Source organism: Diprion similis, chromosome 8, assembly GCF_021155765.1.
Source record: "Diprion similis isolate iyDipSimi1 chromosome 8, iyDipSimi1.1, whole genome shotgun sequence".
Taxonomy (NCBI): Eukaryota; Metazoa; Arthropoda; class Insecta; order Hymenoptera; family Diprionidae; genus Diprion; species Diprion similis.
In genome coordinates, this window is record NC_060112.1 from 17,781,620 (window position 1) to 17,924,408 (window position 142,789).

A 142,789-nucleotide genomic window follows, 5' to 3' on the forward strand; every position below is an offset into this window, starting at 1 on the left:
GTCGGCGGCCGGGGCGGGGGTCGCGGGGTGAGGACGGATCCCGTCATTGAGCGGTGTTTCTGCTTCCGTTTTCCGTTCATGCCATCCCCCCTCCCCCATAACGTGCCATACTGCAGGCGTCTGGATTTCGTGCGTCGATTTCCGTCTCTCGCACATATATGTACATCCATGGAGCGTAATGTTTGTCAGTTGCAGCTGCAGGGTGAAGACATATACCTATAAGGGCTTATACCTTTTTCGATCTAACGTTTTTTCCCACTCTTTCCCTAGTCCAGTTAACCTTTGTGGGGTTTTATTTCCTTAGGTGTATCCTCTTTCGTTCGACATATAAAATGTGCGTTGAAAAAGGATAATTGTCGGATCGTAAAATAAAGTAATTGCGTTTCTCGCGGTGAAAGAGAATCTTTATATTCATCCCGCGCATAAATTTCACCGTATATAGCTTTCGCACCGCGTTCAATAATCGCCGACTCGTATCATGGCGTTGAAACTCAACACCCCATGGGGCGGTTATAGTGATGCTGGTCCATGCGTCAGCTCAAGTGATTCACTGATTTTTAGTTAGGAATGCCGAGGCCTCTCGGTCCCGGGTTTACGTCTCTTCTCCTCGTCTCTTAGTCTCGCTGCACGTGGTCGTCGCGGAGTCTGAATCACTAGGCGGTTCACCCGCCGACGTCACTGACCGGAATAGCTGACGATGCTGGCAGAGCAGATCGAATGAGGTGTTCGAAACGAAGAAAGACCCCCCGCCAATATCTCATCGTCTCGGTGGTAACGTTGTTGGGAAACCGACGAATCGTTCACGCTGGAAGTGAAAATTCCTCAAAGAAAGGATGCGAAGCTCGACCGTCTCTCTATCCGTGCGTCTCTAAATTTTCGTTGCCATCAAGTGCACGTATTGACGAGAATGGGTTACAAAAGAATTTCGCGTCAACAACTTGATGGCGGTTTCATTAATGGCTCTGGGGGTCAGAAGGCGACGTGTTTAAAAAAGCACCACTAGACGTGTGTGTACTCTGTGATATGAGCTTGCTTGTTTCCGTTTTTTTTTTTTTTTTTTTTAACTTTTTTTGCGTTTTTTAAACGTGTTGAACACGTTATATCGAAGTCATAAAAGTGTATACAGTTTTGAAATTTTTAATTTCGGTAAAAAAAGAAAATGAAATACAGCGAATGACTTACGGTTTACATTTATACGAGAACCGGAAGTATATAGAATCGAAGGCCGACAACAAGGTCAAAGATTGCGGATCGGCTGCCAGCCGGAGGGAAAGGAAGGAAGGGATCGCGGCCTCCCGGTGCAGGCAAATATTTGCGAAACTGGAAAAAATTTGCGATCAGTGTACACAGATAACGTATCTGGATTATATTTATAATACATATTTCCCGGAGGAGGCAGCGGGCACGTAGATACATAGCATTATTTATGTATAAACTCTCGGATACCGTGTCCGATCGGCGAAGCAATCTGCACGCGCTTCTTCGCCATCGACTCGATATCCAACACAACTGACATTGTTCATCCAGCAACAACCGCAGTGGAAATAACTCGGCCTGGCATATGAACGCGCCAAACAGTCTGCTCCGGACTTGAGAGCCGAGTCAGCGACGGTACGATGTCATATTATAATAAACCTATCTTCCACAAAACTTTGAATAATCTCAGTGTGGATTTTGAATCCCTAATTTTTCAACCCTCCGCAATTGCTGACAGGTAGCAGGGGGACGATAATTTCTGTGCAATTTGAATATAGTCAACAGTTGTATTCATCGACAGATCCCGGGACCTGCGGGAGATGCAGGTCATGAAGATGCGGCGGGGAGGGGGATGTTGCTGTTAGCTGTGACCCATTTTGTCAAGGAATGACGTCAAACGAGACCATTCACCCTGGCGAGCTCCAGAACTCCGGGCCACGATCAAACTGGGTCACTGGGGTAACGCAGCCCCGTTATGCCGGCCCCGCCGATTCAACCCTCGTACCTCCAACCTTATCGTGGAGTTATGCTTCCGCTGTATTATCCGCCTCTTTAGTCGACCTGTTTCCTTTGTATCGATTAGTGCTTTCAGACCTTGGGGAGGGACCCCTGTGTTCTTCCGTCAGAAAGGTGTGATAAGTATAAAAAAATTATCGATTATAGACTTTGCTGAGCATGGATCATACACTTTGACTTTGCTGCACATTTTTTTTCCACCATTCTCTTGGTGGTAAGGTGTTATTTTTATCGCTCGACACCTACCTGCGATGCAAAGTAATGTTTACAATTTTACGAATCATGTATTATTCAACAACGCATATTTTATGTACGTATATTTATTTCACTGCGAACTACGACGTTTTGTTAAGTTTTTTTTCTTCTTTTACCACAGTGTTATGCGAATGGATAATGTAAGTGAAAGCGTATGATTTTTGTACAGATGCACACTCGTAGGGAGATTGGTTTGTCGAAACATACACGTGTAATATTTACATGTTAAGGTTTATTGGTTTAGGTCTATAAAGCGTTCGATAGAATGAGCGCATGATAAACTGGCATGTGATCTAAGCTGATTGACGATTTGTGACGATTTGTTCAAGTGACAAAAAGTCATAATCTTTGCGTCACTTTGAGAGCGATATGAATCAAGTTTATGTGTAGTAAAGGAACTTGCGCTAATCAAATTTGCTTGCGAAACATGAGTAGATTATATTCATGCATGTAATCTATATGTCATATTTATATCTAAAAATATCGTGCATGTGTGTATCGTGACTTGTCAATAACCACTTCCGCTGCATTGTAATTGATTGCAGAATTCTTACGCAGTTAAATCCGCGGCTATCTTTGTTTTGACTCGAGATTATATTCGCCGGAAGTGAGGGAATTTGATGGTGACATTCCGTTTCGGGAGAGAATCGTCGGCTGACGACGCGGATTGGCTTTTTCCCGGTTTAAGCAAATTCTCGAGCGATCAAGTTCAGTCATGAAGTGGACTGAAAGAAGAAAGAAATACTCGTATAAGGAAACAAACGGTATAAATACCATAAGAATAAGATCAAGATAAGATAAGAATTAATGTCAGCACCGCACGAGTGGATTGGAAAAATCGAAATAGCGGACGAACAAAGAACCGGAATGAAAAGTGAAGAATAATAAGAAGAGAACACAGGAACAAATGTCGTTTAAATCATTATTTAAACGAGATGCGGGCAATTTCCGGGAGACTAAGACACCTGCTTGCAACCGCGACGCCCCTAATCCGTGAAAAGATTTCTCGAGGTCCTCATTTCCGGCGACACCGTCAAACCCACGTGACGCATTTACCATCTGTCGATTTTCCAGACACCGCCTCGATCTTATCATATTCAAAGATCCAATGGGACTGATGTTAGAGAAAACGCTACGTCATCGCGGTTCAATTTCACAGTCATCCTTACATCACGAAACCTCGGCCGTTTCGGCGTCCACGAAAAGGAGCGCCCTCAGATGCAACGATTAACGAATCCATGAGCATTAAGAACGATGGGATGAAGCTAGCAGCTAAAAAGCGGCATTTAATTCCCAAGGAAATTGAGTGTTAGTACGGCTTGAAAGCTAGCCAATCTTGATCAGCACCGATCAAGATGTATAACTGATAGTGTTGAAATCTTCGTGAATTTTTGCAATCTTAAAAAATAAAAAAATTTATCTAAACCGTCGACGACACGTTCTTGAATACATGCTCAGGGACGAGAGAGTGAAAGAGGGAGGCTGGCCGACGCGACGTTGCTGAATGAAAGCATCCCGGGAGAGCATCAATGCGGCGTAGTTTAGAATGGATGCTGCAGAATGCACAGCTCCGTATCAAGTATCAAGGTAACCACGACAAGCTGAAAAACCGTAGCAATTTGCACAATTCGCATGCTTAAAGTTGGCTGGACGTTGTAAAAAATAAGGGGGCAGGGGGGGGGGGGATCAGAAGCAGAAAATCGATATAAAGTTAAAACAAGAAGGAGAAACCGCGGAAAGGGAAAAGAGGTTTGTGAACCGACCGCGACCGCGAGCTCTTACACAAAGTGACGACGAGAAAATAAATAATAAAATAAAATGTAAAATGCATGGAGAATTACCGCAGGTCGACAATTTTTGCGACAAGGGAGAAAAACAGGAATATTACAAGAGTTGAGGGACGAGGGACGTCTAATTATAAGACCGTACACTGTTGCCAACATCATTATGGTTTTATCTCTCTCTCTCTCTCTCTCTATCTCTTTGTTACCTTTGTTCTACCGCACTCTATTTCTATTTGTTATTGTTTTTTTTTATTGTTAGTTATATCGCTGTCGTTATTCTTATTTACATTTTATTTTTATCTCATCTTATTTTATAATTTTATATTTCATTCGTATTAATCAATTTATTTTATTTTCATTTATTTACTACCTCCTATATACTTTTTGTTTTTTATTGTTAATTTTTCTCCGTACCTCTTACATCGATTGCCCAACATTGTCAGGGGCATAGTAAACACATCTATCTATCTCTCTCTCTCTCCCGATTTTATCTCATCCTTTGCCTTAACCTACCATTGCGCACTATCTACTGTATATACTTAAATTTTTGGACTCTATTTTTCGATTTTTCGTACTTCAACTTATTTTTTCTGTCCGTTTACTTGCTTTATCTGACTCTGTTTTTACTGTACCTTGTATTAAACTTTCTGTCATTACGTACGTTATGCACTTGTCCAACCTCTATCTATCTATCTATCTTCCTCTCCTCTCTTCTCTCTTTCTCTCTCTCTCGATAGAGATATTATAATAGCCACACACTAAAAAAATATCCCGGTATAGATACAATCACCTTCAAAGCTTCAATTTCCGTACACAACACACATTGCATCGAAACTTTTCACCTCATGCGGTTGTACGTGTGTGATGTGTCGTCCTTATGTTAAATAGGCCATCGTCATTGTCCATGGCAGCTGTATATCCAATTCTTCATCGCACGCAGACGAGGCCTTGGAGGCGCGCATCCTGCAGGGAGCACCGGGGGATGCGATGGTACCGGGACAAAGGTGCAGATGATGGTTAGCTCGACCCTGTGACCCAGTTCATCTCTGGGGGTTGAATGAACGCCGTCTGCCGCGTGGTGACGTCACTCGCGACCTGGTTTCCGCGTCTCCCGGTGCAACCGGCGAGGCACCTCCTCTCCTCCTGTTCGATCTCTCGGGGTGAATCGAACGCAATTTTCATTCGGCTTTTCCCGGTCCTGACCCAGTCTCGGTTCCATCAATGAGATTTAAAACCTTGCCATTCATCCGGACTTTTCTACGTGTTTTACCTTTTATTCGTTTCATTTTTTCCTACTTTGATGTGCAGCATTTTCTCACCCTCACTTTGTAGAGATTGTGGTCCCGGTTGGTTTTAAAACCTCTCTTACTTTGCTGCGTTCCCTTCTTTCTTGAAACTTAAGTAAGTGTTCCACTTAAGAAGCACGTGAGCTTTTGTTAATAATTTTTCTTTTAATTAATGAACGTCGTGAGTTTGTACTCGTTTTACTTGCCGCAACGTCATCGATGAAAAAAAAAGGAACGGATGGTTGTAATTATTTGAATCTCGCGCCGAGGGGAAAGAATAATACAGCTGTAACAACCTCGTTGCAAATGGTAAAACCCAACACTTGAATAACGAGGTTGTGATCCGATATTTCCAAAAAATTGTGTATATTTTCAGCGCTCGCGGATTTCTGTGCGCTACATACGTTTACGCATCTCTCAAAATATATATTATTCATGGAAACTCTAAATTTGCAACGTATGTTTTAAAATTAAACCAGTGACACGGGTACTTGGTGTTACTTATTCCCACGAACTGTAGGTTCTCCGAGTATGCTTTAAGTTCAAATTATATATAAACGTTTATATGCGTCGAGGTTATTCCTTCGGGCGAAAACAGATTTCCGAACGTCTTATTTCTGTGTACGCAACATTTCCGCGTGATTTTTTAACATCGCGACATGCGTTTACACTGAGCTCAAAAATTCTGCACCTACGTTTACTAAACACATCTTAGCTACATCCATTTTTGAAAATAAGTTTTTCACCTGTAATCAGGAAATATATTAAGTGTAACGATTAATTTTTATACAGTTACATTTACTCGTACTATATTTTGTTGGAAGTATTGCTGTAACTTGATGATGGTGGGATAATAAATTGATATGTTAAACCCTTATTTAGCTGAAAAAAGTGTAATAAACTAATCAGATTTGAAACATTGCGATACTTGTACCACATACACTTGGATAATATAACTCGAAGCATTTATATATTCAAGCCATTATTTTGACGATATCCATTTTACCAGAATTCCCTGCTAACTGTAACAAATGTAATATTCCTTGGTTTAAACGTACCTATAACTATTAAATTTTATACTTTCGACACGTGTATGGATACTATCGGCTTATGCGTAGGTAGGTTTTGTGGGTGTATGATTCGTACAAGTCATCACTCTTGTCGTATTGTCGAGTATATCAGGTATTATTACAACTGTAGGCCAATGCCATTGGAAAAGTTTGATTAGACATCACTCGACGGTCTCTTCTCCTCCTCAAAATCCCATTGATCAGTTCAACAATGACAATGACAATGACGCGCAGGCATACGACAGCACCGAATCCTTGAATGAATTATCCTTGCCTAGGCCCGGTACCTGCAATGGGGCTCACAATTGCCAAACAATTGGGACTAACGATGACTATCGATGACTCTAGCACTTACCGATGCGCAACTAATACCACCTTTTTGAAACACGATATACTCTCCGTACCCTGGCATCAGCAGGTAGGTACGTCTAGTGACGGAATCGAACAAACGCCGAGTAATTTTTGTGGCAAACTAATCGCGAGACAAGAGTTTACTTTATCGTAAATAAATCACCACCACGTGCGGCTTGATTTCGATGTTTTTTCACTGCCTCGACGTCACGACGTATCGACAGAAATCGAGAGAAGTGGGTACACGATACTCGGGTTTGACTCTTGATCGAACCTAGTGAGTGGTCGGAGCCGTCGTTGCCAGTTATTTTCAGAATTTGCGGGTGGAGATGCATCAGCCTTTGTCACAGACACTATTGCCGGGTGAAAGAAGACACCCCGGAGAATAGCTTTTCACTACGCTTTCCCGGGGTGAAAAACTTGGGACAGAGGTTTCGCTTTCAGGTTTCATTGTGTCTGCGAGGCATAATCGGAAGTGCGATGCGCTGCGTAACGCCGCGGGAGGCTTTCGCTTCATGCAAAACGGATTTATGCGTTTATTGCCAGTTCCTCGGTTACAGTACACGTTACGCTGTTCCATTGGGGGTGTCAGTGTCGGGAACGGACTTCTCTTTCTATTCCTGGTAGCGAGGACGATTGTCCGGTGAAATTCACACCGTCAATTGCTGCAGGTGGTTCGAACTTACTCTAAAAATGCAGGTAGAAATGCAGGTAAAGAGAGTGAGAGAGAGAGAGAGACATAGCCGGATTCGTTCAGCAATCTGCGAACTCAAAGATCCATTTTCATATCGATAAAGTGAAACTCAAGGTCTGTGCCTGTTTACGCTGCGGGTAGACATGGTATAACACGAGGATAATGCGTATCAGGTATCCATACATGCAGGCACATCAACTGTATCACTTTCCTTTCCCGGAACGTCGAGAAAAAAGTGTGTTATGTGAATATGGTTTCTCGAATTACGATAATAACGCGTTAAGTCATTTTTAACCGACAAATTTACTCACACGTGTTTTCATGTGGGTACCTATATTTATATGTACGATTGACGATGTAATATCGTATTTCTGTACTGGAAAATAAATATGATCGTTTCATTGGGTTGAGGTGTAGAATGAATACTTGTTAGTATTTTTCGCGAAAGAAAAATTATCTAAGCGAACTTTAGTCGCGTGAGATTAAAATTACGATCTATAATTCAGAGCAGGCAGTCAATGTGATCATTGACGTGGTTCCAAAACGTGGGCGAGACGACGTTTCTTTTTCGCTCTAGCGTATTTCTGCGTTTGTACCCGTTCAAATTTCGCGGACTAAAATAGATTTTGGAAATGAACGGTGCAGCGTGTGCAGCGAAGATCGCTTTTCTTCGCTCCGCCAGGCGTAATAATTGAGGACATTTATTTAAAACGTATAAAACACCATACTATATTGGAAATTTTGTTACTCATCAAATGTTGTAACCTGTCACTCATATCTGTCACTCAAAGCACTCTGTACAGTATATTTATAGGTGTTTGAAAATTCATTTGCTTTGATCTCTCTCGTGCTTCCCACGTGAAAAATGAGCCGAACTGGAATGTTGGAGATGTATTTTTTTGGCCTTTCTCTCTTCTTTCTTTCTGTCGGTCGTTTTTCCTACTTTTTCACTGTATGCGTTTATCCGGCCTTTAATTCAATGCATGTGTGCGGACAGAGGATAAAAATAAAATCGAGGAATTATGACGGCACTGCACAGTATAATCCGTTGATCGAGAATGAATAATCGTGCAACACTCGACCGCCTTATTATGTTAAATTTGTCACAAGAATCAGCAATTTGGGAGCGAATTTCACTTCATAGCTGCGGGCTGTAATGTTTCAAAACTACAAATTCCCGGCTTTCGTATTATCATTGAGATCTGCTGCAATGACCCGGGCGTGACACTCCAATGATTGAGGTCAACACACCGTCAGGTTTGGTAACCGTCGTTTAACGTCATCAATGGAAGTTTTTTCTTCGATCCTTACTGGCTGGTGCATTCATATTTACACTGGAACGTAATTCAATTGTATACGCTATTTATATGCACGTTGCGCGTGCGAATTAAACGATTGCGTACGCTCAACGCGACGTGTCCCACATTGAAGTTCAGTTACCGGTCATACAACGAGTCCCGATCCTCATTGAGTCGCCTCGTCGCAGCCAAGAATGAGATTATTAACCCTGAGCACGGAATAGCAGTATTTAGCGTAGAAGATGTAGTACTAGCTTTGTCTATTAATAGATGCATAACATTACTCGCTCTGTCTCATCTCGAAAGAAACTTTCAATTTAACTTGAAAATCCGTCGGTTCGTAGAAGATTTCGCACAAGGTAGCTGGCTACGTATGACTTGTCACTACGAATGGCTTTCACCCAAATTCAAGATCAATAATTCTCACTGAAGTTTTAGCTGCTTTCTCTTTTTAATGTATACAGCTGTTTTGAAAACGATAGGTAAAATGCACTTTCTTCCGTATATTCCAAACTGGATTTACGCTAAAGCAAGCTAAAAGCAAAGGCGAAACATAATATCAAAAAAAAGCTGGTATGCTCGAAGAATAATGTTTGCTTTTGGTTAAAAATCTATTTGTAGACACATTTTTCATAAAGCTTTCGCGTAGAAACACAATATTTTGTTGTAAATACCAAAATTAATCACGTAATTATTTTAAAATTGCAAAAAAATTAATTTAGTTATGTACGATATCTCAATTTTGATTTAGTTAATTTACCCAAATAATACTTTTTTCACGCTATTATCAAAATATTGAATACCATCTGGTAGATTCAAATAAATCGTTCATGAAAACTTCTTCACTAAATCTATTCAGTGTATTAAGATTAGTTAACTTTACGAAATCGTGAGAGCTACTAATTGATTACTGCAATCAAATAATATGTTAGATCTTAGATTTACAAATTTTTTTGTTCAAGCGGCAAAATACTTTTTGCAACGCGTTGAAAATCTTTTCTTGAAAGAGAAGTAAGATGAACAGTTATCGGGGGGGACTACAATCATTTCTGTAGTATAATCAGTAGAACTAAATCTCTCGTTGTCGACGGTCAATGCACAATGGAATATTTCATTGTCGTTGTTTGATGTGGCACTTGATCCATGGAGCATAAATCACAATGAAACCATAATTTTTTCAGTTACAACAATTAAATAGTTGTTTTCAATCTTTATAAAATGGTTTCACCGTGTAGATCTGATTTCGGAATTGTATCAGAATATATGGGATTCAGCTGCTAAACCATTTTTTATACATTATTGAAAAATTTTGTTTTCTGCACACTATAAAATCAACTAAACTTTTTAGTTGTGTGAAATGATGTGTTTGGTAGTATGCATATTAACGCTGAAATTTCGCTTCCAGCACAAAATTTTGGTCATTACGACCAAATTTTTTTTTTCCAGACAAGTTTCCCAATCGATAGTAAATCCGAATTATGAGTTCTTTACTGCCGTTTGCTAGGCAAGACGGAACGCCTTTATGTATCATAGGTTGCCAGTCGCTAGGCGACAATCAATTTACAGCGTCAGCCTCTGAAATAGTGGAAGAAATTTAATTAGATTCATTGTAAAATATTAATCAGCCAACAATTACAAACTGAAATCGTAATGTACGTGATTGTCGATAAAGTATGCTTATCTATTGAATGATCACAAAAAGTATGCGTCCTGCAATGGAGACACAAGTTTAATACTACGCCATTGCCATACCTTAACTACCCAACACGCTACACGCACCACGACTAGAAATGTGATTATGGTTGGAATTAAGAGGCCTATCACTGTATCAAATTCAACATTTTGTGAGTTTAAAACTTACTGCTAACTTTACTCTGGGATGTTGATACCTAATTGGTCTTATCTATCAAATTAACATGCCGGCTGGATATTTTTTCATCACGTTGTGTTAAGTTCGACTTAGAATACGGCCAAGTTTCACATACAGATATCGAGTAACTAAATCGAGGCCACGAAACAATCCGTTAATTCCCTATCATGACAGAAATTGGGAATGAAATACCTGTATTACGTGTATGCAACAAGGATTGTAATTCCAGGTCAAAAATGACGAATACAATTTTCAAGTGCGTAACTATTTATAGCGTAAGTACTTGTGTGACCTATTCCTTCAAATACTCGTATAATAGATCAAACTTTGAATGTATAGGTATGTGGAATGGACGTAATCAGGTTGATAATATAAAGTCTATGACACTTCCGTAATGAATTATATCAATCAATTGTTATAATTCTTTATTTGTTACTAGTGGAAAGGCTACTAAATCACATTTGTAATTCATAACATACCTCCTTACCCTGACCACGATATACGGCAAATGAAGTGTAGCGAACGATATCGCACGTAGTCGGTTTATGTTACAGCACGTTTATCTTAATCCAGACTAAAATTATTATTTTATCTTTAGAATGAAAAGCTTAAGTAGGTATTGGTGCCGTAATCACAAAACACCCACAATCGTAACTACGTAATAATATTACGTAAGAGATTCGGATTAAACTTTAGCTCGTTTTGGGTGTAATTAGCTATTTGCGAATTATCAGCTCAGAATAATACGTTTATTTTACTGTATTAAAACTCCCAATAAATTCTTGAGGTATTGTCAGATTCAACGATTCAAATGGCTGTACATCACCAGCTGCGATTGCATAATTTCAGTAAACCTCAAACCTTTATTTAGTTATTCGGTCATTAACGAACAGATGAATAATATCACGAATTGGGTATTTCTTAATACGTCTTTTTAACTGATATCGTATTGTTTTTTATGCTAAAGAATTCTACCTTCTTCGACGCGAATACATGAGAATTATAATCGATTGTAAATGCAATTTTATAATCTCCGAGTATATGCAGTATGCATCCAGATGACACATCTGCACTTGCACTTACAGACAGATAGAAAGCGTTTTGCAGCGCTATCAGAAGCTTGTTTACCTTTGAATTTACTTTTGTCCCATAAGCTGAAGAACAATTAACTTTATCAGCATTCGTCGTACGAGTCCGCGGGACTATTTCTACGCTAGTGAAATGCAGCATACACAAAGTTCAATAAAACTGTAAAGATAAATTATAGTAATATAGGTATATGCTGTAATATTATTATATTTATTGAGATAATCAATGAGTTTGACTGTGATGTTAATGATAATGCGAAGCTCGATGCGAAGTATATTATGAAACGCAGCAGGATTATTCGGATAAAATAAAAAATAAGTTGTCATCTGACTTACGAAATTCTGATTATTCGAGGGAGTGGCTGGTGGCGTTATATTCAAGGTTGTTATTTTTTTTTTTTTTTTTTTTTTTTTTCTTGCAACGTTTGAGTAACTGAAGCGTGGCATGGCAAAACGATGTGCCATCATTATGATTTTTCGGGATAGCAAAAAAACTGTCCCAAAATTTGATTTATTAATTTTAAACAAATCAAAAAGTACTTTCTAGAGTTTTTCAATCTCCTTCAAATGGCCTTAACTCCGATTCAATTTAGCAATTCGCTTTCGAGAAAATGACTCGCGAAAATAGATTTTTATCAAGCCAGTGTAATTGATAAAAATTAAACTGATTAAAAACCAATTGTGATATTAAAATTACAAAACAGATATGAATCGACAGCTTGAAAGTTAAAGAATAATGTTCGGCGGTAGATTTTCAAATTTGTAGAAATATTAAAATATTACAAGGCAAAATGGCAGCCTATAGAGGAATGAAAATCGATGTAACTGCTAAAATGTAAATAATTTGCTCAAAAAATTGTAAAATCCTAATGAAAAAACGGTAGAACTGTATAATAATTCAATTTGATTAAAGATAAATCCTGATCGTACAGTCTGGACTGTGGAGGCACGATGCGGAGCATATCAGTTATCGGTATTATTTGTCTTTTTTTCTCAGTGGTGACGTTAAGCGATTTTGCGAACTTTGAACTGATCAGGACCCACGTGAGTTCAAGGCTGAACGCTGACAAAGATCGATTCATATCTGTCTTGCAATTTTAATATTGTAAGTTTGTTTTTAATCAGTATCCAATGTCAAAACATGCGGCCTCAGGCTGGCCATGAGCCAGCCCTTGAACTTCCCGTTCTCAAAATCTAGGTTTCAAGTTCACAGAAAAAAAAAAAATTAATATCCACCTCGAATTTCGGACTACAAATTCAGATTAGTAATCAAGGATTTAAAGGCCGTCAAATACCATATTACATGAATACATAACGATTCTTTTATTTTTAACCACTCTAATGCATCTACGATCACAAATGTCGGAAGGCGGACCTTGTATTCGTTATCGGAAACCCAAACAACCTCCGTCTACTAATTTCTACCGAAATCCGAATATTTAAACAAAAAATTTTTTCACTATCTTGAATTCGCCCTTTGGATTTCGCAAATCTGACTTTAGATTCGTGATTAGCGACCGAAACAACCTCATGGCACCAATTTTCATCAAGATTTAGTGAAAACTCAACTTTTTATTTTCGGGGTGATTACTTATGACTTACTTTTTCCTCTGAAAATAGAGAAATGGGAAATTGAAAAGATGTCGGCGAATTTTCACGAGTCCTTTTCTCGAAGATGAATTGTTATATGAATCGAAGTTTGGGCTCCTGAAAGAGCTGACAAAACTATAAAAAAAGTATTTTCAGATTTTTGTTTTAATTAATCAAATTTTGGGACAGTTTTTTTGTTCTCCTGAAAAATCACAATGATGGCACTCATACCGTTTTGCCATGCAAACTTTTTACAATTTTACGAATACATTTACGAATACATTTCTGTGAACCATATCGTTTTTCAAGAACGTGTGTATGCATTTTTTTTTTTTAATTTTTCAAGAAACAAATGTATTTTCCATATCTTAGCACTAACACCGTTCTGCTGTGCCATCCTTTAACCATTCGTTCATTAAAGATTTGGCTTAATAAATATTAAGAAACTATACATATACCATGTATCTTGTCAACACTTACGATTAACGAATATTCGGATTTTTAATCTAATGCAAAGAGAATTTATCTCATCTTCGATTAGCTGACGAAATTTTGGATTTCATTGGTTGAGTGGTTTTCGAGTTATTTGAATAAAAAAAAATTTAATCAGAAAAATTAAATTAAACATTCAATTTGTGAAATTTTTATAGGTGCGAAACACACTTGAGCGGGAAGTTCTTAGGCTGGCCCTATTAAGGTAAGCTAAATTAACCACCTTTCCATTACATAGAAAGTAATAAAAATGTTTTCTCAGCTGCACAAATTATCATTCATCATGACATTCAACTAGGTAGACGATTGGCGTTCTTCACACCATTTACCTTCATTGTTGCTCACTTATCGAGGATTTTCGCATTTAGCGATTCCATGTTAGAGATCACAGAAATATCAATAGGGTCAAGCCACTCGGCAGTCATTATTTTCGATTCGATTCTGACGAGGTACCACGCATGTGTAACCGTATGCTAAAGGCGTTTTTTAGTGTTTCAAGTCCTTCCTTCACATCAATCGTCCATCGAGAAAAACCCTTTGTGCTCCTCTGTTGTCAGATAAAAAATAGAACAAGATAATTTACTGCCATCAGTGTCATCAATTTTTTAGTCCTGGATATCTCCAGAATGAATTGACGGATCCAGATTTTTCTGGTCCCAATCAAAACGGCTCTTTTTAATTTAGAACTGTTGAGATTTTGGATTTGATTAACCCGGCATTTTTCGACTTATTAGGCTCACAAAATTAAAAAAAAAAAAAAATCACCCAACAAAGTTTACTGAACTTGAAACACACCCAAGTAGGAGGCTTGTAAGTTGCGTGGTCCACGAAGGTCAGCTAGATAAACCACTTTTACGTCATGGAACACATCAGACCTTCAACCGAATACAGTGGCGTGTATGCAGAAGATAAGTTAGAAATAAAATTCGTCTCGGTTTCAATCTTGGAAAGTGGTGAACGAGATCTGGTTTATGTTTTTTCTCACTTGTTTTTCGAACTCCACACGAGATATGAGCCCGTCTTCAGGCACGCAGTGTGATAACTGCAATGTAGTATCCATGCGAAGAAGAGAGCTGCTACATTGCTGTGCATGTATGCAACATATGTAGTACACAATTGCTAGCAGAGGAATTTTTACGGGTGCGGTAAAAAGTCTGCTGCAACCTTTAACACACAAATGTAATGCGATCTCTATTGTTGTTGATCAGAGCTTTGATCTATATCAAAGTGAATTATCGTGACGTAAGGTAGTTCATCATTGTATTAAATCCAGGATTTAGAAACCGTTGGAGTACGAGCTGTGCTGGATTAATTATCCCTCGTCACTTCATACGCGATTGAACGGTTGCCGCTTATTGGGTGTTCCGTTTTAGCTGGGAATAATCGGTCAGAGTTGTGAAATTTGATCGAGTCGAAGAATACGATGGAGCGGAGGTGGTAGGGAATAATCGAGTGACGATTGTAATTCGGACAAATATTTTTCACGCCTTAAGCGTAGAACGTAAAGTTTAACTCTACGCTATTGTGTTTATATATTTTTTCGTAGCTGTCTTATCGAGGCTGTCGTTCAACTACCATAAACTGTATCGAGCCAGGGCTTCTCTTATAAAGCTTGATCCTTGTTGATCTGCTTGCACTTCAGTTCATTCGCTGATTGTGAGTCAACTCGTCGAGCAAGTCGGTTCTGCTTTTCCTTACAAGAGTAACAGACTTTTGTTTTCGCTAAAATGGAGTTCCTCAGCTTCGATTCAAAGTCGAAATCGTTAACGCTGAAGAAGGGTGACATCCCGGTACCAAAGCCTGACGAAGTTTTAGTCAAAGTTGCATATTCTGGTATTTGCGGAACGGATTTACACATTGTTGAGGTACTTATGAAATTTAAATGAAACACACGAACGAACCGTGATTTCGTAAACTACATTCAGAAATTTTTGAAAACATTTATTAACTTCAGACGAAGATGTAAAGCATATGTAGAACTTCGCAGAATTCAGGAGTATAGTTAACAGAGACAGCCTATTGAGAAGGTTTGAGTCTACAGATTTGTAGGCATATCGACGTCTGCAGAATATTCAAACGACTTTTAATCACAAACGCAAATTTCCAATCATTTCTGAATAATTCTAATCGCATTTCCTCAGACCAAGTTATCATTCAACCAACAAAATGATGAATTGAATTCTGTTCATCCGCCATCACTTGCCGAATATTAGACATAATCATTTATGCTATATTGTAGGTCAAACTAGCGATGACCACTAAGCTAAAAATAATCGATACATCGATAAATCGAGTCCAAAAAACAATGGAACATGACTTGATTGAATGGGTAGAAATTAATCGATTAATCGATCATTTCGATTTTTTTGAAACGGTGTATTTGAAACGAAAATTTCGTCAGTACGTAGTCTAAATAGCGAAAAAAAAATTTTTATAATCTATAATTTCATTCCGAATGTTTTTCAATTACAGGTGAAAATATTCATTTATCTTTCACTTATTATATCAAATAGGTACTCAGTAAGTAAGACAATGATAGTGATTGATATTGTATTGCGTCGTTCATGGGAGTAAAAAGCAAAACCGATTGTGAGGAAAAATAATCGCGTCAGTCGATTTATCGAGTTTGAAGAATCATAATCGATTTAAATAGTTTAATTAATCGAAAATTCATTATTTTTAGTCATTCTTAAATCAAACACTGGGTTTAAAATAGCTTCGCATAATATTCTACATATTGTCACAATCAATTTAAAAACAAAAAAAATATTCTATGATGGAATAGAATGTTCAAGTACGACGGATATACCGGTGCGGCAGTCAGAGTTATATAGATACAAGATTTATTGCTCTTTCGTGCGTGAAAGATAACATTTACTGCTCTTACATGCATGAAAACTGTGGTCTGAAATGACATTGAATGAAAATTCAGTGCATTTTTACAAACAAAGTAGACAGCCTGAAGTGGTTAACTCGTTTACCACGAATATTTATCCTTTTCTCTACACACTCAAGACCAAACTCAATGTTGTCACATATAGGTATAATATTTTGGGACAGATTCCGTGTTATGTTCAATCGTACTTACGCAATGGATTGGAAATCCGATGAAGAAGCTGCGAATTAATATCGGCTCATTTTCTCCCTCACAGGGTTCATTTCCTTGTAAAAGCGACGGCCCTGTGACATTGGGTCACGAGTTCTCGGGTGTTGTTCAAGCCATTGGTTCTGAGGTGACAGTGTTTTCGGTTGGACAGAGGGTTGCCGTTGACCCAAACAGCGGATGCAACATTTGTACGTTCTGTCACGGTGGCGATTATCACTTTTGTCAAAGTGGCGGAATACACAATACGATTGGAATATATCGCAACGGAGGTTGGGCCTCGCATTGCGTTGTTCCAGAGTCGCAGGTACCTGAAAAAGAAAGAATTTTCTTTCACTGTGCAATACCGATCTAATTCTACTTTATATTTGTTATTTTTACCAAATGATTTTACTTGGCAGTGAAATCTTCGCACTAGGATCAGGAAGTGTCGGTCATCGACAAGATTTGTCCGCAACTTATGTTTCCCGAACTGTATCTTAACGCTCGCCTTGTTTTTTCAAGGTCCATTTAGTTCCCGATGGTGTCGAACTGCCTCAGGCATCACTTGCCGAGCCATTGTCCTGCTTGGTGCACGGATGGGATATAATAAATCCAGTTCACGTTGGATCCAGAGTTCTGGTCATTGGAGCTGGTATTATCGGTTCCCTTTGGTCGTGTCTTCTGCATCTCCATGGGCAGCGAAAATCTGTTACGGTCAGCGAGCCGCAGGCGAAGCGACGAGAGCTGTTCGGAAAACTGGGTAAGCGCACAGTTTCGTATTTTAGATGTAAACGTTCATCTAGACTTGACTATTTGACACGGTTTTAATGTGCGATGGGCTAATTCGTCGTTCCACGTCATGTGGAGCCGTAGTTGTCCTTATCAACAACAACAATAACAACAGCAACAATAATAATGATGATGATAATAATAGTAATAATAACGCAATCACTCCAGTTCCGCCATACCCTTTCCAGCATGCCTCCGTAACAATTAAAGCATTAGGTCGAAGGTTTCACAAGCGCCCGAATATTGTGAATGAACTTCTTACTACATCGTGGACTAGTTTGGCTGCTCCAAGGTCTCACGTAATCAATTGTTGAATTATTTATAGTTCACGAATCGATCGTACGCTTTCCTAGTTAGTTAAATTGACAGTACAATGCGTAACTGCTGGTCGTGTTAACACGCACACTGTTGCAGATATGTTTCGGATTATGAAACCTGCTGTACTTGTAATTATGTCGCCAGTGTAATAGTTTACATTTGCCACTTATTGCTACGCTGGCAACAATTCACTGGATTTATCATTCAGTCGGAAGAATAAATATGACCGATTCTGATCTACGAGAACTCTGAAGAGCGCTAGTTCATTTTGCACTAACGATTCTCATATTAATTATTAAGCAGAAAGTTTTTTTATAGCCAAAAAATCATTCATAAGATTCACTAAATTGAAAAATTTATAATATTGCATATGTGAAAAAAATCGTTGCCACGTCTCGCAGTTAGACTAACGGGAGGTGTTGAAATCGCAGACTTTAAAACACGCATCAAAATTTCATGGATAACCACTCAATTTGAAATAAAATTTAACAGCTGAACCGACTTGAATAAATTGAGTGGAAAATTTTTCACCGTTCAATAAATTTGATTGAACTCAATTGGAACATACCAATTCACGTACAAAAAATAATCGATGTTTACATACGTTAACAGAAAATATCAACTAGTACTATACTGCTTATGAAATATTGGCATTACAAAGATTCATTGCCGTATATATTTAAAACGGCAAAACTTGAATAACCGGTTGTATTTACTTTAAAATTTCAAGAATTTTTTTTTTAAATAATCGCAGGGTTATCGGAGTTTGACCATAGTTTCTTGATACATATACATAAAAGAGAGTTTGGAAAAATAGTTCCTTATCTGAGAAGGCTTAGATTATACATATATTTATACATTTTTTATCCGATAAGTTTCTTGCTCGCGAATCCTGCAGATAGGCAACCCGCATAGCTGGTGTGAAAGGCGGTGACATGTTAAAAATTATCAAGGGGCATATAGTCAGCGGTGCATGGCTGAGACTTTAGAAAGAAAAGAGAATTGCGTGTTTGATCTAAACTTATCTCAGTCGTAGCTTAATCGAACATCGAAATATCATGATAATTACCGCGTATGCGTCTTTTTGTCTGCAGGTCTGGATTATAAGGCAGTCAGTCCGACGGACTTGAAAGGTCGAGAGTTCGATTTGGCGATAGACTGCAGTGGTTCTGGTCCTGCTATCGAGTCGGCCATACCCCTGCTGGGCAAGGGCGGTCGCATGTGTATATTCGGAGTTGCCAGTCCTCAGGCGGAAGTGAAATTCAAGCCGTTTGAGGTGGGCTGATAGTGATTCCCGCAGATTTTACTGTGAAAAAGAATTTAATTAGCGATAAATGAAATGTAATTGGACCTTTTTAATTTCAGGCTTACATGAAGGAGCTGCAAATCGTCGCCGTTAATATAAACCCGTTCACTTTCCCGAAGGCGTTGTTATTGCTGAAAGCTATGGCCGACACCTACCTCAATTACGAAAAACTAGGAATCGGTGTCTACTCACTGTCACAGTATCAAGATGCTCTTGATGCTCTGAAAACTGGTGTGATCAGCAAAGCAGTATTTAAGCTTTAACTCTTGTGTGTAGTTTAAAATTGCTTCCTATATTCAAACAGCGTGATGGATACACGCACAAACCCCTGTAAAGTATAAATTTACGCAGAAAATTTTACGAGTAAAGCTTCGCGTAGATGAATTACTTGCGAAACTGGCGACATCGGTGATTTTGATCTAATTCAGTAGTATAAATGAATGATGTACATATTACGTGTATGTAATATAAAGCAACAGCATGTAAATTAACTACATGGCGCCGTTATTAGCGGATGTTCATCGAGACTATGTCAAGTTCTGATAAATTTTTATGAATATATTATTCTGCATCTTGAAACTGGTCAGCCTTGTCTTTGAGAACGAATCAATTTTTTGCAACGTAATGGTCTACTATATTTACGTAATGGCCGCTTTCTTTTTACGTCAATTTCCTGGTGAAGGCTTCAAGTCAACGCATCGCGAATCGTACTTTGGTCATTCTGCCTAGCAGATCCTCTGATAGATCAGCAGTCATGCGTCCAAATTATTTGAATGCATGTTTTAGTTTCATGTTCCTACTTGATAAACATTTTGCCCCGTCATAACTAACCAAGAGTCGATAAAAACGGAAATTTTCCCTTCGAGTTTTAAATAACACATTGACCATTATGCACCTGTTGCCTCCTCAAATCTTTGAACTTTGAAAGGTATTTCAAGTGTGCAATTTTTAAGAAGGAAAACAACTTCTGTCCATCAGTATCCGCCGGATTCTGTTTATCTGATTCGGTTCAATATAATCGCACTATCTTTCAACAGTACAGGTGCATAACTTAATATACTTGATTGATCTTGTTATACTTCAACGAGACAATTCTTCAACTGATCAGAATTTCTCATACTTTTATAAACCTTATCACGACTTTCAGCGTCTGACAATTCGCGCCACAATAAAAATCCGGTCATCTCATTACTTTAGTCAGCGCGAGATACTCGTCAATAGGATCCATAATGGACTTCATGAGCCCCAGAACTGTTCGTATACAACTATAGCACTGATACTCATGACGTGTTATTAGTTTGGCCAGGGAATAATGTAGATGAGTCAAGATTTTGTCAATGCAAACAGAGCAGTGAAATTCTCCATCACACATCACCCAACAATATTGTGAGCTTCTAGAGAATTCAAGATGCATCGATGTTTGTACCGAACACATTGACCGCTGATAGACATCCCGTCCTCTCTCATGCAGGCATTTAACGGTTTTTCGACCCCCACTTCTTCGACAAACCGTAGTTTCGAACATCCCACATTTCGTTTACCATGCACGTGTGCATCCGAACGAAAGATCTGTGTAAAGTTCGAGAGTACAGTAGATCACTAGTTGTACGGACGTAGGACAGAAGTGTACAAAGTTCACGCAGACAATAATAATCTCGCGAACGATCATATACTTTATTTTTATCAGAGTCACCGGTCAACCATCGTGTACTGATTTAGCTTTATAAAGCCAAAATCTATCAGAATCACCTCCACTTCGATTCATTTCATTCATTGTGATCAGTCGCATTAACCGATAGTAACTCCTGCATAAAATGGAATTCCTTAGTTTTGACGCAAAGGACAAATCCTTGAAGTTAGAAAAAGGTGATGTTCCTGTTCCGGAACCGGACGAAGTTTTGATCAAAGTTGCATACGCCGGGATCTGTGGAACTGACTTGCACATAATTGAAGTATGGGTTGTTGAAATTATATACACAAAAGAAAATAGAAAAGGCAATAAAAGGAAGATACAACAGAACACCTTGTGAACCGAGTTATTTTCTTTCCTCCCAGGGCAACTTCCCTTGCAAATCAGACGGCCCCATCACACTGGGGCACGAGTTTTCGGGCGTTGTCGAAGCGATCGGTACCAGTGTGACAGTGTTTATGGTCGGCCAGAACGTCGTCGTGGACCCGAACACCGGTTGCGAAAGTTGTGATTTTTGTCACAATGGCAAATATCACTTCTGTCGACGAAGTTCGCACAAAACTGTCGGTATCTTTAAGAATGGAGGCTGGTCTACCCACGTCGTAGTTCCAGAGTCACAGGTATTCCAGTCTATAGTTAATTTTTAGAGGTCAATGGCCTTTCACTTTCGACCAGCGTGCAAGTTCAAATAACTCCAGTGGCGTGTTTTTTCGACTCTCACTGCAGACGATCGAACCGATCCAAGCCGCATACCGTTTACGGATTTTACTTTCTATCTTTCAAGGTCTTCTTAGTTCCGGACGGGGTGACGTTAGCTCAGGCAGTCTTGGCGGAGCCCGTGTCTTGCTTGATTCACGGACTAGACTTGATTAACCCCATCAACATCGGGTCCAGAGTACTAATCATCGGGGCTGGCATAATCGGGTTCCTCTGGTCAATCGTTCTGCACTTGCAGGGTCACCGAAAATCCGTGACGATAAGCGTTCGGCGCGAAAAGCGAAAAGAGCTCTTCGAGAATCTCAGTAAGTACCGCACTAGACTTGCGGTTATTTTTGGTGGCTTTCGGGATAATCGATACAAGGGGTTGAATCGATTGAAAACCTAATGTTTGAAAAAAAGCCTAGATGCATCAGTACTATTTTTTCGTAATATTTTTATACTTGTATTTTTAATTAAAAAATGTACAAGCAGAACCTAAGGTTCAATTACATAATGATTCCGTAGGCAATAACGACCCACGGAAAAAATTTGAAACGCTAGGTAGTCGGTCAACTTTCGAATAAATGAACCGATACATTCGTTTTTTTCCTTTTTCAATACAGCGAAGTTTTGTAGGTGGCATCGAAGGTAATGGTCAATATGAATTGTAGGTAGATAGTTCAATGATTTTATTATGTTTAATTGATGTCTATCATTTCACCAGATTTGGGTTATAAGGCGCTTACACCGGCCGAATTGAAAGGTCGGGAATTTGATTTGGCAATAGACTGCAGCGGTTCCAATTCGGCAATGGAGGAGGCTTTGACCCTTCTGGGCAGAGGAGGTCGCCTATGTATATTTGGAGTGGCCAATCCCAACTCACAAGTTAAAATCAATCCATTCGAGGTGAGGCAATACGAATGGAACTGTCACTCAATAACAATTGGCGGTTGGCAATTGGTCATTCTATGCACTGAGAAACAACGATGTTTGAATCTATCATATAATTTTTTTTAAGAAATCAACTTCCATTTATGCATGAATTATAATTTCATATCGCGATCAGTAGAAGCTGCTCTGTTCGATTGAAATGAAAGTTGAATGCATCAGAAAAAGTATTTCTTCCACATACCAAATCTTCTTACCGTTATGAGTTACAGAGAAAACTGCGCTGATAACTGCGAGAACAAATAATAACTAAGGAATTGTCGTTCTTACAGGTGTATGCAAAGGAATTGACTATACTAGGTGTGAATATCAATCCATTCTCTTTCCCGAAGGCGTTGACATTGGTGGCTTCACTCGCCGAAACATATTTGGATTACGAACAATTGGGAATCGGTGTCTTCAAATTGTCACAATATCAAGAAGCTTTGGAGACATTGAAGAATGGCCTCATCACTAAAGCAGTATTTAAGTTTTAGATTATCGCATGTAATAACCGAGAGATAATAGGTTTACTGCAACAATTAGTAATATTTGGTTGACTGAGTCAAATATGGCGAAACGAGGTGTTATTTTACTTGAAAAAAAAATATTCTGATTGAGAAGACAGCGAAATGTTTTGCAGATTTTAACAATAAGTAACAACTTGACTCGTCAAGTAAAACGTCATTTGTTCTTTAGTAGACTGAAAAATGATTAAAGCAAATGATTTTTTCGGCTGAATGTGTAATGTACAAAGCAAAAAAAATATCTACTCTTTATATACGTAACATGTACAAACTTCTATACGTGCAAGTATATAAAAAGTTCATTTTTGACTGATACTAAAATATACCAGAATCATTTTCAGCGAATTTTTACCTTTTAATATCTGATCCTTGTCATTGCAAATTTTGCTCAAATCATAACGTCTGATTCGTATTGATTTGGATAATCACCGATGATTATATCGGATGGGGTGTCGGTACAGCAATTTAATTTCATCCCCTGCAGTTGAGGTTTCCCTATGCTCGACCGAGGTCTTCCTTAATTAAGGAAAGCATTGATTTTCACATTTATTTTTCCAGTAAATTTCGATCTGCTGAACAATTAACAAATTCGGCGAACGCATGGTATTCTCCACAGTGATTACAACACCAAAGTGTGAGATTACATTGTTGTGCCCACATCGATTACCGTATCCACCTAGTTAATCTGTCACGAGTTTCGTACAAATAGGAACTTCTTCGACCGCCTAATTGGGATGCCACGATCATCAAAGATTCCACAGTTTTATCATCGATGACCTGTCGATATCGGGATGTATAACATGAAAAGAGATCGCCGATCCTCGACGTATAACAAAGTCAAGTACGTTGGTTCCATGTCATCGATTGGGTACGGTCGAGGTGTCACACTGATGTTACGCTCTCTACGCAATGATTTACGCATGAGTAGCTCGATTGGTTGGCCGAAGTGCTACTGGTAGTCGGTTATGGGTATTGTATGCATTGAGCAATGCCGTAATGTCACGATCTTTGGTCGCATATAGATATCTCGTTAACGAGGACGAAACCGCCGGCTAATTTGCATCGCATGATTGTGTATGCGAAAATCAAAGAGCACGTAACATTCTGGAATGCGCTGCTCTGGAATTGGTCCCATACAATACACACATGAGACAACCTATCACAAGGTGACTCACGTATATCTTACAGTTCGTGAATTAGCTTAGATTGCGCAATGTAATATCAGCGAGTCCTTCAATCGAACTTTTAGAATCAATATGTCTGATGATGTGCATAATCTTTGTCGTTTAACTGCGGTTATAAACTGAAAAAATAATGCAGGTGCTCGTTCTTCTTTTTTGCCTCAATCTTTATTGATTATTTTCAGGGTTTGATTGATCGATAATTCATGCATTTTTTCTCTTCGCACAAAAGGTGGATTGTCAGTATTGTAAAATGAGCACAGAGAGTTCGAGTGGGGATTCAATCGCAAGATAGCCAAGATGAGCATTTTTCTTCACGTCTGGATAAAGTTGCAAAGGGTAAAGAGAGGATCTTGTTAGCTAAGGATATAATGATGCAATGATTTGATTTGGCATGTACTTTAAATTTCTTTCGACTTTTTCAAACTCTTCGGAACATAAACTTTAACTTTTTATCTGATAACTCAACAGCATGTCTTTATCTTGAATAGTGAGATATAAAATTGAAAAATCGATCATTTCCAGCCCCTAAGTTGATTGCAGTTGGTTTTATTACATCAGTGTTTATATCTTCTATTTCATATATACCATCACGATTACCCAAGGTACCTTCACCCTTGCTAAAGTGTACAAATATTTGTTACGAACTATAGAACCAGATCAAATGCGAGCTGTAAATGGCAAACTTTTCAAATTTCCAGGCTTCAAAATGAACGAAGTAAATTCCACATCCTTAATTCCCTCTCAATTTTTACATACACGTTTCATCCAGGTGTGTAAGCGGATGATAAGTTTTTTATCATCCCCTTTCGTTCGTCACGTCAACAGCCAGAAACAAAATGCTTCAACGTCGTTCCAGCAAATTTCGAGGCGACTGACCCCTAGTAATGAGGTTTATTTTTTATGGAACGAAAACCGTGTAGTAAAAAATATTCCAGTCAAAACGTCACGTTAAGATAAGACGTGAATCTGCCTAATAGTTGTGATGAAATATGCCTGTTTAACTGTGTAATACACGCTGCGACATGGAACAAAATACCGAACGGGAGATAAGAAAGCAGAAAGGCGTGGTAGATTTGAAAATATATATCTATAGGTATGCAAGAAGAGGTTGACTCGAGTAAAGTACGATACAAAAGAAGTCGCGAGTAAAATGAGCAATCATGTTGATCAGGGTAGGTATAGACGGAAATAGACCAGCATTAGAGAACGTAAAAAAACAGATAGCCACGTGGAAAACTGGCTAAGCGCGATAGGAAACGTATGAAAGAGGTCACGGAGTGGCGGTAGCGCGAAGTTGAAATAATCATGAGGACTTATCTTTCAGTCGGGAAATTTTACGTGCGATTGGAAGGCTCAGAATTTGCTCTCAACAGTTTTAAAATACAACGTCAGTTGGACGTCGATATGGGTATTACATAATTCATTATGAATCTAGCGGTTAACATTAAGGGGCCATTTATCACGAAGTTAAGGTTTTCAAAAGCTGCAGGATTCTTTCTAAATCACATTTCAAATTTGCTGCCGAAAAAAACCAACCATTTATCGTAAATAAAAGAAAAAAGAAAGACATAAAAATTGCACATCCGCGGACTGTTACTGCCAGAAACTGAGTAAACTGTCTTGCAAATTTATGAGACGCGTCGCGAGATACTGACTACGTCTATTGGGAAGAGGTGTGCGCATCGCTCGACAAATAGCAGATGAGTGATCGGTGCGCGTAAGCAGAGGTGTGTTGAATACCATGACGTCGACTAGGCGTGCGTGTAAAAATAGGAAGATTTCATGAAGTTCGAAGGCAATTTTTCAACGACTTCACGTCACGTTTAACGCGTTTTGTGTGTTCAGTTTTCCTTGCAGTCAAATTCCTTGGAATTGGGTATATAAGGGTTCTCGAGATCACTGACTTAAAAAATGGGCTCAGATAAAATTTTCAAAAGACAAAATGTGGATCTAGTGGAGCACAGTTTGAAAAAGAATTTTGAAATTTCCTTTTATTTCAAACAGTGATTTAAAAAAATATTTGAAATGTCAAAAAATTCAAATTGAATTTCGAGTTCGTTCTAGGTCATACCATAGCCACCAGCCTAAAGATGAAAATGCCTTTTGTTTGTTTTTTTTTTTGATCGCAGATAAGCAAAGCAGCGGGATTCATGTCTACACTCAAGCACATTTTTTTACATACGGTCCTATCAGGCATTATACAATAGGTTATATCCAATATTTCACCTCCAAAATATTTACAAAGTTTGGTTAAATGTCAAGAAGTATAATGTGAAAATTATGAGAAATTTGATTCAATGGTTCGTCTCAAAAAAATATCGAAAAAACCTTAAGAAAAAAACGGCCTTCACACTAAACGACCTTAATTGAATTTACGCAAATTTTCACTTACGTAAAACTCCAGGCCCTTGAGTATATTTATTGGCAGAGGTAAAATCGTTGCACAATCGGGTGTTCCATTCAACGGTAACGTTTTTATATTACTTTTTTCTTACTTCATACGATGTGTACCTGTAATTATGAGTGACGATTATAATTAAACTGACTGTAGAAAAAAGCAGAACCCGACTGCTATCGATTTTGGAATACATTTTGCTTGTTATACCTGCAGGAATTTTTTGTCACTTAACGTCTTCTTCACCTTTGGAAGATTCCAAGAGTCATCGTGGTTGCGTTAATTACTTGTTTTTCAGACGTTTCCAAGCGAACGGCTAAGATTTATAGAGGGAAATGAATTGCGTGACCAATTACGTAAATCTTCGTAATTCAAAATTATAATGTTGGCCAATTTTTTATATACAATGTGAGATGTTCAATTATTTTAAATTATTTGAAAGAAAAATATCAGTGCAGTTGCGGAAAATTGCAGAAAATAAAATTCGAAATTTTAGCGTTGGCTTCAAGTTGCTTCTAATATTCAGCCGCATTCACTGAAATCGACAACAACAAACGGTCTACTTTTCCTGCTTAGCGGCGAAATTTTATTGTTTTTCGTTGACACTCGTGATCCAGTTTTACATTTATGGTCAAGTTTGATAACGAACCGCGACAGGATAAACCATGTTTTAACAGTGAAAGCCGCACTTACAGCATTTTGAGAAATGAACGCATATATAGTTTACTCGCAGCATAGAATAGAAATTATTGAATGAAATACTTGAAAGAGAACTTCTTTCGCAATGACTTGGTAATATTACAAAATATGTGTAATCCGAATTTCTGCACTGATGAGGAGAAAATATTTAAGAAAATGTCAGCCTAATTCTGGCGTCTGAACAATAAGGTAGAATGAACTGTCTTATCTTGCTTATGGAGTGAAAAAGGTAGATTTCTTACGGAATTGTAGGTCAGCAAAATAAAAGAGCGAATTACTTTTTGAAACATGGTTATCTGAACACAAGTTTAAGCTTACAATAATGCAACAGCGTATCAATTACTTTTAGTAGTACAAGAGTGCACGTTGCAAGTATAAAAATAACTCGATATCCGCAAAAGAATTTCAAATTCACGAGAGAAATAATGTGAGTCCTCAGTGCAATGACAAATAATGATAAATAAGTATGCAAATCGCTATTTCAATTCATACTCTAATTTGGCCACCATACATCAGATGAACGGAATGAGACTATAACTTGTTGCGGTTTCCGCGACGATGGCATTTGAATACGTGAAATCTATGCAAAAACCTAAATTTCGCGATTGGTATACAATTCAAAGCTTGCAAAATTTTCACGGAAGAAAAGCTGATTGAGGAACTGGCTTAGTTTTCGAACGGTTCCGGAGATGCGATACTCTTCGGATAACTAGAGTGCATATCTTCGAGGGTTCGGAAAATTGCGCGAGGGGCAATGGCGAATGATAAAATGAGCGCAGAGCGAAAAGCGCAGTGGAAGACGTGGACGAGGTGCAATAAGCAGTTGCTGACGGAAAGCGAAGGAGAGTAAATGTGTCGGGAAGGGGAACGTGACTAAATAAGAGCGACGTCATGCTTCGCGCACCCAAGTATTGGGCCCTATAAATTGGCGCTGGTTTTGTGAAACTCAAAGTTCGCGCGTCAGTTGACCGTCCGTATTTCGCGTGAGTCGGAAGCCGCTCCGTAACGGGGAAAAATTGAAAAAAATACCGAATAAAAGTATGTTTCCTGTTCATCTGGTCGCAGTTCGGTTGTTCATTCGTTGAGTCGAGACTTTTGACAGTTTTGAAATTTTCGAAATGGAGTATTTGAGCTTTGATCCGAAAAGTAAAAAGCTGACGCTGGAAGAATGTGCTATCCCTTCGCCAGCTGAGAAGGAAGTTCTGATCAAAGTTTCATATTCTGGGATCTGCGGTACGGATTTACACATTCTCGACGTAAGTTCCTACGCTTCGAATAAGGCCCTGTTACGAAAAATTCATCGTATCGGGTGATAGCTGCATCACCATAAAAATCTGGCGAAAACTAAAATCAACTGCAGCACTGTTCCCGTCACTCGGCATGAATTCGAATGTACATTTTTTAAATAGTTTACAATTCGTACGTCATTTCATTTTCGCACGACATTCTGGTATAAATTTTTTTTGTCAAAATAATTTTTATTGATTTCGTTCGCAGGGTTCCTTCCCCTGCAAAGATGGTCCACTAATTTTGGGTCACGAGTTCTCGGGTTTCGTGCAGGCCATCGGTTCGGCGGTAACGGCTTTTGAGGTCGGCCAAAAAGTTGTCGCCGATCCAAACACTGGGTGCAATACTTGCGATTTTTGCCACGGTGGTAACTACCACTTTTGCAGACTCGGCGGTATTCATAACACCATTGGAATATTTCGTGATGGGGGCTGGGCTACCCACGTCCTAGTTCCCGACTCACAAGTAAGTCGATACCACGCCGTGACCTAAATAGGGTGAATAACGAAATGTACAGTCCGATCGAAAAGTTTTCCGCGCGAGAGTCAACTTGTGCAATAGTAAATTAATTTCGTAATTTCACAACTTGTTCCTATTACAACTCAGCTCACAAATTTAGTGAGAAAAACTATTAGAGTTTAAACCCTCGATTCATTAAGATCGTATCACTTTTATCATTGTAAAATGTTGCACGTTGTGAATAACTGAAAACATCTACTAGGTTTAGAGGCCGATGGAAGTATGATTGTCTTCCTGAAGCTGTGACGTTGCGAGTGAATGTCTGACGGACGAGTGAGCAAATACGTTTGAAATCTTATTTTAAAACACTTAGGTACACTTAGTGCCGGAGGGAGTGAAACTACCTCAAGCAGCCCTAGTCGAGCCATTGTCCTGCCTGGTCCACGGCTGGGATATATTAAATCCGGTCCACATTGGGACGAGAATTTTGATACTAGGAGCGGGAATAATCGGTTCGCTGTGGTCGTGTCTCCTCCATCTCTACGGTCAGCGAAAAACAGTAACGATTAGCGAGCTGCAGGAAAAGCGAAGACGACTGTTCGAAAAGTTGGGTAAGTGCAGAAGCCCCAGGTGGGTATGTTTTTTCGATTTTTTTCCCACTTAAACTAAATTGCAAATTCATCAGACGATCTGATACTCTTCTCTGCGACATAGAAGACTTGGTTGTAATGAAGAAAAAATATCAAATTTTCCACATGTATACAGTTTGAACAATTACACGTGAAAATTGTTCAACTACCTGTCTAGAGTACTCCAGACATGACGAAGTAAATTACGAACTTTCGGACGTTATCAAAGATTGTGGACACAAAGTCTATTATTCGAGGTCAATGTTAATCCGTCAACTCAATGACGTCGACGAATCACAGCGAATGAAACTAATTCGCGTAAATAAGGTGAAAGGTCAACAAAGGACCTTAAATAACGTTTAAAAGAGTAGTTTTATAATAAATTGATAAGAGATCTTTTTGTAGACCGTTCAATTCTCTACAAAAATACATTCTGGTATTATCAGAACACTAATGCGTTGACGAGTTATCACATTCGAAAGCTTAAGAAAAATTTTACCGTAGCTAGTTCGCCGAGTGCCAAGTACCTACTGATTCTCGGACTGGTAGTGATATTCCGGAGCCCTATTTCATGCGTTGTTGTGATTGGTCGAAGCGCTTACGTCGCAATTGTTATTGAATCGGTTCATCGGGTTCACGTCAACAAGAGCGTCGGTTATCGTACCTCGATTTCAAATTTGCCGGTGTCAACTGCTCTCACGCCGATATATACATCTCGCGAACGTAACACACAACGTTTACTATTCCATTCCCTAATCACCGTAAAAAATTTCAAACTTCCAAAGGTCTCGAATATTAAGTGACGAAAAACCGAAAAGGCGAGAATACAAATTGTTCGTTTTTGTCAACAATGAGGTCTGACCAGCAGCTGTGTTCATGTGTTAGTTAGTGTAAACTAAATTCATCACTACTCGCAGGTAGAATTTCGACTGTTAACAATATAAGCTTCAGAGGATTGCAGACCTTACATACCGTTATGTACAAATTTCACTCGTTTTTAATTGCTCTCTATATTCTTATTGCCAGATTTGGGCTTCAAGGCGGTTAGTCCGGAGGATTTAAAAGGCTCGGAGTTCGATCTAGCGATAGACTGTAGTGGCTCAGGTCCCGCTCTGCAGGAAGCTTTGACCCTGCTGGGCAGAGGAGGACGGCTCTGCGTTTTTGGAGTCGCCAATCCGAATACAGAAGTCAAGTTCAAACCGTTCGAGGTACTATTGAGACCGAAAATACCCTTATGAAACGAAAACGAAATTTGAATAATCCAACGCAAGATAACACTGTTTTTTACAGGTTTACGCGAAGGAATTGGCCATTGTCGGCGTGAAGATTAATCCATTCACCTTCCCGAAAGCCTTGTCTTTGATAACGGCTATGGCCGACTCTTATCTCGACTACGAAAAACTAGGAATAGGTGTCTACTCGTTGAAACAATACCAGGAGGCTCTGACTGCTCTGAGGAATGGTGATATTAGTAAAGTCGTATTTAAATTTTGAATATATATTATAAATCAGTTGTCACGTTGTATTACCAGTAAATTGCGATCAGTTATCGTAATATTAAACAGCCAATTTTTCTAACCGTCAATATTATTGACCTGTCCTTCTTTACTTCGTCTGTCTCGTCCTGCAGATCATCGATAGTTTTCAACGTCAAATTTTTTTCAGGCATTACTCGCATCTTCATACAGTGCAAGGATTCACAATGATCTGAGGAACTGAAGTTTTGTACAACATAATTTCTAGGCACTTTAATTTTTCCTGGTTGATTCGCCACCTGAAACAAATATTCATTCATAGTATGAGGTCTGAGGCAAAAGAATTTTGCTAATTTCTGTGACCAAAATTTCGTAACTCAAAATCAAGCTCTTCAGATTCAGAGTTCTTCTCCATGACGTATAATTTTCTCGCAAATGTCCAAGTACCTCTGACTTTGATATCGGGATTTAAAGGCTGGTTGTACATTCGTTCGCATGCATTAAGTTTGAACAGACTATCTACCTACCGAATAATATCTGGTGGCACTACTCACGGATGTCCGATAAACAAGACGGTTCATAACGTCGATGTATGCGGAATGTGAGTTGTCCAGATAAGGCGTTTGCTTCCATGAAATTGTCACACTGCAGTCCTCGCTCCCACCAAGTACAGAACGCGACCTCAAAAATGGACTCCTTCTGCAGATTTCTTGTGATTTATAGCGGGTTACAAGTAGGTGAGTACATACTAAATAGTTATGTCACATCGTTTTATGTGTGCAAGAAAATGTGCCAGAAAAATTAGACGAATTGACAAATTCAATAATATTACATGCATAATATTCAAGATCAGAGTTCATTGACAAGTAATCGCAGAATATGTGTTTGGGTACGAAAAATTGTGCTTCAGCGTGCAGAGAATATCCTTATTGTTTTTGTTCCATTCTTTTCTTCTTGACAAGCGTGTGTCGTTGGAGAGGAATTATTAGCGGCAACGCCAATGGTAATTCAAAGTATCGGAAAAAACCTATCCCTGGAGTGCCAGCTTCCAAATTATGGAAATTACCCTACTCGTTGGTCGACAGTTGACCGTGATCTAGTCACTAATTTAACGACCGAAGATGGAACCGAGCTCGTTGTCCAGAACAATCGATACGGTTTAGTTAAGAACGCGGCCCGATCAACGACGACATTTACGGTAAGTACAAGGCGAATTTCAGATGCGATCCCTGAACATTTGAGACTGTCAATAATATTATTTTACTTTTTGTTCAGATTAAAAATTTCCAAAGAGAAGATACGGGACTCTATCGTTGCGAGGTAGGGCAGCTGAATAGCCCTGGGTTGTTATATGACGTCAACGTGGGAGTTCGAGAATAACCGAGTTCAATGATGTTTTGATGTTTCCGATAATCTAAAAATATAAGATATACCATAACTGAGCAGTGAAAATCTTGGGACTGTTATTGGAATATACAGATTGATGTATTATTTAGGTCATTTTTTATGAGTTATCATGTTAAGTGCAGAGAATACAAATATTTACGGTACACTGCAAATAAGTACTTTGATGTATATGAAATTGTAAACCAATTGATTGCTCAAAATCAAAGTTCAATTTCTTCTAAATATAATTCATCTATCCAGATAAGAGGCCCAATAAGATTTGTGACAAAACAAATAGATCTTAGCAATAAGTCAATAAATCACTAAATAAGTTGAAAGGTCGATGATTTCTTGCTTTATTTATTCCTTCCGAGAGTGTCGAGCAAGCGTTTCGAAATTTCGATAGATCATCACTGCGATGGATGGCGAACATTTAATTCCATATCGGCAGAAGGTCGGTTGTTAGGACCGGTGGATAATACACATTTATAGAGTCCGGCGTCTTCTAATTGAAGATGAGAGATCTAAAAAAATGTGCACATAAATGAGTAAAGCGTATAAAAGCCAATGGCGCGTTCGTCCGACATAGGAAAAGCAAAATTTTACCGTCAAAGTAAACTCCGAAGATGTTGCGTTACGGTGTGTAGTAACTGAATAACGGTTATCAGAAACAAGAAGTGCACTTCCGCTTGATATGTATATGGTATCTTCAGCGACCTTCGTCCAAAGAACAGGAATATCCACAACATTATCAGCGACACATGACAGGCTCACAGTATCTCGGACCTCTTTAATTTGTTTCGGCGAAATGTAAGTGATAGCTGGCTGGTCGTGCGACGTGGCTGTAAAAGTAGAGTGAAAATTTACCCAAAAAGAATAACAGAGTTTAAACCTCTTAATGATTGTGGCGAAAAATAATCTTACCTATCCGTAGGGTCACGGCTAGAAAGACCAGGTACACGTAAAAGGAATTCATCGTATGAAGCCGCGATCGTATACACAACACGAACGAGGATGACTAGCGAACGATCGTTTAACGAATGAGACAAAGTTCACGTTCAGCCTGTTGTTCGCTATCTCTCACCACTCAAGGCCGAAATTGAGCTACACATATTCGTTACGATGTTATAATTTGTCTGACATATTAACGTACCAACAACTTATTTCACAACCAAAATATCGTATAATTTTCTAAATAAGTATTAGTCGATTAATAGAACTTTCATTCAGCTGCTGTTACTGGGGAATCAATGTAGTATTAGAAGGTGAAAATTTTACAACACAGTAATAGGTAAGGCATGTTTCTCGAATGTTTAAAAAATGTTGTTTAATCGAATAATAACGAGTTTTTCCGTATTTAGTGTATATGGTCGAAATAACAAAATGTCTTAGCTCTTGCGGAATACGCAGTAAAAAGTTTACAAATGTAAAATATTGTACATATTGTCAAATAGTCGTTCGTTATTCTACATTCATTACGATTAAGTGTTAAATTTGATGTCATTGCGCTGTACTTTGCTAATTTGTAAAAATGTTATACAAAAACACCTAAGTACTAGTGAATATTATTGTTACATATTATTATAATTGTGAGTACGTTGGAATCCCAATAAACAGGTTCAATCCAAAAAAGCAGTACTCCGTAAATGAGGTTAAATATGTCACAATACTTGTAACTTATGTCCGGAGTACCTTGATTACTTGATACTCAAATGTATGTTAACTTGTTTAATTCATTTTCATTTCTATTGCTAATTTGTATAAATGTTACATTTATAATAACGTTTACTCTACAATATAAGTAACGAAAAAAAATGAACGAAAATAAAATACAAATCGCAGGCGATATGTAAATATAATAAAATGCCGCGACATAGGTACTTCCGATTTTTTGCTGCCTGGTTAATCACCTTACATGATAGATTCGACCTCGAGATTCGATGACGTGGCCTCTTTTAGGGTCCACGTAAATTAATATCATAATAATATTGCATAGCGTTGAACATGAAAATTTTTCATTGCTATTGTCAAACGCAACAATTCAGTTTGACTGACGATGTAAAGATATGTTCAAAAAATTGCTACAACCTTAAAAATCTAGATACTACTTCTTTGACTTTTCGATACATGGAATGATTGGCTACGGAGTATAAAAAGTTTCGCTTAATTACCAGGTACTAGTTACCACGAAAAAATGGAATGAATATTCACTTGTTATAAAAAACAGAAGAAAAAACCTGAAAAAATTAAATGATCGTATAAAATCGTTTTCACATTAATGCACAATAATCAATCGAATGACCATAAACTGGTACAAATCACAAGGCTCATAAAGGCCATCAACCATTTGGATAGGATGCACCGCGGTGCTGCGGCCCAACGTAGTCCTGGATAGTTAATGTTTGGTATGGAAATTTCTGAAACAAGAAATGAGAGTTCATGATTGACAATCGGTTTGTCGTTTGTGTAACAAAGTCATCCACCAATTATCATTGCTTACCATAAATCTGTACAAATACAAGCAATTAACGTGGAAGAAATCCTTCGATTTTACTTCTTTACAAGTGGTAATTGTAAGATACATAAATAGACTCAAACAATACGAGCAGGGCAATGATTTGTAACACAATCACGATACAGCAGCATTATTGAAAGTTTTTCATAAAGTGTAGTAATATAAATAGTAAGATTATGAACGTGGTGCAAGCAATAACATAAATTAAACAGATGGAAAAATTGAATAGGATGTGCACTTACGTATTTTTTGTATCAACTCCATTTCAAATGGAAATACAGTAAAGTGCCAGAAACATATCAAACCGAATTCATCATACATTATTTCCATTGAATAATTGTTGAGACATGGACGTTTAATGTGTCTATTGAGTCAAAAAATGAAAAAAGAATTCATTCAACAAATCTTACCGGAAAATAGCTGCTACAAGAATAGCAAAGGCCACCAATGGTCCTGATGAGAGTGGCGTCACAGTAGCTCCATAATGTGCCTGACCACAAGCCGGTGGACAGACAGGAATAATAGTTTCTGTGTGAAGAAAACAATGCACAAGCTACAACATGCTATCTACGAAATAATATTGTATAATAATTTTCGTAATTACTTCTAAGTACTGCAATTACTCGACACCTAATATATACGAGTTCTAGCTAATGAAACATATCATTAAGCGATAACATATCATTAAGCATTCAAAAATTTATGCGAGATTCCTAATAAAGTTCAACACTCAGGCATTATAGCAGAGCATAGCATAAAAATTAATCGTCAATTTGATTGATGAAATTATAAAAAGTAAAAATAAGTTTCCTGTTGTGCATCTCTGCACTAGAATGTTTCAGAAAATAATGATCAATACTGATTACGTGTAACGTCGTATAGGGCAATTCGATATTTGTTTAAAATAACTGTTTAAAATAACAGTTACATTTAAAAAAATTTATCACTTCTTCACAATATGTGAGTAGCGAGTTTATCTCAACGAAGTTATCTCTTAGCGAGCAAGTAGTTGAGAGTTTATCTCAAATTGCCATACTGTAGGAGCGGGTCTAAATTAATCAAACTCTATTTTAAAAAGGACTTACTCATATACTAAAAGAAAGAATATTGACAAACTAACCGAAGAGTTCGACTTGGGTTTCAGATGTTCCCAGCTTGTTCGCAGCTTTGCATACGTATTGGCCATATTGCCGTTTTTCAATGGTGATGACCCTGATTGTTGTATCGGTAAATTCATCAGCAGTAGCAAAATGTGAGATACTGTAGTGCTGATTATTTGACAGCGTGACCTCGTCTTTCATCCAGGTAATTGCAGGTGGAGGATAAGCTTCGACGTGACATTCCAAATCCATGTCGTACTGCAACGCTTGACCTAAACGCGGACGTGGAGCAGTTATAACGGGTGCAAATTCTACTTCCACAGCAATGTTACGTCTCGCTCCTTTTCCCACTCCGTTTTCTGCCACACAATAATACGTGCCACGGTCTTCTTTTCGAATTGCTGAGATTTTAAGAGTGTTGCCGCTGTAGCATAAAAAAAGTAAAGTAAAGTTGTATTAGTCGTTAGAGAGTTTTGAGCACCAAGGTGTACATGGCATGACGATTATTCTATTAATTACTACTCTAGGATCCACCCTCTATAAAATCATCACATAACTTCAAAAATTTGCATATGTAAGTAACTGTGCAATTCACCGATAAATAGAACCCCCGGTAGGTAGTAGAGCGTTATTTTCCCTGCGCCAAGAAATTCGTGGATAAGGATGCCCCGAAGCATAGCACTGCAGTTGTACACTCTGTCCTTCGCTTGTGACCAAAGATCGCGTTGAGTTATCGCTAATAACCGGCTGCCTCCGAACCTGCAGATCGACTTCTGCAGAGATCTTGTTACTAAGTGAGATTATGACTTGACATTGATACGTGGCTGCGTCAGTTTCTTGTATATCCTTAATCTGCAAAAAACAAAGAAAATTAGTTAGCACCTTTATGTGAAATTTCTTTCTCATCAACATAAACAAAGTAAGCATTTCAACTGTACCTGCAACGTATATGTTGACGATGCGGTATCGTATCGCAAAGAGAACCGACTGTCACGGATGATCAACGTTGTCCCAGTAGAAATAGGCAACTGATCTTTGGTTACTTTCACCCAAAGAACTGGAAAGTCTTGAGCATACTGTACCGAACATTGCAGATCTACTGTACCTCCGATGTCTCTTATTTGTTCCTGAGATATGTAACTGATGGTCGGCGTACGCTGGGCTGTCGCTGGAAGAATAAGCAACCTTTACCCCTGAACCTACTCCATAGTCGCAAGGTGGACAGACTTTATTGAATTTAATTATTGGGCCAAAATAAAAGATAAAAATAAAGTCTATATCAAAAATATCATTAAATCGTTTAATGAGCTCAAATCAGATCAAGCTAAATTCAATATCCTCCGAAGTTAGGTTGCATCAGTTTATTCATATGCACGTTGCATAAATTATTCACAATAATGAAAACATCGGTATAATTGTTGTCCGAGATGAAAATTATGCGAATGTGCGAATCATGAATCACCGTTCAAACGATTTTACTCCCTCCCACTCCGCCCCACCATCCTTCGAATAATTACTACGTTACGTTAGTCGGCAAGAAATTCATGAATAAATATCATGAAAAAAGAACACGAGAAAAGGGGAAAACAGAAGAAAAACGTTAATTCGTGTCAACACGCCAGTTTTGCCAAATACGAATGTCGTTTGAATAGGTGTTAGGGAAAGAAATATTTTTCTTCATTCAATCATTCAACAAGTCGGTTATGATTATTGATTTCAAGTATTGAATACGACTGCATTTTAGCTAATTCAGTTGCAATTTGGCCCCGTTGCGCTTTCATGCACGAAAGAAATGTGCAACTTGGCGATAATCTTGATTTGTTCATAAGTTACATTGAATAGCACTAGAATAGATGAATCAATCGACTCACCCAGCTGTAGCAATGCCAATAACAGGAACACGCCAAAGGTTTCCATCGTAGCGACACACCCAGTAATTCGGATCTTAAAACGGCGCCCGAAAATGCTTGATCACACGCTACTTGTCTCGAACTTCGTTTACTTGCGCCCGTTCTAAGTTTTCGCAAAACTTTTACACATTAGCCGGCTTTAATACAGATCATTTGGTGAGATTCGACGTATATTCGATTGTTAATGCAATGATAACAAACCGTTCGTATGGGCTGGAAACGGGCGGGTGAATATTAAAACAACTTGTCAAACAATGCCCCCACACGCAACTGAGCAGGTGATTGTTGATCGACACATTTCCAATATGGCGGCCTCCTAGCGGCCACTACGCGATTCAAGTTCCATATTTGTCGTTGTAATGCCATAAATATTTGATAGTATTTTCGAACATATATTCGAAACTAAAATTATTGGTAATTATTGAATGAGTTTTAACTTGTTATTTGCTCTGTTCACGAATTAACGCAACTACTCATTTGACTACTGAATAAGACAACCCCTAATTCAAACGAACGCGGGATCAATTGTCAACGACTGAAGAGTTGTCGTTTTAGCACGGTTCGATTTGTTTCAGAAGAACCAAATTCGTTGTTAGGATCGAATCGATATTGACAGGGGAAAAAAAGAATTCAATTTATTCAAGAGTTGAGACAAGCTATATTTTAAACATTCAGAGAATTCACGATTCGTGATTCATATTCTCGCAATACAGATTACGTGATATTCAAAAGGATCCGAAACCGTCGGGTGATTTTCTTGTCTTTTCGGTATCTCCGCTTCAAATAAGTCGGAATGTTCGGGATTTGTTACTGCTGGAATACAAAAAGAAATTAGAAATACGGAAACATTGAATTCGAGCAAGATGTACATTGTACCTACAGTACTGATGGATAATGTAGAACCCGTGACAACACTGATTGAACTGAATTATTAATCCCTGGTGACCTGCTGAATATTTTGAATAATTTAAAGATATACGGATTCGTGTAAAGCCTCGTGTAACCTTGTACGTTAGGTAGAACAATATAAATGTCACACTCAAATATCTTTCGAACACCATGATGCTATTCTCATTATCCTTAACACCAGACAACCATGCAATCATAGATATATCATATAATTATGTAGAACTGAAAAGTGCATGTTGATCTCGAGTATATTTATAGCACCAGCTGATAATACAATTCTCGGTGCTGAAATTGGCATGAATTATTTCAACCAACTCCTCAGAATAGCCCACTGTACCATGATATCCAGACTGGTGGAGGAGAGGGGGGCTAATTCTAGACTCGAACGTTAAATTATTAACCGTCGGAGGGTTTTGCCCTTCGTATCTTAGACGTCACGTGGTGACGTATGCTTCACACATCTGTAGCACAGCATACATGTAACGGACGACATACAAAACAAAATGAAAAGGGTGGCCCACTGCTGTCGATATACGTACATGGGAAGCATTGGATGGTGGTTGGCTTGCTGACATTATTGTGGCATATGGTCCTATAAATTAAATAACGTATCCTTTTGTAGGCCACGGCAACTTCGTGAGCCGAACACCTGCATAATACAAGTAATGCTATAATTTGTAGATAGCAGCTATTGTTGCTAAAATATAACATTTTTCTTACATTATCCGATACACATCTGAGCGTGTTATAAGTCCACAATATTCATCGCCATTGACATTTTGACACTAGATAAATCGTGATATACTTCTTTTTATGCATATCGGCGTTTTTTCCAGCGCGTTATACGAACAGTTCATTCTCACTTAATATATGCGCATTGTTTTTCTTGTACCCACTGACTGATTCATTCATTACATATGAATGACGTTCATCTAGTAAAGACCCAATGGCAATATATTGCTGTAGGTGTTTGAAACATATTTCCTTAGAAAAAACATCGTTCGAATGAAGGATTGTCCCGCATTTATCACGGAACGTGCGCGATGAAGTTTGATTATCGACCTAAATCGAGCTGCTTTTATTCGACTTTACCTGTTTCATTAATTATTTATAAAGAATTTTAGTACGAATACGACTTAAGTACAAGGCAAAGGATCGGACGTCGGCTAATCGTATGTTGTGTCATTAGCTGTTCGTGACTCACAATTAGAATTTTAAAAAAGCCAGAGGTATACAGGCAAAGAAGGATACGATGCTTTTCGTTTTTTTTTCTTTCTTCACTTGGGATAGAATCGCATTTCCATTACCTCACCGCCCTGGGGAAATTGACTGTAACGAGTTTGAAAAAAGAAAAAACCACAAATGTTAGTATGTTAGCACTGCAGCTGCGGCCAACTGCTGCAAGCTCGGTGCTTTAAAAAACCGTTTCATTCTAATTGTAAGTCTAGCGACAAATTCGATAGTTCAAAAGGAAGACGTCTATCTAATATTGTTCTTCCCAATTATTGGTACAGCTTTTATTCGGACATTATGTGTTGGTTTACCCCGATGCGGTATATGTATTACGTGTCGCGAGGCATCTTTCATCGTCCAACAAGTGCTACAACGGAATTAAGGAAGGACGCACCGAGTGACCGAGTACCTACTGTCCGATGCACACATACAAGGCACATAAAGTGTGTTGTCCACTCGGTCTCCATGGATATGATGTGGCCCATTGGTAGCTTCCCTGGGGCAGGGGGTGCGTATACAGGGGCTTTATGCCCATATGGGATTGTCCCGTCACTCGTACATCCCCGCAGCAGTTTCGTTGTGTGTTATTGTCAGTCCGTCTGTCCGGGTTGAGCTGGTGTTGGTTTCGTCCAGCTCTCAGGATAGTTTATGCTCCGTTCCTCAGTATGCATCATCACACCTAACCCGACGCCGCAAACGTTCGGAGATTTCACCCTCGATCGTGTGAAATAAATACACGAGAGATATTGCCACGTAATAACGGATAAACAAAGCGTATAGATTATAAATTTTAGGGCATGCAATTCGCGATGCGCCAATTGCGATCAGTTGTTGCCTCGTTTTCGCGCGATTCGACTTCTTCGCAACGAATTGACTCTTGACTGTAATTTTCTTTTTCTCAAATCTCGCAATCTGTACGTGCTTCGTTGTCGTTGTCATGCTCCATAGGTGGAAATTGGTTATTTTCGACTTTAACACAGTCTTGCAAAAGTTGGCTAACGCCTCATCGGAGATTGCTTAATTATGATTTAAAGCTAAAAGCTGAAATTACGGTATCATCTTTTTACTTATTGGCTGTCAGTCAAGTAGACCGCCGTTACTCGTTGCTACGACGACGACGATGACGCTGCGCGTCGAAGCCGATTTCTGAACTTGGTTTTAGTAAAAGTGAATATCATAGTGTGAGCGGAATGTAAGTTTATCGCTCTCATATTATTCTATGCTGCATCATGGGGTGCCAGATTTATTTATTCTTGACGTAAAACCCGACACAATGAAAAGATAAAATTTCAAAACTCAACCAATTTTAGCAGTGCGATTGAACAAATTCGGTGAAAATTTATACACGGCGATCATGATTACATAAGAAGACTACAAACTAAGCTTTTGGTGAAACACGTGTTGCGCTTAAATTCATTAGTCTGATTATCCTAACACTCGTGGTGTTCCAAATTTTCTTCAATGACATCGAAACGCTCCACGCGTAGTCGAGTATAATTTTTACGACGGAGGAGAACGTAGAGTACCTGCAGGTAGTGTATTAATAATTAAAAAAGGTCAAGAAAGGTTTGAAGAAAGCATTACATCTGAAATGTTAATCGCGAATCTATTTTCGCGCCAGTGTAATGTGGCATTCATGTTGTACTTTAGGGCTCGCTTGTACTGTACGTATTATACATATTTGCTTTATATCGTACAATTTATTTCATTGATTTCATCGGAACTCTGAAACAGTGGGGTAGGATTTTGTTGCCTGTCTGTATTTAACTACATTAACAAAAAGATGTGAATGAAAGTAAAATCGAAAATGATAACGCCATTAGCAGCAAATGCATTCAAGGCGTGTTTTTATTTTATAAGGTTGAGATTCCTCCTAAGTCAATTCGGTGCGAGAAAATCGGTAAAAAAATAATGGGGATTTGGTACATACCCTGGGGGGTAGCCGGTTACCGAGACTCAAGCGGTACGAGGGGTCAGAGGGACCTTCTTGAAGAGAAAAGGGGGTAAAAAAGGGAAGCAAGGTCTGCCTACCCCTCTGAGCGTTTCGCCGCTTGGGGCTTGTGGTTAGCCATTTATAATTAACAAGAAGTCGACCAACGCCGGGTCTCCATGGCTTCTAGCGATCAAAATTGATCAATGTCTGTTTCGCGCTACAAGCAGACTGTCCGCGTTCCGGATCGGGACGCGTTGCAGTTACCCACACCTTCCTTCTCGTTGCCACCATCGCCCGGAAATCTTCCGGGGAGAAGTCCGAACGATACCGTATCCTCTTCGCCGGAAATAAAATTTAATTTCGTCGACGAGGCGATGGACGCCGACGCGATCCGCTTGGAAAATGAAACCAAGGTACCTACTGCACAGGAAAAGCCGGTATATGATGTTTGAAAACGAAATTCCGTGTGTCTTTCGATCATTCAACTCCGTTCCGCTGTAACAGAAGTAAAAAGAAATAAAAGGAAAGTGTTCAAGATCAGTCGCTGAAATCCTCTGGAGTGAGAAAAAAAAACAAAGATATTATTCATCATCACACTGAGACGTGTGGTTTTAGATAAAGATTTTAAGTTCTTCGGACGAGTGATGCTTGCAAATCACAGCCACGTGGTATTCGACGTTTGGCAGCCACGAACATGAATAATTAAAAACACTTCAAAAATTTGCAGAGAATTGTGCAATCCGCGTTTTCAAATAAGAAAGTAATAAAAAACGTTTTGACAAGCGTCGAGTACCTCGTCGCCACATAAATAAATACGCATACGATGTCTATATATGTAATACTGCTGTCACATCGAATCGATACACGAGGTCGACGAGTGTTTTATAATTCTGGTATAAAACGACTTCCTTTCTGCTGACGCGGTGTATAAAGGCGGAAACTTGTCGAATAATAAATACTTCTCTTATTAAATCAACGTCGTTTGTACAGCGAGACGGCGATGAGTTGGAATGAGAAGCAAAGAACCCCTGTGACCAGATTTCATGACGATCAAATTTCTGCAGGACACTCACAGCCGGAGACCGAGTCGAACCGAGGGGGCTTCTCAGGTTATCCCGGAATTTAGCCCCAGCAGATCGCAACTGAGCGATTTGGTGCATTCGGTCGGATCGACGGAGACGTCGCTGGTATCGTCGGCAACGCACACGCCTAATCGCGAGGGGAGTCCTGCGGGAAGGAGCGTGGAAAAACGTCCTGGAACGCCGTACGACGTGACAAAGCCCGTCCTCCAGAGGACGAGCGACGCCCTCTTCGAGCTGGCCAGAAATGGCCTTCAACAATACAATCCGACGAGCGGTGAATCGCCGCCGGGATCCGGAAGCCCCAGGATATCCAGGCGGTACTCGAGGGCGAGCGTTCATCCCTGCGTCGTCGGAAGCAAGTCCTTAACGGCACGCGACTTATTCGGTAAATTTATCACGAACTTCAACAGGCGCCCCTTATTAGCATTAGTTTCATTCACACAACCGCCTGTTGCTGCGCTGCGTGATGAAGCACTATAGAGCGCCAAGGGGATTATTGCGACACTTGTGATGAAGAGTCTATTAGACGAACTGGGCTCAGGGTGTGTATACCCATCTCCGATAAGTAATGAGGGAAGAAATCCGGATTCGTTGCAGTTACCTGATCGGTCAGCAATTTTCATACTAATATATACCTTTGTTTCATCAAAACTTCCCCTATTCATGCGATACGTATGAAGCTTCTTTTTGCAGAGAATTTCATACCCGGAGGTAGCGATTTATACTCACAAACGAAAAGGCGGGGGGGGGGGGGGGGGGGGGGGGCAGTATATCGAGAAACGCACTTTCGGTATACTTATAATTGCGAAATTCTGCACATTGAAAATAAACTTTTTCTCGAGTCAATATTTCCTTCCAACTTGGACAAGAATGACAATGGTTGTAATGATAAATGTGAGGATAAATGCATGAACAAATTATAAAAGCGTAATTGGAACGCGAACGGAATGTAGCACGTTTAACTGCGGAAACTTTGAAACTGGATGTAGATACCCTGACCTCATTCGGCAAGAAGTAACACACGAAACAGAAATCGATGGCTAATAGTTCCCATAGCATGGAATTGAATATACTTGTGCCTATTCATATACGTACGTGATATTTGCAGTTCACTGTTTCGTACAAGACATATGGTCGCCAAGTGGCCCGTTATCGCAATTGTTCCGGAGATCGATATATCAGGAAAAGCTGATTAATTCGAATCTGCGCTAGTACCGTGGGCCGTATAAAGGGAAGTTTCGCAGATTTTGCACTAAGAGTATAAAATACTAGACGTAAGACGATCACAGAATGCTTTTTAGGGGCGGACTTATAGGCACTAAAAGTTATACATAATTAATCATATATACGACAATCACCTATCCATGAAAGGTGTGAGATGCTAAGCAAACTGATTTCAGACCATAGTTTTCATTCAAATATTATTTCCTTGGCGATGAAACGATATCCAAGCATGCTCCGAACGAACACAAGTTAGTTTGCAATAATTTATTATGTAGTAGAATTTCGTGCATGGCACTTTTACAGACTGTATAGTAAATAACTTGCGTTCTTCACCAAAAATCGGTAAATCGTCGAATGAAATTCCCGCATTCGAACAATTTCCAAATATTAGAGGAATAGAGGGATGAACCATATCTAATAGAAATCTTCGTTCGAATTAGACAATTCCATCTTACGGGAAAATCGCGATAACGTTTACTATTATACTTTAATAAATATAAAAAGATATACACGTGCGGAATAAATGAGGTCTGTATGTATAGTAGGATAATATTAGTGGAGGAACTACTCGACTAAAAATATTCTATTGTTTATGAAATTTTTCAACATCTACTTAGCATTTTTAGGACCAAAATTAACACCCGCACCGCCGGACGCAAGCCCGTCATTACCTGGCACGCCTGCCCCTCAGGACTCGGACAGCGAACAGATGAGCAAAGAAGCGTTATCCCGAAAAAATGTCGGATTCGAAACAGCGGTGGGGCCGGAAACTGACCCTGAGACGTTATTTTTTCGGTGAGTTTTCATAATTTTTTTATTTTATAAAACACAATAGTTTCGTAGTTAAATAATGCATGCCTTTATGCATGAACTCGTCATATACATATATCTGTAAAACCTACATGACAATGAATACCGACAGTCAGCCAAATAATGTGGGCGGTAGTATGGTGCTAAAAATAATTCAACTATTGTAGAGTCTGACTTAACTGCGTTGGAAGAAAATTAAAAAAAAAACTCGGCAAAATAGACGAGGTAGCGATTTTTTTAAATTTAGGCTCTAACCGTTAAACAATTCAAGAGGGATTAAATTATTCATGCCACTCGTGACTGTAGATATACTACGTACGTGCTTCATGGTGCCGGCAGTAAGCGAACAACTTTTTAGGAATTAAAAAATTCGAGATAGTACACCTGCGGCCTTTGCGTTACATTACGTGCTCGAATATCGCTCCCTGTTATCAAAAGAATGTTAAATTTGTTTCCATCTGCTCCGGGGTACACATAATGAATTTCTGAGAGCTGGCTGTGTTAATGGTCACAGACGTACGTACATGCGTCACGTCGATAAGAAAAAAAAAAAAAAACAGAAAAAATGCGAACACGTAGAAGCCGTACGTGGTACAATAGAAAATATGAAATCAAGAATTTTTTTTAGTGGAGTAAAAAATTTAGCTGGATCCATTTGAAGTTATTAATTTTCATGAAATTAGGGAAGACTGGAGATCCTTGCCACGATATTTACAAAAGCATCAAAGACCGCGTTATTTTTAAAAACTGTAACGATCACGTTCAATACTTATACTCGCAGCTCGTGTATACTAAAAAGTATGACAATTCTTTGCTGTTTCTGGCGCTGTTGAGTGCAATTACGTGATATATTTTGTATTAGTGGATTTTCCATGGACATGAATTTATGATAAGGCCTGTAAATAATTCAGTCGAAACTTCGGTACTAAACAAAGAATTGATTGAAATTAAAAATAACTGACATTGCGAGAATCGGTCAAACTTATATAGCTTGAGGTAAAAAAAAGACGCATGTGGAGAGGATAACTATACCAAACTAAATGACAATTACTGAGTCTGATTATTGAGAAATCACTTGTTGTACTTTTTGCCTTTGCGCAGTGACGGTCGTCGAAGAATAGACATGGTGTTGGTCTACCGGGAAGAAAACGAGGGTGTGATGACGGAGACCGAAGCCAGAAGGATAGAGCAGCGGAAAGTCTTCGAGCAGAATCTCCTCAAGGAAGGCTTACAGCTGGAGCTGGAACACAAAAACACGTCGTTCGACGGCAAAACGAATTTTTTGAAGCTCCACATACCATGGAAAGCAAAAATGCAGTACGCCGAGGTGATGAACCTGAAACTACCGACGAAAAGGTTCATCACGATATCAGTAAAAGCCTGGGTAAGCTTTGATCGATAACTGTTGTTCGTCGTTTTTCGGAAAAGTGTGAATATCACTTATCTGTATCTTCTTACAATCTCATCCGATGCGGCAGGGCGGCGAAGGTGGTAAAGAGAAGCCAAAGTATTGGGCAAAATGGTCCCCGTGGATAGAATGGATCCAGAGGCTCCATTCCTGGGACACGAGCAGAATCCCCGAGGAGCCGAGTTTTTACGCCAGTGCTGATTCCGACGACCGGGAAGAAAGGTATAATAACAAATTATACATTACTACACATACCAGCGAAAGATTTTCTCAGGTGGATGAAGAACCGCTCGACTTTGATTTATTTCAAGGATGAAGGGGCTTTTCTACACCATTACTGCAGTTATGCTCTTTGTAAATTAGATCTCTTGCGGTGCGTTGCCGAACATTTATTATATCAAGGTCGATGAAAATTTTACTGTAGCTGCAAACTACTCTAATTATTAAATGGACTGTGGTACCTACCCTTTTGTACGTTGTTTGATATCAGGTTCGTAGTTAAGGACAGAGACACGGCTTTCACCCCGGCCCAGAGGTCCTTGATCGTCATGCAAATTTTGTTGAGGGCGCGGTACGATGACAATCACGAACGAGCTGGAATCCGACGGCTTTTGGCGGACGGCACTTATCTTGAATGTTTCCCACTCCATGAAGGGCCTTACGATACTCCCGGGCCCAATGGCGAACTCTTTGACAGACATTTGTTGTACCTGGAATGGGCTCGGCCTTCTAAGTGGTGAGAATCAATGTCGAGACCAATCTATGCAAATCGGATCTAATTACAAGGATGCATTTTTAGAAATATCATTTTTCATCATCAGGTATTCGTAAGGCTCGCTGATAGCGAAAAATTCGCTCATCATATCTGAAACAGAGTTACTTAATCGTAGTTGTCAATCCATGTGGTAGATATCGTGTAAACTTTGTTTGTTTTTGAGTGAGATTAAAAAAACCTGAATTTCTTCTCCAGTCTTCAACTTACGTTTCAGGTTCAAGAAGCAACCCTTATGGTTGGTGAGGAGATACTTTGGGGATAAGGTAGCCCTGTACTTTGCCTGGTTAGGTTTTTACACGAAGGCGTTATACCCTCCAGCTGTCGTTGGTTTGTTGTGCTTTTTCTACGGCCTCGGAAGCATAGAAAGCGAAGATAACATACCTAGTAAAGAAATCTGTGATCCCACATTGGCTGGTGAGTTGTGAAGTGTAGTGTAAAAATGAATTCATTATGTTTTTTTTTAATTTTGGTCGAGTGTATAATAAATTGAGGGAAATAATTGCGTAAGCGGGTATTCAGATTGATATTATTAATACTATTGTTAGTTATTAAAGATTAATAAATTATGAGATATTATGGTTTATTTGATTTGAACCGATCGTTGCAGGAAATATAACACTTTGTCCTCTCTGCGACAAGGCATGTAAATATCAAAAGCTGAAAGATTCCTGCCTTTTTTCTAAACTGACATACCTGTTCGATAATCCAGCAACCGTCTTCTTTGCAATATTTATGTCTTTTTGGGGTGAGTATGAAAACAGTAGTGAAGAATCAGTCTCAAATTCATCCCAAGCTGCAATCACGCAGAAACAGCAAAATTATTTCAATAAATTAAACGTTTGTACACAGCGACGACGTTTTTGGAGTTATGGAAACGACGACAGGCAGTGATAGTTTGGGAATGGGACCTCCAAAACGTGGACGGTGACGAAGAGACCAGACCAGAGTTCGAGACCACGGTAAAAACGTATCGCGTTAATCCTGTGACCAGAGAAAGGGAGCCTTACCTTCCAGCATGGTCGAGGGTTCTTCGGTTCACGGCAACCGGATCCATGGTATTTTTTATGGTGAGCATTAGGGGGTTCTTCTGGATATTTTTTGCCGCTGTTGTTCGTTTCACTAACGGACTGACCTCTGTTCCAGATTTGTGTTGTACTAGCTGCGGTTCTCGGTACAATCATCTACCGGATATCGTTAGTGTCCGTATTTTACAACGGCGGCGGTGAATTCTTAAAGAAACATGCAAAAATTTTCACTTCCACGACCGCCGCCCTCATTAATTTGTTCATCATAATGATCCTGACCCGGGTTTATCACCGATTAGCGAGGTGGCTAACGAATATGGAAAATCCGAGAACTCAGACTGAATACGAGGATAGCTATACTTTCAAGATATTTCTATTTGAATTTGTCAACTTTTACTCTTCGTTGATATACATAGCTTTTTTTAAGGTAAACGCCATTTCCGAATTATTACAAGCCTGATAACAGGCGGACAAGTTTTATATACGGAAGTGATTGGTTTCAGGGTAGATTCTTCAAGCATCCAGGTGACCGGAGTGCAAGATCCTCAGAATTTTTCCGTATTAAGACTGATGTTTGTGACCCAGCCGGTTGTTTGTCAGAACTCTGTATCCAGCTGGCGATAATAATGATTGGCAAGCAATGCGTCAACAATTTTCTGGAGATTTTATCTCCAAAGATGTGGAATTGGTGGCGAAAAAGAACTCAAAAGGCAGCGACGAAGGATCGAAACAGACCTTATACTCGCTGGGAGAAGGATTACCAGCTTCAGGATCCCGGTAAAATGGCACTGTTTGACGAGTACCTTGAGATGGGTCAGTATGAATAAATTTCTCAATATTCCTTGCCGAATATATCCAAGGAAGGGTGAACGTCGACGGATAATTCACTCTTTTCTTGTCATACTTTTTAGTCATACAATACGGATTCGTGACATTGTTTGTCGCGGCGTTTCCGTTGGCTCCATTATTCGCTTTGTTGAATAACATTGCCGAAATACGACTTGACGCCTACAAAATGGTAAAGGAAGCTCGAAGGCCTCTTGCTGAGAGGGTGGAGGACATTGGGGCCTGGTTCGGTATTCTTCAGGGTGTAACGTACGCAGCTGTGGTATCCAACGTAGGTGAAACGGGCGTTACATAGTTCTCTCACGAAAAAAAATTAAAAAATAAAATAAGCAGGGGTTTTATGACTTTGGTGCGATCCAACCATTTTCTCTCTGCTTTCAGGCGTTCGTGATCGCTTACACTTCAGACTTTATTCCCAGAAGCGTATACGCCTTTGGATACTCGGACTCGCACAACCTGACCGGGTACATAGATAGTTCATTATCGGAGTTCAATACTTCTGATTATAGGGAGGACATGGGAAGCGCTGACGAGGATCCCGATCCCCCTACATGTCAGTACCGAGGTTACAGAAACGGTCCAGATCACCCCGACGCTTACGAACTTAGTCCACAGTATTGGCACGTTTTCGCAGCGAGACTCGCATTCGTCGTGGTGTTCGAGCATGTGGTAAATTAATTGCTGTGACATATTATATCCATTCATTATCACAGAGTTCCTTACTCGGAGATGACAGAGACTGCAGATAACGATAACCGATTGAACTTGCAGGTGTTTGCACTGACGGGTATAATGAGCTATGCAATCCCAGCGGTGCCGAGGGCAATTGCGACACAGATCCAGCGAGAACGGTTGTTGGCGCAAGAAGCGAAGTACGAGAAAGGTATCACGGGTCGGGAAGACGAAGACGAGCTTTTAACCGCTCTGCGGGAAGCTGGAAGTATCGGTCGACCGCAAGGAGGTCGAGGAAGTTGGGCGAGGCGTTTTAGTAAATTGAGTGATGGCCTCGACGCCCACGTGGAGGTGGGTCCTCGGGCACACAGACAAAGTAATTCGTCAACGGTGTGGGAAGTGATGTAGGTCTTTTCAATGCGTTCTCTCATCTGAAAGTTACGAAAAAGTCATGACGTTATAAGTGTATAGGTAACAGGTTGGATAATTAGCAGTACAATACTTACCGCAATAAAAATGGGTCAACGTTTGACGTCAAACAGACTGCAAGATCGCCTGTTTACTCAAGTCGATTCATATACCTAACGAGTACAAATCATCGCTTTAATCAAAAGAAAACATAACTTTCTTTTTTCCACACTTATCGGATAAAATATTGCGATTATTTGTGTACAGAAACGTAGTAGTAATAATGATAACTAAGTCTGCTATACATATCTTTGTTTTTGTAAATAGAAAACAGGCCACAAGATGTCCGAAAACTCAAAACATATCCTTGACTCGTAATACGATTATATTATTAAGGTATATGATGTCTAATGGATAAAATTTATGAAATATCAGAGAAATTAGTGTTATATATATGAAATTTTTTTAAACTCTTATTTCTAATTTATACAGAATTTTGCATTCTTAAAAGCAAGATGGAACTTGGAAGAAAATTTACACCAGTTTGGTACATACCTAAAATTTTACCGCTTCCAAGTTCCTGTGGAAATCAAATATCAACTAGAGAGAATATTTAGGTTCTAAATTTTTTATTTTACAATTCAAATTTCACCCAGAGGCTAATGTATTTTGTCCAATGAAAATCTGGGATTGTCTTGAAATCACTGATTCAAATTTATTTCTAAATGTAAAAACAAAATTAGATACCATGTCCAAGCATCCTTATCATTCTTTAAATGTTACGCTTATTACGTCAATCCAGTAATTTGTTAAGACTTGAAATCATGCCTGTATCATATAATATATACAATATAACATAAAAAGAAATGATTAAATTCGTATTAAATGAAATAGGTTGTTGAACATAATTTTTTAAACAACTTTCCGAATAATGAAGACCCGTTCCATATACTACACAATATACTCTTTATTTTACACGATCTCAATGTTTCGGTTTTTTGTCTTACGTGCGTCTGACATTATTACAATAATAACTATCAATAGAATATATTTATAATAATATACATTTACATATTCATTCTTCAATTGATTCCATTTATATATGTATAATTAATTAGGTATATTGGCCTATCATTCGTTCAATTCTGTACTTTACTTATGCCTGAAATTCTTTTTCCAAATATTATCGCATGATGTTAAAATTTTTTTTTTTAGTTTTCTCTGTGTGTGTATTTTTCTTTAAGTCTAAACGTATAGTTTTACATAACATACATACCCACGTTTACAGTGTATCACAGTTGTATTGGGGGAAGGGGGAGGGGATGGGAAGAGTAGACAGGGTTGAGTGGGAATTGGAAAGGGGGCCAAAGCTCGATTATAGTCTAATCAGTAAAATTCTAGGAAACATATCATACCACACTCAGAGGTTACGTTAATGTTTTAACGTTGCACGTGCTTCTGAATTCAATTTTTTTTTTAGATCTTTTTCGACAAAAACATAATAATAATTTTTGACATGAAATGACATAATTTAAATGAATTCAAATAATAAAAAAGAAAACCTTTTCGAATACATGTACGCGAGATAAAAGGACTTTTTCCAACAGTTAACCGTAGAACAGTACACTGGATGTGCCCAGTTTTTAGAAGTTGGCCGGGTGGCAAACACCCAAGTATACCGTTAGTGATAGACTGCGAAAGTGCGACGTTCTATGGTTAAAGGCCGTTCTGTCTATTATAATTAACACTACACGCTTTTTTACAATCAGTACTACGAAACACACTGTTTCATCTTTGTAAACAGTTGAAAACCAAATTTAACAATTACTAATTGTTGTAAGGATTTGATTCCTGTAAGAGATGCTGTAAATAATGTCGCGCTGTAATACTTATGACAATAACGTGATGCGTGTGATCGTTCTTGCAATCTCTACTCAATAGCTACCTAGAAAACAAAAAACAAATAAAAATTTACAAAACGTATAACTGTCTTCCATAAGCTTACTTAAAAGAGTACAAATCAGCCTTGTGGAGTTCATTAATAGGGAATGGGAGAAGGAGCTTAACTAGGCCCAGGTGGGGCACTGAAATTAAACATTGTCGTCGGTGGCCTTCCAGGTAGCGGCTTTGGTGGTAACCTGGGAGTCACTGATCCTGAAAATTTAATGCTATTTGTTACTAGGCTATTTCAAAATTTTAGGATTACTAAAATAATCCGCATTTTTTATTTTTGCTTAAGAACTCTGGATGTTTTCTGGTGTTCTGACTAAGGTTTTCCAAAAAAGCGGTTCTTGCTGTTTCAAAAATTGATGTCACATCGCACACGAGAATAGAGACTAACATTCCAACAAAATTCTTTCGTATATATACCGTTGGGTTGAGCAGGGGGAAGTTTGGTGGGACTAGGTCCGTTGAAAGACATGTGGCGCCTAGGGTGAGAGGGAACTGGTCCCGTTGCTTCCAGAGTGGAATTCCGCCTTGCCAAAAGTCCTGAACTGCCGGGGTTAAGAGTAGCCGAGAGTCGAGGTGGTAGCATAATGGGGGGCACATCTCTTCGTGGGGGTAAAGGAGGCGGAGAAGTACCCTCTCGTGGTGGAAGTATTGGAGCATTTGGAGCTTGTCGAGCCTGAAAATAAAGGGGGAACACAAAACTCATTACTGTGATACCAATTTTCAGGCAAAAAAAAATCACACCTGCTGCGGTGACTCGCTGACAGAGCTGTCACGTCTCCGGTGAGATCTGGGGGGTAAAGGTGGTGGCGGTTGGCTCGGAGGTAAGTGGCTAGGAGACGATGGTGGAGGCATAGAAGCTCCGGGACTCCCGCCGGATGACAAACCTGTCAAGGCACCAACAACGCTAATTGTTCCCGAGTTGAAACCAAAGTGGGTTGTCTGCGATTGGTGATACGGCGGTGGAAAGTGGCCGGGCGATCCAAGCTGCGGACTGCTACCAGGTGAGCCAAGTGACAGACCTGACATACTGAGAGGTCCAGGGGATCCAGGTGGAGGGCCTGTTCCTGGATAAGGTAAAGAAAAAGCATTCATTGGAGAGCAAATTTGGGTATTGAGTATGTTAGTCCATGGGATTGTGGAATAGTTTTATTCCCGAACATTTGGCATGTTTCAATAACAAATATCTTGTATTTTCAATATGATGTATTATAAAATGAGGAAAGCCCACCTCCTAGTAGTACAGGAGCAAATACGCTATGATCTCCCGTGTGCGGAGGTGCCGTTTGAGAAGTGTGTGGAGGCGTTTCAGGCAACTCAGGAGGAGGTGGAGCTTCCGGCGCTGGATCGTGCAATCTGACTGTAGACGCCACTGCTTGCAAGGGTGCTGGTAATCTGCCACTTAGACTCCTCGCTTTGATACCAGGGGACTTCAAATTTAGATCTGGCCATTTACGAGGCTGAAAAAATGAACATACTTGGTGTAATAAGGAAACTTATTCCGCCGTTTTGCCAAGTTCTATTGTGACACTTACGACTCTGGGTGGTTGTCGGCAACCTCGGGGCTCTACTTCCAAACTCTTTTTATACAAATAGTTGCCTATATCGGCGTCCCTCATGTTCGGCTCAAAAGGGGAAAGGTTTTCAATAAAATGTCTTATCCTAGGTTCTACGCTGAGACAGTAGGGCTGATTTTGGTACTGCTGAATCTCGCCGGTGATTTCGGCGACTTTTCGTCGCTTACTAAAGTTTATGAGCTCCGGACTACCCGGAAGATAATCCGAATTTCCTTCCTCAGTGTGTAAAATATTTGTCAGGTACATGCCTGTGAACGATTTGCAAATGTATTCAATGTCAACAGGTATTCCAGATATTAAAAGTATGGAAGTAATGAAATATTGAGGTATCATAATTACCGAAAAAAGGTACGCAAGGTGGATTAATAGATCGTAATTTCTCTTGGTACTTTCGAAAGTGATCACTATTCAACTCTCGGGCCTCTTCCAATGCCTTTTCCAATCGCGCCGGTATTTGCTATGATAATGTAATTCGCAATTTATTTCTCCACTTATTTTGAGATGTTAGTTGAGAATCTTAGGTATTCAAACAAAAGATAATCACACGATTTACCTGAAAAGTGAACTTCAGCCGAAAAACAGACGCAGAACCCATAGCACTTACAATAGCTAAAACGCCATTGAAATTGTTCAGATCTTGTAGCACCATCATAATTTCAATTGCCCGAGACACAATGGCGACACGCTCTTCCAAATTCTCAGCTTCCACTATAGTTTTTTCAAGCCATCGTGTAAACTAAGGAGTAGAGAGATTATTTAGAAATTTCTTCTTTTTTGAGAGAGACAGTTTTACAAATATTTAGTATTCTACCTAATACACAATTCGATTTTCTATATTTATTATCGCTAATAAAAAAATTATATAACAATCACTATAAGGCTTACATTGGTTGTGTGCTTAATCATCTTAAGTAGATTTGGTGATGTCTGTTCTTTATCTTTCTTGGTCCAGACTGAGCCGACTAATTCTGAAGGCTTTACTGTTCTGTACAGTTCGAATTCTAATAACGTTAATTGCCTCGCTAATTCGATAGGGTGTAACTAGAAAAAACAGTAATACGTCGTTCAAGTGTTTATAAAGCAGTATGGTGTGATATATACCAAACTTATGATCATGAACGAAGATTCAGGAAAATTCTATTTACGATTATGGAATTTCACTCACTGTGAGTATTCCCCACGATTCTTCAGGAACTTTAAGGTGCCACTCAATTGCAGGCGGAGATCGTTCAAAACTGAAAGTAATTGGCCTTTGTTCGGATGGCTCGCATTTCCTCTGAACAATTTTCATAACTGAATCCACCCATTTTCTCATCGACTTTCCGCCTACTGTGTCTAAAAAAGCCTGTAACTTCTCCAAGAGTTCTCTGTCACGTTCAAAGTCATAAAAATGATGGTCTACCTGTGACAATAGATACAAATGAAGATTAAAGTCGCCTTAAAAATTTATCGCATTATATTATTAGTTTTAAGATCGGTTTAAGAATATCAAAATGGCTATTATTACACTTGATACTTTGTACACATACCCAATGCCTCAAAACATTGAGAACCCTGAATTGAACAGGTTGACAGTACTCCTTTTTGTACCTTTTCCAGTCTTCTCTAGCCCCAGCTTTACACCCTGGTGCTTTGTCCTCATCTCCATACACTACCGATAGCTCTGGTATGTCAAACCTCTTGATGAGCAAAGACAAAAGCTTTTGGGGCGAGCAAAAACTCCTATTGAAATATCAGAACACAATCTTCGTCATTACAAGAGAAAATTATTGAGCCAATTCATTAGACTGTTGAACTAAACGTAATCACTATGTGACATTGTAATTCCTATTCACATATTGAAAACTTACCTATACGTAGTAAGGAATGTCCGTACAAAAGCTGGATCTGCGTATATGTGGTAAGTTAACCTTTCAACCAGTTTGATCAGTGTAGCACCTTTAATCAGAGGCACGCCTCCATTTTCTCTGGCCTCTAGTACTATATTTTCAGGAGAATCTTGTTCGGAAAATTTGTACAAATGAGGCGGAGGAAGTCTTAAAGGATGTTTCGTTTCTTCATCCAACAGTATGCTGTCTAACGTTCTCTCTAGCATGCTTTTTGTATTAAGCATCACAAGATCGGCCATCCAGCTATTTTTGTCTTCGGGAGATTTTGCAACGAGGGTAACGTTTGGGTGGTCTCTTGGAGCAATTTCAAACGTGTTTTTCAATTCTGTGAAGATTTTTGTTAATGAGTAATTGAACCAGTGAGGAATTTGAGGTGTTGGCACAAATAAAAGTTTGATAAACATATTTGTAAAGCACCAAAAAATTAGGTAATATCAAGGCTAAAACTATTCTATATTTAACAAATAGAGAATTTCAGTAATTTTAACGCACCGTATTTATTGGATAATTAATTTTGTATATTCTAATAATTTTTTATTACTGCATTTACGTTTCTTCATTAAAGTAAAGTAACTGACCATCAGTGTCTTCTCTGTCAATGATCTCCACTTTTCTAATGAAAAAACGTTCTTTCAGACGGAGTTCGACTTGGTGCGTAGGATGTCCTCCTCCTACCGCAACTGGTCCAACACTAACGCTCACTCTCTTTCCTCCAGTTGGTTTGCAGAGTACCAAGAGCCCATCAAATAACAAAGCTCGCCTTTCGGTTAATCTTCGCCCTCCGCTTCCAACTTTGCCTAGCATATCCTCTGTCATCGGACACAATCACGTCAAATTTACAGTTTAGAATTTCGCCCTGATATTTGCAACGAATGTTGTGATCTAATCACCTCTTATGAACTCGTTGCAGCATTGCCCGATATCCCTTTGGTCCCAACCATCGACAGTCTTTTGCAATTCGCTCGTCTTCTCAAGTGCAGCTTGCCTTCTCGCCCTACTTTGCATCCGTAGGCCTGTGTCTTTTTTTGGAAGATTTACGACGGATTTCATCAGTTCCATTTGCAGAGGTCGCAAGAGACCTTGCACTTGTTCTAAAGTCTCACGGTCGTCTGAATTTGGAGTCAAGTTATGTAATACCTGAAATTGATCAATAACGAGTATGACAATAATCTAGTACTTTTGTAGCAGTGTGATAATAAAAGTGGTAACACATTCATTAACTGTCGGGACAATGAGGTGTGAGCATAAAATAGCGATCAATGACGACTAAAGCTGTTTGTAACCAGTGTTCTAATTCCTAGCTTAGGAACGTAGGGTAGTAATTAACGAAAGAATAAAAATCAGCTCTGTAGCGATATCAAGCGATATCATGTAAAGTATGAATTATTATTTGCTGGACTAGTGAAAAATAGTAACCATAATTTCGGCGTCGGTAGAATCTGCACTTGAGCAAATCATAGGCATAATAAAGAGTCATCACCACTAGACCTATAAGAAGACTCCAATAAATGAATTTTGCTATAGCTGAAGCGCACATCAGAGCTATTATTCCCATAAAACAACACAAAAGTCTTTGCATTCTGGTCGTTTTTTATCAAGGTTATCATTTTTAGAACTGGCGAATTTTGACAGCAGAAATAATTGAGCAGTATTTCAGTGCAAGCTTTGTTTCATACTGAAAATTTTGACAATCATGAAAGCACATTTCTTTTAATGCTTGGAATTGAATCAAACCTTATGATATTGATATGTGATGATTTCTAAGTCGTTTTATATGAGTAATAAAGTCAAACGTTACCGAAGGTATGTTTAATTTGCAAAACAATTTGTCATAAACAAAATATCGAGCCTATGTCACTCACCTTAATGTAGTCGAAGTACAAAAAGCAATGCCACACAGGTTGAAGCAATAGTTTTGGTAAATAATATTTTACAGCTTCCTTAAATCCATGACCTGCTGTCCGCAATGCTTCATTTGACTCTGGTCTAGCTAATAACCTCGTCAGCACTTCCCTACTGGTTGGACTGTTCATGTCCCTCGCATATCTGTATTAAGATTCATTCAAAGTTGATCATCTGTGGTGTTATTTTGAAAATCTGTGTTCGAGTTTGAAACATTCGAATTATATTTTATTCAATTCAGAAATCTTTTTTAGAAGAATTATATGGATCATACTTATGTAAATTTATCACCAACCTTCAATCGTTTCTTTTTTTATAAGAAGCCGTTTATTTGACACGTGAATAATAGAAGAATTTATCGATCACGTACAGTTTTTCTAAATCGTTCTAATAAACAATAAATATTGTAACTCACGTACTTTATGTACACATCAAACTCTGCAGCCTCAGCTAACTCTTCAAAACAGGATCCAACCGTAGGAGTCTGTTTCTCTTCCGTAATTTCCATAATATCCTCCAAGCTTCCCAGCAGTGTGACTGTTACTTCATAAATATCCATTATATTACTAAATAGTGCATCGAGTTCATGGGGACCTTGAGCCATTTTTTCTATTTCTTCACGAAACACCTGCGATAAACAATTGCTTACTAGCACTCTGATTGTCAGTAATTAATGCTAGCACGTGCATTTCATTAATTTCTTGGACTCAACAATTGTCATAGTTATAAAAGATTCGAAATACTTAACAAAGCTCAAATAAAAAATACAGAACTGAAACGTATGCATTACAAATGTTTAAGGGAAATAAACGAATAAATTCTTTGCACAATCTAAATAACTAAGATCTTTTCAAATATTTTTATATTACATCAATAATGTACATACTTTGATTATCATGTGGAGATCACGTAAATAGTGTCGTTCGTCATGTATAAGATCACGAACAAAATCTTCGTAAGACGTTCGTGGGGATGGTCCTGGATCATCAACTGATACAACCGCACCCAAGCCACTTTGGGGCCCTTCGGTACAGTCATCTTGATAGAACATATCCAACAGGACCTGTTGAAGGATGGAAATTTATGAGAAACGATTGGAAAGTGCTTCGGATGATATTCCATTAAGAATATGTAAATATCCAAAGTAGGTATGAAGGAAATTTGCAGAAAAATAGGCATATACTCAACGAGAATATAACAGACAGGACGTTGAGATTGTTGGAAATTTCATAAGAAGTATATGGAATCAATTTTGTCGCAGACAGAACCAACAGCTTATGAAAAGCAGACAAAGACAGGATCACCTTGTCCGAAGAATGAAATAAGGACATAGTTGGAATAAAGTATAAATTTATCACTGAGTTTCGAACATTATCCACATCTGAATTAGTGAGCCGACTGCTGTAGCTGAGCTGCTAAAGCACAGGCCGTGCGGCAAACTAAGGTTCATAGTGGTAGACGTAACAGTAATTAAATTTGAATTGAATGGTTAAATGCAGACAGCCAAGAGTTGAATAGGCAATACGTAGGCTGAGGTGTTCAATAACGGAAAACTGGCTGCTTAAAGAAGTGGCAAAGACGCTACCAAGAGTGTGTCTAGAATAAAAATTACAAGAACGTTTATTTTCGATCGATGGTTTTGGAATGAATCTATGCAAGATTGAATAAAGGGTCACAAATATATCGACAAGTAACGATTTGAATTTGAATTGATTTTTCAATCTATGAGACAATATGAAAGATGAACAAAATGATAGGCACAAAATATTAATCGGGTAATTTATAAGAATATATAACAACCAATATTACAAAAAAAAAAAAAAAAATTGAGCACCTCAAATCTACTACAGATACAATATAATAGTAAACCAGAAATATCAATGTTGAGCATTAGCATAAACCTTGATCGTAGTCCATTCCAAGTGTGCCAATTTTCATGCTTGGTATTCCAGAAATGGTTACTCGCGCATGCTAGTTTAATGATGAACTCGAGTCAAACAATTTCAAATAGAATTCATGGTAGATTTTTGTAATTAGTATACAAGTATCAAACAACAACAACGTGAGCTAATTAATGTCATTCGTAGCATGTGATAATTCACTAATGAATAGATACAATAAGCACGTTTGAGTTGCAGGCTGGGTTGAAGAGAAAAAATTTACGTTAATTACCTATTTTGACACAAATACAGTACTGTGTTAATTACTTTAAAAAACAGTAAACCTGCCAATTTCTTTCAGTAATTTACAGCATCATAAACAGTTAGTTATTTAGCTCCGTTGTTGACACAATTTCACAAACGATTAGAGGATCATGAAAATGTAACAATTACTGAATGTGTTCTAATAACTTTCTACGGGGGCGTCGCAGGTACGTACCACCTAGAACAGCGTGAGTAGAGGGCGAACATTGTTGGTGTTGTTTTTAGTTGGTGGAAAGCATGTAACCAAGCAGAGAACATTTGCAGCCACAATTACCACTTAGCCTGTGTCTAATCTAGCATAGCCAGTCAGTGGTTTTTGGGTTACAACAACGTTTATTGCTAGCTTCTAAGATTTGTTTGCCATTTATAGCCCCCATTGACGAGTCAAAATATGTTCTGTATTATGGATACTAAATCGTAATATGAATTTGATAATGAGGGAAAAAAAAACCAAGAGAACGAAACACGACAAGTAATCACATCTCCAGAGAAATACTTTTAACAAATATTACATGTGATTCGTGATACTTAATTTCTGTAAAATCGGTATTTTTCCAAAGTCCATATAGATATACAGATAGCCAGTTGGATTTTTGATGTACCAAACACTTCTAAATAACCGTACAAATACTTGATAGCAACAAGCTAATGCAAATGAATTACATTTATTTCAGAACCCTTCTATCTTGTAACACTATTTGTTCTCCTATCAACTTATTGCCTAGATATAGCTTATAACTATAAGCTATGTTACATTTTATGAAAAAATGATAAGTGGGCTCAAATGCCACAAAATTTTCTAATGACATTGAGGTGACGAAGTAACGTTAAGTTAAAAGATTTGTACAAATTGTTTATATTTTTTACATTGCAATAATTTTGTTGTAGCTGTTTCATATAGAACGGTAAACGTAATCTTGAATAAATTAGTATTTATTAATTAAAGTGAACGAATTTCAATGGAAATGTTTGGAATTTTCAGAAAATCTTTCCGATTAGTGACACAGAATATAGCCTGTTCAATTTTATTCCACCAGTCTACTTACTTGAACGAAGTACATAAAAATTATCCCTCATATATTTAGGACGGAATTTCCGAATCAATTTTACAGTGACAGCAATATTTGATATACAACAGGAATGTAACGAATCTTGAGCCAAAGACATAGACATAATAAATACAGTGTAAACGGCAAAATTTCAGTAAGTCATATGTTACCTTGTCAGCGTACATCGCCACCCTGATGTCTTGACAGGAAATTTCAACATGGCGTATATTCTTAACGTAGTTTCCAGCCAACTGAACAAAAACATTTTTGTTCATTAATTGAAACAATTTAAACCTAAATACTAAAATATATGCGAGGTGATTACAGGAATAAGGTTATTCCTTCACTTCGCTGGACAATGTAGTGTTTAAAATTACAAACCTTGAGAATATCAGCAGAGATGTACTCCAATACGGCTACAACGAACAGGCTGACCTGAGAGTCAATTTTGTGCTGCAATACTTCCTGCGATTGGAAAATTGGAAATAAGAATTCAGGGTACATATCTAAAGTAATCCTACCGCCTGAGGACTATTTTACGTTTAAAAATATTCCAGATTCAAGTCAAAACCTAAATCTAGTCTGTATTACAAACCTTTTGTAGCAGCTGATGTATTTTATCCACAGGTAATACAAGAGGCGATTTTTTCTTTCCCTTTTCTAATGCTTCCTTCGCGTCGCTTAAAGCCCACCTATCAATTGGTGTTGGAAAAGTGCGCCTAACACGTTCTTCAACATCTTGAGGAGTATGTGGTGGAGGCCGGCCACACAACATACCTAGCATTCGGAGGATCAAGCTTTCCACATAGTCGAGAGCGTCTTGCCTCGCTTCTAAACTGGGGTGAACTTGTTCCAATACCTGCAATAAGAGAGATCGATAAACAAGGTCATACGTAGCAAGTAAACACAAATGATTGGTTATCACATTGGTCTTAGGAATTCTGAGGAATTTACAGGTTAATCAGGTTTTGCTAAAGAAAGCTGTACGTTTCTGTGACAACAAAGGGACAGATTATGTCGTTTACCGAGGTTGAAGTTAATACGATTAATGTAAGGAAACATTGTTGCGAAAACCGTAATTTTGCAATTTCGTTCATGATTCAGAAGGAGTTGAGTTATGAAACTGTGTGTCTGTGTTGCTTCGTAATGGTTTTCCTCAAGTTCAGGCAATTCTGTCGTTGTGAGATTGATTTTTATTTAGAAAAAAAATGCATCGTTCCATTAACATTACGAATTTCAACTTCATTTCTACGAAGGTTTGTATCACTTTTATAAATTACACAACACATAACTTTTCAATAACTCTAAAATCATCATCATTGTCAATATAACAACAACTAATGAATAAATAATGTATATGTATCACAGTGAAGAACTGTGCCTTCATTTTTTACTAAACCTTACCGATGCATATATTATTTCAATTCTTTGTAGATTATCGTGCTGATTTTACAGTAGAAATCAAATCCACATAAATCATGTTCTATAAGTTGAAGAATTGACAATAAAATCGAAATGACAATATTTCGATTTACTGTTCTACAAGTGACTAAAGTTGCGTGACAACTGATTATTCAAAAGGTGATACAAAGTTGATAGTATATACCAGCTGATTGAAAAGAGTAAATGCGGGGTGTCACCTGACTTTGACAAGGCTGTACGTGTGCGTCCGAACGAACTGGTGTGTAGTAACAGCTCCAGAAGAGCTTCAGAGGTAATAATAATTGCGGAAAAAGAGCCGCGAACGAGGTTCAAAAATCACGGAAAAATTACGCGTGGTGATTGTTTGGGGAAAATAAGGTTCGTGAATGAGGATCCGAAGGAAACAAACCTTGCGTAGGGAGTTGACAAACACCCCCTTCCACTTGGCGGCGTTCTCTTCTTTCTCAAAGTCGTAGCCCGACGACTCGCCCACCACAGACGCCGGCGTTGAAAACATCGCACTTGGTTAACTGGCGGATTTGATTCAAGTTGAAAAAATTTCACATTCGATATACATTATTTTCTCTCACAAATAGACTGAGTCTCTCTCTAGTTCACGAGACACGGTTGTAGAAAAATCACAAAAACTTGACAGAGACGTTCGTCTATCCGTCCGTCGTTCGGGGCGCAGACATCTCTCTTCTCTTTCTCACTCTTTCTCTCTCTCTCTCTTTCTCGCTTTCTCTCTCTTTCTCTCCCTCTCGTTCTCGCTGCAAAGATGCGACAGCTAAACCTTTTCACCCATTTTTCGTCCACTTCTCCGGTTTTTCGCACTGTTTAACCTCGCTATCACTTTTCGCCGATTCCCTAGCTCGTTGTATTCCCTGTCTTTGCACATTTTTCACCTCCTTTCAACTATTTCTTATCAAAACGTCGCTCAGAGAGACCCACCACTATCGAGAACTGCCATTGCGCGAGCTCGCTCTCCGCGTTGCGATCGATATTGCGATACTCATCGACTCGTCTCACTAACGCGATATATATCGAACAACCTCCAGACCCCGCGAAAGCTATCCTTACTTAATCTTACTGGAATTTTTCTCGACGACTGTATTAACCTCGCGAATAATACCTATTCGTATCGATACTTTTAACACGCGGGGAACTCATCGTTGAACATTACTATACATACATACGTATGTCAGCATCATTTAAATGTCGATTTTGCACAAGGCGTTCCTATTTGATTGTTTCTTCAACCGAAATATGCCACATGTATTATTTTGTAATTTTTTTGTTTTTTAAAGATTGAATATAAGTTACTCCAAAAATATTATGAAATATTGCGTTAAATAAATTTGGAGAACAATTTTATTGTAATTTGTATATGCACCTCTGATACGAGATGATACGTGGACTGATGACATAAGCATCAATTTCTATACCTTTCCACCTTTCGTATGGATCGCGTCTAGTGCGTGGTAAAACCATAGATGAAAAGAATTGAGCAGCTTACCATGCACGTCGATATGTATGTCCGGTGGCCTATCACAAGGCATGTGAACATAGTGACGCACATCACTGACATTGATTGTTATTTACTCTACAGTTATGTAAAAGATATTTTCATCAATTGTATTATGCATTACTGAGAATCAGTTCATCCATTAAATGAATTTCAAGGTTACTACTGTACCACTTAGCATGGATCATATAACACAGTAAATACTAATTACTTTTTGACGACTTTTCACGATAATGGTTTGGGATCAATTTAAAAAAAAAAAAAACGAAACATAGCATCATAATTTTTATACACGATGTATTCAGTCCAAAGACTATTAGGTGATAGATCTTATAGTTCATGAATTTTTTCGCACAAAATTCAATTAACAGTTATGAATAGAAAAAGCGACTAAACTATATTAATTTTCGGTATCGAAAGCGATGGTTTCATTAAAATTAAATGTTTTTAATTTCAGTTTTAATTTTCACAAACTGTAGCAACATGTTTGGGAGGTACAGACGAAGATCTTGATAAATGTATTATATGGATTAATTTTATTGCGTATGCACTCACGTACAGTAGCAGGTTGTCTATGGGAATGAAATTAATTTATTTTCACATTCCGGCGAATGCGGTAGACAACAACAACGTGCATAATTCGAATAAATAAAATGACAAAGCGGCCGTTAAAAATAACATCTTAAATATATCACATGTGATTGAGATGCAAATGGTGAAACGATAATAAAAAAATCTCTCTCTACGTAACGTTAAATACATAATTTGATCTTTGCTGTCAGTTTAAAAATGATAAAATCTCGTGGTTTCTCCGAATCGTTCTATTCAAATATGTAGCACATATGAACTTCGTAAATTCTTAAAATACTACAGCTTACAAACCACTCTTCCAGTAATCACTAACTTAAATACCGTTTTGAAGGTATGACATTTCAAAGAAAAGACTGTTGCAATTTACTGAAGTACTAAATATCGTAGAACTAATTCAACAAATTAATTTTGAATAATTTCATCGTTGTTTTTTAATGATTAAGCTGCAAAATTTTATCTTATATTCAACATACGTATATACGATTTAATTCGGCAATGCGACGTGTCATTCATTTGAGAATGAATTTTTCAATTAAATAAGCGTAATAGAAAACGGTAGAAAATTAAAAGTAAAAATATATTATATTTATAATATATATGTAACGCCAATAAATTAGGTTAATTAAATAAATAAAAAAATTTAGCTTATGTAATAAATATAAATTAAATAAATTACTAAAATTTATGACATGTACAAAATACTTTTGGAAAATACCATCAGTTACACACACCGTACACTACATGTATTCGCTAGTGCAGACTATATTACGCTCGGAATATTTTGATATAAATTCTTCTTTTTTTTTTAATGTCTAGAGAATGGAATATCAAATTTTCGTAGCGCAGTTCTCGTTACGATTAACGCACAAGACAAACAGTCGAATTGTTAGAATCAACTTAAAAAAAAAATAAAGAAAAAAAAAAAGAATTTAGACTAAAGCGTTAAATTAAACTAAAAATCAGACGGCAGAGTTTTTCCGCTAATACTGTAGAGGGACGAGGGTTGAGAACCTTTCGGTTGACTTCTTAAGACATTTCCGTAAGTTTTTCAAATTATACTAATTGTTCCTCCGTCTCCGCCCCTTGTCGATGTTGATGGTTGTTCTGTAACAAAAAAAGGCGAAACATGAGTTGAAATGCATATAACAAAATAAGTAAATACTAACACGATTTACATGCTACAAATGACGTAAATCACGAGTGCAGTTTATCAGAATTTTTAATTATTGCTAAAACTCTAATAAATTAATAGGTCAGTCGACGGGATGATAAGTCTCGCTGATGGAATTCCCTAACGATTGAATTCACCGACATTCGCTACCAGCGTGTGCGATAAAGTAAACGAAATAGTTGGAGCAATCTTTACATTATAAGGCATCATCGCAATTAATTTCAACTGTGAATGAGATCATTCAAATTCAGTCAGTAAAACGCGTCTAATTGCCTATGAAGTGGTACAAGTTGCTGTAGCTAACCAGGAATTGCGAAACTGCAAGTAATTATATGAGTCAGCTGATACTTCAACTCATGAAACTCTGACTTCAGAAATTGCAATATTTATTTGCATTTTCAGGCCAGATGCAGTCGATGAAAATGACATTCAGTAAGTACTATGAGGCATCTTATAATTATTAGTTCGTTGAAGCGGACGCTCGTACCTCGTTACTTAAATGAAATATTTTTTATCAGTTTTTACCCGATGAAATTCTGTTGAGATATGAAGTCAAGGTCCATGTTTACATAGTTTTTTCATTAAATAGAGTGCAATAGTGAAGGAGGTAAACGATGGAAATTTACCAAAAATTTTCATCATTCTTTCCACGACGAAGAAAACAAATTCTGTATTTTACTAATTAATGAAAGATTCGGCTACTTTTTGCAATAAGATATGCAACATCGGTTTTAACGAATAAAAAAAATTCTCCTGCAAGTAGAGTACTTTGTATGAGCTTCGATAATAAGTATTATTGTGTACTGGATATAAATCAATGAGCGAAAACTGAACTTACGAAATACGATTGAAAAGATTCGTCACTTTCTTGACCAACGGAAAGAGAGTCTTGTTCTGCAGCTTCTTGCAGAAGTCGTTGAAGTCTTTGAAGCCCACTTTCCATAGATCGTCGCCTGCGGCCACTAAAACAGAGAAGAGACAAAGATAATTTAACTCACAGGTCAGGATAAGGTGCAAAAGAAAGCGAAAACAACCATCCAAAAATAAACCATCCAGTAGAAAGTCGGATGAAAAAAACATTTACTGAACCAAACCGGGATTGTGGTAAACAATTCGAACAGGGTTCGCGCCATTCTCATTGCGTGATAAATTCTACAATGCGGAAGTGAACGCGAATTCCCCTATTCATCTAACTGCGAATGAGGAGAATAAGATGCGTTTGCGTTGGCAGCGAAGCACATGCAAGTGGAGGAATATATATAATAAATCGTTAGTTGTGCACAAGGGTGTCGTTTCATCTTCAGAAAGGGAGACATAAATACAAAAGACTCAAGAACGATAACCGAGTTAAATGCTCCATTACTGGGACAGTGACGAATTGAGGGGGGTGGATATAAAGTAGATATTATTGCGCCAAGCTTTTCCCCGTTGCAGATTTAATTACCGTAGGAACTTCGTTGGCATTTTTTATATTTCTTGCTACATTAAAAGAGAGCCAGGCAAGACGGGTAAAGGAATGTAATTAAGCGGGTACATGTTTCATCTGAAAAGCATTCGACTTGTTCTCCGAAAGGAGTACAGCATAAAAAAAAAAAAGAAAAGAAAAAAAAATCACGTGTCAACTTAATTTCACAAATACGCGGTAGGCGTGTGTAACTGTTTCGGGGAACGTTTCGAAGGATGAAAGTATTGCATTTTTTAAATTTTGCAATGGTTCGATCTCCTCGAAGAATTAATTATCATTCGATTGAAACGGTATATTTAATTTTGAACGACGATTAAAGAATATCTTTTAATCCACTGACTCAGATTGGTAAATAGTTCGAAAGATGATTTAAAAAGGATTGAAATTGCCAGCTGAATAAGTTAATTCGTGTAGTGATCACTCGTTCTGTAATGTTGGCACGTCTCATCGTCAGCTTATCTTTCGCGTAAACGACAAACGTTTCAGCAAGTATTCAGGCGTGATAAAATTTGATAAAATTTCGAATTGACCAGTGACTCACTGGAAGGCGAAAAGGTATATCGTGAAGTATGAAATATGATGACACATTTTCACCGATCAATACAGTAATTACATTTCTTTACATTATCGCCTCTGCACTTGTTAATTGAATACCGACGCTCGTCGATTCGCAGAAAATCGCTCACAGCCGTGCCGTGTATGTAAATGTACATACCTATAGCGTTACTCAGCACCTGTTCTTTTTATTTATTTTATTTTTTCTTTCACAAATTTATCAACCGGTGGTTTCACCCGCCGAATGGAGAGTGCCGTTTTCTAAAATTGAAGAAAGCGTGCAAGGAATTTACGTGAATTTACGTGACCTGGAGGCGGAATTGGACCCCCGAACGATTAAATTACGAAAAACATTGAATAAAAAAAAAAAAAAAAAAAAAACGAATTGTAAAACAAAATTGTACCAAGTAAGAGAATAATTATCGATTACTTGTGAAAATTATTGAGAGATAATGAAAAATTTTTTTCTTCGTAAGCCAATAACCTCGTGTAACACCGTGACATTAGAATTCTTTGCCCCATATGCGCCACGACAATTCCAGCTTGAACAAGGGTAGCATCAATTTGAACGCACATCGGTTAGGCATGTGTATCAACATAGCGGATCAGACGTAGATATATATATGTATGCACATCGTACATAAGCTTGAATGGGTTCCGGGTGGACGTGTTTCAAATTGCAACAAAGTGTTTAACTCTTTCCAATTTTCTAATTGATAAAACGTGTACAATTGAAGTAGACACGTATTAACGAACATCATATTAGGTGCAAGTGGACGTGCAGCCTATACTAAAAAATCCATCGGACGATTGCCACTTTGCAGGCCGTGCACGACTTATCATACCTATACCTGGTAAGAATTGTATCCAGTTTTTACCGGTTTTCTACCGGACACTTATACATTGTTTCACCAGTGGCTTCTGCATGCCCACGTGATCGTTTTGCACGTATATTATATACGCATATGATAGGACATGTAACAATCATGACTCGCGCTCACGTCGACGGTGATTTTAGTCTGTACAATCGGTTAAGAAATCGTTCATAATTTACGGGCTGGCATAGTTCAGGAGTTCCCTTTGGTTAACAAATTGCGAGGTTAACTTAGTCATTAATTTCGTCTGGGAGGTCAAGTGCCTGAGATCCGGAAACACCTCACCGAATTATAAAGAGATTTCAGGTTACTTTGTTCCGACTGCGGGACATTCAAAGGCTACCCCCCCCCCTCACTCTCTCTCTCTTTCTCTGCCTCTCAATGAATATTAAGTTATAGGAAATATTGGAAAAGTTCATCCGGGGGAAGAAAAAGGCAGATTAATTTGGAATGTGTAATATACTTACATTTTATTGGGATCCACTTGGCCGAATGCAACTGGTACGGTAACAAGCTGTCCACGTAATTTCGACAGCGCTAATAACGTCTCAAGTTCTGCCAGACGTTGATCGGATACTCGTTTCTGCCTGCTGTAATCATTTATGAAAGAACAAGGGTTCGATTAAACATCATCATTTGAGTGACTTACGCAAGCGTGAGAATTAAATATCAGCTCATCGTTTCAAGCTTAAAATTTTCAAAGTATTTTCTACTTTTGAATCATGTTTTTTTAACGATTTAGCTAAATTGTCATCCGTGCCGGGATTTCCATAATCGTTATACCCGGTAAGAATTCAATAGTGACGTACTTCACGACGCCAATCAATCACTCAACCGCATGCAACGTCTAGGAGTAAGCTTAGCGTGACGAAATTTTCGTTTGAATGATTAGTGATTTCAAACTTGTTGCATCACTTTACGCGTATAGACGTTTATACGTACAGCTCCATATACACCAATGGACTTTTACGTCAGCAAAGATAAAAAGTTGTTAACGATAAGTGGAACAGAGATCTGACCGCGTGCGCACGCGTGTCTTGTACATAATTGCACGAGAGTGAACGTACTGCGTTTTAAATGTTTAACACACGCATAATGGAAGCGCATGGTAATACGGACGCATATAACGACGATGAATCTCTTATTCACTCTTCGTGCGTGTCGTTCAATTCCATATGAATACATACATAATATTGTAACTTTTTTTCAAATGACACAATAAAGAATATACAATATTATATATGTATGTATGGATGACTCGTATGGGAGAAAAACTCGATAAATATTTGATACGTTCACTCGTGCAACTTTGATAATTATCATTCCATGTATAATGAACGTGGTGACACAGCAAAGTGCAAGATTATTGTTCACCGAGTTGATATATTTTCTAATATACATATACGTATACACGCGGAAGTTGAGCTCTAAGCGAAATGAAGTTTGGTAAAATTAAGTAATTTTATGCAGCAACATGGGGAGAAACTTTCATCTTTATGATAATACCAAAACTACACAAGACATTGCTGTCCCTTATTATAATTTCGCGTATAAATATGTACATATATTCTTGAGGATTAAACAACCTCGCGTAAAGTATGGCGGTTGCGAAAAGTAATAACAAAATGGCGGCAAGCGCATCAGGCAAAACTTGTTGAATTTAAGTGGGCATCTTTGTGACGCGAGAGTTCAAGTTAGCTTTGTTCATTTATTTCCGTGTGTAAAAAAAAGAAAGATAAAGAGAAAACGATCACGATCAACGAATTTCTACGTGCTTAATAATTTGGAAAGATTAGTATTAAAGTTGCCATAAAATTCTCAATTCTCAATCCTAGACGTGCAATTATATCACGCAATATTCAACACTTCTGGATGTATAAAAAACTAAGTGGGTAGAAAAATTCACAATTTATGAGTCAAAGTCTCGCGCAGATAACCGATTTTACAATTATTACGAATAACTCGATGAAAGAATTTTGTTCCAACCTGAGGGATGATCCCGATGGTCGAGCATCGGTGTCTGTAGCCAGCAATACGAGAACCAGAAGAACGGCGCCGGCGGTTGTGAAAACGGTCATCCTCTTGACTGGCGAACTCATTTTTTCACGATACGGGAATGTAATTACACTTGTGAAGAACTCGGCGAAAGTACCAAAGAAAAAAACCAACAATAATAACAATCACTCGGGGGGGTGGTGGGCGACGATTGCGACACTTGCAGGTACCAATCTACTAATCTCTGCTGCACTGTGATCACGAAAAGTGGGCACAGATACGAATAACAAATAATAGTAGTAGTAGTAGTGTTGTTGTTAACAAAACGAAGGTTTATTTAACGTTGAGATGATCGGTCGCCGTTTAAAACTTTGCTTCTTAAATTTTTTTCTTCAATAAATCTTTGCAACGTTACAAAACGATATTTCTTTTCTTATACAACTGTTTGTTGAATTTTTCCTTTTCCTCTTCTTCTTCTTCTTCTTCTTCTTCTTCTTCTTCTTCTTCACCTCCTTTTCCCTTCTATATAAGTATAATATGTCTTTATCTCTCGGCTTGTCTCTTGCGAACTCTTGCACGGTGCTGACTTTGCTCCGTATATATACTCGGCGCCGAACCGACGCTCCCCCCTCTCCACCCGCTGCAGGACGGTATAAGTCTAACTTGAACCGCGATAGGGAGACACCCACTCTTTTTACCAAAGTAACCTTCCCCGAGATTTTCATTTTCGTAGCTTCCCCCCGCAGGTCAACGGTTTGGAAAAATAAAACAAGAAGAAACAACAGTTTATAGTTCTCATTCGACCCTTTGATTCTTCCTCACCCTTACAAATGTTACACCCTTCCACCAAGACTCTCTCCGAAACCTTTCTTTTAGCCAATAGCATTTTCCGCAACTTCATTTTTCAATACTTGAATTCTGATCGTTGCCTTTTTTCCTGTCTTCCCCTACGCGATGGCAGATAAATTTTTACGATATCCGGTTGAACTCACTCGGTGACAGATTGCCACTGGACAGATGCATGTCAGCTACACGTACTGAAGCTTACTATTTCGTAACGAGCGGATGTAATGAATCGATCTCGCTGATCGCGTACAACCGATACACACACACACACACACACATGCACACGAACACATGGATGACAGTAATTATACACAACCTCCGTGCAGTTTCCGATATAATACTTTTCATCGAATGAAAAACGTTTTGCAAGTAATATAAGCGGATGCTAAACGTTTTAATGCACCTTTGGTTGTTTAAACAATCGGAACGTCATTACATTGATGTCAGGTGTAAATTATATACCCCGTGTCGAATAGATTCTGCGCATATGGGAAATATATAGACGTTGTACGTAGAGCGAAGCCGCGTGGCCTGACTTTTGAACAGCTATAATGTTATGGTATTATACCTGTAATGGAAGTGTGCACGTACCTATTTACCTGATTCTCTTGTATTCTTCAGAATTGAAACTGCGTTGTTTACCAAGTACACGATGAAATACAAAGGAGGTGATAATTATCATCAAAGCGATTCGTGCTAGGCGTTAATTGTAAGATAAAAGCATGCACGTATGGATAAAGGCTTCCCGGCAGACGAATTGGGCAATGGAGCATCTCTAGGAAAACTAGTTCGAGACGACAAGGAAAAGTCAAAAAATCAAACAATAAGTTTAAAAAATATTACTAGAGTAGTGAGTCTTTTCCTGAGTTTCACAGACGCCACGAGCTCTGCGGGATTGATCTGAATTCGAACATTCGAAATGCTTCGAGTCTCCAGATTAGTGTTCTTTTTTTATTAATTGGGGTGTAATAAAATCTTGGTCATTAAAAGTTTGAAAAATAAATCACATCTCGAAGAATCCGCTGCAGCGTTTTATGACTGTAAAGTGTAATTCCTTCAGCTCAAAGTTCTTGTCATTTTGATATGGGAAATATTAACGATCCGAGGCTTTTTGTTTATCATACTTTCCACATCATCCACCCTTAGCGATAATCATCGTTTTTCTCATGGTACCATAAATGTTAGATATACTTTCGTACATCAATTACGAGAATCCTCTCCACCATTAGACCTCGAGATAAAAGCTTTTGCATAGAATGTTGAGAAACTTGTTTCTTTCCTTTTCACCTTTTTTCTTCCATCTACGGTTAAAAAATCAATATTGAAAAATTATGACACAGCGAAAATGTTGCGCAGTAACAATATCGCGATTAAGCCTCGCCAAAAATTGGCGAAGATTATAATTAGATATTGTCCGAGTTCCGGTTCCACTCGAGAATTCAAAGCGTAGGTAGGTAGCCACAGATAGCAGTTTCGGACGGATTACATTGTTTTACCGAGTCGTAAATCGAGCACGTTATACGTGTATAACTATATTATCTATTCGTGGAAATTGTTATAGTAAAAATATTGCACAATTACGCGCAATCTTGAGTAAATCGTGAGTGTTAGTACAGCGAAACGATGTCGCACGCAGTCCCATATTATCAGTGATTTATATATTAAACATACAATTTCCCAAAAGGTATATCGATCAAATACGCATTTTCATTGTGTCCCTGGTATGTGCATATACATTCTGATTACATACATGAGCGATCGCCAAAGTGGAGGGATTTTTTTATTCGTTCTTTTTTTGATTTCTTTTTACTCTGACGCATGCTATTTTACCTGCAGTATCATTCCATCATTCGATCATCGAATAATCTTTAACAATATCAAACAGCCAGTTTTCGCTAAATCAAAGCATGGGTGCAGCTGCGTGGTATAATGATATATAGAACTGAAGGACGCCATTTACAATGTTGAATTACCCGTCTTGGTATACGCGGAAAAAGAATCGGTGCACTTTGAACAAAAGTTTATGGTTGAATGACTTAATTTTACGAAACTAATTATCGATTGATTGACTATTGAAACCTCAAATGACTAAAAGTAAATTATTTGGCTGTTATACGTGTAGTTTCATGCAACCAAATCTTTCATGAATTCTATCACATCATCATCATATGCAATGAAATAGATTGAATAAAATTCGGTGACGCTGAAACAACTTTCTTAGATCAAACAAATGTTTAGTTGATCACGTGACGTAGACTTAAATTCAGAATTTAGTTAATTCAACAAAAATCTTACCCAACTTTGTTTCTGAATGATACATGCTAGAAACTTTCGAACTATATACGTATAACGTTTAAATTATCCATTTACACATTACACAGAAGCGAGTACAAAGTTAAAGGTGAAATTTTGATTCAGCTTAAAAGCATTCGGTACCGGTAAATTCGTTTAAATATAAAAAATTTTCCGTCCTTTCCAATCGGTGAGTTGATTTATATCAAAGGTAGATAACTCTGTCCATTTTATTTATTAATAGCCTCATGTCATATATACTACACATATTTACGTCGATTCCAAAATTGCTGACGTTTATGACTAAAAAAAAAAAAAAAGATGAATGTATCGAAAAATATAATATTTAATCTCATGACGACATGCAAATTTCACCGAAGTGTAAAAGAAAAAGGGGGATATTCTGGCTTCGAAGATTCGCTTAAAAAAGCTTGATTAGCAAAAAAAATGTATACAACGTGCTCGCGTAATGAAGCGACACACTCATATATTCGAGAGTAACAAGTGCCAATGACGAAAACGGCGGCTTGCTGCGCAAAAAAATGGTTCCTGCATCCCGTCCAATTGCGACCTTAACAAAAAGTCTCACTAAGATGATCTAGGCATCTCGGTCAAGTCTTTACGCTTTGAATTGCATCAGAAAATGTCTTCACTCTATGGGATCACTCTATTTCCCTCTCTTTCTCTGCAGATGCCAAATGCACGAATTAATTAATATAATATTTATCGCAATGAAGCTCTTACAGCTGAATGATTTTATCTTGCACAATCGACAGATAACCTCCGCGAAACTGAAAGAAATTCCCAGTCGATTTTCTGATAATATGCAATACATAGCAAGTTCAACAATTTTCAAATCTACTATGTTATAATGCATATAGTAATAATTGACTCAATTTTAAAAACGATTCATTGCGGTGATGATTAGAGACGATCGTCAATGCACAAGACTGCAATTTGCCACCCCACGTGGTCGGGATTTTCCGATTCTCACTAATTGTCGAAACAGACGCTGAAGCATACGTGATTAATTAAATGTGAGAAGCCTGAACTCGTGACTCCAGTTTATAGCCATAGGCGTAGATGCGAACAGGATTACACCACGAAATATTACATTATTAAATTCTACCCGCAGTCACGAATCCATCACCACGACGTTGGACACTCGAGTGACCCGGTCTAGCCCTTGATGACTGTTTCGTAAATCGTATTAAGTCCCTCTACTGGCTGCACGTGGTCCGTGAGGTCCATCTGAATGACGCTACAGCCGACAGTTGCACAAGAAATTTTAATATTTTATTTATTTTTCTATACTATATAAAAATATTCTACAAAACTGTCGTGAGGTCGTTTTTATTCATCTCTTTTACGAATGATCGTGCCAAAAACCTACATTGAAACTGTACACGGACTGGATTGAACGTAAGAATGATGTAACACTATTTCAACATTGCGGGGTCATGTTCTGGTGTATAACAGCACGAGGGACCGAAGCCCGATAAATTTCCCTGAAAATTTCTGGATATGACTTTTAAAAGGACCTCAACATTCTACACCTATACTGTGCAAAGTTTTACAGCGTTTCTTTTTCGTTTTCTTGTTTTTCTTTGATCTCGTTCAATACCCCCCCCCCCACCAAAGATTCCATCTAATCGCGCCAAGAACGATTGGATTTTTCACAAACGCAAACAAAATATGTAATATAACGGATCAGAGATGAAACTCAATTAATCCCACCCGATGCGAAGTAATATCAAAGTTACAATACAACAAAGCATCGAATATGAGCGAAGAAGAAGACGGACTTTCGTGTAGTACAAATAATAATATAATGTCGACAGCAATAATGATGATAATTCGGACAACTTTTGGATGATCCTTTAACCCAGACTGTCGTATCTACTTTTTTCCTCGCATCCATTGATACTTATGCCCTTGACGTTGATTCAAGTAACTCGGGGCCATATTACGACATCAAAGTTTGTTCTTCGTTTTTTGATTAAATGGGTAGACGTGAACCGAATCTCTGTTCCCCTAGTTACGCGAAATGTTCACGCGACTGCATTTATTGGACTTTGATCAAAAACGAATCATCGAATATGCGTGAGGAACTTGGAAGGATTCAGTCTATTGGGTCAGGAAGATTGATTTTATCAGTGCCGAAAATAGATGGGCGATTCTAATTTTACTGTGCAGCAGAGTATCATTTTGGGACGACTAGCTGTTATAAAATCGTTATCCAAGATAAGATAACATCTCGTTATTAATATTGCGGATTTGCTAAATTTAACCACGTCGTGTTTCATTATTCTGTTACCAGATCGTTTACCCGTAATTGTCGATAAATGAAGGGGACTCTTTCATGACACGCGACCCCACAACTTATAGCTACAGTTTGAAAAGCAACAAGTGATTCTCTTCGAAAGCCTGCAATTATGCAAATACTTGTCTTCCTTCTCGATTCCGTAGGAAACTTTAGCAAAACTTTCCTTTTTTAGTAGGAAGATGAACTTGAAACGATGTAAACTTTTACCAGCCTGTCATTACGCCCTAGATTGCCATGCCCAGAATAATGAAAAAAAAAAAATTTCTTTCCCGGTTGGTTTTTTACAGTAACGTTATGTATTATAATACTTCTACGAAACTGGTGACAACCTTCCAACGTACAAGCTTATAATAGGTGATAAACGATCGTGCCAAGTCAAGACGTGCTTTCCAGCACGACTTGAATTTCACGAGAAAGTCTAACGTCTCTGTGTACCTCGAATCAACACACGAATACGTACAACGTGCAGCGAGTGGTCCGTTCTATTCACTCGAAACCATTTGACACGTTTTTATTCTACCTAATCCTCGTTTTTGCCATATTCGAATCAACTGGGCTTCGCCCATCCCTTTTCACCAAAGTCCATATTTCCTCACGAAACGGCCGAATGTACGAATTAATGTAACAATCCACTTGTTACCTCTCCGTATTTCCAACAGCCATTTTATTAATATCTCGTCAACTTCCGTAAACGAAAAAGTATCGTTCTGAATTGAGATGTAATTACGTGAAGAGATGCGAAGACAGTTTCGTCGACTTGAAAATTTTACTTTCCTGATAATGACACGGACCTCCCTTACCAAGGTCTTACTTTCGTCATTTCTCGACATGCGAATGAACTAGCTGAAAAGAAAGAAGGATGACCCCAAAATTGTAAATCATTGATTAAATTATTCTAGTACCCTGAATAAGCACTCGTTGGCCAACATGATGCAACACGTATTCGATTAATCATCACCATCGTCATGTTCGCGAGAGTTTCGAAGGCTCGCACGTAGATTCGGTTGATTGTGTGTAGATACGTACGTACCATCCATTCGTCGAACGCGCCAAGAATAGAACAAGAGATTTCTTTTGGACACACTGATTCACCGTCGAGCCTTCAACAATTAGCCAACTGTTCGAATCGCCTCTCTAAGATCCGTGAAAGTTACTTCCTACCAGTGTCCAAAAGCTCAAAGGCGGTACCAATTGTCGAGTGTAAGTCAACCGTGCCAATTACTCACAGGCGTAATTATATTCTCGGCTTTTTCTGGGTCGACCCGAATTTTCATTCATACACTTTCGCATCCTGGATTCCAATTTCACCTCAACGATTAGCCTCGAAGAGTACAGAAACTGCGATTCTGAATGGAAGCCTCCTGCAGAAATAATCAGGATCTCCGTTTCGCGTCTACCAACAACGACGCGAGTCGATCACGTCACTCTAACAAGCATCGTAGAGATATTTCGCGGAGTTACGATATCGGCAAGTTCAATGACGCAATCGCGCCTCCGTTTCATTCAACCGTTATAGTGATGCCGGCGTAACGTCGTCCGCGAAATTTGGCTCTGGGACCCCCACAATTCGCGGTTTCCACGCCTTAGCGTCGTCAATTGCGTAACAAGTAGTACGTTGTACCTCTGCAATATATAGACACCCTGCTACGTAAATCTTGATTTTTCGTGTTAAGATAAAAATCTTATGGAATCCGCCCTATCTTATCAGTTTATCAGACGGCAGACGGTTACAATCGAATGTCAAATTCCAATTTCGAGCAGCTGCAAATTCCTCACCCTGCGGGACCGCGTGGAAGGACGTTGACTCGTAACACGTGTCAAGATAACCATCCTCGTCCATGAAACGACGAATCTTCGACAATTCTTTCGCTGCACCGGATTTTGCACGCTTGACTTAACTCACTTCGACTCACGTAGTAGCTTATAAGCTTATAGTTAGACAAGCTTAGTTTCTTAGAATCGGTGCTAATTGCTGCCATCTTACAAAATGCAAGGTGATCGTTGGATGCACACGTCACAATCGCAAGGCTTTATCTAATCCTGGTGCAGTTCTTCGAATGAGCTAGCAAATCGGTAAGAAAGTTGAATGAGAAAAATTAAAAAAAAATGAACCAATTTCAATGGTAATAAATATAGTCGCTATGCCTCTTGTCAACGACGAGTAAGTATAGTGCCTGTCATGTCGTCTGTAAACAGAATCTGCATACACGGTATGACGAAACAAATGGCAAGAAAGATTTCATCCCAGCTTGAGGACTTAAGGAATATATGAGAGTATATAGCTACTGATAAGAGTATACATATAAGAGAGGTCCGAATATGTATTTATTGCGGGATGAATGGAAACGATTGCAGGTGCAAATATTTTCGGTTTCAAAGATGCACGTTTATGTACACCTAATTCTGCTCGATTGATGGACGGTAGAATATCGGAACATGTAGTTTAGCGGCGAAACAGCGTTACATGCAGGGCGCGTGGAGAGGCGTCGTTCAAAGACACGCTCCTTAATTCGTCCTTGATGAGTAAGGTCAGTTCGTTCACCGTCGTAGTAACGTGTGTACGTATGTACCTACGTATTATACATGTATGTACTTTTACGAAAGGCCCGACCTTGCGTACGAGCCACGAGCCACGAGCCAGAAGTCAAACTGGTTTTTTCACTGAAAAATGGTACACGTAAGACAATTTGCGGCGAAATGGTTACACTTGTGGTTATACATATATAGGCACAATACCCGTATTCCTGCAGCTGCGATGTGTATAATATTATATAAAAATAGAACGGTGTTGATTATTTTCGGCCGACAGTCTCGTAACCGGTACGAAATTTTACGACCAAGTGTTGGAGAATCCGGTTATTACAGCTACGCGATATTAGGAGAATTCTAAATTTAGAATGATAGTAACACCGGAGACTGGGCGATCGTTGTTACAACCGCCTCATTTAAGGAATCGAAAACGATGATTTCTGACCTACGTCAACGTTTATTTCGTAAAATATCGCTTTGAAATTTGTGATCAAGTCTCTGGTAAGGACGAAATTGGAAGTGAATTCGTTGACTACCTACTTTCACGAGAAATCGAGATGATGAAAAGAAAATTCTTTGCCCGGGATTGACCGAAACGCCGATTGCGATTTTTGGACATTCGCGTCTTGGCGCAAGCGTCCGAGGTGTTAAATCCGTTTTATCGAGAATCCTTTCGCAACTTTCAATAATCTTGAGCCTCGCTGACGTCCTCGCTCAATTTAACACGCTTATTATATGCGCAGTTTTTGACAGCCTCGAGTGGCCAGGAGTTGAGCTGTTGTTTGTACTTTTCGAAATTTAGCAATTCAAAGACGGGGAATTTCAACGTTCACGTTTCTTCACACCGCATCGGTAATTACATTATGTTTAAAATATACTCGGATTACCGAGAATGCCGGACCGCGCATCTTTGAACAGAAACAGAAATTTACAGCTAATCAAAATTCTCAGGGAGAACTCACCAGCTTATTATTATTATGTAACCCTCCATTATAAATTGTAATAAAAACGGTGCGAAACGTTACTCGGGTATTAAAATACTCGCACTATACTTCACCCGAACTTCGTTTATCGATTCGTCGTTCAAAAACATTCAGTGGCAATTTCGCACCCTCACATAGATAATATAATCCACCCTTCTTCGCACCTTTCATGAAAACTTCAGGCACAAGTCTACAATTAAGAAGAAATGCAGTTTCATTTATCTACACCGCACTCTGACACCGCAACCGCAGGTATTTAAAAAACGATTACGACGACGACGGCTCGACCGAGGCTGTAAAATTTCACCCAAGTCAGTAGAGTCCTTTCGCATCGGGATTTCCGTTTGGCTCGGCGATTTTTCTGCATTAAAGGTATTTAATCCATGAGCTGATCTCGGTTGATTTATCCGCAGGGTGGCCGATAAAAAACGGGCTTGGGAAGTTCTGCTGGAATCCAGTCGTCCTGCTAGAAACTCCGGAGCTGAAAGCACCTTGCTTGCAGGATGTAGGCTGTAGGCTGTAGCAGGGAGGCTGTGCATGTGCGGTCTATTCGACTCTGCGTCATGCGACGGTATTTCCCATGATATTCTTTTGTCTTGCTTAAGCTGCTCCGAGGATTTGCTGCCGGCCAGTTCAAGTAACGTCTGTTGAAAGGAGCTCCATTATACATGAGGCCGATAAACTCGAGAAGAGAAATCTAACGTTGGAAGATTCTGATCAATCATGCAAGAGTGCCTAGATCCGTGTATAATCTATATACTTGTATGGTAGGTATGTAATTGCGGGATGAGGGAACAGTGACGAATCGCAATTTTTAAATTAATAACGTAAGTCTGTCTGCTCTGTGATACACGAGGGCATCGATCGTAGTCTGAATAAAGAGAGAGAGAGAGAGAGAAGCGTTCATTCGTTTTGGGACAAGTCTCCTTGGACGGGGATATGAACAGTGCATAGAGAAAGCAGTAAAAAATGAATAACGTATAAACTAAATGGTATAAGGAAGCAAAAAATTAAAACTAGCACTAAATTAAGAAAGTAGAAGTGAAGAGATCAAAACTATAGATAAACGAGTAGATAGATAATAATAAATGAATACAGAATGTAGAAATGTAAAAATAAATAGAAATATAGATAAAACGTATAAATAAAGAAAGAAACAAGAAAGACAGAGATAATTTCGTGAATTTTTATATCTTCCATCTGTAAAACAGGGACAAGGTTAGTACTGAACATACACTGATTATTCGACTGAATTGTTACTAAAAATTTAATTCCTGTTACCTTGCAGGTAAAATCGCAGATCACCTCTAACCTTTTTCTCGCTTTTTCTTCGCGGGAATACCACGAAGGTGTAACCACTTGTACCTTTTGTATGCATTCAGATCACAGCTGCAGCAGCGATGGCGGAAACCCAAAAACGGGTATTAAACTAGAGCAATAAAAACGAAGGTGAGTCCATGAATCCGATGAGTCGTGATATTTATAACGTGGTCACGTATCGGTTACTTTTTGTTTGATACACCTGTGACGTATTTACCAGGAAAGGTTCAACCATCGACTGGGATAAAGCATAAATTTCGGGTTTTCGCCAAATAATTATTGTATGCACGTTCTTGTTATTGTTCGCTGAGAAAATGTTTTCTTTCCTGCATAATTCCCAGAATTATTCATTTGATCTGCGTCGACAATGGATCACATGACTGTAATATAGTGGAATATTTCATTGCATGTTATATATGTATGTATCCACTCGGTGGGAAATTAGCGAATTTTCGAGAAACGATAAAATGCATAACATATTGTTACCAATCCGCGAGATTAATTAGGACGCAGTTTGTATTCAAGGAACTATTTTATGGCAGATTTCGTGTTAATCGTTAAAAACGGGTCGAAGAAACGCTTATAACATAGATACGAAAGTTTTACCGAATGGCAATTGCGATCATTTATTACTGAGAATACTTTACAAATATTTCACTGTTTTCCAAAATAAGCACACGTGATTATGATTCATATTTTCCATTTTGTGGAAAAGGAGCAAACAACACGGTTTCAAATTTGTTAAAGGTAAAATCTGGAACAAATCGTGGTATAACTTTATAGATATTCGTGGTAATTGAAACAAAGATGTCTCGAGTACGACGAAGAAAAACTGTCACTGCAGCTGAGAGCATTCTCGATCTCGATGCAGTTTTAAAATTAATACAAAGTAAGAAGGTTTCGGTAAAGATCGACGCCATCTTGAGTCATTCACACGCTACAATTGCATCCAATTAATGAATTCCCATACAGTTATATACATTTTAATGTAAATGTACAGTAATGTTCACTAATCCCTTGAACTTCAGGATAACTTGTTTGAGGTTCAAGACAAAATGCGAGTCTCGATTCTACAGGAATTTTGTAACAGTGACTATCGATGCAGCCAACGTGAAAGATTGGAAGGCATTGTCGCATAATTCGTATAGAATCGAACTCGCATTTCCTTTCGAACCTCAAACAAGTTAGCCAGAAGCCCAAGGCATTAATGAACATTACTGTACAGGCGTAAAGGATGATTTGAAATCAATTGAAAATTGTTTCGTGTTGAATCACGCCGATAATCAGTAGTTCGCAGGTGTCAACGGGGGCCGAAGATAAATATCAGGTGTTCATACAATAAGGCGTGGATATTTGCACGGTGTAGTTATGTACGTATACCTACATATAGAGCATCATCATCGATATTTTGCACCGATGTATGGAAATCAATAGAAGGTATACAATCTCATTTTTGATTCGACATGCGTAATACATTACGTGTCTCGGGTTGGTTATAGATGCATATTATAGCAATACGAGTTACGTGCTCATTCATATTCCTTTGCTTGCAGTTTCGACGTATCCATGGTGCTCCCCTCCTCCTCCTTCTCTTTTCCGATGTGTTGTACTCTTCGTGATTCCATGTAATACATGCGTACACAGGTGTGTACATTGCGACACAAGACCTACGCGGATGCAAATCTCTTCGTACATTGATTCGTTATTGAAACACACTCTCCTTGTCCCTTCTCAAGCCATGGCCATACACATACCACCATACCCTGGGTCGAAAGAAATCAACGACGATACGTCCGTACGTGCAATGTGAAACCATCGATACGTGATTATTTAATGTTGGAAAATTTCGTCGTGCAGATGCGGCAAACAAACTCCGAGACGACTGAAAAGTAATCTGCATGTACACACGGGGGCAGTAATTCTGAGATGGCTAATTTTTCAGACAAGTCCGTCACGTTGGCAATGCGGAATCCGCCCGCAGCGCCACCGCCGGCCGACCGTTAAACAGGCTCGATCTTTCTAACCATGAAAGAACCCGACCATAAAAAAATCGAAATGAATTTGCGACTGGCCGGCGGTGATACTGCGTACGGATTCCGCATTGCCAACGTAATCGACTCGGTTGAAGAATTAGCCATCTCAGAATGAGTGCGCTCGTGTGTAATTGTCCTGCGATTTTACCTTGAACGATAAACGAACGATATTTTCCTTGTGTAACGCGTCGAATAAAGATTTGAAAATCGGGACAATATGCAGTCGAGTCACTCACGCGCAATTGTATCCTTAAGAGACATTTTGACTCATTGACAATGCGATTTTTTCAGACGCGGATATACCTACGCAAGTTCAGTGCTGTACAGTAATTTTGGTAATCCCGTTCTATCCCATTCACAATTGTTCAATGCGGACAGACATATATTCTCAGATTCTTCTATGCGTTATTATATTTTACTCGGATATGTCCTGATCGATCTTTAATTTTTTCATTTTTCGATACTTCAATATTTACAGAATTACATTTTCAGTGATCATGACATAGTGGCTTGAAAAAAGATGGTGTAACATATTAATAGAATATACGAGCAAAAAAAGATTTTCCTTAAAAATTAAATTTGAACTTGTTACTTACAAAAATTTGACAACCTTATCGGCGTAAATGTTAGTTTAGCGTCACTTCGTGTAGAAGTAATCTAATGGTTGGAATTCAAAGATACCGATGATCAACCTTGAAATCAATACACCGCGATTGATCTATAATCAATGGATGACGCGGCATATAGAAAAACCCCGTAGTTTATAAATTATCAATAATATCGGAGTAAAAATCGCTCAGATTTTGCTACACCCATACCCGTTCACTGATTAGCATAATCTCTCCGAAATTTCTTTTATACTACTGTATACCTGTTGCGTTGTTAATATTTTTCCAAATCCCCCGGATCCGACGGGGATAAAACATTGCATGTTATACAGTGCATCGAAAGGTGGTTGACGAGCACCGTCATTGATATCGGCGGGATTCCCTGACAGACGGTTTTATGACGCTAGATTTAAAGCTGAACACCGCCTGGTTTCGTACATAATGGGAGAACTTTGACGGCAATCAGTTGCGCTGTTTGCCCAGCCTATCTCTCCTCTCTCTCTCTCTCTCTCTCTCTCTCTCTCTCTCTGCGGGATTAAATACAGGGCTCAACTTTCAAAGCATTGGCGGCACTTCCTCTTCGATATATGTTATATATCGCCTCGTCGGTAAAGCTTTTGAGAATAATTGCTCCTACGTATACTTACGGATCAGGATGCAGGTGTATTATAAACGCGTAAGCGAGAATCTGCAGAATGCGTCATGGAGGAAAGTGTTCGCTATCAGTTAATCACTTTCGTCCGACATTGACCGGGTGTATCAACCAAAGACGGATGTCAGGCAATCTGCCAACGGAAGGTTTTTCGGGTGAACTGTACGTGTCGATGCGTTAATCGGCCGTAATCCATCCATTTTCATCCTTCAGCCTGAATATTTACTCTGTCGCCGAGTTGATAATCCGAAAATTGATTTTTCACTCTTCACTAATTGCATATAGCAGGTACAGCAGAGATTTTATACGTTGAGCAATGGTCTCACGTGTATGAGCAGAAGAATTAAGCGTATGAAAACCAATTTCGCTTTTGCAATAAATTTTTGTTCAAGAATGTTATTTCCGACACACTGGATATTAAAATTAATTAACACGACTCTGCAATAAATTTTCCCATCCCAGCTGTAGTACCGATGTATATGTAACATACCACGTATATGTATAGGTATACAAGCGTGGGAAAATTTTCTACGTTCGATGTTGCTGCATTTTTTCACGATAGCTCATATCATCGTGGCGTGGCTTTTTAGTGTGTATGCAGCAACCGGGAATCGTCTGCAGCATATGTTTTATATCTCAATTCCCGTTAAGTCTTATCAACTTATCACTGTTCGACATCAGCAGCGGTAAATTGCCTCGAGTGATATATGCCGACGCAATAAAGCCGAGTCTATCTCTCTATCTCTCTCTCTCTCTCTCTCTCTCTCTCTCTCCATCTTTTTTTACCCAGATGCAAATGCGTCGCCATTATAGATGTACCCTCGAGGCTACGGAGGGTGCTTTTGACCTGCGGCAAGAGTTCAAATTGTTAAAACTTGGTTTCCTAAGCCGCGAATCAACGGATGATAGATTTAATTTTGGTATTTGCCGCTTACAGCGTGAGCGCCTGCAGCGCGTTATTGTGTTTTTCGTATAATTGCAACGTGGGAGATATAATAATGAATGAGCGTCGGGTAAAAGAAAAGAAATAGGAAAACAAGAGAAAAATACGCGATAAAAGGGGATAACGAATCCAGACGGGGCGTCGTAAATCAGGGACGATCACAGAGGATTTCACAACTCCACAAAATAATACAACTAATCCATCCTCTATCTTCTTGCCCACAATTTTTCTAAAAATAATATCACATTATTATATCCAATTGCATTGTGTTATCCCCACTTCCCACCGAATTTTGACCCCTCGCGCCTTCTTCTTCTTCTTCTTCGTCATCTAGGTAATTTCCGCTGCAGTCTGATCCAATTCAAACTGCTTTGCTGTTCGGCGAAGTAACCAGTTTTGAGAAGGATACTGGAGCGATGACGTTGACGATCTCAAAAGCGTCATCGAAGTCACAAATGCGTAACCAGTTTTTTTTTTTACACATTCATGTATCCGTGCATTCATGAAGTTTGTTTGTTCTTCTCTCTCTCTCTCTCTCTCTCTCTCTTTCTGTCTTTCTCTCTCCCTCTCTCTGGGCTTCCCTCGCTCGCTCTAATTACTAGATGACTGGGCACTTGGCCGCAAATCTCGCCTCCCTGTAACCTCGGGACTTCACAGCTGTGAAATATTTCAACTCAGCATCTCTCCCGGTATCGGATTCTTACGTCACAAGCATCACAGAGCCTGGTAACTCGTTATACGAGCGTAAAGCGTAGCGAAACAATTTTCTAAGGTCTTAAAAAAAAAAAATCCCCCGCTGCATGCATGATTCGTCGACATTTCGCTGTACCTACACAGATCATCCGGTACAACATATTACACCGAATAAAACCGCTTCTTACCACCGCCGTTACCGAGATCGCGTACAGTCCGCGAAATTACCAGATTAAATGTTGGTGTTAATCTCTTCTTAAAAATGATCGGGAATACCGTTACTAGAGCATTTTTTTTTTTTTTTTTTTTTTTTTCTTCTCGTTCATCATAAATATCTCTTTTTCTGCAGCCATACAGCAAACGTGTGTATAAATAAATACTACGTTGTATAATTATAGCTGGAGTTTCAAGCAACGACATTGCCGATTTTTTGTTGAAAAAAAACGATGGTGAAAATTCTAGGATTATTATTATTATTATTATTCACAAGTACATATCGCAGTCTACCGTAAATAATTTCATTACATAGCAATGCTTTTGCAGAGTGTAAATGTTAAGCAAAATTGCTGAAGAATGCAAACGCGGTTGCGGACATTCTTCTTCATAATTCTTAACCGGACCCAAAAGTTTTAATTACGACAAAATTCCACATTCGTCCCGAACTCTGACTCAATGACTTTTTCCCCAATTTACAAGATATAAAAAAAAAAATAAAATAAAATAAAATAATCAAATAAACCACTCATTCCGCGGAATAATGAAACTTCCAAGACTTCAACAAATCCTGCAATATTTTTACCAGATTTCTGTGACTATAATATTTGAAATAACGAAGCACAAGAAATCATGAAACCAGAGAGCCTGTTGATTTTCTATGTATATATCAACTAGATCAAAACCTGGCGACCAGGCGATAATATATAGTGTGATTGCTTCACTGTCATATTTCGACTCGAAAAAGCATTCGTAACTTTGTCTACATATAGATAGAAGTAAATAATGGGTATAGATAAAATTTTCAGCAGAATTTTGCCACTTTACGGATTATTAGCATTAAAAAAAGAGTTTCTTTTTTACAAAACATTCTTTGTTGTTGTTTGTTTCTCACTGTTTTTTTTCTTCTTCTTCTTTTTTGACATTTTTCATTTTTTCTTCCGCCACACTTTTAAGCCTCGATTTCTGACGTTAAAAACTTCGCCGAACAAATTTGCAACAAAGTCTCGTTTAAAACGTCACGGAAAAACCGCATCCCAAAGTCCTCATTACGCACCGAGCTCCGATACTTTTTTTTTATTTTTCTCACGAAACCGTCGTGCAGCCTGAGTCGGTGACTCGTGACCCTTGACCTCCGGAAGGCCAAACCCATTTAAGTTGAAAATGACGTAGTATTAAGTTGGGTACCACGGTTCGACTTTTTTTGGTTGGGAAGAATTCTGAAAATATAATTCAAGGAAGTTGTGGTCCGGTTTTGTTATTTTATTTGATACATTTTTCTTTATTTTTATTTCGCCGAATTTCTCTTTCGTTTCCTCAATAATATGCAGTGACCACCACATCTGTAAATCACAGAAAATGTGGTGAAATGACGTTGCCACGTGGGCGTTTTTTCTTTTTTTTTTTTTTTTTTTCTTAACCTCTCGAGCAGCGAATTCTTCAAAATAACACAAAGAAGGACACTCTGTTTTCGTCTGGATAATCAATCATTGCTTTTTGAGAATTCAGTATGCAGAAATGTCTCCGGGATAAGATGAGAGTAACACTGGAATTATTCGATTGAAGTTTTCTTACTGTAAAAATTAATTTTCGCAAAATCAATGTGGAAACTAAATAATATATAATCATAACTGTAAAGATCAAACCACAGACTCAATCATCGCCAATTCAAGAGGCTACTTCACTCAAACTTTAACCCTTTCAGTCGCTGAATTAAGTTCAAAAAATCATGACTTTGCATGAAATATGAAAAAAAAAAAAAAAAAAAATGACAGAATAAAAAATAAAAGAAAACCACTATAGTGGCTTCTGCGACTGAAAGAGTTAAGCTTTTTCGATTACATATCATCCAGTTTTACCTCATATGAATAAATAAATGTTTTCCTCATATAATATTCTGGAAATTATAGAATGAAAATAAGTTCAACAGCAGGGAGGAAAATACTTGCTTCATAAAACTTTATTGATACAATGAAAAAGTTGAGGTTCATAAGAGTCAGGACTTGAGAATCTCTTGCACGAACTTATCATCCCATATATATGTAAATGTGATAGATATCTAACAATCAGTATGGATTTGGTATGAACGGGTTGTTACCAGCGCGACGAGTTGTCGGTAGGTGCGTTTAGTTATCGCTTACTGCAGGGTTATCAAATCACGCGGCCACATGCGCTGTACGAACAATGGCTGAGTACTCTTGTAATAATATACTTATCAGTGAAGTATAAAGGGGGAAATAAAAATCTGGCGAGTGTATTTTACTGCTAATAAAACCCTGATTGCAAACACTCTAATTGCAGGTTGTCGTCGCCTCGATTCCACCATATGGAACGACATATTGGAAATCATGATTTCCAATCATGACTCTCTTGAGTGCGAAGGACTCTGGATTTTTAATCTTCATCGAACGCCCACCAAATTTCGCGGTAACTTCATAGGCATGATGCGTAATCGTAGAATAAATAGGCAACGGTATAAAGTGATGTACCGCTGGTATGATAATCTCGTTCGGCGACGCGACGTCGTGGCAGCCTGAATATGTGACTTGTCAACACCTTGGCAGGGGAAAAAATTTTTGATATAATAAAATAAAACCACTCATAGATACAGCATGAATTTCAGACAGTAGCCTGGAAGTTAGTCGGATGCAGGATTGATGAATCTTCTACTGATTCCTATTCCGTTCCCCCTTCCAATTGCCATGCGGTAAATCCGTTCAGATCGTAGGTGATAATGATCGGTAATCGGTGAATGATCAATATTTGGCCGATTAATTATCGGGAATTCTCGGAAGGGCAGCGAAAGTATTATATTTTGATACATCGTCATGCGTCTGGTGTCTAAAGCAATAAAGTCTAATCCCGTTGACGTGATACATTCGGGATATTCATTCGGTATGGATATAGCAACGAATACGAATAATCCAGACAAGGTAAACGTTTGAAAATCCGTTTGGTTCTTTGACTGAAACACACCGCGTACTTCCAAAAACTGTTAACGTAAGATTGTGTCAGGTATTTTTTGAAATTCGAGAAACCCATGTAAATAATTCATCCGATGTACGTGCGCTTAGATTCATGATGTTGTTAACATTCAAGAATATCCTTCGAGTGAATTATACCTTGATTCACGAGAGGCACGCTTTTGAATCCACGACAGATACTCACGATTTCGAATCATGCATACAAAGAAAGATAATTTTAAGAAAAGTGAATCACACGTACACGTTGATATTTTTCATCAAATTCCGAAATTTAAGTCCGGACTCATTGGTGCTGAGTCACATGCATTCATTATTGATGTAACATTTTTATTTACATGCAAGTTATTGACACTAAGATTGTTAAAAAGTGAAACCAAGATATCGTCATGGAAAAAAAAATTTGGTTAATTTATTGCTCTAAAAGTAATTCCCTCGCCGTAATACGAGTATCAGATTTAAGATCGCATCGAATGAGATTTGTGAATGCAACCTTAAGTTTTTGAAACCTGGCAATACTCCTAATACGACGATTTCTTTTCAACGCTGAAATGAGTTTGTGCAAAAAAGCATTTGGTTGAAATTATTTCAAAATTAGATTTTTCTTTGTGATTACCTCGCAGTCATTCCTTCATTACAAATAAGAGTGAGGGGTTGAAGATTGTATCAGGGAATGATTTATGCAATACTATATTTTAATAACCTTGTATAAAATTGGTCGTTATAGACCTCATTTAGCAAAACTTTGAATTTCTGCGGTAAAAATATTTTGCTCGGTACAAAAAATTTTGATAAAACCCCAACTGAAACGTCGAAATTTGATCAGAAATACCCATGTATACTATATCAATTTCAACTCCGGGATCCAGCTGCGAAATTTGAGTCCACCCAAAGGTGAAATTCTTAATTAATGGTATAATTTTCAGAATTGATTTCACCGTTACGCGAGGGCCCGGAAACCCATGAAACCGTTATTACAAAGCAATTACGACAGCTTTCGTATAAATTGGCTATAACGTTGCAAAATAATTAATAATTCGTTTCTTCAATTTGCAGGAGAAAAGAGGCATCACGACATTCAAATTGAACAGCCTTTTCAAGGTCGTTTCAAAAACACGTAGACTGTTTTGGACACCCGATTCACTGTCAAGGCGTCTTATTATAATTTCCGGCGTAAGGTTGGATCATATAGTCATATATATATATATAACGAAGTGGCACATCCGATAAGGAACAACCCTTGGTCTATGCTTATTGTGATTCCTAGCGGTAGACCGAATTGTTTTAAAATTTGCAAACACCCTTCAAAGACTGGAATTCCTGGTTAATTTAATATTTCATTAATATGTCTACACCGCTAAGTGTTGGAACTTTGAAGGGATGATCGTTCTATGAATAATGATTGGAAGCGCGAACGCGATTTGAATGCAATTCAGATTAAGTGATATTGAATCGAATCACATTTACGTTAGGAAAGAGAAACAAAAAAAAAGGGAAAAGAGAAACGATTCTTGGCGAGCTGAAGTTTTTTTAATTCACATTATTCAAGCGGATTCACTCTCTACTTGAAAACATCGTAAGAATGGACACTTCAAGATTTGCAGAAAATATCCAATCAAGAAAAGGAAATTTGAATCGAAAATTTCAACGACGAATTTTTCAATTCCTCATCACTACGATCGCATTTATAGGATCAATTTTCAAATTCGGCCACTGACGCTGGATACAAAAATTAATTATCTTGTTTATTCATTATTTTTAATTCTTTCTTTCAATTTTTTTTTTCTGCTCAATCTTCTTTTAATTCCAATAACCGCAGCGATGAATTTCTGGTACTCTTCGTTTTCTTGAAACGTTTCATGAATTTTAAAATTGTTAAGAACTCGGTGTTAACAGCTTTGGTATAAATTTTTTACACCAAGAATTTAAAAGAACGCCCTGCTCTAATGGTTTTCTGTCGGGCGTTCACCCTGATTGATCATAATTTATTGGCACCGTTTCGATTGAAATGTAAATTATGCAAGATTATATCTCGGAGATATTAAAGGTGTGTGGTTGGGTGTGCGCCGCGTCGGCCGCAACCTGCACTACTTGTATGCAGGCAAAGTAACGGAACGTTCGGCGTTTTAGCAGCAATTGAGATGGGTGAGGTGGAAAAAGATGGGAAGTCATATTTATAATTACAATTATACATTTCTCGAGTACAATGATTTCTTTGAAGCGATGTTTCCCGGTAGTATTCGTAGTGGAATATTAGATGCCAATCCTTTATAGTTTCAGACTTTTTGCGTAAACCTATTATGTGAGTTGTTTAATTGTCAATCGATACTCTGGATTCCTTCTTTTATAAAAATACTTATTTAGATCGATATCGTCTACTGTACAAAATTCTTGAGCAGAATGTGATATCAGTTCTAGACTTCATGCTTTACGGATTAATACATTGTATTAGAGACGTCAGCAAGTAAAAAAAAAAATTTCTTTCCGTTTGTTGTACGTAGATTATTTAAATGAAATTTTCTTGATTTTCTCATTTTCTGGGTGCAAAACATTGTCGATATAATATAGTCTATAATTTACAACGCATCATTTTTTAGTTGAAAACATGGATAAAAACATGGATAAAAATTTGTATTATGTTAGTGACTGGTATTACTAAACAATTACGTTAAACCCATTCAAAACTCCGTGTTAGTTTCGGGCGACTGAAAATTCACAATTTGCTCGGGCATTGTGAGATACGTTACTTTAGACAACCCATGAAATTGCTACTAATTGTTGCAAATTTCAACATCAAGACAAATATTTGCATTGTGAATTGTTTCGCATTTTTCTTTTTTTTTTTTACATTTCTTATCGATCTAAAATCGTCGGCTTTCGAAATTTTAAGGGGATTTTGAAATTCAGGACAATGAGTTAGATTATGTATATAAAAGGAGAAAAATGTGTGTGTGATTTTGTAAACTCTATTCAGCGTCGATAAATATAAAAATATAATACGAACACTGGCCAATATACTTTATATAAGCAATAATTTCATTAACATTCTTTGGAGCAAGTTTGCTGTGACCTGTAAATTTCAATGAAAAACATTCACTCGTTTTGGACGTCAGGGATATGACACCCTGATTATCGTCTATAAGGATAATTGCAGCGATGATACGCTACACCTAATCTTGATATCAATCAGGCGTGCCTTATTAGATATTGCGATAAAAGTGTAATTTTTTTTTGCGCACGCAATGTCATTGAATACCTGAAAATTTCGCAATTGCGCAATTCATCATATTATTTGTGCAATGGCAATCGATTATTTTTGGCCATTCTTATTGTGAAAAGTCTTCTCTAGTTTTGGGTTTCAATAAATTCTTGACTTACCGTGTAGAAAAAAAAAGTGGGGTATAATTTTCAGCTGGACTGTTCATTTATTTGTTCATTTATTTATTTTCTTCCTCTCCACCGGTAATAAATTGTAGAAAAAAATTGAATGAAAATTGAAAAAGTTATTCTTTTTCCAATAATTTATTACCAGTGTACGAAAAAAATATTTCAAATTCGTTGATCATCGGACAAAACGTGTCCAATTTCGCGTAGAATAGCCCATATTCATATAAAAGAAAGAAATAAACGAAAAAGAGAAAAAGCAAAAACAGTACGGTGGGTAATGAGGATAATTTCATTGAACTGAGAAGAAGGGCATTGCATAGCTTCCAAATAAAAAGATGTCGGAAATTATATGCCGGCTGAAGGTCTTTCATCGCCTTGCCATTGACTGCAGAAAATTGCTAATGATTTCCCATTGCACGCAGGTAGACATAATAGACAATATAAAAATTAACTCTTGGCATCGCACGTGATGACAATTTTGCACAAAAAAAGTTCTTTCTTAACTACCGCGAGGTCCTACTAACCGTCAAGTAGAATAATTGCTACATTGTTCTACACAGCATTTGATGACAAGATACGATTTGAATTGTCATGTACCTAAAATAAACGTATAATTACATATAATTGAGTATAATATCGTTATTATGTGTACATTATACCTATATGTACATATACTAACGACTACAGCATAGAGTGCAAAGATTCGATGCAGATGTTGAGATGGTAAGACCTCGTTTAATCACCAGTTTCATCATCACTACAAGATTTCCTTACGATGATCCCTACGAGCCGTGTTGTATATATATACATATATTATACATGTGTATTCTGCCTTTCTCTGAACTCGTGAAATCTGAATGCTAAAGATTGGCACGCGTCCAGCGTTATTTTCATATAAATTGACGAATATAAAACAGATTGCTGAAACGAAACCGGTCTGGTGAACATTATGCATTTATCACGACGATCATGTCATGTCGGTTTGCATAAAATTTCATTTTACTTTTCAGGAATGTCTACTAGAAAGAATATTCGTGTGTGACGATTCACCTGCAGGGTGATTTCTCAAATCGCTATAGAGAAAATGAACCAACTAATTTATATATAAAAATATATATATATATGACACAATTATTATGAAAGTGAAGAAACTTTTTAATCCTTTCAAATTGAATTAAGTAATTTAACTTCAGCCTCAAATCCACCAATTTAAAACCCATGTTTTAGCCCGCATCGCGGCTACGATTTCTAAAAGACGTTTTTCTGCACGGTGGAATGAAAATGAGATTTTTTTCTTTCACTCGACCCTCTTCAAGTAATGCCTACTCAATTCTTTGATCTCACGTTCTAGCCCTCATTTTCATGCACTTAAACTCGCAGAGCAAAGGGTGCGAAGGTAAATATATATACGTATATTTATATATATTACAGGTATGGACAAGGCACGGGGTACGGCTATTCTGAAAAGTATCTCTCAAGCGTAACCTTATTGCGAGGAGTGATCCTCCGCATCTTTCAATCTTCGAATCGATGACGACGAACTTTTTACTACTGTTTTCTCGCCTTCCCATGGATAATTTTGAATAGTCCGAAAATCAATTGTTTTATTATTATCATTATTATTATTATTATTATTATTATTATTATTATTATTACTATTACATCAATTTTTCTTTTTCTTATCCCTCTTAAGAGTAATATATAAATGTACAAGTCTGTTTAATCGCATGTTTAATCATTACAAGGTTTTCTTTCCGTAAACTTGAACCCTGCATTTACCTTAAAAAAAGGTGAAAAGTAAAACAGTAAAAGGAATATCGTAACGCAAAGTTTCTAAGGAAAGAATTAAAAAACAAAAAAAAAAAAAATAATTTATAAAAAAATTTTTATAGGCAATCGAGACGTTTGGCGAGTGTCCTTCGACAGGTGGAATTGAGTTGAAGGATGAAAGTAGTGTCCGTATTTCATCTGGGCTGCAGGTTCAAAAACCAGTTATATATATACGCGAAACACGTAAGTGCTTATTAGAGTTCAATGTCAATTTGTAATATGTATTACAAAAAAAAAAAAATTATGTCAAGTTTATTACAATTTCTAAATTGAGGGTAAGACGGTATCGTACAGAGACTGGTTAAATATTCCAAAACGTATAAAAATTAAACAGTGGCAACATATCCGTAGGTTTTTCTCATAGAAATTAACATTTTGCATGTATCTCTGTATTTATTATCGATGGACGAAAGTTCACGAAACAAAGAACAAAAAAAAAAAACATATATAATAAAATAAAAATAAAAAAAAAAAAAAAAAAAAAAAAACACGAGTATTTGCATCCTCGTAAAACTACAATAACCAATAAAATAAGGTTCGTTTAAGTTTTCATTAATTCGTGCACAAGGCTCACGATGTATCGGATCTGAAAATAAAAAAACACGAGTATCGCTAAGCGAATATCAAGTGGTTAAAAAGTGATGCGAGTGAGCTATGAATATAATCCGAGTCAATGCCTACGGCCAACGTTTATTAATTACAAGACACCATTAAAGATTTGCACGAGAAATCTAGTGATTGCAAAATATATACAGAGGAGTATTGCAATCGGGATGAAAGGTCAAGCGAACGTAGTTATTGGCGCGTAATATATACGTATATACCTATATATTGAAGGCGATTTGTGAAAATTGTTCAAACCGGCTGACTCGTAGAAAAAACTTATTGCAAAGCCATAATATCGACGACGAACTCTATTGAGAATAATAATTCATCTGTTAAGAATTTCATCCTGAATAATAAACAATAGATAACTCCGAGATAATTCGTCAGAATATTCCTTTGCAAAAATAAATATTGTGAATTATAGAGAAGAAGAAAATTTACAAAATATTTGTAACTGTAAATAATTCTGACATTTTATACGAAGTTATCAGATCTGATTTCAACGGACGTGTACATTTAACCTTTGTAAAGTTGTTTTTTCTTGTAAATTTGTCAATTTCTCTGCACTATTTCTCAACGTTTTTTAAGTTATACTTTATATTTCGCATATTGCAAAATATTCGTATAGAAAATATTCGTAAGCGAGTTGGTTAAATTTTTTAAAGATAAATTTAGAAGTAAAAAAACAAATAAAGCAAATTCCTTGCATAATTTCGAAGGAAAAAAGAGAAAGATATGAAAAATTGAAAACTCGTGTATGTATAGAATATCTGTTTCGTGAATGCGCAACGCATTCAGCCTCGTTGACGATAAAAATCAGTAATTGTAACTATGATAATACGTTGAATTGCAAAATGTAAAAATTACGTCAATCGTGCCATTGTATACCACGTATATGTACATTGTACAGTACCATTTATTAATTTTTTGACCTCGCGTTTCATCCCAGCTGAGTGCCCGGGACACGTCTTAGGAATAATAATCTGCAGTAAATCTGGCTTACCTTGATGAGCCAGGCTGCGAACTTCGCGCTAGGATGCATTTCGAGTTCAGAAAACATTGCCAAATAATTTTTTATTTCCTGTTAATTTTCGTTAGAATATAATTAAAGACGAAGAACGAGTAATTAGGAAGTTATAATAGTCAATTCGAAAATGAAATTTTTAATTCTCACTGAAACCCCGCGATCCAAGGTGCAGAGAATGACCTTCAATAATTTCTGTACGAGCGCTGGGTTGAATGAATGAATTCGGATAATTCTGGTTTTGAATTGACGGAGATTTTGTTAACTTACAACTGATTACATTTTATATCAAATTTGGTGATAGTTCTCGAATTATTGTATTCGTTATGCTGTATCTGGCATTATGTTCTGTTAAAAACACCAAAGCTTAAGCAAAATATGGATAACTTTTTGCGCTTTTCCAGACGTAAGCATCGGGAAAATTGTATTCGTTACCCAGATGGGAGGAAAAATTTATTTGTGTATTTCTTGTTTAGTTAAAAAAAATTCTTTCTTCTTTTCTATAAACGATTTCAAGTCGTGCAAAATTTCCTAGCTTCAAAAATTAAAATTTGAGGTTTCACCCCAAATCCGCACGTTTCGAGGACTAGAAAATCACATATGACGATTTTCCGATGATTGGATAGATCTCAAGATTGCGAATGAACGCGATTTGGATGATTTTGGTCCCGATCGACGTGACCCGTCTTCACTGTGTGTTAATCAAATTTTGGATTCGAGCGGTCCGGTAGTTTTTCAGTAATTTGAATTAACAAGATTAGAAAAAAAAGAAACAAATCCATCGATTCAACAATTTTTTCGAAGCTTGAAACGCGTTTGAGTACCAAATTCGCAAGCTGGTACCCATAAACGTCAGCCAGGTCAATAACTTGTTATTTCTGTATTCTGTCGGAATATAGAAAATATTTTGTAAAAGATTAAACAATAGGCTAAACTCTGAAATATCGAACCACAGACGGTAAATAAAAACTTCATATTCCTGTGTAGAAACATGTAAACGAAGCTATAACAGCTACAACAGCAACGATAATAATAATAACATGTTGTTATTCGTTCAATGATGAAGTTTATATTACAAACGCGGTTGCAGAATCGACTATCAAATTTGGAAAAAAAACACAACGCACGTTGAATGATATTCGTTATTATTCTCGTATTTTATTTATCCAGGTGAGACTTCCGGTTCCGTTCCCCCGGTAATATAAATCGAGGTGTTACTGGATTCACCTGTTTACTGTGTTTTTCTTCATCACAATAACGAAACGTATATTAAAGACCAATTATTAGCATCATTTGCGAATGAGCGAGAAAAAAAAGAAAAAAAGAAAATCAAAGTTTAACGAGCTACGTCTCCAATTACAGAAAGTGATTTAGCCTGGACCTGTAACTTAGGTGTAACCGCGAGATAATTATAAACCTGTACCAACAACATAGATGCACAACAAGGCCAATTAGGAAAGTGATATTAATTACAAGCATTAAAGGAAAGAAGAAAAAAAAAAAATTGATAAAAAAATCTAAGCCATGAATTCGGTGTGTATGATGACATATATACACGCACCACGTCGCGTCCGATTGTCTCGACGATGAGAAGGTAAGAAAAGAATATTATATCTATTACAGGTGTAACGTATATGGCATGTATAGTACGTTAGACCTATATAGACTCTTGAGGTTATTCGTTCGTGCCCACTAATTATGGGGGACAAGGTTACGAAAATTAACGTGCAAGACATATCAAAGCATATGCACGTGAAAGAAGAAACGCTGAGCATTTACTAATCGGACCTAAATAGATTCGTTTGAAACGATCGGATCGGACCCGCTCGTCGTGTTACTATGCTAATATTTTCATAGCCCAGAGCTAATCTAGGTATTATAAATCTGTCACAAATGCAATGCGAGCCTCTGAGACAAGCCTTATGGAATATAATAATGTTTAATGGTCGGTGATTTTTTTGTCGATAACTATTTCCATTGAAAATGAAAGCCTCGCCAAAGTTGAAGGTTTTTCGATCACTTTTTCATCCTTATGAAAAATAGGAAATTTTGAAAATTTTATGTTGAAAATTGTGAAAGTGGAGACGATTCGAAGGTACTCAAAATTTTAGAAAAACCAGTTTTCGACCTTTTTCGTTGCCGTAAAATTCATTTCCCAGACCTTTTACACGCGTGAACTGATGTGACGGTGAACGAACGATGCCAAATAAAATAATATGCAAACTTTATGACGAGAAACAGAATATATAACCTGTAGACACTTTAATATATGTATAATAATGTTCAGGTATGCATTCTGAATGTATTATGGGCTTGTTATTTATGACAGTTGTTATTTATCATGGAAGAATGTTGGGCTTATGTGATGTTGATCATTGATGAATATGGTAATAAAACTAAAAAAATCAAGGACCATTTAAAATTATTACTTAATAAAGCTGGTCTCAGAGGTATATATATATATATATATGTATATATGAACGAATTTTTCTCGCATTCGTAGCGTTACATGATAATTATTTGGCGAATGCATAAAACGAATAACCACTAATTAACAACATGAAATGATGTTGACATTGCTCTGCAGGGCGAATGGCCAATTTCAAGAACGAACAAGTTGAGAAAACTGGTTTTTGTTGAACAATTTCTGTTGTTTTTTCTTCTGTTGTGAAAGTAAAAACAATATTATTGACATTCGTTATATCAAATCAATCGGAGTGCTGATTATCATATAATAAACATCCTACAGGAAGATATTCTTGTCAAAATTTTTTAATAATAGCTATTTCTTTGCTTGTTACTTTGACTGTAGTACACAAGCTGTTAGAAATATGTTTATAATATACTTTCGGAAAATTGCCACAATCTGTGAAGCTGTCGCAATTTTAAGAACGGACGTGCCTCCACGTGCGGCAAAAAGGCAGCTGCCTCGAAAAAAAGTCAACACTGTAGAAATAGAGATGAACAATTTAACGGCCATTAAGAAAGTCTCATATCCATCTTTATGGCCCAGGGTTGCCGGTGGATTGGCTAATAAGTTATGAATAATTTGGATTATATCTGATGGTTCCGTTTAACGGACCTAATGATCGAAACGATAAGAAAACTTTCAATTACGTTTTTGGAACTGATGTAGGCCTTGATATCTCTGAAAATCATCAACCGATTGCATTTAACAAAAGTTAATTTGATATTTATTTGCCTTATCTCTGGCCCTGCATGCATTAAAACTATTGATTGATTGTTTATAGTTTTTATAGCCGATAAAAGTTTGAATAATCGTATAAAAAAATCGCAACTTTTTTCCTACGTCACCGCATTAAATTTATTTTTCTAGCTGCGTTTTTCACGTAATTTTAACAGGATCTAATACAGCAACAATGTTTTTATTTATAACTGTAAATACTTTTTCAATTGATAATTCGTTGGCGTAAAAATTTACTTATTTCTCTATGTTTTTATTCATTCGGGTGAACGTGAGCAGCGCAATCGTAGTTTCGTCATCGACTTATTTGCCAAGTTTGATCGATCTAAAGATTACGAATATTCGAATTTTGCAATTTGATGGGTTCAATTTTTCAAATGAAATTGTTTTTAAGAAAAAAAAAAAATGTGAAATGCACCGGTCATCTTCACTTCAAATAAGAATATCTATCCTCTCGAAATCTCTTTACTGTAATCATGATTAATTATATGCTTTTCGATAAACTAAAGTATTATACAAATCCGGGAAAATTATTTAGAATGAAAAAATAACGATAAATAGGATAGTTAAAAATCTGAAAATGAAAAGTGAAATATTTATGATATTACAGGATGCATGCAATCTATATAGGTAGGTAAGTGCCTACCACTAGGCACAGGTTCGAATATCCGGAATAGTTGACGTCGACGGGATTCAAGTTTGTCATTTAATTCTTTTTCTCTCCTGCAATCATGCCTCGAGTGAAAGTAAACGCATTTGATCGCATTTAAGCGCATTCGTGCCATTTATAAACGTCGGTTACACGTTACGTGATTGATTCGTGATCAAGCTTTTCCTGCAGTTTCCACAGCATTAGAATCAATCCTTCGTATATGGACTATGACGCAGTTATACGTAGACATTACGCTTCTTTCTCTTAAAACGGGCAATTCAAAGAATTCGTGAAAGCGAAATCAATTCATTTGCTTAGGAAACAAGAAAAATAGATAAATAAATAAATGCTTCTCTTTCCTTCAACGGATGTGTCAAAAATATATTATAACGAAGTTTACAAACCCTACCAATCGTTCGACCATATGTGTCGTATATTATTTATATTATCCACTTCCTGATGTCTTGTAAATATTTATTTATATATCCACTCACTATATTCATACAATTTACATACAATATACTATACATGATGAATTTTTCTCTCCCTCTAGTGTGCAAACTCGAACTCGCTCTCGTTTCGGGGCACTTCAAATGTTATCAGAAGTTACTTTTATCCTCTACCATACGCAAAGCAAAATTATTTAATTATATAATACGCCAGTCGAGATTTGGTACATAAATATTTGCAGTAACTATATAAGAAGATATGTGACGCGAAACGGTTAAGAAGCCTGCAGCTTATTTATGCTTCTTGAGTGCAGTGTGAAAAGGTGTGAAATAAAGAAGAAAAACTCGCAGACGAATCAGAGCTAATAAAAGGAAAAAAATTTGTTATTTTGAATAATATAAAATGGTATGAATAAAATTGAGAATTTTTTTTTTCAAATTTCATACTTCTTTAAACCCCGAAAATTGAAACGGTGTCAGCGTAATAACGATAACAACATATTTTCAATATAGTATCACGGAATACTCTTTGAGGGTGAAAAATTTTTCCACCATCCACACATTTTTGGCTGAACTGTCAGCTTTGCATGAGCAACGAATTAAAAGAATTTAAATTCAGAATTGAAGAGCCGCAGATTTTTTAATCTTCATAATGTATGACCGGTGTAAAAACTTTTCACCGCTTGACTGAAATCTCAATCATGCTTCACTTCACAGCTAGGTAATATAAATCGTTAAAATACGGTAAAACGTGGCTTACCCCAAGTATGGACTCGATGAATGCGACCTCCTGCGACGAAGAAACAAGCAAAAAAAAAAAGAAAAAAAAAAATTGGGTCACCGAATTAGAATAACCTGCACTAACGCTGTATTTATTATTTTATTTTTAATAACTCTTAGAACAGTTTTAATTTTACATAAACATATATGCAATGTATAAAAGTGACCGGAAACGACCATATTTTATTACTCCCGTTTCCGTTAACTATATACCGCAGCAGTTTCACGAGCAAATTTCAAAGGTGAGAAAATATTATTTACGAGAGTTGGCTGTCGTGGATAAACATGAGCCGAATTTCATGAAATCAGTTAGAAAAAGAATAAAAATGAATAAAAATATGATTGACGATGTGCGTGAGTGATCTTAGAATAAATGTAGAAAAATTTGTTATGCAAATAAAGTGAAATCTGCGGAACCGAGACGTGACTAACGGGTTGGCTGCAAGTTCTTTGGAAATAAGACATCCGCCATCGTGTTTGATTAAGAACGAAAACGGAACCGTTATCGACTGAATCCGGTCACCGATCTCTCTGCAGCAGCATGCGCGACGATCGTGCGGATCCTCTTCAAGAATCAAGTCCGACGACCTGGATTATCTGGCACAGTGAAAAGTATTTTACCGAAGCTGCAACGTTTCCGGCTGAGCCAAACTTCTTATTTACGTTTTTCTTCTCTTCTTCAAATTCCTCATCCTGCGTGCGGCAGATGTGAGGATATAAATCGAGGCAACAGCATCAAAGTCTAGAGATTACGGTGATTAGAATTATCAGAAAATCGCTTCGACTATCTATTGTTATCTCGACACAGCGAGCAAGTTTTTTCAAATTTTTGACGTTTTCTACAAATCATATGTTTCCTTACTCCGTTCAGTCGGAATGCAGAAATTCGATTCAAATGAAAAAGTTTAACATTAGCATCCCTTTATCCGTGAACTTAGCAAATAACGCGTGTGCGAATTAAGGAATTGCAAGAGAATAGAATTAATAAAACTTACAAATAATCAAATTTCTGCATAAGCAGTAAAAGAAGTATATAATTCCAAATCGAAAAAATTCATAAAAACTTGACGGCTACAACATGAAAACAAAAAAAAAAAAACAAGAACATCTGAAATTTATTTGCAATAGATATTTATTTACACGCAACATGCGTACAAAAAAATAATAACCACAAACGTATTAGACTGTGTTTATTAGTTTGGACGTTATTTCGGATTGGGCAAAAATTTTTCGAAAATTTTAATCGTAATATACGTATATATTCTTTCGATAACAATACTGAAATATTAGTTAACCACATAATATCAATCGAAAAAATTTGAAATTTGACACATTTTTTGAGCATATTAAGAGATTGTACGAAGTACAATTTTCACACGTTTATTCAATAATAATAAAACTCAAACTTGTAACATTACACAAAGTGATCGTATAAAATTAGTGATAGTTTGCGATGGTAATGCAAAAAAAAATTTTTTGTTTCAAAAATTCCATTTCATACCACGAAATATACCCAAAAAGTGTGCCAATTTTCAGTTCTTTCCTACTGACATTATACATACAGTAATAAATATTTTATTTTTCTGATCTAAAAACGGTGCATGCATTTTCCATAAATAAAAAAAAAAAAAAAAAAAAAAAAAACTTTTTAGAGCCACTTATTAAAATCATGTGAGCGCTTACAAACTTTACGCACGTGTTCTTTTTTCTTCTCTCTCTTCTGAAAGTAAAAAAATAAAATTTTTCCAAATTCGAAATAACGGCTACCCTAATATGTATATCAAGGTAAAGTCCCGCGTGAAATGAAACGCCGCCTCTTGTGGAAATTATACTGAACATTGTATGCAGGCGAGATGAAATTGGTGGGGAGAAAAGTAGCGATTGCATGCGGTAAAAGATATTTAGAGGCGTACCGCCGCATGCTTTCGCGCCAGTTGTAGAAGAACTGTTGCTACAGTTCGTTACAGGACTGCAACTGAAAGTAAATTTAATAAATTTAATACGTTGCACACGCGGTCCTTAATACCGTACTTATAATGATAATAATAATAAAATATCAACAACAACAACAAGAACAATAATAATAATAATAATAAACATAATGATAATGACAATAAAGTTCCTGTTTCAATTCCGTAATACCGTACAGTTGTAGAAAAGATAATAAAAACATTCTATTTTATTTATCTCCTCGAAAATTTCAGTTCCGTGTATTTCTGAGTGTTGAAGTTTTTTTCCTTGTTCTTGGTAAATTATTTTTTTGTTATCACCTGTTTCTTTCTTATCTAATCTCATTTGTTGCCCACGGAGGTTAAAGCGGTAAGTTTGAGTCGAAGTTTTTTTCGAATTAACCAAAGTGAACATATAATATAATTTAATGTATATTATAAATATATATATATATATATTTAGATGCAAGTTTTAATTTAATAATTAAATAGATAAATACTATATGTATGTATATACAGTGAATTGAAGAAAGTGCTTCCGCAACAGGTTGCATATTCGTTTGTGTGATCGCGAGGTGCAAATGTGCTAGAGTTTTTACTTGTGCAGCACGTATGATTTCTAACGAATGCATGTGTTTATTATGTGCATATCTATCACACAAGTACCGTGTATCCAATTCCTGCTCTAACGTAAATTTATGCATAGCTGAAGTAAAAAATTAATATGAACATAACGGATGAGTGAAAAGTAGTCCAATCGCTTTTCAAATCGGTCAAGAGGTAGGAAGTGCGTCTAGAGAAAATACGAAAGCTGCCCTGCAGGTGCTGCGAGTGCAGTAGATGATCAATGACCTACCTAGTCGATAGATCCGACGATCGATGCAATCGGAAATCTCCGGTTACCGCGCAAATTCCGTACACTTGACGGTGAATTTTTATTAAGAAAAAAAAAAAAAAAAGTGTCAGCGTTATTCGAAGCAGTAACAAAAAGTTTGCCGACTTTGTTTTACCCTCCGTTTTGCTTAGAAATTTTTCTACTCGAAATGATGGATGACGATTATGACAGTTTTTTTTTTTTTTTATCGCGCGAAAAAAGATAATATTGATATAGTGATTGAGGGAAGGACGGAGGAAGAAATAATTTATTGGATTCACGTTAATAGTATGATTTAGAATAAATATCATGGAGTGTAAATTTTTTTCCACGTTATTGGATTCTCTAAACTCGCATTTTTTCTAAAAAAAAATATTTTGCCTCAATTCAAGGGGTTTTATTGCAATTTTAATAATTTGGATTGCGGTACAGTTTAAATTATAACTATAGAAGAAATGTTTCAATCAGCATTTTTGTTCCTCTTTCAAATCTCTAAATGCGTATTATTATTGTTATTGGTTTTTTTTTTTTACGAATTCTACAATTAAAAACACTGATTTATTTTCATTATGAAAAAGTGGGATCGAGCCTGTGATAGTTATTTTCGATTTGTATTTTTTCAAAAATTCTGTTTCTGAACATTTTTGTCTGAAAGTTGTAGTTAACGCTGAGCCAACGTTTAAAAGTAGAGATGGAAAAATTTCAAGGGTCGTAAAAATACTGCATTCGACGGCGAGAATATTGCAGTTAATTCGCGAGGCTCTAATTTCTTCTATGTATTAATATACGTTACGAATGCCGTTTCCGGCAACTGCCAGCTGTCGAATTTTGCGAGTGAGTATAACAATTACTGTTTTTAAAAATTCGACAGTCATAGCCGCGGTTAAACGGCGCGAACAAAAATTTTAATTAAAAAAAATCTCACCTTTTAATTCGTACGGATGACGCAGGCTTGACGAAGAAGCAAAAAAATAAATAAAAATACAATTAGAGAAACGAAAAAAGTAGTTCAAATTATTCTACCTTAATGGATAAATTTTAGAATTTCTTTTTTACTTTTTCCATCCTTTGAATCGAATGAATCGATTGATTTCCCTCCACAATAATTTAATTCGGCCAAAGAGTTAACTTGACGAATTGCAATCTCGAACACTTTTCGCCCTACTTTATTGACTACATTATACCTATTGCAATTCCATTGAGATCGGTCCTGCATTATGCGAAGGTTATAACTATGAAAACTAATTGATTTCACGATTGTATCGACAACGAATGCCAAGCGAACGCCGATCGAGTGATCGTGCAGCTATAGTAAACGAAAGGATTTTTGTTTAAGTTATACGCTCTATGTGTACAAATTTCCACACATGTATGCATAAAATGTGTAATAAGAAGTCGGTGAATTAGAGTGAAAATGATTGAATTTATCAGCAGTTTCGTGCCTTAAAATTCAAGAGACGACTGATTCGACTGTGAAGAAAAAATAATATCTACTTACTTGCAAGATTTTGATACCGAATTATTTACATGGTCGAAATTACAGAAAACAGTAATCATAGGCATAAAATCGAATCAAAAAATATGCACTAATTAAGGTATATCTCGTTTCCCGCCCAGAAAAATCAGGACGAATTGAAAAAAGACGTAAAAGAAAATAATTTTTTAATAATTGAAACATTTAGAAAATTCACGTATAATTCGAATGATTTTTGTGAAAATTTTTGAAAATAAAAAGCAATGTCTCAACTCGATAGTTACAGACGTTAAGGAATGCTACAGTTTATTGAGATTAAGAATGTGGGATATATATATTATAAAGCAGCTTTACGAACACGATGAAACTACTGCTATAGACAAGTATAGTGTAGAGTTTAAAAATAAACGAGTGAGTCACGCGATGGAAATTATTTAACGCCCAATCCACGTGCGATTTTTTTTTTACTTTCTTTTTTCCTCATTCCTTCTTTTATCATATTATTAATAAAATTGAACCGTTTAACATATGAGCGTCATATCTCTTTTTTAACCCGTCTTCCACCTTAACATGAGGTGTCAAAACTACCTAAGAGGCATCAGAGGCATGACTTATGACTGTTTACTATAATATACAGGAATAAGAAAAAAAATAAGGCGAGGAGAAAACGAGCTTGAACAGAGGCTGCGGATCGTTGCAAACGGCAATGAAGAGACTCGAAATGATAATCACGGGCATTGATATAATGAGGACACAAAACGTTAAGTGAAAACACAAAGTGCCTCAGCCTATAATTGCTGTGAGCATTTGCAAACTCCGGCACACATTAGAAACTGTCCGTTCGACCTGCGTCGAAACTACCAAAAAAATGCCTTTTTTTTGTTTGCCCAACGAAACATGTAAGGCTGTGCGACCTCAGATAATATCATATAGCTACTATAATAAGGTAAAATGGTGGCAAGATAGGATAATAAAATTCCATTGTTACTTATCACTACTGCATTATCTCATACACGTATATTATACGTATATATTATTATTATTACACTTGTAGTTGCGAACTTTCGAGGACAATATTTATTGTTAATCTTTGCAGTGGTATATATGTAAGTATAGAATTGTTGCTACATACATACGGCAGTGAGAAATTAGACAAAACTGTACCGACTCGCCTGCAGAATTGTGAAATAGTAAAACACATACTTAAACCTTTGAGTCATAGAAATAAGTATGTTTACCACCAATTTTGTATTCATTTTTTTTTTCCTTTTTGGATAGTCAGAAAACTTTTCAGACATTTTTTTGCGGTTTTTTCCTATTTCTGATAGTGTACTAGTATGTTTTCAACACTCGGTTGTAGTTATTGTGATATAATGTAAATCATTATTGTGAGAGAAAAATTAATTGAAGACATTTTTTAAATAAAAATTTGTATTTAATTTTTAGTTTGAAAAAATTCAAGATAGCGGATTTATTATGACGGATGAAAATTTCAAATGCGATCGAATCCGGAGAAAAAACTCTGGCCAGAGGTTTTACGGGTCACTGATTCCGAATCTGAAATCAGATTTTTTAAATTCAGTGCAGCGAGTCCGATCAACGACCCCGAGAACCCCTGCATAAAGTTTTTCAACCGTATTCGATGAAATTTGTGATTTTAGAAATCTGATTTCAGATTCGTAATAAGACTTATAATATAGTATAAAGGCTGACTCAAAGGGTTAAAAGTGTTTCAAATTCATAGTTTCGTTGATCGCCCGTGTATTCAATGGAAGTGAGGTAATTTCATTTTCATAATTTTCTTTCCGTTATTGATGAGAAATAAAACTTATAGTGAAACATTGAAAACCGAAAATAAGTTTTAAAATGAGGACTGATGAGGATAGGCCGATAATTATTTTCTGTAAACGAAGGGTATAATAATTGATAAAATCGATTACCACGATTTCGAAACTGACTGCAAATATCTAAATTATACAAAGTGTACGAAGTCTGGGCGATTCGTAAAATACCAAATAAATGAATAAATAAAAACTAAGAAAACGGCGTCTCTTCGGTCGGGATAAAAGGAAATCCGTCGGTACAGACACCCCTCCGCGTATCGTGCAACCCTTGTCAGCGGTGCCATCTGGCGGTGCAAATGATCGATAGAAAAAAGAGCGAGCCGACAAAGGCATCAGGCAGGCATCAGGCAGGCAGGCAGGCAAGCAGGGGAACGAAGGAACGAACCCCACCCCTCGGCAAGAAAATTTCTATCCCCTATTCGACAGGCAGTGAGTGTACCGGGGGCCGTTAGAGCCGCGTGTGACGGTCGGACTCGGATTGACTGAAGCGTAAAGTAGAAAAATTGAACGTTTAAGACGATCACTTGGCCTGAGTAATCGATCAAGATCGTAATTAGAATTTAACGTATGTAACGGGACGAAGTTGGCGGTGGATAAGCCGATGCATAAGGGGCAGAGAATGTCGGGACGAAAGACCGGTGAAGAGAAGCTCGAGTGCGTAAGGGAGGGTAAAAACTGATCTATCCTGACGTGAGTATGATTCATATACGTATAGGTATGTATACATATAGCGAAGATAAGGAAAGTGACGGAAGAAAACGAGACGTAGAGTTTGATGAATTTTCAAACCAACTTCATCGACACTTTGCGGAATAGGGATAAATTCTTCGCGCCAATGTTTAACTGCGGCAAAGTAAAACGTGTGGATAGAATAGTTTCGTGCAAGTTATTAAGGAGACCGAGAGACGAACGAAATACCTGTAGAGCTTTGTTGGTTCAAGTGCAGTCTGCGAAGTGTTGCGAAGTGTTGCGAAGTGTTGCGAAGCTTTTTCATCGCGTTACGTAACTTTGGTGTTGGGTAAAGTTACGATTGTAGTTTAACGGCGTCGTTTCTTCTTCTACAGATATATCGGAAACGATATCACCGTGTCTAAGCGTTACTTTGCAAAACCGATAAGAGGAATCGGTCTCACTTGGCAGTTACTGAATTTCATGTCAAACAATATTTCCTACGATATTCGAGCATGAGAATCAAGCCTGCAATCGCTTCTCAATCGTGAAGAGGCTGGGATCAGCTGATTTATATAAAAATACATTGATATAACTACTGACGTATGCGGATCTTAAAGAGTTCTAAATTCTGTATGGATTTATGGACACGAGTTTTAGATCTCGGGGTAAATAGACGCGATTGAGATGAAAATAGTTAGGTAAGGCTAACTTGGCGATTCGTTGAAACAGGGGAAGCAGTTTCAACCGCATGTAAGTAGGAAAATCTGATCTTCGAACCAAACGGCTAGTTTGGTTACTGCAACGACGCGATTATCGAGCAAACAGAACCAACCATCCTTCACAACCGATGTCGTAACAAAATTTCGTAGAGAAGTTAGAAAGATGAGAGGATTATCCCGCACCTCGATTAGTATACATTTATTTTAAAAAATCTCAAAACTGTTTCGATTTAAGGGAATAACGAAAAATCGTGTCGTCAAGTTTCGATAATTCAGAACAACGTATCTTCCTTATCTTCGGCCGCATTCTCGGTTCTGCACAAACATTTCGTCGAGTGTCTACACACATGCACGTGTGTACCGAAATACCGGGAATCTGTATCTACCAAGATCGATGAAACACGGAATTATTTTCATTCTCAAATTCCGTACGCGCTTTGTAAAACACAAGTTGAATTTTCCTTCTTAAAAGTAATTCCATCCCGACGCAATCCGGATCGACCCGTGACCTTCTTGTCGTGTAGTTCCTCCTCGTATCCCTCTGCAACGAAGAAAAATTTCTAACAGCGTCTAAAATTATCATCAGGCATAGAATACGGAGTGAAACAATAAGACGGAAATTAAACGATCGAGTCCAGAGTAGCGGATGTAAAATGAAATATGTAGATCCGCAGTTTATCAAGAAATATATCCCGCATCGTTTATACTTCCAAATACGTACTTAATTCAAATTTCGATCACGCATAGCTCAACGCACGTGGGTATAAAAATCCGTTCCACTTATCATCTACATAATATCTAGGCAAAGTGTACCGCGCGTAATTAAATTCTTGGAAAAGAGCACGCGTTCTCGTTTTACGAACCTTGCGATATATTTTCTTCAACGACTGTACTTACACATTACAATACCTGTATATATAGGTACCTTATAATACACAAGAGAGACGGAATGGCGCGTGAGTATATGAAAATCGAAATATACATTATATCCAGGATATGTAATATGCATTGGTACAGTCACCGCAAAAAAAAAAAAAATCATTATTTCCACTGAACAGTATTTCGCAGTTATAAATTAGATCTCTAATTTTGTAAGCAACGTATCAATATCGTCTGGTTCATAATTTATATATACAGTTCAAATGAACTTTCAGTAATCTTGATTGATCCCGAGTTTTCATGCACGTTTACGAATCATGTAAGAATTTATTTATTTATTTTTTTTTTTATTACAGTAAATACTATTTTCGTCTATTTCATTCAAATATTACAACATCTGCCGAATCATAATTTTCGCATGGTATATAAAATTTTTTGACGAAATCGTCCGTTCGATATTCTTGGACACGTGTGCTAATACACTGACAATCACACACACATACACACAAGCATGATACACGTTCGAAAGCACGCCTATTTACCCAGCTGCGACATTTCTTTTACGATGATATTATACGATCCGCTGTTACTCCTCGTATATACTATACATGTATATATATATATATATATATATATATATATATATAAATATATATATATATAAATATAAATATATATATGTATATACAAGTACAATGAACTCTGCGAGAGCGTAATTTCGCCGTTACACATGTCACTTATGTAACGATACCTTGATACGGGTCGGTTTGTTGGCATCGACGTGTTAATACAATCGAAAAAACTCTCTATGACAGCCTGATCGAGAAAATACAACGAACTTTATCATGCGGATACACCCAGGATGTAAATGTGCAGTGATCGTAAATCATAATTCGAAGTCGATTACTGATCGCGATTATACGAGCGATGAATACAAAGATCTATGTAGAATTAATCTGTTTATGCAGTGTAAAAAGTAACCATTTTGTTATGTCTTTGTTTGTGATTATTTTTTTTTTGGTCCACAACATTTGTGACTGGTATTATGATATTTAAGATGAATTCGTGTAGGTAGGATGAAACGTCGCCTTTCAAACGAACTCGAACAAATTCTTCCACGAGAATGATATACGACAGAAATTGTAATAGGGTGTAATTGAACCACCCGGCCGATTCAGCCTTGTACTATTATAACTTGTTGAAACTGATTGTAGGCTATGAGAAACGTGCGGTCATGATTTTATGTATTTGAGAAACGAATGGCAAGTCTTTAGGATATACACAATCACATATTTACGCTCGACGAATAACATTTCGAGGTTACACAAATAAGTATTTAACTATTTATACTGTATAATCTTACATCATACATATATATCTGCATAACGGATAAATTATTCGATCCAGTAGTTCTTAAGAGGTACTTTGCAATCCTAAAATAGTCATAATTGATACGAATCGTCTACCAAAGCGGCAACTATCTTTAGCAATAGGTATAGTATATAGTATAAACAATTTCCCGTTACAATACTGTTTTATAAACCTTGTAAATTTACATACCTATAGATAAAATATGTATTTATAGCAACACGAGTCGTGGCAACCTGGGATAATTCATAATTTATTAGAAATATGATATCATCATTTTCAGCAACAGCTCGCCGCGGCGATAAAATATTCTATTATACAGTGAATAAATTTCTTTTTTATTCCACAATATTTTAATCCAGAGCAACGAAGGAGAAAATTAAATTTTTTTTTAAACCCCTTGCCAATTTTGTAATCGCGTAGCGACGTTTGAAAGAACATAAATCAAAAAAGCGTAATTCAGTTTCTACTAAAACACAACAATCAGCTGTCTAAAATGTTCGAATGTTAACCCAACGATCAAAACCAAGATCCCCTAAATTTTTCCAAGTCATTTTAAACCATGCAGAGCACCAGCTGAAACGAAATACTTAACTAAAAATTCATTTCGCTCATCATCGATTCTTCATCCGCGCGGTTGTCGCAACAACTGTTACTAGGATACGAAAAATAGTTATTATCATAAAACAAATAATACAAAGTGAAACAGAGTCGTATAATGTAAGCCATGCGATGTCAGACTTCAACGGATAGACCAAGGTTTTCTCTATTCCTAATCGATACAGGCTTGTACTTTAGGTATATTATAATGAATACATATATACGTTGCGTTTAAAATACTGTGCGAGTTCAAATTAATACGAACACACATTTACTCACAAGTTTATTGATCCCTCAATGACACAGATGCGAAACAGGTGTGTTTTACGATAGATCAGAGGACAAAATATGATAAGATTCATCACATTTACTGTGAAAAATTATTTTTTTTTTTTTCTTCAAACCTTCACCAAGGATGAGTTTAATCTCTGCAGTTATTCCGAAGGTATAATCTCGGGTATAATATGAACATTAGGTATCCAATTTACTAATAATTCTCAGGTCATCATAATCAGCATCTGCATCATAATCATCATTAGCTGCAAAAGTTTTGCAGCAGTTGGGTCAAAACATCCTTCCGTCACACGCTTAATTGAATTAAATATTTGTATATTTTTTCTGCCAATAAGCAGATCTATTTCGTCGGAGAGAGTTTATCCTCAAAACGTAAGAGAGCGCAAAACTTAAAATCCAAAGGACGTCTTATGCGCATTATAAAGATGTCCTTGGGGCCTTATGAATATTAGAAAACGGGCAAGAAGACATCCTTTAGACGTCTTTTTGACGACGTTAAGATGTATGGTGTCTGGGTGGGTATAACAATGACGATCTGAACTATTGCACGATCCTTTGTCATCGCGATAGCTAAAGAAACGTCCTCCAGCAACGAGCAATGCGGGATGAAAAAATGCGTTCCTTTAACATGAGATATAAGAAAGAATAACGTCATCGGGCTAAGGTTCAGGGAAGAATAGTGATATCGCCATTGGTTGGAGCGTTATAAAGTGCGTTCCTGACAATTGACGTATACGGATAAAATTAAGCACACCAAAGCATCTGCAGATAACTTATCTTTGCCGTTTAATATGGTTACACAAAAAAGTTAAGAACCGTGACTTTGTTACCGAGGAAAGATTTACAACAAGAAAAATAAGTGGGTAAAGGATATAATAAAAAAAAAAAAAAAACATGGCAAGGGAATGTTGATGAACCAAATTATAACTTACACGCGTTGTATAAGTATATACATATATATATATATATATATATATATATATATATATATATTTTACCGCATGTTTATAAAGTTTCGTACTTATTCTATATTCTCAACACGTATGTATGTACATACATTGTACACATCTATAGCTAATTATCGGCTTTTCCTTACATCCAAAGTTTCGCTCGCGTGGTTAAGACGAGCTGGAAAACGAAGTCGTTCGAAAATTCAATACGCCACAATCTTCAGCCCCCAATTTTCTCCCCTTCGTGTTGCTATGTATGAAATATTGAGATTCTCTCCCTTTCTCCCTCTCTCGGTTCTGCAATCAAGGAATAAAATATTTCGTGAGAGTTCCGTAAGAAAAGAAAAAAAGTCGAACAAAGATTCGCAAGCCTAATTCACAATGCATACACCGAGTCCCCTGTTCACCGTCTGAGACGTTCTTACATGCAAATTGACATATCGTGAAATTTTTATGTACCCATAAATAACAAGCAGATTGAATTTTATTTCTTTCATCATAACCGAAAAAAAACAATTCTCTGTACAAAATGCGAATTAGTTTATTATAATAGGTATAATTAGAAAATCCAGTACACATATCATACTTTTCTACTTGATTAAGGTTATACCCGTAACGTATATATTTTACGAACCAGATTCGGTAATTTGATACGTTAATGAAGCAATAAATCGATGTTAAGTCCTTATTTGTGTGAAAAAAATTTGGTAAACCAAACGAACATATTCAATGTTGAAACTGTAGTATCGACAGCTAAAAAAAAAAATTTAGACAGCAGAAATACGATATGCAGATAAACTTTGAGTCGATATCGAAGTAACGAAAAATTTTCAAACCACGTTTAAAGCGAGCAAATGAGTCCCACGACACAGACTCATAGAGCATATCTACGCCTAGTTCACGAGAAACGAAGTCACCCACTTACAGGACTAGAGCAACGGAATATCGCCGAGTTGCCGTTCATGCTATCATTTATATTAACGGATGGATCGATTCCCTTATACCTATCTATCAGTTTTTATCCGCCGGCGCAAAGGCTCGTATCAGTCTACACTATGCAACGTGAATAGCAAGTACCGACGTATGATTACATCGGGAACCCCAGAATGCCGTGTGTGAGAATTCGAGGGTACAGAGAAGAAGTACGGACTGTACTTGAGATTGACCGAGGTCCAGACTTCTCTGCCTTAAGAAATTACGTCGAGCCGACTTGCAAGTTGCACCGACTTGTATTCCGTTCTAATCTCCTTGTGTTATTACGAGATTGCAGAATTACGTAGTAACGTTAGCGTATAACGGAAAAGGTTGTTTTTTCCGTCATTTACAGTTAATTTCTGATATTGAGTAAAGTGTAATAAAGCAGAACATGCGCGTACTTTGAAAAGTTAAAGTCATAGAATTCTTTAAGTATAAAAATTTTCAACTTAACGATATTTATTTGACATACCAAGTACATACATATAGATAGATATTATTATATGTATACGACGGGAACAAACGACGGTAAAAAAATATGAGCAATATTTATTAATTGACTGTTATATGAATAATGACAAATGCCGGTGTGACTATCGCGCTAATTGAATGTTAGTTGTAATATGTATATACGTGTATGGATGGTTCGGTGACAAAGCGTGGGATCGTTTTCAATAAGAGGTTAAGAATAGGAAAAATCGAGAGACAGTAAAGTACAGAGAATTTGTTCCGAGTGTATCAGTGTCAGGTGCATCTCTCTTCTACCTCATTACACTACATGTATATGTATGTATGTACGTATGAATGTATAGAAAAGCTGCGAATGAGACATGACTGGAGCCTCGGTTTCCAAGCAGCAGCTTAAACCCACATGTATTCATTCCTACATCCTCTCCGCGTGTAACAGATCGGAGGATTTTAAACTCGGTCAATGCACCGTTGTGTTACAGTGGCTGCGTCAGTGACCGTGATCTGCTGAACTGTACATTGGAGAGTGAAAATAAGATGGGTACGACAAACGCGGATACCGAGACGGGACACCAAAACGACGAGGCGGGCGTGGCGGGAGGCTCGATCGAGTCCTTTTTCGCCAACGCGGTGATCCTTGTCACCGGAGCGACTGGCTTCCTGGGCAAAGCGCTGCTCGAGAAGCTGCTAAGATCCTGTCCTCGGATCGGCACGATCTACGTTCTAATACGCGCGAAGAAAGGACAGTCCGTCGAACAGAGGCACCAGGAGCTTATGGACAACCCGGTAAAAATGATCATAAATACATTTTCCTGTTTCTTTTCCTTTCACCTTTTTTTTTTTTTTTAATGATTTTTGTTCGTTTTTCTTTTTTTTTCTTTTTACTTCTTTATTCCCGCAGGAAGCAGAGATCGTCTTCGTACACCGTCACGGGTACGGTTTTACGTTTATAAATAGAAATGAAAATCTAATCACTTTCAAACCGTTATATTATCCCAACTCGGCCTCAAGGTTTATTTATACACACGGGTATACCTATAATGATTTGCAATTAATCACAGTTATATGCGCAGAAAAACAAACGTACTTTTATCATGCAACATTGTGTATGACTAATCAATAATGACGATACGTCGGGTTAAAGGGAATTAAAAACAGAAAAATATAGATAATTACAATTCTATTATACCTACGTAACGCAAACTCTTCTCTGCGGCGTTAAGAGATTCTTCATTCGCCGGACGGGGATCGAATTTTCTCCCAGGGACGAATGAAACGGTATTTTTGACACGCGTGCGCGATTTTCGCATTTTTTTTTTTTTTTTTTTCTTTCCAATACGTGAAATTTGGTTAAATAATTTAATAAATACGTGAATATGCCAAAAAGAAACGCAAAAATCCATACATGCGTCACAGAGAATACGGTGTGCACCAAAGACTAAGCGGGCTTATTAACTCCTCCGAATCCTGACACTCGGTTTCGAAAAGCCCGCTCCACGTCCTTGGTACCCAATGTACTATTGCGAAATTTTGAATTCATCGAATTGACATTCTTTCAATGTCATCGAAATTTATAAAAACGAGTCGACTTTCACCGTACATTTTCAATACATCTTACCGATTGCCACGTTATACAGACCTGTATCTTATAACATACGTAAGATAAATAAATGACAAAGTTTCACTTTTCTACGGCAATTTGTAAAATCATAAAAATTGCATTAAAGGTTACAACGCGATTTATGAAGAAATTCTCCGATAGAACGGCGTTCGAAATGAAAATAAAGAGTAAATTTACATTTAAAAAAATCCTTTCCACATACGAGTAAATCGTCACGTGATCTGCATACGTTCTTCGGAAAGTAGTTCATGAAGAATGCAGCTACATGGAATGCAAAGTTAACGGGTTAGTTATAATAAAAACAATTGTATGTGTAATCCGGGTTGCACAGTTGTGAAAAAAAATAAGACCCCCCCCCCTTCCCCAAAAAAATACAGAGTTCAACTTCTTTACTGAATGAATATTTTTAGCCAACGTGTTTATTTTATAGACCTAAGAGTATTAAAATTCCAGATGAAAGCGAAGTTGGCAAGATGCCGATCGTGTAACATCTACAATATTATACGAATAATGAAAGTTTGTGTGTAATATACTTTTTAAACCGGTTGTACAAAGTAGGCGAATAGTCGAGCCCACTGATGACTAGGTGTAATAATTGATCAATTGAGAGAGAGAGAGAGAGAGGGGGGGGGGGAAGGATATAAAATAGGAATGAAACGACTAAAAGTAGAAATATAGGTATGTCTTTCACTTCTTTTACGAGGAGGAGTGTAGAACGTTGCTCAAGGACGAAATCCACACGCGTCATCGTTGAAGAATTATTACACTGTTACAATTTATTACAGGCAGCTATATTGTTGAATAAAATTAAGAATCAACAAGTTATATAACATTGAGCAACGTTATAACTTTCCCCTAATGATTTTGACACACGCACGTACAACCAAATACATATATGTAATAAATTTATGTGTTTATAATTTTTTCACAAATTATACACAGGGATTTACGAACGTATAAAAATGTACTGCAACAATTAGGACACGTCGATACGTTGGGATGAAAGGAACTAATTGATACCGTGGACGATGGCTCATCTTCGTCAATAGATATATGTATACAATTTAGTATTTCATCGAGATTCCGAAACCGTATTTCAGATTATTCACTTTCTTAAGACGACAAAAATTCTTTCCATCCTATATGTATATGCAATGCCTAGTCCACGTGGTGGCAACCTACTTATCGATATTATGTATTATGTACAATGCCGACCACTCTAAGCGCGCGTGTAATAATCATCGACCTGAATCCATTACCCAGGAGCAGGAAAGCAATATAAGTATTCCACGTGAAGGGGAAAAACCGTCCTAGAATCGCAGAGTCCTGAGGTTTCAAACGATAGATATTGAGAAACGAGCCTACCTCGGGAATTTGAAAAATTGATTAAACAAAAACCGAATAAAAAAGAAAAAAGAAAAAAGGATAAACTACTAATTTCCTCTCTTCCCTCGACGTGACCGGCAGGTTTTCAACAGAATACGATGGGAGTATCCCGGTAACATCGGCAAAGTGATTCCGATCAAGGGTGACGTCGCAATGCCGGATCTCGGTCTCAGCCCCGAAGACAGAGCGATGCTGATACAGAGAGTGACGATAGTTTTCCACAGCGCGGCTACGGTCAGATTTGACGAGCCCTTAAAAGTAGCCGTCAATCTCAATACACGAGGCACCGAGCGAATGGTAGAGCTCTGCAAGTCCATTGAGAATTTAATCAGCTTCGTCCACGTCAGTACCGCCTACAGTAACGCGGATCAAAAGCGTATCCGAGAAGCGGTTTACACGTAAGTTTCATTGAGGAGAAACGGTGGATCGGTTAAAAGAAAAAAATATTGGGAACGAAAATATGGCGCTGCGACATCTGTTGGTGAAATAATGAGCTACTTTGGCAGGGAAGGTACCCCAGGTCAATCCCTCCGATTTGATTTATCTTGTAATATGTTATAGTAGACTAAAAACTAAGCGACACGTATTTTTTTTTTTTTTTTTTTCTTATCTGGCATTAAACATTTTAAGGGAGTGAAACTAACCTCCAAATTAAGGCACGTCAAGAGGAGATTTGGCGGTTTTATTTTTGTTTTCATTGAGAAAATTACATTTTTTATTTCTCGTTATGAGGTAACTTTTCCAGTTCGATTGGTTAAAAAATATTGTGTTATTGTGGGTGAAACTGCCAAATCGCCCCTCGAAATGCCTCACTTTGGAGGCCCCTTAAAGTGTTCAATGGCGGATAAAAAAAATACGTGTCGCTTAGTTTTTTGTTTTCTATAACATGTTACAAAAGAAATTAAATCGGCGAGATCGACCTGGAATACCTTCCTTGCGAGTGTGCTATATTTAATTTTGAAATAGCTTTTTTAACGTATTTTTTTCGGTACACTTATTCCTTCTTGAACGACTAAAGCAGCTTCGCAGCTTGGACTCGATTTCCCTTAATTCCGTAATCGCGTACTAGTGACCTGAAACAATTTGCTAATAGCCCAATTCTCGCCGCCATATTGCTCAGCCACACCCCCCACGTTCGTTCCCGATAACGTATAACAATGAATTGAGTATCCAAACAGTAACTAAGATATATTTTACAATCCAGCACGAGAATTCTACCCCAAGCGATGATAGAGATGTGCGAAAACCTCGACGACGAGACGTTGGCGTTCCTGGAGAAGAGGCTAATCGGCAAGCATCCCAACACCTACACACTGACGAAAGGACTCGCCGAACAAATCGTCTCGACGAAGGGTGTCGGCTTGCCCATAGCTATAGTCAGACCCAGCATAGTGTGCGCGGCTTATCAGGAACCGTTTCCTGGATGGGTCGACAATGTCTGCGGAATCACAGGTGAGCTCGATAACTCTCGACCCCTCGACCACTCTTCGTAATCTTGATCTTTCGGCCCGCACCTTCAAAGTTGGAAAGGAAATTTGTGAATCGTTTCGTTCGGATTCGGAAGAAAACTCTGAATTTTCGCATCAATCAATCGTTCTGAATCAGATCCATAAGTACACGTCATAGCCGGACCTAAAACTGATTTCCGGTAAGAGGGTACAGAAACCCTGGAGTAATTCCACCCTCGTTTTATCCGATTCTACTTCGGTTACATAAAGCTATCGTAGGGTGAGACACGAGTCCTTGAAATTTAGGAGACTTCGGGGTGCTAGTACGATTATCATTAAAAAATTGGGTGAAAGTACTTATACACGTACATACCTACGTTGGGTCTAGCCATGAACAGCTACAGGGATCTCAGGATATCACGTTTCAAACTATCGTCGGCTAAGCTGACTCAAGCGAGCAACGTATCGTTAGAAACCTTTCAATGACGCTCGGTTGAGGGGCTGCGAGATAATCTCGAAAGATGCTCGTCGCAGCGTATGGATACGATTAGCAACCTCTTACCGTATTCTCAAATCCGTGTAAAACGATAGGTTCCTTTCTAGCAATCACAGTGTATACATATAGTGAAGCTACCGTCTCCATGTTGTGAATAACACAACTAATAATAATATAATGACGAGTCCTTCGCAAAGCCACAGTTATCGCGTTAATTACCTGTCCAAGACCCGTTTCTATCAGTTTCACCGAAGTTTCGAGGTTGCGAAAAAAATTCACTAAACACGGTTTGGATCATGTAGTTGCGCAAATCGATAATTCGCATTATACACACTTGGATATGCAAATTCTAAGCCAAACCACATAATCGTACACAGGAATAATGATGGAAATTGGCCGAGGAACGATACGGAGTATCGTTTGCAACGCTGATCTGATCGTCGATGTCGTCCCGGTCGATCAAGTTGTCAACACCCTGATATCAGCAGCTTGGCACAACGTCATGTGCAGGCCGAAATCACTTCAGATCTACAACTGCACAAGTGGATCGTTAAATCCGATCAGGTACCAACCCAATTCACCCCCCCCCCCTTCCCTCCCTTTTCCGATTCAATCGAAAAGCAAATCACTCCAGTCTGTTTGTCATGATCCCTCCGATTTCGAGGGAGGAAAGAAGCTGTATTATTGACTTGATCGCATTCTTTCCACGCGATCAATGTTCGATGGTTTGGTAGACGTTGTATACAATTTATCATTTCAGGTGGTCGGAATTTGGAAGTCTGACGAGGAAACACGCCATCGATTCCCCCACAAAATACGTCATGTGGTATCCAGGATTTACCTTCAGGACAAATAAATTCATCCACAAGCTATTGGTCGGAATTTTGCACTTTTTGCCAGCGTTTATAATCGACCTAGTCCTCAGATGCCAAGGTGGAAAGCCCATGTAAGTATAACGCGACAAAAATATATTTCTAATTATTGTGTATTGTAGCAGTAAATCCCGATTCCTCAACCTAATCAGATTAACTTGTAATTCTTTCTCATATTTCTGTCCGAAGTTCTTTCAATCTAGGATACATGTTTTCATTGATAGTTTCGCCAAATCGATACACGGGATAACGACTATCGGATATACATTGATATAATACTCTTATACGCAACGCTAAATCGGCAACTTCTGTGACAAATTGTTCGATCATAAACCTTGTTGTAACCCTGATGTAATCGTACATTGTAACATTCGACAAAGTTCAAGTCGAGATCATTAGAAAATCATTTCATACCATAATTGATCATCGTTGAATAGAAGATGCAGTCTCTCTATTTCAAAAATTTAAAATGTCTTCGGTCATTTCTTTTCCCTTTCAACAAGTTTGTCACTTTATCATCATCATAATCATGATCATCATCATTGATAAAACAACTTGTAAATCCTCTGGCATGATAATTTCCCATTTTTCCTCTATACACAGAATGATGAAGATAACGCGAAGGTTTGAGAAAGCTGCAAAAACCGGTGAATTTTTTGCTGTAAACGAATGGTTATTCGACGCTGATAATATGAAAAATTTAGTCAAGGACGTAAAAATGACGAGTGATGCGAACGAGTTCAACGTCGACATGACCTACATTGATTGGGATGCCTACGTTCATCAGTACATGCTTGGAATTAGAAAATACATATTAAAAGACAGTCCAGACACCCTAACCAAGGCTAGAAGCCGCCTTTTGAAGTGAGTATACTAGTGCTTTTTTTCAAATTCTTTTCCAATTGCGTCTAACGTCAGTGACTATATTGATTTTCTTTTATATTTTTTGTTTTCTTTCTTTTCTTTTTTTTTATTCTTTTTTCAGACTCTACTGGGCTCACAGAATAACGCAGGCGTTCAGTGCCATTGTTATCATAAAAATGATAGCTAGTTTTGGTCGGTGATGTTTGTGAAACGGAGCACAAAAGGAGAATAAAAAAGGGGGGCGAAATTATTCTTATTTCAGTCGGTCGATGTTCTTTAAAAAAAAAATTCTCTGCTTTTTTTTTTTTTGGTTTCATTTTTTCATATGATCATTGTCACGCACCTCAAGTATTCGCCGCGTGAGGTTTCCAAACGAGGAGTCTGACAAAAAAAAAACGGGGACAAAACAGAATGAAAGATCTGAAAAAAGGAACAAATGTAGTTTATAATATAACGTTATATACTACTATAGCCTTGTAGATGTACATACATACATTATAATGCTGTTTAATGTTTTATTACATTTACTGTTCCGCGATGTATTATGTACGATAATGTGAGGAAGTTACATTCACAGACCGGACGATATATATATATTATATACGACACGTAACATGCAGTTATACGCGAAAATATTATTTAATTATACAGATTAATGTAGAGATTAATAAGAAACGTGTTTAATTTGATTTTTCGCATGTTTTTTTCCTTTACTTTCTCTTTCTTACTCTCAACTTTAATCTATTACTCACGGATTTTCTCTTTTAACATCTGATTCGTAATATCAATTCCGCCGCTAATATTATAGGTATTTAAGTATACCTGCATGCTTATACAGCCACGCAATAAACGACCAAGTGCATACCAAAGAATATTTTCCAATAACGAAGATAAAAATATGAATATAGTGTCAGTATCAAAAAATTGTCTGTAATTCCAGTGTTTTTTTTATTCAATTTATTTGAGAACAGTGTAAATTAACCGCAGTGTGAGTGACGCGATAATAATTATAAAAATGATTACGAAAATGACAATGGTATAATTATACTGGTACAACTCGCAAATATACATGTATAAATATTTTTTACTATTTTTTTGAAAGTTAGACAAAATGTGGAAGATTAATATTACTTTTGGAATACGGATGAATGTTCCATCAGTTCTCATGTAGATCGTGGCTTTTCGACAGCAAGTCGTGATAGATAATTAATTGTACATAAACATATACATAATAGATAAATGTATGCCGTTGAATTATACAATTTTATTACTTATACCGCACGCACTGTGCGTGTGATGTAGAAAATGATCAAATACCTGTATAATTTAGCATTTTTTTAATTTTTTAATACGGTCAATTTTTTATTTTATTTTACTGGGGCCAAAACCTAACTGTTCCATTACAGGTATAATAATATACTGAAATGTACATTACACATTTAGGGTAATCAAACATTTTTAAGAGGTGGTTTTTTAACGACACAATGAATAATAAACATTCATTCTTAGCTCAAGCATTCCGTGAAATGCTACGTTACCCTCGGAGTATTAAAATTAATTAACGCAATTTTTCGTGCATAATTTATATATAAGTAGCGTATTATTTGAAAAAAAAAAACAAAATTAGAAAACAGGAAAAATAATATTACAACCCTTATTTTATCATATTATTTATTGTAGAAATATGAAATAGCTAAGGTACGACAACGATCATCAATATGTACCTATATATAATACATTCGGCTGCCGCAGTTTTGTGCTAAGAATCTTATACTATACCAGTAAATTCGAAATCGGGTTGCTGAAATAAGTGGCACGTATTTAAATATCATACATAGGAGAAACATACGACCTAAGGACAACTCTTCAATTTAATGCTAATATCCGACGTGTAAATCATGTATAATTTTCAAGAGGTTCAAACACCTACATATCTAAAATCTAGCCATATTGAATATTGAAGTAAACTAAAGACATATCCAACGAAAGATGATAAATCGGACCAATGGAAAAAATTATCTATTTGCATTTATATGCATAACGTTGTGTACAGATATCGATCTGAATAATTATCGCGCTTTATGTATACACATAAGTTGTCATAGTTGTGTATATTTTTGCAGTATGTACAGCAGTGAGGCCTTTTGACGTTATATACGAATACTAACATTGAATACTTACGATATACATATATGGTATCTACATTCCGCGCCCAAATAGTTTTGTTACTTATGCATTAGTGATATGTTATACACTGTTTCATTGTGAATAATATTTTTGTGTAATATATTCGGCAAATGTGCAGAATATCGTGTACTTTTGAATCATGTTATAAGCTTTAAATATATAAATTTACACACAAGTTATATCTCTTAATTTTTCCAACCCAAGCACTATTCTACTTTGCCATCGAAAGTTCTACACGACAAAGAAATATTGAAAAAAGTATGTAGTCCGAAGAAGAAGGATCAACAAGGCATTTGGGAATGAGTGCCGATTTCGCTTAGTTTCTCCGTTAAGTCAATCCTTTTGATTAAATTGAATGCAATAGTGTGGAAAACTACTTCAGACTAACGTGTTAAATTTTTTTTCTAGTAATGAAATATCTCACTGTCCCATCGATGACAACTTTTTGGAAAGTTTTGGGTAGCATTAAGAAGATCGATTTTGAAGGAAATAAGCGCATTCCTTCCTTCCCAAAAATGAAAGATACAAACGCCTGTTGGCATGCACGCAAAAGTCGTTGGTGTATCACCGGTTGCCTACAAGACGGGCGTTTTATAGAGGCGATTCCTTCAAAATTAGCGATGTTTCTTCGTTATTAAAGGTTTGCCGCATCTGAGAAAGTACAATTCAAAAACCGTTCCATTACAGGGATAAAATAATACTAATTTATTTCAAATTTATCAGAAGAATACGTTTGAAAGACACACTTCTGATCTCAAATGATTCATAGTCCACAGAATGAGAATCCCTGCATTTATCAATTTGTTCTCATTGTCGTTACACGAAGAAGACAAGAATGATGTGTAGCGGTCGAAGAACGGTACTTTGCGTATTTTTGCATTGAAAAAGAAATGCCCGCGCCTATTGGGATTTCATAAATATAATGAGCACATGGAAATTAGTGCAGAGGCGGTGTTATGACCTCCTGTCTAATAAATATTCACTCCTCATTATTTTAGTCGCGTTCACCTGTATTTTCATCGGCATCGTACACTTCGGAGAGGTTAGAAAATTATTACCAAATTTTTGTTTATTTGTTCGCCACATTTCTGTTTTTCTATCCACGCAATTTTAATACCAAAACTATTTACGACGAAAAAATTTCACACATGCTGTTAAAAATACAGTCAGGCTGTTTAATCCAATCAAACATGTCTCACAAAATATCCCTCATCGCTCCATTTTTTACTTTTGTATAAAATATGTTTATTTTACATTCGTGGAATCAATTTAGGTCTGGCTGGTGTGGAGTAAAGAAAAGTACGAAGCGGTGTTTCACTCGTTCAATGACAATATACTTGGCACGTCGTTTCAAAAGAAGTTATGCCAGCATGTTCCCATAGACGTTGTTTACACTTGGGTAAACGGATCAGATCCGACATTCCTTCAAAACCTCGAAAAATATGTACCGGTGACGGATGTCAACATAGCGACGTCGAGGTTCGACGACAAAGATGAACTACGATATTCTCTCAGATCTTTAGAGATGTATGCTCCGTGGGTGCGACACGTCTACATCGTTACCAACGGCCAAATACCGAGCTGGCTAGACATGGATAATCCAAGACTCACCCTGATCGCCCACGAAGATATATTTGTAAACCATGACGATTTGCCAACCTTCTCTAGTCCAGCTATCGAAAGCCATATTCACAGGTATTTAACAACAGAAATGAAAAAACTCTCCAAAGAAATAATTCACTTTGTTACTTTTCTCCTTTTCAAGAATCCCTGGACTTTCTGACAAATTTTTGTACTTCAACGATGACGTCTTACTCGGTGCTGACGTTTGGCCCGAAGACTTTGTGACCAAGGCGGGTGGACAGAAAGTCTATCTCGCCTGGTGGGTTCCAGATTGTTCGGATATTTGCCCCTGGGCTTGGGTAGGCGACGGAGCATGCGATTCAGCGTGTAATACAACAATGTGTGAATTTGACGGTACGTTTTATTTTGAAACCTTAAATGTGTGACTTTTGAACAAAACAAAGAAAAGCTTGCCTTTTTTTATCCAGATTTTGTGTACGCATTAAAAAGATAAATTTGAATTTCAATGATTTTTTTAACAGGTGGAGATTGTGAACCAACTCTTAAGCCAACCGAGAGTGAACAGATGGACGAAGGAAGCGACTACCCATACAAATTTCTGCCAGAAAATCAGTTAAGAAATAGAGATGCTGTTAAAATTTTAAATATTCTAAAGAGGAGAAGTAATGAACCAGGAGAAATATTGGTGAACAGAACGCTGACTAGATCTTTGAAGTATTATGATGACTATACAGAAAATACTGAGGCAGAAATGTTAAAAAATAACCATGAACATTTGTTCACTGGTAATGAGGCTTTAAGTGATCCAAAAAATGTGATTAGACAAAGACTGCATAAATCAAGAAATAATGAAAAAAGATTAATCGAGTCTTTAAGCCAAAATGTATTCCCGGTTTCACGTTCTACTACCAAAGCAAGGACAGAAAGTTCAAATTTAATGAAGAACTCTACAACAAGATTAGAAATTGTTGGGTCAAAGTTAAACCACATAGCTTCATACGAGAAAGAGAAATTCTTTATAAACATTAACGACTACGAACAACTTCGAGATCGATCTGCAAAAAAGGGCTCTGGGTCATTGCAATCAGCCCGATATATCGACAGAAGAAATCTACGTAGACTTTTGTCAGGGAATATTGGAAACATGAGCAGAGCAACTGATAGAATTGAACTACAAAACTCTAGTCACGTAAATGTAAGCTCAACCAAAAATTTGAATCGATTGGAGCGGCGAAACCAATTGCAACGTTACCTGAATGATAACATAATAAATTTGGTTCATTTCAATAATTCAAATAAGTCTTATCAGCATGGAAACCTCGAGCCCGAAACTGAATACGAGGATAGCGACACCGAAGCAATGCAATGGAAACACAAATCGAGAAAGTTGGATACATATGCCGAATCACTGTTATACGTAAATAGAATATATAATTCGGTATACGGTTTTGAAAGGCGGAGAGTCCCAGCGCATATGCCTCATTTATTCGATAAGTCGATCATTCAAGATATGCAAACGAAGTTTGATAAGGAATTCAAAAAAACCTCTAGTCACAGAGTGAGAGACCGAGAAGATATGCAGTTTGCGTTTTCCTACTTTTACTTTCTCACAAGCGAAAAATTTAACGTCACTATCGAAACAATATTCGATATGTACGACACAGATAAATCAGGGTAATAAAAATTAGATTTTTTTGCATACAATTTCATTTCCTAAATCTTAAAATAGTAAGCAGCTTAACTCAAAATAATTAACGCTTTGTGATTTTTCCGTTTTTGCTGCCCAATATGAAGGTTGAAACTCGATATTTGAGACCGATAACAATAAAATGACAATAATGTTTTTACTTTCATTCTAGAACCTGGTCTGATCGAGAAATCAGAACCCTACTATCACGGATATATCCATTGCCATTGGACTACGGTCTGGTTATGGAGTTTGAAAACCAAATTTCGAATTGTTCAAAATACATAGACGTTTCAAATGCTCCACAACCTCCACCCGGAGAAAGATATCTGGACTCAACTCTTGTAAGCAAACTGTCAATCTTCAATTATTGCCAGCTAAATGTTTGTAAAAAAAATTTACGTGTCTCCATGACTTTTGTGCAATGTATAACATCTATTGTTTTCAGCCAGTTGTCACGAAAAAGTTAATCGCAAAGTGCGGCTCAATAGCCAAAAAACTTCATGCCAAGTTCGGTACAAGAAAGCGCTATAAACACGAGCACTTCAAAGGCGATAGAAGTGAGGTTTTTAAAATGTTGACTAGTAACATTTCAGTGACCGTCCAATTTCTAGACGAACTTCGAAAGGAACCGAAGTAAGTTTTTAAATTATACTATTGTATGCAAGTATGTACTTCTCCTCATTTTTCTTCACACTAGAATGACGAAAATTATTAATCTTAAAATCACATGGTTATTTCAGAAAATTTGTTTGCCTAAATGACAATATGGATTCAACTCGACAGCCGGAAAACGAAGTGGTTAAAGCTTTACTTGGAGATTTTTATCGCTCACTGTATCCTTTAAGAAGTAGTTTTGAATTACCTGCTCAATATCGTAATCGTTTTTCTCATCGCCATGAACTTATAGAATGGAGAGAACGTCGAACTAAAGCAAGGAATCTGCTACTCTGTTTTTTGACTTTACTGCTAGTTTTAACAGTTTACAACTTGTTTTACCATCAAGCAAGAAGGTTGTTACGCTTTCGAACAACGTCGATACTTCTTGTGTAAAATGGTATTGTTAAAAAACTTTTATCCACGTATGTTTTTTTCGAGAATTGTTTAGGCATACAATTCTGTTAGTTGTATCCAATTTATCATATCACCGTATTCTCAAGTCTGTAATATTCATGCAGGACACGTACTCCTAGGTATAAAATCGATTGCCTAAATGAGGTTCAGTTAAAAACGAATTATACAGGCACATTTATAATAATGTATTGTACTTTTGTATTTACACAAGTGGGTACATCAGGTGTATGGCGCGTCATTTTTTACCATTACTAGTCAAATAGGAATCATTCATTTATAGTTATTAATATAGCAGCACAAAGTGCAGTGAGGTCAACAAGATTTTTTTTAACGATTTGAAATTCATATCGTGTACCTTGAAAACGCTGTTTAAGTTACTTGCCATAATTCATAACCCACGCATTATAGTGATTGAATTATAATAAGTAATTTTTTAGTTTTTTTTATATAGCAATAATGCGTGGGAGTCAGATTTAGATATCGAAAGAAACCACCATCCCTACACTAAATCAGTATGTATTTTATGTACACGCTTTGAGCGGAGTCTTTGTAAGTAGTTCCTATCCATGAATTTTTTCGATATTATAATTGAGAGTATTATTTACAAAAGATTGGCATAGCAAGAATATCTATAGAATTACGTTGAATATTATTTTGGTGCCTTTACTAGTTTATAATTACGTAAGAAAGAAAGTACAACTTGCAATCAAAGATTTTTCTAGCATCAAAGCTTTGGATCATTTGTACTTAAGAGACAGCTAGTCTTTAATTATTAATATAAAGAACCCATATCAAGTGACACCGTAAATACTCTTAAGACAGTTGAATGAGCAAACTTATATTATTCCGAATGAAACAACAAACTCTCCTGTCCAATTAAATTGGTTTATCTCTGCTATTTAGTGGCATAAGTCATTTACACCTACATGATGTATGTATGTACTATGTTACGGATGACATTTAACCACTGGACCTACAAACAATGAAATACTGCAAAAATTGCTCATTATATGTATGTACAGAACAGTTGAAGCTCTATAGTGTAACTCGACATTTTTCTAAGCATTAATCATAGTGTGTAATAAATTTTTTTCTTTTACCCAATCTTTACTTTTTGCGTGGGTACGCAGTGAAATAAATGATATTGTATAGATCTCTGAATAAACTGTATTTGAAATAATACCGAAGATCAGATTTTAGATCTTTTCATTCAGTAATGCAAAGCCATTTCAAACGAGCCTGACATTATAACACCTACGCAGCTGTAACAATTCCCTACAGATTACCTACGAACAAACAATTTAAAACGATAAACAGAAAGTTTCAGTTCATTAGACAGCCGGAAGTAGATCGCATAGTTATGATATTCACCAGTCGGTATGCAGGTTTTTACGAATTATAACAATTCACAAGGATTTATTTTTTTGACTGAAGTTCAGGATAATCGAGAGACGGACATTGAAAGTGGCGAAGATTTCGTGGACCTACCATACCTTCCTGGAGTCTGGAACATTCGCTCAACCATATACCCACAGTTGCTACATGCTCTGATGTCAAATGAGGTCCGATACCTAGAGCAAATAAAGAATAAATGATTTCCCTAAGATACGAAAAAATAATTCCAGTTTTTCTGGGCCGAATTGTATTCTAATCAAGAAGTATACTGGCCTGGTACTCTCAGACGCCGTGATAATGAAGGTTTACGTTTCCCTTTTCTTGGGTTCATATCCGATTTCGTTTCTAATTTCTCCAAAACAACCGGGGCAGCTATATCACTCTTACCGGAATCATCTTCGCTATCCTTATGACGGATTTCTATTGAGGAGCTTTCGTCGTCTACATCGCACATGTGATTAAGGTATAAATTCATCGGCACTCCATCATGTCATAATTAACCGACATCGAAATGACCAAATTAATCAGGGCTACCGTTAATCGACTTACCCTGTTTCATTATTTCCAACGAACGTACGTTGAAAGACATTTCATTTGCTCCATCGCACTGTAGAGCAGCGAGATAACTGAAATAATGGAACAACGAATTTTTGGAGATCATTGATAGTTCATACCGCAACTAGTTGAGCACTTACAATCTTTGCAGTAAAACAATTTGTTATCGTTTACCTATAAATTTCCATAAACAATTTTAGCGGTATCATTGCTGAGCCGCCTTCAGGCTCATGTGTAAAGAGTTCACAAATCATTATCATAGTTTCGTGTAAACTATTTGCCAAGAGCCCGACGCCGATACTGAGAAATTTTTTCACCTGGCACTTGTTGTGAAATTCTCCGGTAGACATAATTAATTCCAGATCCTTACGATCCAAGCAAAGTCCATCCCAGCGTCGAGTAATCGACTCGACGGTTAAACTTTTATTGTAATCTAAGCTCATAGGTAAAAAGATGTTTCAGTGATAAATGAAATGAATATTTTATTAGAAGTGTGAAAATTATGTACCTCCGAATTGGCGAAGCAAAACTTTTAAAAATCCTAGAGTCAGTCCAGATTCAGTACAAGGTGGTGGGTATTCTAGTCTCAGCTTGATCGGTGGCTCTTCGCCATCTGCCAAGGCTCGAAAATATGTACTTGACCACTTTAGTAAATCGTAAGGCTGTGTACGTATCGCAGCTTTGCAAAATTGCTTTAAGATAGTGGGTAGCGTTGGCGGAACGTTTATTTGCTGAGTGCAATATAGTTGCTCGGCGAGAGGCATAATTATATATGATTTGTTAATTACCACATAGGTCGAATACTTTTTTCAATTAATTAGAGAAAACAAAAAGAATATTGCAAGAATATTTTTGCAACAATTGCCCACGCATTGATCAAAGTTTGTAGAGCTGATCAGAGAACACAGTCTGTCTCACTGCTTCAATGTCAGGCTTCTATTGTTTATGCAGGTGTCTCTATGGCGACCGCATTGACTGTACTATACTGTTGTATATACTGTGATACAATACATGCGTTAGATACATCAAACATGTTTTATTTGGTAATTGATGAACAAATTTGAAATGCAAATATCAAATGTGCACGAGACAAGTGATCAATAACGAAAAGCTATAGGACCAATGATGTATCAATGGTCTAGTAAATCAAAACCTTGAAAAAAACCTACGAATACCTTTTAACAGATTGCTACCCATTGCATTTCTGGAAAGCTATTGTTGGCGATATATTCAATACTACACTATTGTTGCTGGATTAAAAAATTATTGCAATTCCAATAAACTTGTTAGGATGCAAAAATATGGGTAATTGTGACGTGAAATCTCCAGACACAGCATCCGATCTCATTTCAACTAAACATTTTGTGGAATATTTAGTCCATTTGGATGGTTGAAGGATAGTTTTTCACAATACATTTCAGAAGTTTGATGATGAACTAGGAATGTAGAGATTATACGCCTACATTATCGTTTCTATACCTCTTTGATTGCTAAACGATTTAGATTCTCTCCTGCTCATAAATATTAATTACTCACTGCTTCATACGTGTCATGTACATCATATGCGTATCAGGAAAGAAATATTGTTGCACTAATCCTACCAACATCAAAAAAGTCAAAAACAATATTCCAAAAATTATAGAAAATAGAAAGTCTACTCACCCAGAAGTAGAATCACAGCAGGATCTACACTTAGTGTCACACTTATTAAACTTACACACAGTCACACTGGTTCAATTAAACTGATTTTGTGGCACTGGAGCAGAGTTTGCAGGAAAAAATTTCTTCTCAACATCGCACAGGAATTTCTTAACTTCAGCATTCACTGTGATTTGAAAATAATCAAGGCGCACATGTCGCATTGTTTCATTCGATTGTAAGCGCCTTGCAATTAAACTCCACATATATTAAAACCTAAATATCACAAGCTTCCAAAAATTTCCAATCAACTGTAATAAGTCACGGAACGATACTTAAGGTTAATCCGTCGCTGAGAAGAAATCGGAGAAACGAAGACATGTAAATATAAAGTTCCGAGAACTGATAGCGCCGATGATACACAAGGGTTGTTTACGATGCGTACTACAGATGTAGGCCTCGACCTTGACTGAATTGTAGCACACTTCGTACCGGTCAAAGAGCTTTCAAAAAAACTAGCTAGTATGTCACGAATGTTTTTGACAGAACACGATAATCTTACGCCGGAAAATCACCTGAAATCAGCTACCATCGCAGCCGAATAAATTCTTGAAAATCAAAGTACACAGCGGAAATACGACAAACACATTTCATACACAAAATTTGCAATTTACTGCAGCCGCAGTAACTCGTTTTTTATTGCACCAATCACTTACTGCATAAATTCTAGTTACCGAGTATCTCTCGACAGAATGCTCCAAGGAAATGCACTCAACAGATCACACGTTATACCCCGAATAACACGATTTTAAATACCACGATGTCCTACCGCAAGTGGTACTGGGACATCGAACATTGCATGCGCGAAAAATCTGCGCATGCGCAGTGGCGGATTAGTGTAAACCAGGTTGCCATTTATTCACGCGTCAGGCGGAAGTTTGAATTCGTATTTTTGGGTAGAATAAAATGATTTGAAGATGAAAGTGATGAGCTAGAATTTACTGTTTATATTTTGCAATAAACTCTTTCCCTTCGCGGATAACTCCGTCGTACTCTATGCTTCTTTTTGTATGTATCTTCCATAACATACGGTCGATAAGTTATCCTACTCTGTAAGTATATTACGGGTTACCATCGAGTTGTTACTAAAAAGATATTGGCCAAAAAGAGGAACGTCGGTAACTGAAACGGCACTTTTTTACATACACTGATACCGTTGAGACGATAATGTTCGATTGGTAAAGAAGGAATGCGATGATAAGGTAAGGAAAATTCATCGCAAGCCTGACGATGTGTAGGATTTTTTTTTCATTTTTCACCTACTCAACAGCCCCACCATCCAGACCAAAGATTTGTTTCACCGTAGGTAGCGACCGGTGAGAATCCGGTTCAACCGATCAAAGAGTTCCCTGCACACATGCCGATGACATCTAACCAGTTGCTATTCCAACTATAATTTTTTATTCGACACACGGACTTCCGCAAGTGAACCAGTGCAGGACAGAGAGTTGAATAAGGATTATTCCCCGCGTTAAAGCGAAGATCGACACGCACATGACCATCCAAATAAACCTCCGAGGTCACGTGACTCGGCGGTGACGGACAAGTGTGTTACCGCAGCAGGCTTTAGTTTTGGCCCGTGTTGGGATAAGTCGCGCGCGCCGCAGGAACGTTTACCTTTTCATTCATCGCTCCGCTGTTATTGTTGTCGTCGCAGTTATTGTTTCCCGTTTCCCGACCCTTTTCGGGCCCGAGAGGTGACTTATTATAATGGTTTTTCCCGCGGCGCTTCGCGTCCACATCGCGCAACGTTGGTAGTGCTCAGTGTGCCAGTTTCGAGGGAATCTGGAGACTCGACAAGATGTGGAACGCAGCGGACGTCGTCGCGACGAGGCAAAATGGGGCCTGGTGAACCTGAAACGCGAGCTGGGGCCCGATCGCAGGAGGCATGGACGTCATCGGGGACGAGCAGACCCTCCAGGCGATTCTTGGTAAGTGATCGCGAGCTGCTGGCCTGCGCGCCCGCCGATGTCTTCTTCTCTCCGTCGCTAATTCGAAAACCACTCGAGCATCCCGCTTTCGACGATATGTATTGTGCATACGGTTTGTAAACGTGATTATCCGCGACTCGACTTCATTGTTCCGTCCTCATTATCCGCCGCTTCTGCTCTTTCACGATTCCGTTTACGGCGTGGGTGCCAAAGAAGGCAATATGCGACTAGGTACATTGACCTTATTCAGATCCAACTGTTCTTTCACGTCGTTAAAATACTCATTCTCGCCGATGGTAGGTGTACGGAGTACGAGCCGCGTGAACGCGATACCCACCTACAGGTACGCTCGGATGTTATTATGACCGTATTCATTTTATTCGCATTCAACCGTCAATCCGCATTACAGTCTCTATATTATTGTATGTATGCAACAAATGCGCACGAATCTACGCTGCCGATTTTCTCTCGCACATTGTACCTGCCTTTCTGCCTCGAGCGCCGCGTTACAACAGAGTATCTAGGCAGTCTTACCACGATTGTTAGACCGCGGCTTTCGACCAGTGGGGCCCATAAATTCAGGTACAGTAATTTGAAATCGCGTAATCGTACACAGCCTGCGTAATTACCATGTTTAATTGTTATTCCGTAGAATTGGTATCGATGTTGAAACAGAAGAAAGAGAGAATCGCGCGACGATAAGAGAAAACAACGACGATATGATATAGGTATTTGTCGTCGGTAAACAGAGCGGGAAAGCAACCCCGCCGGGATTTTCCGTCGCCTATAAACTTCGGTAAAGAAGTTGTTACATTGTCTGTACTTACACCGGCGATAACCACACCATGTAACTCACATTATCCAGTTAGTACTGCAGTGCAGCACCGAAATTGGATAATTTCAACGCACACGGTTCCGACGCTTCTGTACCTACTACACCCAGCAGCTAATTGGTCGTCCTACAACAATGGTCGCGTTAAGACCAGCGTCGTTGGGGGTGAGATTTGATTGTGCTTAGCATACTTGCGGGTTCTCGAGCGATAAAACTCGCTGCGCACGCACGTCTTTTCGTTTTTGTTTTTGTTTTCACTTGCGAATATTTTCCGAGATTCCTGACTTAACGACCAAGGAGCAAATTTGAAATTTTTCGATTTCGTCAAGCTGCGAGAAAATGACGCACGGTGAATCGAACGCTATGCACGCTACTGCATTATACATGTATGTATGTATGTATGTATGTACATACCTCATCATTCGTTGTAGGTACATACATACCTTCGACTTTCTAACTCCGTTGAATGATGTTTAGCGGCTAAAGTCGCAGCACGCGTATCACATGTGAATAATAATAATGGTTTCGGGCCTCACGGCATGAAAAAAAGGATATATACCGAAAATTATAAACCGATTTTATATATCCATCGTCAGTGAAGTCGAAAAAAATCTCGTCATGTAAATCGTCGCGCATGACGTGGACGAGGGGCGCATACCTACCGGCATCGATTGCGTAAACTCAAGGATACCGATTCCTGCCGATTATACTCGGCCTTTTATCCTTGACGATGCGAGCCGTCAACGGCCCTCGAATAACGCTCGCGTAGGTACGCATGGCGTTAAACGTACAGGAAATCGTAAGTTACGAAAGTAATTACAAACGTATCGTAAACGATGACGAGGAGAAGAAGCAGCTCAAGTGTCAAAGCAAACATCGGAGTCGACAATCGTCCGTCAAGCTCTGCAGCGTCTGAAATCAAAAATATAGAAGAAAAGAAAAATAATACGTTTCGCTACGTATTGTTTGAAATGCGTCATCTACCCCGAACCGAGATGCTGGATTCTTACCAAAAGCAATATGTCTGTATTATATGCTTGACCTATTGGACATGCAGTTGTTAAAATAGCAAAATTACACGTCGATGCATAACGATGGACGTCGGAGAAGTGGAACAGGAACTTTGGAAGGCTACGAGTTGTGATACGCGGATTGTTTTTAAAGAAATTAGCGAATGGTCTGAGGTAGAGATGGTGTGAAAAGGATATTTGATTGTTTCGGCAAACTTTGATGCGTTGTTAGAGAGGCTTTGAAGTGACGAGTCCCTGCAGAACCGTAGCTACGAAACTATGTTCGATTATACAAGCATCCCGACGACCCCCGCTGATGATTTTAAGAGAAATCATGGAATGTCGTTTCAATCACGTATAACACATGATACGTCGATGACCGTTGACTCAAGTGTTCGCGCGTCGCTGATCGCGAGACGTAGGTAAATACGAGGTGTTGTAACAACAATAATAAAAACGGAGAAAAAGACAAGCATTAGAGAAAAAAAATCCCGAAAGTAACTATTGTGTATAAAACTTGGGCGCATTATCGACGATGCAAAGATATTCAATACGGCTGCGATATGTTGTTTTCAATCCACGATCGTCCTGTATATATCGGAAAACGGGGTTTCAACCTTGTAGAATATAATCATAATTTAACATGCGAAGTAGCAAAATCGTGGTTCGAAGATACCGAGTCGCCGTCGAGCTATGATAAATTTTATATCGTACGTATAAACAACCGGCGATCATCCCTGCCTCATAAATAATAACAAACAACATTATCACTTTTACACGGGACACGCGTGTCTGCGTGTGTACATGAGTTACAGATATGATACGCGTACCTTAACCATATACACATGTGCATGTATTTACACAAACCCCGCGCTCTCGGAGCAGCTCGCATATTACTTATCGGCGATCATTCGACTCGCAATAATAGCCGTGAGGGGTAGGTTCAAAATGGCCGATTCGAATCGCGAGGCGCATGCGAAGACCGCGTCTAAATCCACCCTTGAAATCTTACTGGCTGCTCGCCACCCTCCTAAACGTAAACCCGCCTCTCCTCGAAGAAGGCGTCTCTCCAGCGAGTGATACCATATCACGATCGGAATCCGCGAGACATGCGCTTACGACTATTTCCTGCTCTGCGCAAACTTCGCCCCCCTTCCCCTGTACCAAAAGCAAGACGACTAGATGACGAAAAAGAAGAAGGAGAAGCGAAAGGAGGAGAAGAAAAGAATTTAAACATACTTTTTTTATAGACAGGTTATTATTATTATTGTGAGTATAGTCACTGTATATCAGACTTTATAGGTGCAATATAAAACACGTGCATCGGTGCCGTTCCTCTTATATCATGGAAATTTATCACCCCTCAAGTGGCGTTGACGTATCGTTTTATTTTCCTTGGCATCGAAAACGCGTTTTTCTCCTCTTTTTTGGCATACGCATTGCATGCTTTTATTTATTTTCACCGAACAGGTTGGTATATCACGTGGGTATACCTTATACCTTTACACCTGTGTTTGCATTATTTTTCCGCGACGTTGCGACTTGTCTCGATGATAATATAGCTCATGTTATAGATACCATACATATAGCGGTTTCAAATGCAGTTTTATCACATATCAAGTTTCGCAGTTTCCCGAATTCGAAGAAATCATTGTATTGTATACAGCTATAGTCCACGTTGCAATATCCATTGTACATGCCAAAACTTGTTGTACGTATAGGAAATCAAATAAGAAGTTTTATGGCTGTAATGATATATAAAAACTGAAAATTCGAAGGATTTTATAGTCCTCGATGCAGAATCAGGTGTCAATGTGATCTTACCCCTTGTTTTATTTATTCATTTTCTTCCTTATTTGCAACAAGTAAGCCAAGAGTTTAAAATACTGGACATAAAATATCCGAGGAAAGAAACTGTCGTTTCAGCATAACCGCAGCCTGTGCAATTTCAACGTTTCATACCTTTCTCCAGCTGGAGATGAACCGTCATTCACGACGCCGCAACGCGGTGAACGCAACATTCGCATGTTTGGGATTTGACACCTGACCCTCGATCAGGGGCGGTCACAAACCCACCTGCGTGAGAATCGACGCCACGCAGGGCGCACATTACCCGTCCGATGTCCACAGACCGCCCCCAATATTTTCCTAACCAAACCCCCATGAAACACCGACTGCATCAGCAGCCACAGCTTTGACGAATAACGTTCCCCCTGCAGCGAGACGACGGGGATAGAGGTTTGTTTAATCGATGACGACCCTGTGATCCTGATATAATATCGTGCTACGCCCCCCTCTTCTCTCTGTCCGGCCAACCTAACTGCAGGACCTTCGTCCTTCCGTCGAATTTACACGAATATCATTCAGAACGCAGATCAGCTTTTAAAGACGACATGCGTGACACTTGATTTTACGTCGATCGTCATTGCGTCCTGAATTTTTATACCCCAGAGACTGATCTCTTTGACGTTGGAACGTTTTTTGCATTAAAAGTTCTCATTTTCGCGTAGATTTTGGATATTATTTGTATAGGCGAAGACTCGAATGAAATGAAATTAAAAACTTTCAAAGATTATTATTATCAATCGAGTCTCCATCAGGAATAAGCGATATTTTGAACTTGAAGCTACTTTTGGTTTTATCGAAAAATTATGTATTATAAATTAAGTTAATATCGTTCGACGGTGCAACGATGTAACGTTAATCAAAACACCATGTAACTCTGATGGAGTTAGGTAAACGAACAAACTCCTTCGGTTCCCACTTTTATAATAAACTCCGCTCTCTTGCCACAAGACTTAAGTTTAAACCTGATGTGATTCACGGCATGTTGCAGGACTTTACGCGGCGATAGTACGCTGGTATGTAGATGTATCATTTGTTGCATCTGTATAGGTAATCTGAGCGATCGTATAGGAGGCATATATATATATATACCTCGTACGAGCGTGGCGATGACGCGACGACGGACGCGGGTTCAATTTGCGAAATTATAGTTGCCGGAAACACGCGGTTGGTCGCTTCCGCGAAAATTTTACCATTGCGTTAGATGAGCTTTAGGGGTCGGTGAGACTGGCTCGATTTCTCATCAAAAGCTGATGCACGCTACGCACGTTTGAACGGGGAATATTTTTTGAACGCTGCGGAAAAATCACCGACAAACAAAAAAAAAACTCCATCCGGTTTCCGGCTCGTAGTTACATGGCCGATAATCATTTCTGGAAATTATTGTGAACGTGAAGTGCAGAGCTTGTGACCTGGACCATAACGAAAGGGAAAAAGGAGGACCGAGATCGCGGAAATTCGGGTTGTCAGTTCAGTGTTTTTTTCACCAGATGCAAATTACAATTCCTGTCTGACAACTCGGCTGTACACGTATAACAAAAACAATAACAATAATAATAATAATAATACCTTTGCAGGTGTCACGTTTATACATCTTCATTAGTTAATTCGTTTATGCAGTTTTTTGAATTCCGAATTCTGCATCACCAATATGCAACGAAACCAAAGTTAAATGGGATAAATGCAGTGAGATAGCGCTATAATGAAGAGAGAAACAATGAAAAATTTCTCAAGGTAAACTCGTTCGTCAGAAGAAGAAGAAGAAAAAAGAAATAAGAATAGAAAAAATAAGATGTACGGGGAAGAGAAAAGAAGAAAATATATGATGAAAAAAAAAACAAAAGAATAATAAACACAAGGTTATCGGTACAAATGTCCTTTGTAACTTTTATATATTATTATCTATTAAAAGTGTATAAATGAGGGCGATGTTATGCAATCGTTTTTCTAGAATTATCAAGAATCGGTATATCACATACATTCTTCAATCTCTCCGTTTATTTGTGCTTCTTTTCTCTCTCTATCTCTCTCTCTCTCTCTCTCCATCTATCTCGCATTCTTCTTCTTTTATGTCCTCCTCCGCTGCAAACAATGATCCATACACCTTGCGGATTGCGATTTCCTTCCTCATTTTCAAAGTGTCATCAATAAATCTACCTACTGTAGTCAATTGTATTGTTCATATCTATCTTTATTTAAAAACCTTGAACTTTACGCCGTGATTGTGCAGCTATAGACGATCTTACATAGGTGTATAAGGTACTCGTGGGTGGTAACAACAAGGCTTAAAATTCTGACACACACACACATGTATAAATATATGTATATATATATACACATCTATCGACGCCATTTACATCCATGAACATCCAATAAGTCTTTCGATTATCAATCAAATTAGATTTCCACTTATGGAATTACGTACCGAACAAATTATCTTAATAAATGGCAGGTGGATATCTTACGAGGTTGAATTGCTGTGTAAAAAAATAATTATGTAAACTGATCAGAAAAACCGGTTTGAGCTATCGAATTCTCACAGCATTGAAGAAGCGGAATTTTTAGGGAATTTATACTGTCACAATCTTGAGGAGACATGATCCAGGAAATTATTTGAAAATAACAACGAAAATTAACGCGATATCACGGTCAAAATATCATTCATTAAACGAATCATTTCCTCGAATACGATAATCGAATGAATGTTCCCCATCACAATTAACAAAATCTCAAAATATATCCGAAACGGAGTTTTATATACGGAGTGTCGATACGACGATGTACACGATTTGTGAAAACGTCGTCCCGCTATGATTAAAAACCAATAAAATATCGGCGTGCGATGAACGTCATACTGCAATATAAATTGCAAATAGTAAGTCCACCTAATCCCGTGAGGCAAAACCACCGCCGCTGCAACGAGAGAAAGATCTCGTTCTATTCTGTTCAGCATAAATTCTCGCCTCATCTCGGTGCAAAGACATCGTGACGAGGAGAGTGCAACGTATTTGCACAGCTTATAGGTGCATACAGAGCAGAATGCTTGGGGGGGAGGGGATCAAAACTGCCTACAATGTATACGTACACTAGACGATGCATTCCGTAACGAGTTGCTTTATCTACCGTTACGATGCACTCGTATCGGCAAAAACCGAAAACATTTCAAGAATACCATAGTTTTTCGTTCCCCGTTGCAATGAGATTAATATTTCGTTAACCCGATCACTTTAAAATCAAAATATTTTGACAAAATGCCTTTATTTGGGTAAAGAATGACTTTTTGAACGATTTTAAAATCGATTTTATTTTTTTCTCCTTCAAGAGTTGCGATTTTCTCGCAACGTGAGAACAATTGTACAAAAAAAAAAAAATATATATAATGGCAATCGATTTGTCAAAATATCGTAAAAATGAAACTAAAATCGAGATCTTTTCTACGCATGCCAATAACGTACCGTTGGCAATAAAAAATAGTCAACTCGACTGTGCGGTACGGTGGGATGAACTATACGAGAGAATAGTGAGACGATCAACAGTTTCTACATTTGAAATCCCTGCTATATTCGAATAGTCATATACCCGGCATTCCTGCTATCAGCACACTTTGAAAGCAGATTCAAGCGTCAATGCCCGAAGCTCGACGTTACGACGACGAATCACCGTAATTATCGCTGATGGGTTCCCCTCCAGCGGAAGATGGTCGCTTCGTCCGTAGATGGGTCGGGCGGTCGAATCCAGTTTTTCACATTCGGATTAGTTATACTCGTATATTGTAATATGGCTGTTATGGGTGACGGCGAGCCGAAGGCCGAGATAAATCCCGGAGGATGAGGTTTAAATTAGCGGGAATCGAAGTTGACGGAAAATTTCCGATATTTTCCTCTCTTCTTTTTCCCAATTGAATATGGAATTATATATATATATATATTAGGGTGGCGCAAAAAAACCGACTATTTTTTTTTTTTTTGAGTCTCGTGTGACAAAATGTTAGTTTTTGATGTTTTAAGAGCCTACTCCAAAGGGCAGCTCAAAAAAAAAAATTTAAGAGGTCGCTCCAAATTTTTTTAAATGTCAAAAATGGTCAAAAAATTAAATTAAAAAAATTATATTTTTAGTATTTTGTTTGATATTTAATTCATGTCGTGATGTATTGTTATCGATTCTTTCTTACTAAATTAAAGAACAAATTTTTATGAAATTTGAATATGAATATTAAAAGGTCGCTCGAAAAGATCTAAAGAAATGCACCAATAAATTGAAAAAAAATTACGAGCGACCTTTCAAAATTCAAATTTTGAACTGAAACTTTCGGAAACTTATTTTTTTTTTCTGTGTATAAAATTATCCCGTAACGAGAGAATTAAAAAAAAAAAAAAATTGATTTTTGACGATTTCTGACGTTTTGAAAAATGTAGAGCGACCTTTTAAAATTTTTTTTTCCAACTGTCCTTTGGAGCGGGCTCTTAAAACAGCAAAAACTAACATTTTGTCACACGAGACTCAAAAAAAAAAAAAAAAAGAAGAAAATAGTCGGTTTTTTTGCGCCACCCTAATATATATATACATATATTTATACCTACACGTATCAGTTGCTCGCTGAGAAAAACGAATCGACGTGGACATTGCGGCGAATAAATGCAGGCGATAGATGGTGATTTCATAACGTTAGACATGTTTATTATTGCGTCTTTGCTTGTGCTACTAGATGTTCTTCCAGTCAACGTTTCGACTGCATTATACTTTACGCCTTCTATAAGACGCGTGCGCGATGTGCGTCAATTTTCAAAAATAACAACGAGGCCGCGGTCGTCTGGTGTTCGACGAGAAGATAATATTTTTTTTACAAATATCGAAATGTTTCACGAACGGTGCACATTTCACCTTGCCTTCGTGCCCGAGGGATGCTTTTTTCAAAGGTACAACACGTGTAGAATTATATCTCCAATTACCGACGGTCAAACGTCGACGAATGTCTGGCTGCTCTTAGGAAGTTATTAGAAATATATGAAGTGAGTTTAAAATCAATGTGTGTGTGTCATTCGGATTATTTATAACTATATACCGTAGTTTTATACGCAATTATAGGTATACAGTTGTCGGTAATAAATGAAAAACACAGTGTTCAAGTCTTGTCGAGAGAGATGACTTTTTCTCCCTATGATCTCTGCAGTTCTTTTCGATCACTGACGGACGGACAAAGTTTTTCCCCGACGACCGTTCGCACACTGGAGAAAGTTCTGTTCTATCTGTTTTATCCATGTTTTTTTCCAAAGGTACAAAAGACCATAAACATCAATTGGAGTAGATCGAAATATCCCAGTTACCAGCGCAAAACTTCAGCTCTGCTGATCAGCTTGTGTATAGATGCTGGTTAGGTATACGTGTGTAATAGAAAAATTCAGTATAAACGATTATTTTTATCGTTTCCAGAGCTCTTATAGTAACAGCACGCTCTAGTTGTTCGTTGAGAAAGTTTGGAAGAAAAACGAAGAAGAAAAAGAAAAAATACCGATAAATGGAAAGAAGAAGAAAACTTCGAACGAAAAATAAAACTAATGAAATTTACAAAATGAAAAAAAAAAAAAAAAGAATAAAAGAAACATGATATTTTTACGAGGTGAAACGTTCTTTGTTAGCAACGATTAATGGTATTATCCTTTGACTCGTAAATCTACAGGAAGTGTATAGAATCTCATGGAAAATCGTTCGTTCTACTAGATTCATCCGGCGATATTATAATTGCATGTATATATATACATATATATATATATATATATATATTATCTCTGTGGGAGATTTACGGCCGCATGCGATCCTTCGTGAGATTTCGATTGAAATCGCCGAGTCTTATGATTTAAAATTGTCTTGTCGATTACGTGCGAGGTATAACGTATAACCGGTAAAGGCAAATTTGGAATTATCCCGTAAATCTTTCTCGATCGTTGTTGATCGCAGCATACATAAAACGATCCACTGACTTCGTTCGCGTATTCTCGACTTATCGAAACGACGACGAAAGACGACAATTTCAATTGCACTTCTCTAGCTTGTTCAACCTGGCACTTTCAGTCATCCGGTTGCCAAGAGCCACGTTTAGACTCTCCTAACCTGTCTCAATCCCAGAACCATGAATTGAGATAAGCCTTCGGCCTCACTTCTCGGACCAATCGCTCGTCCGCCTGCGTTTGAGCAACGACTACTTTACACTTGTTCCCTCAGTTCGTCGTTAACATAAACGCAC

At 37.7% G+C, this 142,789-nt stretch overlaps 13 protein-coding genes and 1 long non-coding RNA gene across 21 annotated transcripts in view; 9 read left to right on the top strand and 5 right to left on the bottom strand.

Moving 5' to 3' along the window:
- Positions 1-15,265: 15,265 nt before the first annotated feature.
- LOC124409387 (D-altritol 5-dehydrogenase-like) lies at positions 15,266-19,780 on the top strand. The gene is made up of 5 exons (XM_046886971.1): positions 15,266-15,635; positions 16,923-17,180; positions 17,378-17,615; positions 19,057-19,238; positions 19,328-19,780. The coding sequence occupies exons 1-5, from the start codon at positions 15,498-15,500 to the stop codon at positions 19,529-19,531; spliced, it is 1,020 nt and encodes a 339-aa protein (XP_046742927.1). The 5' UTR covers positions 15,266-15,497; the 3' UTR covers positions 19,532-19,780.
- Positions 19,781-20,848: 1,068 nt separating this feature from the next.
- On the top strand, positions 20,849-23,401 carry LOC124408736 (D-arabinitol dehydrogenase 1-like). Its single transcript, XM_046885884.1, has 5 exons — positions 20,849-21,220; positions 21,324-21,578; positions 21,743-21,980; positions 22,382-22,563; positions 22,878-23,401. Exons 1-5 carry the CDS (start codon positions 21,083-21,085, stop codon positions 23,079-23,081), a joined length of 1,017 nt encoding a protein of 338 aa, XP_046741840.1. The 5' UTR covers positions 20,849-21,082; the 3' UTR covers positions 23,082-23,401.
- Positions 23,402-28,258: 4,857 nt separating this feature from the next.
- LOC124409250 (sorbitol dehydrogenase-like) lies at positions 28,259-31,342 on the top strand. The gene is made up of 5 exons (XM_046886754.1): positions 28,259-28,645; positions 28,887-29,141; positions 29,509-29,746; positions 30,791-30,972; positions 31,055-31,342. Exons 1-5 carry the CDS (start codon positions 28,508-28,510, stop codon positions 31,256-31,258), a joined length of 1,017 nt encoding a protein of 338 aa, XP_046742710.1. The 5' UTR covers positions 28,259-28,507; the 3' UTR covers positions 31,259-31,342.
- Positions 31,343-32,042: 700 nt separating this feature from the next.
- LOC124409253 lies at positions 32,043-32,648 on the top strand. Its single transcript, XM_046886757.1, has 2 exons — positions 32,043-32,437; positions 32,515-32,648. Exons 1-2 carry the CDS (start codon positions 32,240-32,242, stop codon positions 32,617-32,619), a joined length of 303 nt encoding a protein of 100 aa, XP_046742713.1. The 5' UTR covers positions 32,043-32,239; the 3' UTR covers positions 32,620-32,648.
- LOC124409251 (lachesin-like) lies at positions 32,557-33,810 on the bottom strand. The gene is made up of 4 exons (XM_046886755.1): positions 33,550-33,810; positions 33,232-33,467; positions 33,015-33,149; positions 32,557-32,907 (listed from the first exon to the last, which is right to left on the bottom strand). The coding sequence occupies exons 1-3, from the start codon at positions 33,599-33,601 to the stop codon at positions 33,036-33,038; spliced, it is 402 nt and encodes a 133-aa protein (XP_046742711.1). The 5' UTR covers positions 33,602-33,810; the 3' UTR covers positions 32,557-32,907; positions 33,015-33,035.
- Positions 33,811-34,856: 1,046 nt separating this feature from the next.
- On the bottom strand, positions 34,857-38,436 carry LOC124409816 (lachesin). 2 transcript variants are annotated; one of them, XM_046887675.1, is made up of 6 exons: positions 38,112-38,433; positions 37,179-37,408; positions 36,836-37,092; positions 36,261-36,664; positions 35,551-35,668; positions 34,857-35,042 (listed from the first exon to the last, which is right to left on the bottom strand). In XM_046887675.1, exons 1-6 carry the CDS (start codon positions 38,155-38,157, stop codon positions 35,021-35,023), a joined length of 1,077 nt encoding a protein of 358 aa, XP_046743631.1. In that variant the 5' UTR covers positions 38,158-38,433; the 3' UTR covers positions 34,857-35,020. The 2 variants fall into 2 exon arrangements, with proteins under 2 accessions (XP_046743631.1, XP_046743632.1); XM_046887676.1 differs by lacking the exon at positions 35,551-35,668 and having other exon boundaries at positions 38,112-38,436.
- A 3,687-nt stretch (positions 38,437-42,123) lies between these two features.
- On the top strand, positions 42,124-51,366 carry LOC124409815 (anoctamin-4-like). 2 transcript variants are annotated; one of them, XM_046887673.1, is made up of 14 exons: positions 42,124-42,638; positions 43,290-43,692; positions 45,149-45,326; positions 46,443-46,725; positions 46,820-46,971; positions 47,240-47,485; positions 47,739-47,938; positions 48,132-48,269; positions 48,374-48,591; positions 48,668-48,976; positions 49,053-49,362; positions 49,461-49,666; positions 49,777-50,064; positions 50,167-51,366. In XM_046887673.1, the coding sequence occupies exons 1-14, from the start codon at positions 42,429-42,431 to the stop codon at positions 50,473-50,475; spliced, it is 3,450 nt and encodes a 1,149-aa protein (XP_046743629.1). In that variant the 5' UTR covers positions 42,124-42,428; the 3' UTR covers positions 50,476-51,366. The 2 variants fall into 2 exon arrangements, with proteins under 2 accessions (XP_046743629.1, XP_046743630.1); XM_046887674.1 differs by having other exon boundaries at positions 42,125-42,638; positions 45,158-45,326.
- A 286-nt stretch (positions 51,367-51,652) lies between these two features.
- Positions 51,653-63,472, bottom strand: LOC124409814 (protein son of sevenless). Its single transcript, XM_046887670.1, has 20 exons — positions 62,878-63,472; positions 61,642-61,905; positions 61,428-61,511; positions 61,217-61,297; positions 58,680-58,856; positions 58,213-58,421; positions 57,754-57,937; positions 56,782-57,028; positions 56,470-56,700; positions 55,853-56,216; positions 55,532-55,724; positions 55,168-55,404; positions 54,888-55,043; positions 54,556-54,738; positions 54,342-54,459; positions 53,961-54,250; positions 53,657-53,885; positions 53,170-53,492; positions 52,846-53,101; positions 51,653-52,629 (listed from the first exon to the last, which is right to left on the bottom strand). Exons 1-20 carry the CDS (start codon positions 62,983-62,985, stop codon positions 52,538-52,540), a joined length of 4,026 nt encoding a protein of 1,341 aa, XP_046743626.1. The 5' UTR covers positions 62,986-63,472; the 3' UTR covers positions 51,653-52,537.
- LOC124409817 lies at positions 51,653-70,772 on the bottom strand. Of its 2 annotated transcripts, XM_046887678.1 has the most exons (6): positions 70,637-70,772; positions 69,118-69,240; positions 66,633-66,717; positions 66,050-66,054; positions 63,400-63,404; positions 51,653-51,807 (listed from the first exon to the last, which is right to left on the bottom strand). In XM_046887678.1, exons 1-6 carry the CDS (start codon positions 70,747-70,749, stop codon positions 51,758-51,760), a joined length of 381 nt encoding a protein of 126 aa, XP_046743634.1. In that variant the 5' UTR covers positions 70,750-70,772; the 3' UTR covers positions 51,653-51,757. The 2 variants fall into 2 exon arrangements, with proteins under 2 accessions (XP_046743634.1, XP_046743633.1); XM_046887677.1 differs by lacking the exons at positions 51,653-51,807; positions 63,400-63,404; positions 66,050-66,054 and adding an exon at positions 65,295-65,688 and having other exon boundaries at positions 66,594-66,717.
- Positions 70,773-70,920: 148 nt separating this feature from the next.
- On the top strand, positions 70,921-90,520 carry LOC124409818. The gene is made up of 3 exons (XR_006929544.1): positions 70,921-71,055; positions 78,959-78,964; positions 90,507-90,520. It is a non-coding gene; the product is annotated as an uncharacterized LOC124409818 (long non-coding RNA).
- Positions 90,521-103,279: 12,759 nt separating this feature from the next.
- Positions 103,280-120,978, top strand: LOC124409258 (putative fatty acyl-CoA reductase CG5065). 2 transcript variants are annotated; one of them, XM_046886767.1, is made up of 8 exons: positions 103,280-103,316; positions 114,546-114,849; positions 117,152-117,468; positions 118,275-118,522; positions 119,392-119,578; positions 119,775-119,960; positions 120,490-120,750; positions 120,872-120,978. In XM_046886767.1, exons 2-8 carry the CDS (start codon positions 114,601-114,603, stop codon positions 120,948-120,950), a joined length of 1,527 nt encoding a protein of 508 aa, XP_046742723.1. In that variant the 5' UTR covers positions 103,280-103,316; positions 114,546-114,600; the 3' UTR covers positions 120,951-120,978. The 2 variants fall into 2 exon arrangements, with proteins under 2 accessions (XP_046742723.1, XP_046742722.1); XM_046886766.1 differs by lacking the exon at positions 103,280-103,316 and adding an exon at positions 107,710-107,824 and having other exon boundaries at positions 114,547-114,849.
- A 2,799-nt stretch (positions 120,979-123,777) lies between these two features.
- On the top strand, positions 123,778-128,458 carry LOC124409254 (N-acetylglucosamine-1-phosphotransferase subunits alpha/beta). Of its 2 annotated transcripts, XM_046886758.1 has the most exons (9): positions 123,778-123,979; positions 124,211-124,632; positions 124,703-124,914; positions 125,043-125,493; positions 125,590-126,195; positions 126,381-126,552; positions 126,657-126,844; positions 126,952-127,593; positions 127,720-128,458. In XM_046886758.1, the coding sequence occupies exons 1-8, from the start codon at positions 123,860-123,862 to the stop codon at positions 127,259-127,261; spliced, it is 2,481 nt and encodes an 826-aa protein (XP_046742714.1). In that variant the 5' UTR covers positions 123,778-123,859; the 3' UTR covers positions 127,262-127,593; positions 127,720-128,458. The 2 variants fall into 2 exon arrangements, with proteins under 2 accessions (XP_046742714.1, XP_046742715.1); XM_046886759.1 differs by lacking the exon at positions 127,720-128,458 and having other exon boundaries at positions 126,657-126,848; positions 126,952-127,028.
- Positions 128,459-128,599: 141 nt separating this feature from the next.
- LOC124408625 (ropporin-1-like protein) lies at positions 128,600-131,147 on the bottom strand. 3 transcript variants are annotated; one of them, XM_046885692.1, is made up of 5 exons: positions 129,741-130,190; positions 129,407-129,665; positions 129,227-129,303; positions 128,951-129,097; positions 128,600-128,853 (listed from the first exon to the last, which is right to left on the bottom strand). In XM_046885692.1, exons 1-5 carry the CDS (start codon positions 129,994-129,996, stop codon positions 128,699-128,701), a joined length of 894 nt encoding a protein of 297 aa, XP_046741648.1. In that variant the 5' UTR covers positions 129,997-130,190; the 3' UTR covers positions 128,600-128,698. The 3 variants fall into 3 exon arrangements, with proteins under 3 accessions (XP_046741648.1, XP_046741647.1, XP_046741649.1); XM_046885691.1 differs by having other exon boundaries at positions 128,951-129,118; positions 129,741-130,183; XM_046885693.1 differs by adding an exon at positions 130,895-131,147 and having other exon boundaries at positions 128,713-129,118; positions 129,741-130,229.
- Positions 131,148-132,328: 1,181 nt separating this feature from the next.
- The window catches only part of LOC124408553 (myelin regulatory factor-like protein), a 46,742-nt gene continuing 36,281 nt past the window's right edge, over positions 132,329-142,789 (top strand). The window contains exon 1 of the mRNA XM_046885559.1: positions 132,329-132,861. Coding sequence (XP_046741515.1) covers positions 132,819-132,861 — 43 coding nt within the window. The 5' untranslated portion in view covers positions 132,329-132,818. The remainder of the gene's footprint in view (positions 132,862-142,789) is intronic.

Excerpts from the sequence above, each read along its gene's own strand:
- LOC124409387 (XM_046886971.1), top strand. The coding sequence starts at position 15,498 with ATGGAGTTCCTCAGCTTCGATTCAAAGTCGAAATCGTTAACGCTGAAG. Across the intron at positions 15,636-16,922 it reads CGGATTTACACATTGTTGAG|GGTTCATTTCCTTGTAAAAG; the intron begins GTACTTATGAAA and ends TCTCCCTCACAG. Across the intron at positions 19,239-19,327 it reads TGAAATTCAAGCCGTTTGAG|GCTTACATGAAGGAGCTGCA; the intron begins GTGGGCTGATAG and ends TTTTAATTTCAG.
- LOC124408736 (XM_046885884.1), top strand. The coding sequence starts at position 21,083 with ATGGAATTCCTTAGTTTTGACGCAAAGGACAAATCCTTGAAGTTAGAA. Across the intron at positions 21,221-21,323 it reads CTGACTTGCACATAATTGAA|GGCAACTTCCCTTGCAAATC; the intron begins GTATGGGTTGTT and ends CTTTCCTCCCAG. Across the intron at positions 21,579-21,742 it reads TCGTAGTTCCAGAGTCACAG|GTCTTCTTAGTTCCGGACGG; the intron begins GTATTCCAGTCT and ends CTATCTTTCAAG.
- LOC124409250 (XM_046886754.1), top strand. The coding sequence starts at position 28,508 with ATGGAGTATTTGAGCTTTGATCCGAAAAGTAAAAAGCTGACGCTGGAA. Across the intron at positions 28,646-28,886 it reads CGGATTTACACATTCTCGAC|GGTTCCTTCCCCTGCAAAGA; the intron begins GTAAGTTCCTAC and ends TTTCGTTCGCAG. Across the intron at positions 29,142-29,508 it reads TCCTAGTTCCCGACTCACAA|GTACACTTAGTGCCGGAGGG; the intron begins GTAAGTCGATAC and ends TAAAACACTTAG.
- LOC124409253 (XM_046886757.1), top strand. The coding sequence starts at position 32,240 with ATGGTAATTCAAAGTATCGGAAAAAACCTATCCCTGGAGTGCCAGCTT. Across the intron at positions 32,438-32,514 it reads GATCAACGACGACATTTACG|ATTAAAAATTTCCAAAGAGA; the intron begins GTAAGTACAAGG and ends CTTTTTGTTCAG.
- LOC124409251 (XM_046886755.1), bottom strand. The coding sequence starts at position 33,601 with ATGAATTCCTTTTACGTGTACCTGGTCTTTCTAGCCGTGACCCTACGG. Across the intron at positions 33,468-33,549 it reads AGCCGTGACCCTACGGATAG|CCACGTCGCACGACCAGCCA; the intron begins GTAAGATTATTT and ends CTACTTTTACAG. Across the intron at positions 33,150-33,231 it reads CTTCGGAGTTTACTTTGACG|ATCTCTCATCTTCAATTAGA; the intron begins GTAAAATTTTGC and ends ACATTTTTTTAG.
- LOC124409816 (XM_046887675.1), bottom strand. The coding sequence starts at position 38,157 with ATGGAAACCTTTGGCGTGTTCCTGTTATTGGCATTGCTACAGCTGG. Across the intron at positions 37,409-38,111 it reads ATTGGCATTGCTACAGCTGG|CGACAGCCCAGCGTACGCCG; the intron begins GTGAGTCGATTG and ends TTATTCTTCCAG. Across the intron at positions 37,093-37,178 it reads CGTCAACATATACGTTGCAG|ATTAAGGATATACAAGAAAC; the intron begins GTACAGTTGAAA and ends TGTTTTTTGCAG.
- LOC124409815 (XM_046887673.1), top strand. The coding sequence starts at position 42,429 with ATGTCTGTTTCGCGCTACAAGCAGACTGTCCGCGTTCCGGATCGGGAC. Across the intron at positions 42,639-43,289 it reads GCTTGGAAAATGAAACCAAG|GACACTCACAGCCGGAGACC; the intron begins GTACCTACTGCA and ends AAATTTCTGCAG. Across the intron at positions 48,977-49,052 it reads TATACATAGCTTTTTTTAAG|GGTAGATTCTTCAAGCATCC; the intron begins GTAAACGCCATT and ends GATTGGTTTCAG.
- LOC124409814 (XM_046887670.1), bottom strand. The coding sequence starts at position 62,985 with ATGTTTTCAACGCCGGCGTCTGTGGTGGGCGAGTCGTCGGGCTACGAC. Across the intron at positions 61,906-62,877 it reads TTGTCAACTCCCTACGCAAG|GTATTGGAACAAGTTCACCC; the intron begins GTTTGTTTCCTT and ends CTCTTATTGCAG. Across the intron at positions 52,630-52,845 it reads TCCCCCTGCTCAACCCAACG|GATCAGTGACTCCCAGGTTA; the intron begins GTATATATACGA and ends TTAAATTTTCAG.
- LOC124409817 (XM_046887677.1), bottom strand. The coding sequence starts at position 70,749 with ATGAGTTCGCCAGTCAAGAGGATGACCGTTTTCACAACCGCCGGCGCC. Across the intron at positions 66,718-69,117 it reads CAAGTGGATCCCAATAAAAT|TGGCCGCAGGCGACGATCTA; the intron begins GTAAGTATATTA and ends TCTCTGTTTTAG. Across the intron at positions 65,689-66,593 it reads AATCTTTTCAATCGTATTTC|AACAACCATCAACATCGACA; the intron begins GTAAGTTCAGTT and ends TTTTTGTTACAG.
- LOC124409258 (XM_046886767.1), top strand. The coding sequence starts at position 114,601 with ATGGGTACGACAAACGCGGATACCGAGACGGGACACCAAAACGACGAG. Across the intron at positions 118,523-119,391 it reads CAATGTCTGCGGAATCACAG|GAATAATGATGGAAATTGGC; the intron begins GTGAGCTCGATA and ends AATCGTACACAG. Across the intron at positions 119,579-119,774 it reads GGATCGTTAAATCCGATCAG|GTGGTCGGAATTTGGAAGTC; the intron begins GTACCAACCCAA and ends TTATCATTTCAG.
- LOC124409254 (XM_046886758.1), top strand. The coding sequence starts at position 123,860 with ATGAGCACATGGAAATTAGTGCAGAGGCGGTGTTATGACCTCCTGTCT. Across the intron at positions 124,915-125,042 it reads AACAATGTGTGAATTTGACG|GTGGAGATTGTGAACCAACT; the intron begins GTACGTTTTATT and ends TTTTTTTAACAG. Across the intron at positions 126,196-126,380 it reads TACGACACAGATAAATCAGG|AACCTGGTCTGATCGAGAAA; the intron begins GTAATAAAAATT and ends CTTTCATTCTAG.
- LOC124408625 (XM_046885691.1), bottom strand. The coding sequence starts at position 129,996 with ATGCCTCTCGCCGAGCAACTATATTGCACTCAGCAAATAAACGTTCCG. Across the intron at positions 129,304-129,406 it reads TTGTTTATGGAAATTTATAG|TTATCTCGCTGCTCTACAGT; the intron begins GTAAACGATAAC and ends CCATTATTTCAG. Across the intron at positions 128,854-128,950 it reads ACGGCGTCTGAGAGTACCAG|GTATCGGACCTCATTTGACA; the intron begins GCCAGTATACTT and ends TATTTGCTCTAG.